The following is a 131,272-nucleotide window of genomic DNA, read 5'->3' on the forward strand; positions in this document are numbered from 1 at the left end:
GTGGCATTAGAGTTAAAAGACCCTGATGATTTCCAGGGCAACAACCATCACTCGCATTATCCTTTTCCATTTGTTTTAAACGTTTCAACGTTTGGCATTCCTTTCCCCAGGTAGCTGTAGGTTCCTCCGTGGTTGGTGTTAGTTGTAGTTCTGTAGTGATCCTTTCCCAAGTTAATATGCTCCTTTTCTAACTTGGCTGCACCGTACTGAAGACGACCAATAGTCAGAAATACGTATATACGGCTGCCTTCCATCGATATACCATTTTTGGTTTTCTGTTTTGCGAGACATGCCATTACTTTTTACTTTTATTATTCACTCGCATTATCCTTTTCCATTTGTTTTAAACGTTTCAACGTTTGGCATTCCTTTCCCCAGGTAGCTGTAGCTTCCTCCGTGGTTGGTGTTAGTTGTTGCCCTGGAAACCATCAGGGTCTTCTAACTCTAATGCCATAAATTGGTTGCATTGCTCCTGTAGTGATCCTTTCCCAAGTTAATATGCTCCTTTTCTAACTTGGCTGCACCGTACTGAAGACGACCAATAGTCAGAAATACGTATATACGGTTGCCTTCCATCGATATACCATTTTTGGTTTTCTGTTTTGCGAGACATGCCATTACTTTTTACTTTTATTATTCACTCGCATTATCCTTTTCCATTTTCTATATATATATATATATATATATATATATATAAATATATATATACTTATATAAATAATAATAATAATAATAAATATATATATTACTTTTTTTGATTGAAATGCCTTGTCACAATCATTTTACTAATGATAAATGCGAGATATGATTTGCGAATACGCACAAGAAAATTTTTGCGGTCGCTCGGCAGCCAGAAGGTATGGAATGTTATACGCAAACAGAAGGCAACCAAATCACAAAACTTTAGTTTTAAAAGATTATATCGTAGTGTAGGTGAAACTGGGTCATTTCACACTAAAAATCAGGGTGGTCGACCGAAACAAATCACACCTAATCAAGAAGATGAACTTTTGGTTCGAGTAGATGAAAATCCTGAAATAAGTTCACGACATCTATCAGCAGCAACAGGAGTAAGTCAGTCGTCTATTGTTAGAATTCTAAAAAAAGAGCCCCACCATCCTTATCACTTCACTCCTGTTTAAAATTTACTTCCAATAGATCTTCCACGACGGTCACAGTTTTGCCAGCGTATTCTGAATAAACATCGTAATGACAGACACTTTATTAAGAATATTATGTTCACCGACAAAGCAACTTTTACCAGACGAGGGGTTTTTAATTGGCGAAATAGTCATTATTGGGAAGAAGAAAACCCGCATGCTAATAAAGCTAGACATTTTCAGCATAAGTTTAAATTGAATATTTGGTGTGGCATTATAGGCGACCAACTACTAGGGTCTTATGTTCTTCCTCCGAATTTAAATGGAGATTCTTATTTATTCTTTTTGGAAAATACTCCTAGTGATATTTTAGATGATTTGTCACTGGATGTAAGAAGAAAAATGTGGTTTATGCAGGATGGAGCGCCACCTCACTTTTCATTAGCTGTTAGAAATCATCTTAATGACGTATTTCCTCAACGATGGATTCGCAGAGACAGTGATTTTCAATGGCCACCAAGAAGTCCTAAGTACAACCCGCTAGATTTTTATTTTTGGGGACATATGAAGTCCTTAGTTTATGCCAATGAAATTAATACACGAGACGAACTTTGGAGCTACATTCAAAATGCAGCTAATCTTATAAGGGGACAGAATAATATTTTTTTAACGTCCGAAAATCCTTTATAAAAAGAATTAGAAAAGGCATAGAAATCGGAGGAGACCATTTAGAACATTTAGTTTGAGTTTTTGTGAGTTCTTTTAAGTTAAAGTGTGTTTAGTTTTGATTTATCGTCAAAACGGAAATCTTACGTTAGTTGCAACTTTGTTTATTAGTTTGGTATTTGATAGTGGAATTGTAACTAAAATACTATTTCTTGTCTAAGCTTATGCCTCTGTGCCAATTTTGATAGTAATTTATAAATATACAGGGAAACTATTAGCAAAAAACGAAAAACAAAAATTAACTTTAACACCCTGTATCTTTTTTCTCAGCAACATTTTATTAAGGCATATTTGGCCCAATAGCCATATTTTGGTCCAAATAACCTGTCCTTAGTCTATGTCCCAATAGTTATGACTCACCCTGTGTATATATATATGTATACATATATATATTTATATATATATATATATATATATATATATATATATATATATATATATATATATATATATATATATATATATATTGTTATGTTTCTTCTTTCCCAACCAAAGAAAAATAAATAAAAAGATCCATCGGAATAAAATTTTAAGATATCATTATAAACAAAAATGTATATAGTAATTTAAGATAAGATTTAGTGTAGATAAGAATAGAAATTTGTTTGGCAAACGACCTTTTTCCGTTTTCAAACAAAATTATCAAAAAAAACCTTTGTTTAGAATTAGAAGACATTTTACCTGTAAGTTAATCTTTTCATTGTTTGTATAGTCGAGTATTAAATGACCATATTCTAATCTTTTGAAATATGTAAAAATTATGTATTGACAAAACCACTTTTAAAGTAAGCTATTTAGTTTTTCTCTGAAACCGAAATTAGGCTTTTCCAAAATCATGGTAAACACAATTTGAGCTTTTGATTGGACGGTCGTTTTTAAATGGGAATTTGTGAGCCGATCATGAGACCGGAGGAGTTAGTTATATTTTGGTCATCGAAAGGAAACAGTCGTTTGTCTCAAGATAGGGTGTGGTTCGTGAGTTTGGATACCGGCGTAACGAAAAGAAGTGAATAGTTTGCAGAAGGAGATAACAAGTAGATTAAAAGAGGTCCTTGTATCTACCGTGGGCATTTTATAAAGTATATGTGAAAGTATTCTTACAGCATCAAGTTGACAAAAGGAGGTCCTGGTGTCATAAATAAGTAGCTGAGTTTGGAGAAGTGAATCAGGTGTTTTTTGTGTAGTCTGCAGGAGGTGCAGAGACGTTAAGAAGGAGCCGAGGTGCCAAAGAGGAGAGATCACATCGTTGAGGAGACTGGACTTTTCTGGGTATGTTCCAACATACAACTCAAAAAGAAAATAAGCTGTAAGTGTTTGTACAATTGAATTTTATATCTGTGAAGGATCGGTTTGACATCATGGTCATTAGCATTCAAATTTAAGAACTGAGGTTTTGTTAGGCTAATCAAAAGTTTAAAGTTTTGTTGTTTCTTGTTTCAAGTAAAGAAAATTTTAAGTAAAATTGGTTTTCACGTAATATAAATGTATGTAGCTTTATAATCTTATTATTATAAAAATTTGATTTATTTTCTTGTATGCTGATTGATAAGATAACGACAGAATTTAATAATTGTTTTATTCGTTCATATAAAATAAAGAAACATAAATCTTTGTAATATAATATATTTGTATTCTTATCTTTTCTTGTCTATCCCGATAAAAGACAACTAGAAAATCTTTTGAATCCATCGAACACAGGTAATATAAGGATTATTTTACTTTTGATAACAAATAAGTTATAATTCTTTTTTATTGGCTCAATAAACTAAGATTAAAGTCAAAATAAACAATCATAACAAATGGCCCCCAACGTGTAAGGCGTAGAAATTATTTCTAGTTAAAATTTAAACGGATAGAGAAAGAAAGCAGATTGATTGAAAATTTATTTGCCGATGGTTAAAGTTTATAATATTTGCTTTTATGACATTACATTTCAAATTTCTCTAGGTACAAATGTTTACATGATATAATTTATGATATTTGATTGATTTTTACAACTGACAAAAGTTTTAAAATTTTATTGCATTTATTTGAATTTATTGCCTTTGGGATAAGAGGAAAAGTTTTCGTCTTTGCAAAATTACTCGAATTTCATATTTGGCGAGAATAAATAATCTAACGAACATGTCGATCACAAGGAGTCATAGTAAAATGCAAGAAAGAAAGGGGGATAACAGATTAGAAGAAACAATTTTTGAAGAAGGATCGGATAATGAAGGAAATGCTACAATAATGGAGGAAAGAAAAGAAACAGGGATGTTAGAAAAATTATTAGCAATGATGCAAATACAGACACAAACAATAGAGAAAAACCAACAAGAAACATCACTAAAAATGGATGAAACAAAACAAACAATGGATAGAAATCAACAAGAAACAAAACAAACAATGAGCAATATAGAGCAGCGTTTGGAAAACTATGAACAGGAAATTAAAGGATGTGTTGAGGGGATAAAGAAAGAACTGATACAACAAATAGAAGAGATTAATGAAATTAAAAATAAAATGAAAGAACAAGAAAAGAAAGTAGAAAGAAAGATGAAGGAAATTAAGACTGTACAGAAAAAGGAATTAGAACAGTTAGCAACAAAATTTGAAATGGCTTTACAAGAAGACATGCGAGAAATAGAAAGAAAAATGGAGGAAATCAAAAAGGAACAAAATTTCGGGGAGAGAAGGGAAATGTTTATCCAGGGAACAAGCGAGGTAAAATTACAGTTTGGCGGGGATGTAAGAAAACTTCACCCCGTACCGTTCATGAATAATCTAAAGAAGAAGATACAATACATGGGAAACTTTGAGACAGCTAAGGAAATGATCAGAAATCATCTCAAAGATGAGGCGTGTCTATGGTTCGATAGCAAAGCGGAGGAATTTGAAAATAAATTTCTGAGTTTTTTCTCAGGAAAGACAGAGCAATTACAGATAAACAAGGAATTGCAAAATGGGAAATACCATGAGAGGATGGGTATTGGGTATATCAGAAAAAACATACGCATTGCAAATGTACAATAACGCAAAACATCTGCAATATAATTATTCATCCGAGCAATTAGTAGAGTTGATTGCAAGACACTTTGATGACACAATTGAAGATCAAATCAATCTACAAAACTACAAAGACATCGATAGTTTATGCCAATTCCTACAAATAAGGGCATCACGGATACAGGAAAAAAGAGCAAGAAGGTCACAAGAAAATTACAGACACCGAGAAACTCAGGAATATAGAGAGAGAGGACAAAATTTTAGGAGGGATTACACTAGACGAGAATTTATTCCCAGGAGGGAAAACGAAAATAGGGAAAACAGAAGAGGAAATGATGATTTCAGAAATCGGCTATGGAATGAGGACAGATATCGAGAAAATCACAACAGAAATAACACACGCGCATATCCCGAAAACAGAAATTACAATAGACGAAATGAACAGGAATATCGTGGGAACCGGAACGGATATGACAGACCAAAAGAAAATAAAAGAGAGGTAAATCATACACAAATACAAAAAAATGAGGATGAAAGACACAACGATGAAAGAAGAAATACGGAAGAACAACAGTCGGTTTTTTCACGAAAGCACCCACTAAAACCAAAAAACCAGGCAGTAATTTTTTGTCACCCGAAGGAATTTATTAAATTAGCAGGAAATAATGAGGAAAGAAGAGGAGTTAATTTAAAATTTGTAGATGGTTTCATCAAAAATAGACCAATCAAAATTTTGATAGACACCGGTTCAGAAATAACATTGGTAAACAGAAAATTAATAGAAGAAGTGAATTTGACAAATTTAATCTACAAAATACCACGGGTAAATTTGGTGGGTGCAAATAAACGGACATTGGCAACGATAAATGAGGGAATACGAGTGAGGGTACGAGTGGATAAAAAAATGTATGCATTACAATGTGTAATAATGCCAAACATGTCGCATGACATGATTGTAGGAGTGGACGAACTGGCAGAAAAACATGTAGTCATAGATTTCAAAAATAATACGATGAAACTAACAGAAGAAAAAGAAGGAGAACAGGAAAATGAACATGGGAAAAAGAAAATTGATAATTCGGAAAAAGAACAAACGGTGGAAATGAATTTGGCAACGAAGCAAGGACAAAGAAAAAAAGGAAGAAAACTTAAGAAAAGGATAAAGGAAGTCAATACCGGAGATTCTTCAAAAGAAGGGATGAGCCCCGAAGAAGAAGAAGAAATAGTGTCAACAAAGGAAAATGAAAAGGATATGATTGAAACAGTGGTATTTAAGGAAGAGATTGATGAAAAAGAGGAGGAAAAATGTGCGATAAATATGTGTCAAGAATCTGAGGAAAAAGAAAGAAAATTGATATGTGGAGAAGAAAAAGAAAATGAGGTGCGTCTGATGTTAAAAGAACACGAAACTTTAATACATGAGGAAAACAGAGTGGAAAAAAAGTACGAACATTCTTTTGAGGTTAAAAACTTGGGAAACTTTCAATCGAAGACTTACCCGATCCCATATAAATATCGACAACAGGTGAAAGAAGAAATTAATAAAATGTTGAAAGACTATTCTTTATTGTTTTTGCATAGAGAAAAATCCCTAAATAATTCAGTAATTTTTATCATATGCAAAGGCGGGGATTTGTTATGTTTGTTCTTTCCCAACCAAAGAAAAATAAATAAAAAGATCCATCGGAATAAAATTTTAAGATATCATTATAAACAAAAATGTATATAGTAATTTAAGATAAGATTTAGTGTAGATAAGAATAGAAATTTGTTTGGCAAACGACCTTTTTCCATTTTCAAACAAAATTATCAAAAAAAACCTTTGTTTAGAATTAGAAGAAATTTTACCTGTAAGTTAATCTTTTCATTGTTTGTATAGTCGGGTATTAAATGACCATATTCTAATCTTTTGAAATATGTAAAAATTATGTATTGACAAAACCAATTTTAAAGTAAGCTATTTAGTTTTTCTCTGAAACCGAAATTAGGCTTTTCCAAAATCATGGTAAACACAATTTGAGCTTTTGATTGGACGGTCGTTTTTAAATGGGAATTTGTGAGCCGATCATGAGACCGGAAGAGTTAGTTATATTTTGGTCATCGAAAGGAAACAGTCGTTTGTCTCCAGATAGGGTGTGGTTCGTGAGTTTGGATACCGGCGTAACGAAAAGAAGTGAATAGTTTGCAGAAGGAGATAACAAGTAGATTAAAAGAGGTCCTTGTATCTACCGTGGGCATTTTATAAAGTATATGTGAAAGTATTCTTACGGCATCAAGTTGACAAAAGGAGGTCCTGGTGTCATAAATAAGTAGCTGAGTTTGGAGAAGTGAATCAGGTGTTTTTTGTGTAGTCTGCAGGAGGTGCAGAGACGTTAAGAAGGAGCCGAGGTGCCAAAGAGGAGAGATCACATCGTTGAGGAGACTGGACTTTTCTGGGTATGTTCCAACATACAACTCAAAAAGAAAATAAGCTGTAAGTGTTTGTACAATTGAATTTTATATCTGTGAAGGATCGGTTTGACATCATGGTCATTAGCATTCAAATTTAAGAACTGAGGTTTTGTTAGGCTAATCAAAAGTTTAAAGTTTTGTTGTTTCTTGTTTCAAGTAAAGAAAATTTTAAGTAAAATTGGTTTTCACGTAATATAAATGTATGTAGCTTTATAATCTTATTATTATAAAAATTTGATTTATTTTCTTGTATGCTGATTGATAAGATAACGACAGAATTTAATACTTGTTTTATTCGTTTATATAAAATAAAGAAACATAAATCTTTGTAATATAATATATTTGTATTCTTATCTTTTCTTGTCTATCCCGATAAAAGACAACTAGAAAATCTTTTGAATCCATCGAACACAGGTAATATAAGGATTATTTTACTTTTGATAACAAATAAGTTATAATTCTTTTTTATTGGCTCAATAAACTAAGATTAAAGTCAAAATAAACAATCATAACAATATATATATATATATATATATATATATATATATATATATATATATAAACAAAATTTTTATTTTGAAGTTGCAGTCAGGATAAGTAAAACTTTCTTTTATCTAGTTTTCGCAAAATTTATTTCCTTCTTTATAATATATGCTTAAATATCGTTATAATTATTTTATCAGTAAATACAATAAAATTAAAATTAAAAAACATTGTATAAACCTAGCAGAAAAACTTACAACATGAGGTTAATCCATTTAATTTTGAAATTCACAAAACATTAAACTTAACTTGTGTTAAATGTAGTTACAATATTTTAATTTTATTTAATTTTGATAGAATCATGATTGATAATAATTATTATAGGCCAGGGAAATAAGCAAAAAAAGTACCCTGTTTTTGACACTCGTCCGGCCAGGCAAACGACAGTTGTTATGAGTAGTATGGACCTCTGTAACAAAAACCTATATGTTTTCTGCAGTCGATTTTTAGGACTTAAATAGTTATTAACAAATTAAGGTCAAAAAACGGAAAAATTTTGCTTTTGTCGTCTATCGGCAAAAAGTGAAGCATTTTAAACAAATTTTACAAGAAAAGAAACCTTTAAGTCATATAAAAACCTTCAAAATGGCGTTTACTAAATGTTTCTATCCTTATTTGTTGCTTAGGAAATTGCAAAATAGATCAAAAATTTCGGTTTTTTATAAATGTTAATAACTTTTTTGAAAATAAACTTATAACATTTATATTTCAAAAAATGCTGTGTCTATGAGTGCTTAAAAAATTGTTAAGATTTCAAAGTGATCGGTCAAATAGTTTAAGAGTTATTTTATTTGTTTATCCCAAATTAATTTTTTTTGCAACAAGATAAGTCAGAAAATTATATAGTTTTAGTAATTGTAATGATAGTTTCTTGAAGCAAAGGACTTGTTCTATTATTAACATTAAAAAAAAATTAAAAAAATTAATTTTAAATATTGCAAAATAATTTTGCAAAAACATGTCGATTTTTTGCTTATAAACAATTAGAATAACTTTTTAGCCATTGCCTGTAAGAACATTATTCTTTTATATTTAAAAAGCCTAAATTTTTTTACAAATTTGAAAGAAAAAAAAATTGTCCTAAAATAATTTGGGACAAAGTTAGCCTCTTTTTTTATTTAATTCATAGCAGCTTTGTTAATAACAATTAAGAAATCTGAGTAGATCTGTTATAGTAAGAATTACAAAAAAAAGTTGTTAACAAAAATTGTAGGCAGCTTTAAACTCCACATTTTAAAATTAGTTACAATCTTACAGGGTGTTCCATAAGATGGTGACAGACCAAACTTATGTTTTTTTAAATGGAACACCCTATATTTTATTTTAAATTTGAAATCTGCTTTACTTTCACATCACAACAGTGTAAAGTTTTATTATGTTATATAAGGTATTTAAAAAGTTATAACCAATATTATCTGAAAATCGTATTAAGTTTAACTCCCTGTATAATTACAAAGAAGTATAGGAACATTGATCTATTGCAACCATAGTTTTTTTATAATTGTTAAAACTTATAAAACATATTCGTTTTTATAATATTCATTAAATCAAATACAGGGTAAGTCAAAATGCAAGTACATTATTTTCTTGGAAATTTTCAATAGAACACCCTGTATTTTATATCACTATCAAAAAGTACTAATATAGTACTTCAAATTTTATAAAGTAGTCCCTATACCTAAAGTTATCAGTTTTCTAGATATTTTTATTTTTCTATCAAAGTATTAATTTGGTAGATATTTTAAAGTTTACCAATAATAATTATTAATTCAGTAACGAAATGCGACACATAAAAAAAACAATTTATTTGAAATAAAATTTATAAAAAATAATAGTAATTTTAACTTATCTTACTTAAGTAAGGTGTTCAAAATGACCTCCCAAAACATCTGTGCATACTTGAAAACGGTCATTGAAAGAGTTGCTTACATTACCTACTAAGCATTTGTAAAGAAATATTTTGAAATGCAATTCGGATTCTATTTTTCATAATCCCTTCTTGTTGGTGGTATTTTAAATACTTCGTTCTTAACGTAACCCCCGAAAAATGAGTCCATTTTATTGAATTCCGGTGACCTTGGGACCACCTTACCAGTGCGGTTAAATCGATCTTTCAATTTTTCAAATGTATCTTGTTTAGGTTGCCGCCTATCTAAAAACCATTCTTCATAAGTTCTAGCTGATAGTAATGAATTTTATTTAACAATTTATTGAAATAATGCATATTCGTAATGTACGCAAACAGTACATACCAATTAAAAAAGGAACGTTGAAATCCATAAATAAGAACCAGCGATACAGCTAACAGCTCCTTCCCCCTCCCTTCGGCTTCCGTGAGTTTTGAAGCCAGCCGATTTTAAGGACCACATTTTGAAGCTTTGTGGACGATTTCGTTGAAGGGCAATCTTTTTAGAATTTGGTACGTTAAAACTATAAAGTATTTTCTTTTAAATAACGCTAATAAGATTTATTAATTATTATAAACAAAGCTGCTCTGAATAAAATAATAAAAAGAGGCTAACTTTATCCCAAATTATTTTAGGACAAATTTTTTTTCTTTTCAATTTGTGAAAAAATTCAGGCTTCTAAATATAAAAAAATAATATTTTTGCAGGCAATGGTTAAAAAGTTATTCTAATTGTTTATAAGCAAAAAAGCGATATGTTTTTGTAAAATTATTTTGCAATATTTAAAATTAATTTTCTTAATTTTTTTTATTGTTAATAATAGAACAAGTCTTCTTCTTCCAGAAACTACCCTTACAATTAATAAAAATTTTCTGACTTATATTGTTGCAAAAAAAATTAATTTGGGATAAACAAATAAAATAACTTTTAAACTATTTGACTGATCACTTTGAAATTTTAAACATATTTTAAGCACTACAAGTTACAGCATTCCATAAAATATAAATGTTATAGGTTTATTTTCAAAAAAGTTATTAACATTTATAAAAAACCAAAATTTTTTACTTATTTTGCAACTTTCCAAGCAACAAATAAGGATAGAAACATTTAGAAAACGCCATTTTAAAGGTTTATATCTGACTTATAAGTTTCTTTTCTTCTAAAATTTGTCTAAAATGCTTAACTTTTTGCTGATGGACGAAAAAAGCAAAAATTTTCCGTTTTTTGACTTTAATTTGTTAATAACTAATTAAGTCCAAAAAATCGACTGCAGGAAACATATAGGTTTTTGTTACAGATGACCATACTACTCAAAACAACTGTCGTTTGCCTGGCCGGACGAGTGTCATGAAAAAATGCTTATTTCCCTGGGCTATTATTCTAATGTTTGATTTGTGTTAGAAATACACTCGTTTCTATTTATTATATTTCTCGTTATTGATAACTAGTTTTTGATTGTTAGTATGGCTGCGTATAAAGTGGCGCCAAATATGAATACTTAAATTTTTTTGAATTTAGTCAGGAAATTTAATATTAGGGAATTATAGTATTAGTTTTCGTAAGACAGAATGTAATTATAGAGATTGCTTAGTTTATCAATATCATTTTTTTTATTAACGCATTTATATTTATTTATGCATACCATTTCTAAGAATTCTCTTAATTAGTTTTCACGTCTTAATATCTAAATTTCATTAAAATTAAGTGAATGAAAGGTCCCGAAATCCACTCGATGAGACACAGCTAAATAGACTAACACACCAGCTAACATCAGCAATAAATCAAGCTCGTAATGACACCTTTAGATTTTGTATTAATACTATATCTCCAGATGACCACTCTATATGTAGAGCAACTAAAAAATTTAAAAAACTGACACTTTGAATTCCCCCAATAAGAAAACCTGACAGAAATTAGGCGCAGACTAACAATAAGAAAGCTAATCTATTTACAGAATATTTATAAAATATATTTACTTCAAATTTAGGTCAAAACATAAATCATGATGTTTTTAGCGAATATCTAGATGCACCCTGCCAACTATCACCCCCAATAAAAGTATTCTCTGCAATCAAGGTTCGCAGAATAATAATGAGTTCCAATCCTCACAAAGCCCCAGGATACAATTTAATCTGTCTGGGAAAACCCTAAAACCCCCAGGAAAGCAGTTGTCGTGCTTACTATTATTTACAATAGAATGCTGCAGTTAAGCCATTTTGCAATCCAGTGAAAATATGCTCAAATTAATTATTATGATTGGTAAGTTAGGTAAATTGCCTACAGAACCTTGTTTCTATCCTCCGATAAACTTATTACCCTTGGGTACAAGATATTTGAAAGACTAATGCTAAATAAAATAAACGAAACTGTACCAGTACCTGTACTGCACTTGAGAACGTAATAAACGAACATCAGTTTGGTTTTATATCACAGATGACATCACAGTGGTGACTTTTTCCGATTCCGATGATACAGCCGTTTTAATTTCAAACAAACCCCCACACGTAGCATTAGAAAAGCTGCAAAATTCTCTCCACATTGTCCACAAGTTAGTCTAAACAACGCTCCAATTCCTTCTAGAGACTATAATAATATATCTTGGGTTGCATTTGGACCGAAAGCTTACCTCAAAGTAACACCTTAACGCCAAAAAAGGCTTAATATAAAATAAAAACAAATAAATTGGTTACTTGGCAGAAAGTCACAACTGTCATTGAAGAACATAATACTGCTTTACAAAGTCATCTTTAGTGCCGTCTCGCGATCGGAGGTTGGATATCATCATCACTATCTTTACTCTATCTACTGTTGCTCTAAAGAGTTCTAAGAGAGCACCAAAAGTAAAAGATGTCATATCGTTTTACGCCAACAAGGTCAAAATTCGCAATTCAACGCACCACAGCCAAATTATCAGTAAATTATCAGTCACCTATAGAGTAACGAATACTGAAGAGATCTCGGCCAGAAGACTTGGTTACATAGGTGAAAATGGAGACCCGTCGCTGGATGATACCCAAATCAAGTCAATATTGTCATAACCATATCATAATCTCGTATCATCTGAAATTAAGTTTGACAACAATATTTACACTGATTCTGATGGAGTTACTAAGGCTTTTAATACCCAAGTTTCACGGTATTTTATAGTTTGATGAAATAACTGAAGAAGCTATTAGAGCTAGTGTAAGGAAATTAAAACCAAAGAAATGTACAAAAAAAGATAATCTACCTGCTTATACAGTGAACGGCTAAATTATGGAATATTATCATTATTTCGAGAACCGTCGAGTTTTGAGGGAAATCCCGAAACAGGTCGATTTCATTTAGGTGAGCCATAATTTAGTATTCAAAAGTAAAAATTACAATTGTCAACTGATGACAATTTACAAAATCAAAACATTTACTTCAATAAATATTACAGTAACTATGCCATTATCACTTGCTTGAATTAACATTTGACAAAAAGTTTCATTGTTTATGAGATAACTTCTTGTGTCCATTATTATTTTTACTTATTTTTGTTTTTTTAAGTATTTATTTCAGAAAGTTATGGCAGGAACCGATGGATGGCATTTCGAATATTTAATTTAAAATAATTGTTATGAATAATTTGGTTACTTTAAAGTACATTATGAGTTAAATTATTAGTTGTAAGTAAGTTGTATTTAAATTAAAAAAAAAAATTTTGTACCCTTAAAAAAATATTTTAGTTAAAAATGTAATGTCGTTTATTAGGCAATTAAATTCTCCTTCAAATGAGGTGTTATTATTATAACACATTAACCAATTAACGCATTGTACCAATTTCTATTTAAAAAAAATTAACAGTTATATCACTACACCCACCCCGGTGACGTCATCCCTACTCCATGTACGTTATAAGATGAGTATTTTATAACAAAAATCGACCTGTTTCGGGATTTCTCTTAAAACTCGACGGTTTTCGAAATAATGATAATATTCCATAATTTAGCCGTTCACTGTATATATAAAGGGTGTATCGACTATCTTGTGGAACCATTAAACGTTGTATTTAATCTAGCTTTAAAAACTAATAACTTTCCTACAAAAATAAAAGATACCATTACCTATTCTTAAATCTAGTAATGTAATCTGGTAAATAATGTAAAAAATTACAAACTTATTAGGATCTTAAATTTTCTTGCAAAATATTTGAATCTATCTTATCCCTTAAATGCCCGTGATATGAAAATAACCATAAATGCCCATGTGGGGTCTCCTAGGGACCCCACTAAAATTTTCAATTTAGTAACGTCATTTAGCACTGACTAAAAGGAAAACACGGTTAAAAATAATTTTAAGCATATTTGAATAATTTTTATTTATTTTTCATACAAAATTAACGGCTTTTCTAGAAACAAATTATTTTCAATTCGAACAAAATTAAAATTAAATAATAATATAAGCATATAACTTTTAGTTGCAATTTTTACATACAATAGTTTTTTCTTCTTTTCTGTACACCTGGCATATAAATTTTTTGCAAAAAGAGCAAACGGTATTCACTTTTCTGTCACAGTTTCGCGGACACTGGTAACAACGAGCACATTTCTTAGCTGAATGGACGGATTGAGTTGCAACTTCGGTAGTTGGGTTTACCATTGGTATGCCACAATCTTTTAGAGCAGATTTTACATAGGCTTTATGTTTTATATATTTCGCTCTTTTTTCCATGTTGTTTCGAGCAAGCTCAGCCCCTAATTGTAACAGGAAAATACGTCTTCGTGAAAAATTATTTTTCTTCCAATCAGGATTTTTTTCAATGTATAAAATATAGGCATTTAGTGCACATATGTCTATAATATTCATAAAGAGCCTGAATGGCCAACGAGCAGTTCTTCTTTTACAGGAATATTCCCTAATCAGTTTGTCGGCATTATCAACACCACCCTTGGTATTATTATAGTCTAAAATCATCAAGGGTTTGTTTTGAGAGTCTTGACAAATTATATCACTATCGTGTTGACTTGAAAGAAGATGTACCATCCTGTGTATTTTAGGTATGTACGAAACCATAGCTAATTCTTTAGTAAAAGCAAATATTGACGACTCCGCAGGTCTTTTTGTCAAACTTAGTTGTGGTGGTGTATCAGGTTTATTTTTGCGGACGGTCCCAAGTAAAGTAAGGTTTTTAGATAAAAGATATTGAGCAAGAGGAACACTGGTAAAAAAGTTGTCAGTTGTAATTCCTCTTCAACTGCCATGATATGGTTCCACCAGATCTTTCACAACACGAAATCCCTGATTTTTCTCTATTCTACCACCTGGTAGTTTTCCAAGGTACACCTGAAGTTTTGATAAATAAGATGTTTTTACATCCGCGGCAGCCCAAATTTTTATCCCATAGCGGCAAGGTTTTGATTTTATATATTGTCTAAAAGGACACTTTCCTCTAAAACTCACTAACTGTTTGTCAACGGTTATATGTTCGTATGGTTCAAAGGCTTTGTCACAGTTAGAGACGAACATGTCCCAAATTACTCGTATCGCCGCTAACTTATCCTGTTCCTTCCGCTCCACCCTGGTCACTTTGTCATCAAACCTCAAGAAACTCGATAATTCTTCAAATCGGTTCCTAGCGAATGCGGCTGTAAAAAATGACCGGCGTATTGAGGTGTCTGTAGACCATATCTCTCGTGTCGATTCTTTCCCACACCTTAAAGCACCAGCTTTGATAAGTGCTCCTAAAAAGCTATCCAGTTCATTGTTGGTGAGTACCGTCCACTCTTTTTTGTTATTCGGATGTTTTTCGTTCCACTCTTGATAACGCCGAACAGCTTCTTCATTAGTATGAAGGCATATGACATTCTTCATCTCTTCGGTCAAAAATAAATTGAAATAGTCTAAAAACGTGTTGGAATTTTAACTATAGTTTGTTAAGCCTGGATGTACATTTATAATATTTTTTTGTTGCCTCTTGGATCTCACGAAAGGTAGGCTATTCCACTGCATTCCAGATTTGGATGTATATGTTGGACCACTAACCTCACTAATATTATCGTCCACTTCGGTAGGTTCTGCATCTGATTCCTCGTCACTGTTGACTTCTAAATTGTCCTCAGTTTCCGAAACATTTTCCTCAAAAACATCTTGCTCTTCGCTATCTGATTCGTCGGTAATCTCATAGTCGAAATCGGAGTCTGATATCCCTTCTTCTATATTTCGGATAATTTTTTCATGTTCTTGGTCGCTTATTGTCATTTTCATTCTCTTACGGTCCATTTTTCAATGTAAACTGACGAAAAATGTTAAAAATAATAAAAATATTCTGGTGCCTCTAAATGCCCAATCGGGGTCACAGCGAGACCCCACTTATCTAAATCTCTCTTACAGACCACTGCACCTCACGAATGTTCGTGGTATACTAACAGAGTAACAGAAAACGTAGGAGACACGTCCACACAAATACCTGATTGCGCGGTTGCCAAATGTTTCAAATAAAGATATTATAGCCAAAAATGTATGTCTGGGGTCCCATAGTGACCCCGATTGGGCATTTAAGGGTTATACAACAACTTATTACAACATTTTATCAATTTTTTTAATAAAAATCAACATGGATTTCTACCAGATAGATCAACAATTACAAACATAACTATATTCGCACAATCTGTTGCAGATGCCATAAACACTAAAAGGCAAATAGATGTAATCTTAACTGATTGTGCAAAAGCATTTGATAGAGTTGATCATGGTTTGTTATTATAAAAACTGAGCACACTCGGCCTTTCAAATAATGAGGTATTATTTTTGAATACATATCTAACAGATCAAAGCCAACAAGTTAGAGTTGGTAATTCTTTCTCAGAGGAATATTTGGTAGCGTCAAGAGTTCCTCAGGGCAGCAACCTAGGACCACTCTTATTAGCTTGCTTTATAAATGATCCTTTTAGTTGTCTTAAATTTTCATCTTGCTTAACGTTTGCAGATTATTTTAAGATGTTTAGAGTTGTAGAAAATTAATGTAATTGATAACTATTACAACTAGACGTAGATGCAGTATCTAACTGGTTTCAGGTAAATGGAATGGATCTAAATATTAACAAGTGTTCAGTAATGACCTTCACACGTAACAGGAACTTTATAAAAATGATTTATAATATAAATAATAGAGAATTTCCAAGAAAATCAGCGTGTAAAGATCTTGGTGTAAATTTTCAACAAAACTTGCACTTCAATGAACATTATCACATCATTACTAATAAGGCTTTTAGGATATTACAATTTGTAATTCGAAACACAAAACATTTTAAGATGACAAATAAATTAAATTATACAACTCCTTGGTTCTGCACCTCGAGTATATTTCTGTAGTTTGGGCACCTCATGCAGAAATAAATATAGATTTAGTTGAAAAGGTACAAAAAATGCCCTCCAGTCACGGGACAAACGACACAAAATACTTAAGTATCCATCTTGGCAAACGACTAACCTGGCAGAAGCACATGTTTACCAAAAGAAAACAACTGGGCATTAAATTTCGATATATGTACTGGTTGATTGGTCGAAAGTCTAAATTAACATTGGATAACAAACTGCTTATATACGATCCTCAAGCCCAACTAGACGCATGGTATTTAGATATGGGGCACCGCTAGCATTTCTAATCTTGCAATCCTCAACATTTTAAACCAAATGATCTACCAAACAGATTTACTATTTAAGCCATGGACGTATAAACATAGATGGACCCAGCAATAAGATACCTTAAACACACACTGTTTTGAAGCTTCGATATTCCTGGACAAGAGGGTAAAGGGGAGTAAAACGGGTATCGATAGACTGTGATACTTCCTCAATGAGCATAAGCGTGCTTGAATTTTTACTCGCGGGGATAATTATTCAGACGTTAATAATTGGAAGTAGTAATAATGTATAAAAACACGTTTTTATAGAAAAAATAAAATACAATTTTATTTGCTTTAAAATTAATACAATAAAATATAGTTGAGCTCAAGTTAATTTTTTAATAGGTATCAAATAATCCTACGATAAAAAAACAATTAAAAAATATACATTTGTCAATTTTAAGTACATACCTATATTTATTGATAATGTGTTAAAACATATTTTTTCAAATTGTGACAAATTTGTTTTAATACAATATGAATAGATTCCTCGTAGTAAGGGTTTCTGCTACAAAATTATTTATTGATCATTCCAAAGCTCTTGCTGGCATTTGACATAAAATTATTTGCAAATATACCTACTTATTAAAAAGTAGGCGTAAAAAGGTATAAATTATTGGAAAGCTATTTACCGAACAGAAATATTAAAGTAAAAATGGTAAATAGACATAATAGAAGATGTTGGTATAGAAATAAATTTTTATTGATTGCGAAATAAAACAGTCTTAGTAAGAACGCTTCTTATGCGCACGGTGTTAGCATCTAAAGTAGTCCTCGTTTCATGATGAATTCCAATTTTAAAATATTTCTCAAGAACCAATTTTAAAAGTTGCATAGAGTGACCATCGATTGCATCTTCATCATACATATGGTCACCAAAATGCTCATAGATTGATTTTGCGACATTTTTTATGGTTTTATTAATCAAAATATTCATAAGGTTTTTAACTCGTCTGTTGTAGATATTTATAGTTTTATTAAAAAATCTGAAATATTTTTCAGCTTCCTTACAAGTTTTTTTTTTTTTTTTTTATTTAGAAAAAAAAACATATAATCCACATCAACCACGAAGGGTTATTAGTGGAGTAACGTACACAAAAGTTCATTTTATTTACATTAAATATATGTATATAAACGTAAATCTTTTAAATAATTTATTACATGGTCAGTGTTTATGGTTAAGGTGGTTTTGATGTCATCTGAGATTCCATATTTTCTTCTTGTTTCTTCGTGGTACTGGCAGTCAGTCAGAATATGCTTCACCGTCAATGGGAGAGAACAGTTTCTGCAGGTTGGAGAAGGTTCTTTGTTGATTAAGAATCTATGGGTCAGTGCAGTGTGTCCAATTCTTAGTCGGTTAATTATTACTTGATCCCTTCTATTGGATGGATTATTCAAGATGGTCTTCACAAGGGGATAAATCTCATATAGTTTGGTTCCTGAATCTTTCCAGTAGTCTTGCCATATGTTCATACAGTGGTCTTTAATTAGGCTTTTAAGATCGGAGTAGGGGTAATTTCTTGATTTGGTTGTGTATTGTGAGTTTATTCGACTTGTGTTTGCTAGGTTGTCCACTTTCTCATTTCCAGCTATTCCTACATGCGACGGTACCCAGATAAATGCTACTTCTTTTCGAGTTGATTGGATTACATTTATCTCATTTTTTATAGCCCGAAATATTGGATTTGTAGGGTATATTTGTTTTACACCTAATAGAGCATTTAATGAGTCAGTGATAATGACACATTTATTCTCACTACGCGTTTTGAAGTAAATTAAGGCTTCCAAAATGGCTGTGGTCTCGCCTGTGAGGATGCAGCAATTTGTAGGTATGGATATAGTGTGAGTAGTGTATTTACAGTAGTATGCAGCAGCATGTCCGTCATGAGCTTTAGAGGCATCACTGAAAATTTGGAGATGATTAGGATAATGAGATATCACTTCGGAGTACAAGTTTTTAATGAAAATCGGATTTGTAGTTGATTTGGGGTATTTTGTGAGGGTTAAATCAATGGTAAGTGGTTGGATTATCCATGGAGGAAAATTTACACTGACTTGTAGAGATCGATTTAGCTTATCCATATCAAAGTTAGAAGATTTTATTCGTTCTATAAGGGGAGTACTATTTTTAGTTGGTTTTGTAGAACCAATATTCGGATGGCAAATTTGGGAGAATACTGGATGTTGTTTCTGTGCTGATATTTTCCCTATATAGTTTAGGGATAGTTGTTGGCGTCTAATATATAGAGGTGGTTCTCTCGCTAAAACTTGTAAGCTACTAATAGGACTAGTTCTGAAGGCACCCAGTGCTAATCTCAAAGCTGTAGATTGTATGCTATTTAGTTTTTTTAAAGCAGTTTTGCTTGCAGCACCGTAAGATATGCAACCGTAATCTAATTTACTTCTGATAAGTGATTTGTAAAGGTTAATTAATGTTTTACAGTCGGCACCCCAAAATTTATTAGATAACATTTTAAGTATGTTTAACCGGTTTTGGCATGCTTGTTGTAATTTATTAATATGCACATTCCAATTTAATTTTTTATCGAAAGTTAGGCCTAAAAAACTTACTTCTGTTGACTGTTTTATAGGTAAATCATTTAATCTTAAATTAATTGTATGGTGAGTGTTATTTTTACTAAAAATTACGTATTGAGTTTTTTCTGCAGAAAAATTGAATCCGGTTTGTAATGCCCAATTTTGAAGTCGATTTAACATAAGTTGTAATATATTTGTTGCTGAAACTAGGTTATTAGATTTGGTGTAAATAACAATATCATCCGCGTAAATGCTAGCTTTAATAGGAGCTCTGATTACATTTATGATGCTATTAAAAGCCACTAAAAATAGGGTTGGACTTAAAATGGATCCTTGAGGGATTCCATTATCTAGCGTTTTTGGAGAACTTATGATTCCATTTATTCTAACTTGTATAGAACGATTACTTAAAAAATTTTTTATAAAAGCAAGCATGTTACCTTGAATTCCATAATTATTAAGTGTTGCTAATATAGAGTGTTTCCATGTCCTATCAAAAGCCTGGGTTATGTCAAAAAATATTGCAATCAACTTCTGATTGTTTGCAAAGGCTTCATTGATTGAGGTTTGCAGTGAAATATGATTATCTAATGTAGACCGTCCCTTGCGAAAACCACTCTGAAATGGGGTAAGGAGATCTTTTGTTTCTAAATACCATGTTAGACGGAGATTTAGAATTTTTTCCAGTATTTTGCACATGCTGCATGTAAGAGAAATAGGACGGTACGATGAGGGTATATCTTTGGGTTTGTTGGGTTTAATAATGGGAATAGTTATTGACTGAGACCAGAGTTTTGGAAATTTATGATTTAAAAAACAGGTATTGAATAAATCTAACAATATTATTTTTGCTCTGAAAGGTAGGTGTTTTATGAATATTAGTGGAATATCATCATGCCCTGGGGATGTGTTTTTGGAGTTTACAATAGAGTATTCTAGTTCTTGAAGAGTTATGGTAGCATTTAATGGATCACCAGATTCCTTATCAACGATTTCGAATGATTCTATATTTTGCTTATGTAATAAGAATTCCGGCGTTATATTTTGGTCGCTAGAATTTTCTTGGTAAACTTCGGCTAAGGTTTCACCAATAGCTTTTTTACAGGTGATGATCTCATTATTATATGTTAGTGCATTGATATGCCTAAAGGAGTTGGTACCTTTAAGTTTCCGAATTTTAGACCAAATAACCTGTGAAGGTGTTGATGAATTTATGGACGATACGTAGTCTTTCCAAGTATCTTTTTTGCTTTTTTTCATAAGATATCTTGATTTAGCTCTGAGTTTTTTAAAATTAAGTAAGTTTTCTTCTGTATTATGTTTTTTAAGTTTATTAAAGGCATGTTTACAAGATGAGAGTGCTTTTGCAATTTCACTATTCCACCAAGGTACGGGTTGCCTTTTACAGGGTTTTGTCTTTCCTATATTTTCTAAAGCTGCTTCTATAATAATATTATTTAAAGAGGTGATATCATAGTTTATATCATTGGTTAAATGGAAGTTTTCAAGTTTATTATTGATATAGGATTGATAGGATGCCCAATTTGCATTTTTTAATTTCCAGGACTGATATATTGGGAAATCAAGGGGATGAATGTGATCTGATGTTATAGAAATTGGAAAGTGGTCACTATTATATAATGAGTTCAAAGTGTTCCATGACAATGTAGTTGAGAGTGATTGACTGCATAAGGATATATCAATGGCGGAAAATGAACCGTTATAAGAATTAAATCTAGTTGGATTCCCTGTATTAAGTAACAATAAATCAGAACAATCAATTAGGTTTTTCAATAAGTTACCGTATTTATCAGTTTTGTGACTTCCCCATGCCGGGTGGTGGCAGTTCATATCTCCTAAAATTAATTTAGGATGTGGAATTTGGTCTATAAGATTATTTAATTCGTGCATATCTAGATTACTAGGGTGTGGTAAATAAATGTTACATATGTTAATCTTTTTATGATAGGTAATAGAGACTGCTACAGCTTCAAGATTAGTACTTAGCGCGATTGGTTTAGCTTCCAAATCAGTTCTGGTGAAAATAGCTACTCCACCACTAGCTTGTTGAGCTATTCGATTTTTATTAAAACATTGAAAATTTTTTAAATTTATGTTATTTTGTTTAAAGTGGGTTTCTTGAAGACAAAGAATTAAAGGGGAAAGCTCGCCGATTAGTAGTTTTAACTGTTCATAATGGGTATAAAACCCATTTATGTTCCATTGCACTATAAATGAATTAGTCATCCGTTAATTATTTTTCAACTAGTGACGATTCGTCAGTTTCGTCAGCTGAAGAAGGGTTAGGGTTTATTTTTTTCTTTAGTCGGGTGATATTATTTCTTAACCTAGAATTTTGGGTGTAACAATAAACAAAATTAAGGATTTGAATTAGTTCCTCTGGTTCATTGGAGTAATCTTTAGAAGTTAATTCAGGGTTATGAGAGTTTAAAACATTTTCCATAAAATCACATATTTCATTAAAGTTTAGTATAAATGGAGGTGATCTATTTTCGATTTTGTCTTTGATGGATTCTAGGGAGTGGATGACATCTTCGCGGGGGGTTTTGGAAGAAGTTTTGGGTTTCTTTTTTGGTTTATTTTGTTTAGGGGTATTAAAAACGGATGAGTCGGTTTTTGGGTTGTCATCGTTAATTTCAGGAGATGATATGCTATGTCTTTTTAGCTGTTTAGAATTGACTGCATTATTTAAGGTTATTGATGTTTCTGGTGTCGTAGTATTTTCAGTGTTATTTACAGCTGGTGCTGTTGTTTTGGAAGAAGAAGACGACGTGTTTGAATTATCTTTAGATATGTTTTGGATGATGTCGGTTTCCGTAGTATTTTCAGTGCTATTTACAGCCGGTGATGTTGTTTTGGAAGAAGAAGACGAAGTGTTTGGATTTTCTTTAGATATGTTTTGGATGAGGTCGGTTTCCATAGATTGAGATATTTTATCATTAGGTTCATTAGGATTAGATAATGACGATGTGATTAGAGTTGAATTTGAGAGGGGAGTTGAAAGGGTATCATTAGGTTGATGATGTTTAGATAATGTTGATGTGGTTTGAGTTGAATCTAAGAGGGTAGTTGAATTAGTTTGGTTTGAAATGTTAGCGCATTCTGATTCTTGATGACCAATGGTTTTACATTTGGAGCAACTGAATCCGTCTATGAAGAGAAATACTCGGTAGGAAGTATTATCATGAGTTATGGTAAAAGAGTCAGGAATAGACATATTTTCCAGGGGTGTAATGAATGATTGCCTTCTAAAGCTCAGAACATGACTGTACTCACTTTCAGACATACCTACTCGAAGAAAAGTCATTTTAGATACAGTGTGAATACCAAGTTTTTGTAATTCTTCTTCAATTATTTCGTTCGGGATTGTAGGACATGCATTAGATATTAGAAGTCTCTGGGCTGGAGAAATTAATCTTCTTACATCGACTTGACATCCATTTATTTCGATATATTTATGAGAATGAAGAAGAGCATCAACAGTGTTTTTTGAAGAGAGATATATGCATATCCTATTGTTAGCAATTCTTGAGGCAAAAAGTACATTAATTGGACCCACCAGTGATCCAACAGCTACGACGTAATCATGGATTTTTGTGCCTTCAATGCTAGAAATGACTATTGCTTGTTGTTTTGTTGGATGTTTAAAATAATTTACGACATCTGAGTAATTGCGTTTAACGGAGTTGTGTGTAGTATTATTGTTGTATGAAGTCATTTTAATTAATTTTCTTGATCAGAAGTTGAGCCGGTCCTGTGGCCGGTCCAAAAAACTGGTCAAGACCCAACTGGAATTTTTGTTATCTCTTTACGTAGGTATTATTTAAAGGTTATTTTGTTATTGTTACAAAAATAATACGAAAAGAAGTGCTACTCACTTGAGATAATATTGTCAGCACTAACTAATGCACTTAAATTTGTCGTAGAGGTATAAAATATTAAATTATGATTTGTTTTTACCATTTAAAATGACTATATTTCGGGACAGCTGATAACGTTGTAGATTTGATCGCTATCAGGGCCGAACTCCTCCTTACAAGTTTAAATAACCAAAAAGGATGCTTTGAAAGGTTTTTATACTGTTTTCTCTGTTGAAGTTTAGAGTAAGTTTCATCATTAGTCAATATTATTTGGAAACCTACATAGAAAAATAAATGAGTTTTATTCATTTCACTAATTTATTGTTAATTCATGAGAAATATTAAATTAAAAAGCTACTAAACAGATCTTTTTAATCAGATGATGTCTACTTACAATTTAAAAATATCTATACTAATTTCATGAACTAATATCTTGTTCAATACATTAATTGATATGAATAAACCCAATGGTACGCCTATAAAAATCATATTTTAAAATGTAAACACACAGGCTTCCTCAGTTCGTCATCTTAAATAATGTAAACAAACAGTACGTACAAATTAAATGAGACATTGGGATGTAAACATTTCGTTTTTTTTGCAAATGCAAAACTGTAGCACCATTATTATAATTTATTTATTTCACTATTTACAAATATCACTTAAAATACAGCCAAAATATCGAAAAACAACATGGACTTCCTCATCTTGGGTAAAAAGTAAATAAACATGGACATGACATGGAACAGCATTTGAAGTTTGACGTAGAGCCATAAGACAGAGAAATGTAAACACCGTTGCCATTAATAAATAGGTTTCAGTGTTTCTACATATAAAATTATTGGTTGATATCTGTTATACGCTATTATTAAATGATATGCACACTATGTGCACACTTGATGTTTTAATTACAATTAAATATATTAATATAAGTAATAAATTATTATTTTGGTTTGATAGCACCTGTAGAGTATAAAATAAATATAGTAATATTTTCAGCGATACGTGAATAAGATATTTTAATAAAAAAATGTGACAACATTTGAAGGTGCTGAGAATGTGACCTAGTCAAATAATTTTGGCTTCACATTTTTATGTAAATAACTGAGTCCATCTGTGTTTATACGTCCATGATTTAAGCCAAACCAACTGTATTTTAAAATCTACCTTAATTATTTGATATGTAGTTGTGATTGTGTTTTATTATTTTATTGCTTTTAATTTACATACTTTTTAATTAAACTATTCATAATAAATTAGTAACATTTACAGTTGCTAAATAAAGAAACGGAACTTTTCACCGAACGAGGCTCCTACATGCTATATAAACAAGCAAATTACTTAAAGTTCTTTTTTTTTTTAATAGAATGTATTTTAATTGCAGTTACTCACATTCCACTACGAGGTGTCGAACGAGTAACATCGTTTTATATTTTGCCGTGCTTAGTAAAACATAGTGCAAAAACAATGAACATAAGTGTACCTTCAACTACAAATAAATATATATATACATTACTCATTACTAGTTGAGGTTTGTTTTTTGTTTCAACTGATTAAAATCACAAAAGAAACAATTTAAACAGGATTGCCTTTTTTGCAATCTATTTTTATTTTAAAATGAATAAAAAGCTGAAACTTTACCATAACACATAGAAGCTAAATTACAATTTCAACTAAAAACGCAATTGCTTTTGACTACATGAGCAGTGGCGTACCAAATACCCAAACAGTAAATATGTCTCAAACACAAAACCAAGTTTTATCCTATGTATCAGTAGCGAAAACGATTCCACGGCAAACTTTCCCAAGCAAATATCAAGCCATTGTGATGCATGTAATTGTACGATTACGTTAAAGCTATAGGTGATATAATAGGCCCTAAACAAGTCTTCATTGCATCTAGGATATTAAACAATCTCATTTGTATCTATCTTTCTAACACTAATCTTGTTGACCAGCTCATAGATTCATATCTCATAATACAGATAGGAGATGTTTCTTTAAATATCCGAAGACTTATTTCCTCTGCTAAAAGAATAATTATATCTAATGTTTCTCCGTTCTTACCACATTACATAGTTGAAAATGGCATTTAAAATCTTGGACTTCGCATCGCATCTCCTATATCCTATTTAAGAGCAGGCATTCCTGAGGACGAATACTCACTTGTATTAAGTTTCAGACGTCAAGTTTACGTATACCCTCCCTCCGAAGATTTTAAATTACAAACATCAGTAATTATTTCCTTTGAAGGGAATCATCACAGAATCTTCCTTTCTATAGATAAAGTACATTGTTTTATCTGTAAACAAACAGGACATGTAGCCTCCAACTGTCCAAATCCTCCAACAGACAATAACAACCCCAACCGAATATATACCAACAAGCCCCAACTTATCCGTAAAAATTTCATCTCCCTCTACACATAATGCCAAAGACCCACAAATCAAAAATAAAGACTCCAACACTGAAATTACACAATCAGACCAAATTACCAAACCACAAATATCTCAAAAACGAGGACACTCTAAAATAGAAACTCCTAGTGAACTAACAAACCCTGAAATTCCTGAGAAAGATGCTCAACCATTGTTAGATATGCCTCCCCCTCCATCAGCTTCCCCCAAAAAAGGTCCCAATACTAAGAAAAAAAAGCACAAACCTTATACTCCAACAAAATTAGTATTAACCGAAACCACCAAGAGAACAATCCAAGAAGCATACAAACAGAATCCACAAACCTTTAAAATACCCATAGTCAATTTCTTTTTCTTCCTTGAAAATAGTTTTGGACATTCTGATCCTTATTCGAAAGCGAAAAAGCTCACGGATGATGTAAAAAGTCCACTTTTAAACCTGCATACTATATATCCAAATCTTTCAGATAGATCCTTAAAAAACCGATTTACCCGTTTAAGTAAAAAGATCAAAAAAACAACTACAACTAGAATCCTCTGAAGCCACAAGTTTATCAGACTCAATTTCATCAAGCGAACTAACTGACGATGAGTGTCTTTCCGATCGATCCCAAAGGTCGCAGTACTGAAAAATCCCTCCTTCTAATATTCTTCTCATTCAATTTAATCCAGTGGTATTGTGATGGGTTTTACCCCCATCTAGAAAATCTCCAACTGCTTGTTGCTGATACTTCACCCGATTTCATTTGTTTGCAAAGAAACCAATTTCTCTAAAAGCCATAATCCATACCTTAAAAATTACGCTGGCTACCACTTTATACGAACATCACACGCACGAGCTAGTGGTGAGAGCCCTATATTTATTTCTACAGATATATTCCACCGATAATTCCACTTAACAACAACTCTAGAAGCCGTTGCCGTTACTGCTTGGTGTCCAAATAAAATCGTAATTTCCAACGTATATATTCCTCCCTATTACACCCTAACAGCTCTCGAAATTACAAACCTAACTAACCAACTTCCTGAACCATTTTTATCTTAGTTGGAGATTTTAATGCACATAGCACTATGTGGGGCTCCAGTAATACTTTCGGTAAAGGCAAAATGATTGAAAATATCATAATCAATTCCAACCTTAATTTTCTAAACACTGGAAGCAGCACATACTTTCATATCCAAACAGGTACTCTCTCTTCCAATGATTTAAGCATATGTAATCCAGAATTATCTACTCCTCTTACATGGAAAACACTGGAAAGTCTCTATGGCAGTAACCATTTTCCTATTTTAATTTCTAACAATGATAAATCATAAAGACAAAGCAAAATTAAGTGGAAAATTGCCCACGCTGACTGGGATCTATTTAACTTAATTGTCAAGGAACAAACAAATAAAATCTCCTTTATGAATTCTGCTGATGAAGATCTTAACATGTTGATTAATTGTATTATAACTTCCACTGAAAAATGCATTGGTAAATACCACGTTGATCCCTCCAAAAAATATGTTCCGTGGTGGAATGAATCGTGTAAACTAGCTGTAAAAGATTGTAAAAAAGCATTAAACCGATATTGTAAAACTAGAAATCAAGCGGACCTAATAAATCTTAGAAAACTAAGAGCTAAATCTAAGCGAATTGTTAAAGAAAGCAAAAAGAACTCATGGAACAAATACATCAGTAGCATAACTTCCGACACACCTTCTAGTCAAATATGGACTAAAATAAAATAAATGAAAGGTAGATATGCAACATACAAAATTCCAGCCGTTATAGAAGATAACCATGTCATAACTGACATAACAACAAATAAATGTGTTGTACATAAGAATCCTAATTCCAATGATCACCCTGTCAATCTCCCACTAACAATCGACGAATTAGTCGAAGCTGTTAACTCCCTAAAGAACAGTGCTGCAGGGCCGGATGACATTCCATCGATATTCCTAAAACATCTTCATGAAGATACCCTAATAAAGTTACTAGAATTCTACAACAACATATGGCTAGGTAACCAATTTCCAACACTTTGGCGACAAGCTATAACAATTCCACTAAAAAAAAATGATACTTCTGCCAATACAACTATGTCATTTAGACCCATCTCATTAACGTCCACACTTTGCAAACTCCTGGAAAAAATTGTCAACAAACGCTTACTTTGGTATCTTGAAAAACATAATATTATCAATACCGCTCAATCAGGATTTCGTCCAAATCGTTGCACGATGGATAATCTTATCACTCTTCAATCCGATAGCATAGAAGCATTCTCTAATAGAAACAACCTTATAACTGTCTCACTCGATATAGAAAGTGCTTTTGACACAGCATCAAGGCCGACAATTCTAGAAAAACTTAAAGAGTCTAATTTATTTGGAAACATATATCTATTTGTTGAGAATTTTTTAACTAACAGAAGTTTCAAAGTCTCTGCAAATGGTAAAATGTCTTCCTCATATATCCTGGAGACAGGAGTACCTCAAGGATCAGTCCTCAGCACAACCTTATTTTTACTGCTTCTCAACGACCTTAGTTCCTTAGTACAACCCCCTGTCAAACATAATATCTATGCGGATGATCTAGTTATTTACTGTTCGGGTAAAGTAACAAGCTCCACTAGCACTCTTTTGCAAAATACTATTGATAGCCCAGTCTGGTTATACAAAAATCATCGATTTCACGGCAAAATGTTTCGCAGATATCTGAAGCTTTTAAGACATAGGTGGGGGTTACTAGATGACGAATAGATAAAAAGATACTCATATTTTTACCTTGCGTTTTTTTTAAACAATAGTTTATGGTCAGAATTTGATTTTTTATCTATAATTTTTTTTTCTTATAATTTAAGTAAACAATACTTATACCATTTTTTTATATCAAAAATATCTTTATTTTCCCGTTTTTTCAATTAAAATTGATAAATAATTTACGGAGATATTTGCAAAAAAGCAGTTTTTTGCACTAATTTATAAATTTAATTAATTTTTTTATTAACAAAATAAAATGTTATTAATACATTTCAACATTGAGGAATTACCGTCGTTTAGATTTGTGCGAATTTAACCCCCAATCGGTCAAACAGTTTAAGAGTTATTCAATTTGTTTATCCCTGGGACTAATTACTTAAACCATTGAACTTGCCCTATGAATGATGCTAGACACATTTAACAAATTTCATAGGATTCTTTAAGACTTATACTATCTCAAAAGTTAAATGAATATTGAGTTTTCATCGAAATTATTCACAAAATAAACGTTTGAAAAAGGGGTATGTTTTTTACTTATAAACAATTGTAATAACTTCTATATTTTTCAAGCTACAGACTTGTTCTCACAACCACTAGATAGCTGGTAAAAAAACTCACATTTAACAAAAAAAAATAAACCTTCTATGAACAATAGGAACGAAGTTAGCGACAATTTTTTTGTTAATTATATCTCCATTGTTTATAAACATTAAAAAGTAAAATTTGCACAAATTTTAAATGAAAATCTAAACTTTATTTTGAATTTTATAGCTATAAAATTCATCCAATTTTTCGAAACTTAAAACCTTTCGAAACGAAGTTACTTTCGAAAGATCGACATAGGAAAGTGGAGGGGAAACTGTTTTAGCTCCTCGCTGCAAAATTTAATATTATGGTTACGGATTTATCATTTAAAAGCTTCAACAGTTCTGTAGGAATTTCATCAGGTCCATTTGCTTTTCCATTTTTAGCGTTTCTTATTGCGTATTCTACTTCTTCTTTCAATATGTCTGGCCCAGTTGCATTGATTATCTGAGTTAAGTTGTTTCTATCGTCTTCAAATAATTCATTCAGGTATTCTGTCCATCTTTTTATTTTATTCTCTAGATCTACAATAAGATTTCCATCTTTGTGTTTAAGTTTACCTATTTGGCATTTCTTTATGCTTCCTGTTATCTCTTTTACTTTTTTGTGCATATTGAACGCATCGTACTTTTTCTCATAGGTTTCCATTTGGCATTTCTTTATGCTTCCTGTTATCTCTTTTACTTTTTTGTGCATATTGAACGCATCGTACTTTTTCTCATAGGTTTCCATTTCTTCACATTGTTCTTTAATATACTCCTCTGTGGCTTCTTTTATTCTCTTTTTTATGTGTTTATTTATTTCTTTGTATTTGTCTGGGTAATTCTTCATCTTTCTTCTTTGTTCCATCAAGTCTAGTATGTCTTGTGTCATCCACCCCTTATTCTTTGTTGTTGTTTTTGTAAGATGTTTCTTTCCTGCTGTTTGTATAGCTGTATTTATGCTTCCTGTTATCTCTTTTACTTTTTTGTGCATATTTAACGCATCGTACTTTTTCTCATAGGTTTCCATTTCTTCACATTGTTCTTTAATCCACTCCTCTGTGGCTTATTTTATTCTCTTTTTTATGTGTTTATTTATTTCTTTGTATTTGTCTGGGTAATTCTTCATCTTTCTTCTTTGTTCCATCAAGTCTAGTATATCTTGTGTCATCCACCCCTTATTCTCTGTTGTTGTTTTTGTAAGATGTTTCTTTCCTGCTGTTTGTATAGCTGTATTTATGTACTTTAATTTTTGGTTAACGTTGTTTGTATCGTTAATTTGTTGCTGCACTGAACGGAGGTTTTCATTTATTTCTTCTCCTGTTTCTTGTCGTATATTTTTGTTTCTAAGTTTATTTAAATCTAGTGCCTTTCTGTGTGGTCTTCTAATCTTTTTTGATCTCGCCTCTATCACAGTAACTACCGGGTTATGATCTGAGCCTATATCAGCTCCTGGGTACGTCTTAGTACATTTAACAGCATTATGATACCTCCTTGCTATCATAATGTAGTCTATTTGATTTCTCACTATTTTTTCTTTAGTATGTTGTGGAGATATCCATGTATATAACCGTCGAGGAGGTAATTTGAAAAAGGTATTTGTTATTACGAAGTCTTCACTTTGGCAAAATTGAATCAATCGATCTCCTCTGTCATTTCTGTTTCCAAGCCCATATTTTCCTACTTGTTCTCCTACCTTACCTTGACCCACCTTGGCATTAAGATCGCCCATTAATATGTTAATGTATGGAAAGACTGACTTAATAAGTGAAGACAAACAACCTGCAACAAAAAGGTTCAGACCTGACAGTGAAGTCGAATAAATGAACCAAATTTTAACTTTTAAACCAATGTATGTAAAGAAAATAAAAAAAAAGTAAAGTTCAATAAACATTGCAAAATTTAATAAGGCAAGTGATGAAAAAATCGACTTATTTTATCAAAGCAGTAAGGCAGATTAGATTAATATTGTATATCATATTTGTAAGAAAAATAGAATAAAAATCAATATTGTTAATTATAAAAATACAAACAATTATAATTAATATAAGGAATATAATAATATGATGTGTAAAAAATTACCTGAAATTTAATTTATAAAATATATAAGTATTATTACATCATTGATATAAAATGAAAAAACATATGTTGATTTTCCGGGATTTTCCGAGATTTATGGGAGGTGAAAATTATGTCATCATTATTAATAACTGCGACAGACTATTCGAGCAAATTAAAAAAAAGTAAGTATTTAGGGTGAATTTCAAATGGACTCAATTTTTCCGAGTTTTCCCATATTTTCCGGCCAGTGAAAACTATGTAGTTATTCATATTTTGACGAGCTACCCCAGAATAAAAAAAAGAGGCTTGCAGCTGCAAAGAAAGCCGAGATAATGTAAATTTTTCCTACGTGTTGCAATTTGAAGTTCCGATGCCGAAAAAAAAACGGAGCTGAAACAGATATCCTCTCCACTTTCCTATGTCGATCTTTCGAAAGTACCGTCGTTTCGAAAAATTAGATAAATTTTATAGCTATAAGCTTCAATATAAAGTTTAGATTTTCATTCAAAATTTGTGCAAATTTTACTTCTTAATGTTTATAAACAATGGAGATATGATTTTTTTTAAAATTGTCACTTACTTCGTTCCTATTGGTCATAGAAGGTTTTTTATTTTTTAATGTGAGCTTTTTTACCAGCTATCCAATGGTTGTACGTACAAGTCTGTAGCTTGGAAAATATAGAAGTTATTACAATTGTTTATAAGTAAAAAACAAACCCTTTTTTCAAACGTTTATTTTGTAAATAATTTCGATGAAAACTCAATATGCATTTCACTTCTGAGATAGTCTAAGTCTTAAAGAATCCTATGAAATTTGCTGAATGTGTCTAGCATCATGCATAGAGCAAGCTCAATAGTTTAAATAATTAGCCTCAGGGATAAACAAATTAAATAACTTATAAAATATTTGACTGATCGGGGGGAAATTTCGCACAAATTTAAAAGATGGTAATTCCTTGATGTTTAAATGTATTAATACCATTTTATTTTGTTAATAAAAAAATTAATAAAATTTATAAATTAGTACAAAAAAACTGCTTTTTTGCAAATATCTCTGTAAATTATTTATCAATTTTAATTAAAAAACGGGAAAATAAAGATATTCTTGACATAAAAAAATGACATAAATATTGTTTATTTAAAATATAAGGGAAAAAATTTATAGACAAAAAATCAAATTGTGACCATAAATTATTGCTTAAAAAAACGCAAGGTAAAACTAGGAGTATCTTTTCATCTATTCATCATCTAGTATCCCCCACCTATGTCTTAAAAGCTTCAGATATCTGCGAAACATTTTTCCACCTTTTTTTTTAACCAGACTGGGCTATGATAACATCTCTCACTGGTCTAACAAAATTGGTTTCAGCTTCTCGCCTACAAAGTCTAAAGTGATTAACTTTAGCAAAAAATATAAACAAACTCTTTCACTCATAAAACTAAAAGAGCATCCACTACAAGTAGTTGAAAATCACAAATTTTTAGGGGTAATTATCGACAAAAAATTAACATGGAAGAGACATAGAAAAAACTAAAGCCAGCGCTTCAAAAAATATAAATCTCTTAAAATCACTAGCCAATCGATAATGGGGAGCCGAAGAAGAAGTCCTATTAAGTTTATACAGAGCCCTAATAAGATCTAAGTTAGACTACGGATCGATATTATATATGTCTGCCCCTAAAACTTATTTAAAATCACTAGATACAATTCAAAACACTTCATTTAGAATATGCTTTGGAGCCTTCAGATCTAGCCCCACAGAAAGCATATATGTCGAATCGTGTGAACCCCCTCTAAATATTAGAAGACAACGTCTACTAAACTTCTATTTTGCTAAGGTTTTTGCAAACCCAAATATGACTGAATAGTTCTGCTGTGAATAGACCAGTATATTCACAGCAGAACTCTACGCTATACTTAAAGCTATAGAGGTTCCAATGCCGGGTACCAAAAACTTAGCAATCTGCACAGATTCATTATCATCCATAAATTCGATTAGAAAAATCTACACATCAATTTAGTTAATGAGATCTACGAAAGATGTACAGCACTTGCTAAATCAAACACTTTGGTTTCAATGATATGGAATCCTTCACATGTTTGTATTAAAGGAAATGAGAATGTTGACCACGCAGCAAATGAAGCACGTCGCTCTGACCTTACAGATGAAAAAGTCCAAATGTTTCAAGATATAATAATTGAAATTAAAAAGTTATCTACGTCAATGTGGCAAAATCAATGGAACAGGTGCACTATCCAACTAAAGTCCATCTAACCAAACATTTTAGGACCTAGAATTGTTACTACGGAAAGAAAATCAAAGACCATCATTAGAAGGCTCAGAATTGGGCACACCCGGCTAACCCACGGATATCTGATGGTTCCCGAAGAACCTCCAAACTGCCAATATTGCAACTCCCGTCTAAGTGTACACCATATACTTGTGGAATGTAACCAGTACGCAGCAGCACGGATCAAACATGGTATCCACGGAAGTTTATGTGATATTTTAAAATCTAAAAACAATATGTCTAATGTGATAGAGTTCCTTAAAAACTGTAAATTATATCACCTGTTGTAATTGTATCATCTATCTATATTTCAATTTTGTAATCATCCGCTAGTTTTTATTTTCTTTTTTTTTTATATCATCTGTATTGAAATTTATTGAATCAATATAACTTAATTTATTGTTTTCTGTAATACAGTTCCTCGTGTCAATGGCCACAGCAGCCGAGACATGTAATTTGAAATAAAAAAAAATTGCAGTTACTAAAAAAAAAGATATATTTTTTAAAATATTCATGAAAAATTACTAAAATACGTGACTTTTTCAATAAGAATTCGCTGTTTTCAACCATAAATAGCTTAAACAGTATTAACTTTCTGAAAAAACTTTATTGCACAAAAGTTTTTTAGAATATAATCCTCCATCGATTCCCGTGATTATTTTGAGCAAAGTAATTTCAACGCCCGAGAAGGAGTGGAAAGCACTTATGGGGCGGAAGCACATATCGGCGATGTATAACTTTTGTTATTTGAGTAGTTTCCCATTAATTCACCAATTTCAAGTCAATCGGTTTAGTCCAACAAATTGGGAGATGAATAATCCGAGTGACTGTGTTTAAATATATTAAGAGTTTTTAGTTTATAGTTAATATATTATTTGAACTCGTGCTTTCCTAATAAATAAATTTTATTAATTATGATATTCATTTTTTTGAAACCCGTTTTCGGCCCGTGATATCGTAATTCTGGTATTTCAAATATAATTGTTACTTAACTATTATACTAAAAGCTCATGGGACATTTTTATTTGGTCATTTGACCTAGCATAAATCACATATAAATCAATACTACAATATTTGTAATAACAACTTTAGAAACTATGCCGCCAATTCTTGACGGTACACAAAGCATGGGAGTTCAAATTATGAGTTACCGTAAAATGGGGTGTAGTTGACCGCTGGGGTGAATTTGACTAAAGTAGACTTTACACTACATGATTTTATTATATGACAATATCATATGAGATTTGTTATGATTCCTCGTTTTTACGATGTTTTAAAAAATCGTGTTTACATTGCATGATAAGTTATGAGTGACAATGAGTGAGGTTTTATTGATTTTTTTTGTTTATGGTCATAGAGATATTAGACACAGTATAGGTATCAACTATTAGATTTTGAAACCATTATAATGGAAAATAAATCTTTGATTGCGTTGGCTTCCCGACTTTTAATAATAATACGCCGGCCACAACTGCGTACAGCGTACAGCAGTAAGAAGAAAAAGATGAGACGCCTTTGGGCTTGCAGGTGGCTCTTACAAAGAAATCGTGGACAGGGTATATCAAATTTAGTGTTGATATTATACCAAATTAAAAATAATTAATAAAGAAACTAAACTAAAATTATAACTAAGAAGACTATAAAACACTAAACTAAGAATAAAATAAACTAAATAAATAATAAAAGAAAAATACGACACAATAGCACACATTAGATAATAGGTTCAATATCAATGCAACAAACAAAAAATAAATAAATAAATAAAGAATGTTGTCTCTGGGTAAGGGAATGTTGCTGAATTGACATAAGAATAAGGCGCGATATTTAAATATGTTGGTGTTACCCTTATTATTACCGAAAATCATATGATTTTATCATGCGGAATAGGCACCGTCCTATTCTCCTGTGACAAGCTATGACGAGCCGCATAACAGTGCTTATGACAAAATCATATATTATGACAAATCACACAGTGTAAACATGTAAATTTCACTTATGACCAAATCATATGACAAATCACATGATAAATCATGTAGTGTAAAGTGTGTATAAATAGTTCGACAATGTTTCCAACATACGTATTTTTTTTGTTATTAGTAGTAGTAAAGTTTATGCTAATTATGTTCATTGTAAATGTATGTTGAACATATTTTATGTAAAAATTAAGAGATATTTTTTTGCTAATACTAAAAACTAAAAACTTTGAATAAGTTTTTCAGAAATCAAAATACTCTGTTACGCAGACGACGTAATATTGATAGTCCAAGATAAAGATATTCTGCAAAGACTGGTTCACAGATTTAACATAAGAGCAAAAGAATTTGATATGACAATTTCATCTCAGAAAACTAAAACAATAGTAGTCAGTAAAGAATCGACCAGATGTAAAATAGAAACTGATGGCATCAGTATTGAACAAGTAATGGAAATAAAATACCTGGGAATTACACTGTCTAGCTATGGAGACCTGGACAAAGAAGTAAGAGATCAAGTACAAAACCGCAAATAGACTGGCAGGATGCCTTAATAACACTATATGGCGAAACAGACATATTAACACTGATATGAAGTCAAGAATTTATAAAGCTAGTATAAGACCAATAATAACAGATGCCTCAGAAACAAGATCCGACACAGCCATTAGAAGGGAATGTAATTTACAATGTATAAATGAATGGACACAAAATAGAAAAAAAAAAGAATGGAATAACCACATAAGCAGAATGGAGGAGACCCGTGTCGTCAAAATAGCAAGAGATAAGTCACCAATCGACAGAAGAAGTATCGGGCGACCGCGCAAAAGATAAAGTGACAACCTTCCATAGAGGTATTAATCCGACAATAAACAAGCAGAATTGCTTATAAAGAGGAACAAGAAGAAGAAGAATAAGTTTTTAAGTTTCGTTATAATCTTAAAATTTGTCAATTTATGCACTTTTCGCTTGAATTTGGGGCGAAGTTGACCGCCGGGGTGAAGATGTCCATCAGGTCAAAACTTGCATGATCTTGCATGGTAACATTTTAGTGTGTTTATCTTCACCCCAGTTAACTAAAAATCATTTTTATTAAGTAAAACCATTCAACTAGTTGACCAAACAAGCAATTTATTTTTCTGAGTTCGGTTTTTTAAAGTACCCGATGTTTTTTCTACTAAAATTAAAGTTAAGACTTATACACATAATATACAAAATTATATGATACATTTTATTTTGTTATCTAGGAAATATCTTTAGTTGAAGTTGAAAAATGGTCAACTACATCCCATTTGACGGTACGCCTTAGATTTCTCACCCCTTTCCCAGCCAAAATGTATGGCGTTTGCAAAAAAATTAATATATATATATATACCATATGAATGCCGTACTGTGTCAAATTACCGAAATAAGGAAAAAGTTTTCCAAAAATTTTCCTTGCTCATAGAACCAATATTTTTGTACGGCATTAGGTCGCAGGTCAATATTTTTGTATTACCTGCCCAAGTTATAAATGCCATACAAAATAAAACAAAAAGAGAAATCAAACGATTTCTACCTAGCGAAACTGAATTCAAATTTTTACCACTGTTTCCTAAAACTTGCGAAACAAACAGCTGGATAAATTACTCGACAAGGGAATCTAAAATTGCATTCCACATGCCGTTCATCCTGGTCAAAATTCGTAGTGAACTCAGTTTCTGGTACTCCAAACGAAGTAAGTAATCAAACATAATGACGGTATTAGATTTTTCTTTTGATACAGGGCAGCGACAACCGCTTATACGTATTTCGACCTCTTTAGGTCTCGTCAGAACGGTATAGTCACTGCTCTGAACCAAAACAAAAATCTCTCCCGTCCTAGACAATAGTTATCAAAATAACTATATACGGACGTAACTACGCCATCTAAAAACACAAAGAGAAATCAAACGATTTCTACCTAGCGAAACCGAATTCAAATTTTTACCACTGTGTTTCCTAAAACTTGCGAAACAAACAGCTGGATAAATTACTCGGCAAGGGAATCTAAAATTGCATTCCACATGCCGTTCATCCTGGTCAAAATTCGTAGTGAACTCAGTTTCTGGTACTCCAAACGAAGTAAGTAATAAACATAATGACGGTATTAGACTTTTGTTTTGATACAGGGCAGCGACAACCGCTTATACGTATTTCGACCTCTTTAGGTCTCGTCAGAACGGTATAGTCAGTGATATTTTGATAACTATTGTCTAGGACGGGAGAGATTTTTGTTTTGGTTCAGAGCAGTGACTATACCGTTTTGACGAGACCTAAAGAGGTCGAAATACGTATAAGCGGTTGTCGCTGCCCTATATCAAAACAAAAATCTAATACCGTCATTATGCCATACAAAATGTTTGGCCAAAGAAAAACTTACCCCTTTGAGTCGTAAATAGTGTCTTACCTGTGACTGACATGTACCATTAAAAAATGACGGCAGTCATGCTAGGTAAAATGATCCATTAAAAATCTTCCGTGGGTTTATAGGCTATATTTACAAATAAAGTGGTTCATTCAGAACGAATTTTGTAGAATATTTTCTTCCAATTGCATGGAATAGAGTTTGTCACTTTCAGAGTTCAGAAAGCTCACCTTCAGAACTTTAAATATTTAGCTCATTATCGGAAACACATCTTCTTTTATAAAATAGGTCCAGATGCGGTTGTTGCATATACGGTCAAGGTAATTTTCGTTGCAAAAGCGATCAATCCAAAATATTTTGGCAGGTAACGTTGCACTTGGGATCAGACATTTTACTTAATAGCTAGAAATCTAAAAAGGTCGTAAATTAGTAACCACCCTAGTTATTAACAGGCCCGGTCGACTCTATTGAAATATTTGAATTCGCTTATTTATATTTTGAACAATAGGTAATGAAAACAATAATGACTAAACCACAATAATCCCCTCATTACGGATTTTTGGAAAAATTTTATTTGTCTAATTTTAAACGTTTGGGGGAGAATTACCACAATCTACATATATAAACAAATGCATATTATTTGTATATTGTTAGTTTGAGAGATTGTTTAGTGCAGTACGTAACAACTTTTAATAATGGAAAATTTTGAAGTGATTAAAACCACCAAGGGAAAACCTTCTGCTCTTCGCGCTGGATATCAGTATCGAAAATATAGTAAGAATAAGGAAGATGTTCTAGCTTGGGTATGTGTAAAAGAACGTCACCACAACTGTAAAGGGAGGATGAAGACAAAACTGATGGAATTACTCGAAGTCAACCAACACCCCTGTGTCCCCGATGTAGCTCTCTTAGAAGTAAAAAAGGCTACGTACATTTCAAAAAAGAGTGCTCGAGAAGAAGACACTCCAACTCCAGACATTTACAGGGAACAGTTCGAAAAACTTTTTACAAAAGGACTCGATTTTGTGAGTGAAATTCCTTTGTATGCCTTACGTAAGTCTACACTTTGTCATTTAAGACATTTACAAACTGGTGTCGGACCAAAACCAGCGTCGTCTATTGAAATAGATATCCCACTAGAAATGTTGACATTAGCAGATGGTCAGAGTTTTTTGTGTTTTGACGACACTGAAGAAAAAGAAAGAATTTTATGTTTTTCAACTTTAAAAGTAAAGGAAACGTTAGCAACAAAAACATATTTTTTTGGCGATGGTACATTTAAGAGCTCCTCTAAACAGTTTACACAAATATATACCATGCATGTTGATATGGGCAGTACTGACGACGAAACAAGAATTGTTCCTGTGTTGTATGCGCTTCTACCAAACAAAAAAAATGAAAACGTATAGAAGGCTGTTTACAATACTGACAAAAAAACTAGGCGGATGGAAACCAACAACAGTAACGCTTGATTTTGAAGATGCTGTTATTCAAGCTCTCAAAACTGTTTTCCCAGATGTTAGACTGCATGGATGCAACTACCAGTTTAATCAGTCAATAAATTTAATTTTCAACATAAATTGTGGCTTATTTACCATTAAAATAATAAATTGCATAAGATGCCACAAAGAAATAGCTTCAGAACAATATTTTATTTATGTGAACCTAAGGTTTATTAAATCAACTACGTTCATTTTTGTTAATTAGTGCACATAATCCCACTAAACTTTTAAAAGAAGCAACTTTTTTTATATCAAAATACTTTTTGCCATAATAAAATTATTAGTAAACATTTTCTCCTCTTATGAACGTCTGTGGTAAATATTATTTAAATCTTACAAAAATTTGGTTATAGAATTATTCTTATGATAGTAGTGGAAAAAGGTAAAAATATTATTTGTTTATTAGGTAATGACCGCACATGCAACGATAAAATCAACATATTTTTGTATGACCGCAAATGCAACGATAATAGCCGTGATCGCAAATACTACGACCGCACCTGCAACGACACCTTCTTTTATTTGCCTATGTTGTATTGATTGATTTTTATAGACCTGTCAGTATCTTATTCAATTGTTATGCATCATATACCAATATGTAATAAATATTGTCACTCACCTGGGGCAGCACAAAACTGCTCGATTCTGAATCTAAAAGTAAATAGAATATCCCAACTAAGTCACTTCGTGACTTATATATAAGTATATATAAGTATATTTATACTTATATATTATGTAATCTTGTACCATTAGAACAAACCCTTTTTATGTTAAACATTATTCGCTTATCAGTAATTTATGGTTGACAATTAAAATTTGATTTAAAGTAAGAAAACCATTATGTATACATTTTCTATTTTTATCATCCTAATTAACAATGAAAACCTATTACCATTACACAATGTCATTTATAACTTATAAATTGGATGATAAATATACGGTTTATACGAAAATAAAATTGTTTTTACTGTTCTTTTAAAACCTTGCTTGGACCACAAATATTTCAAAATTAGCAAAATCGATCTAGTTGTTGTCGTGTTGTTATAAAAAGTTATAGATATATATATATATATATATATATATATATATATATATATATATATATATATATATATATATATATAAATATATATATATGTATATATATATATATATATCTATATATATATATATATATATATATATATCTATATATATATATATATATATATATATATATATATATATATATATATATATATATATATACATATATATATATTTTAAGAAGCGGATGGGGGCGATGGTTTTTGCTTTTTCGAAATCTATTTTGTGGCCTGTTTGAATATGATGTTGGGCTAGGGCTGAAGTAGTATCGGAATGTTTGACAGATACAGAATGTTCGTAAATACGGTTATGGATTCGTCGGTTTGTCTGTCCGATGTTTGTACGTGGGCAACTGGAACAGGGTATCTCGTAGAGACCATGGTCTTCATTAGGGATTTGGTCTTTTACGGATCTGACGAGGTTGGACAACTTGGAGTGAGTAGTGAATATGGTTTTGATATTTAGAGGAAGAAGAGTTCTACTGATCTTATCAGTGACACCTTTAATAAAAGGTAGAAAGATTTTGGGTTGATCCGAAGGCAAGGTTTCTTTTTTGGATGGAATGAGGTTTAGATGTTTTTGAATGCTCTTATTGATTTGGGTTTTGTGGTAGCCGTTTTGTAAGAGTGTTTGCCTTATTGAATTAATTTCGGATGACCTATGATTGTTGTCGCTAAGTCTTATGGAACGAGAAATGAGAGTGTTGACAACTGAATTGAGTTGGGCGGGGTGATGATGTGACTGGGCATTAAGATATCGGTTTGTATGAGTGGGTTTCCTGTACACGGAATAGGAAAAACTGTGAGGTAAGTTTTTCTGAATAAGAACATCAAGGAATGGCAAAGACGCGTCAGACTCAACTTCCATCGTGAATTGAATACTAGGATGTATTCCATTCAGGTGGGAGAGGAAGAGATCTAACTTGTCTTTACCATGAGGCCAAATGACAAAAGTGTCATCAACATACCGTAACCAGCAGGTGGGTTTGAGATTTGATAAGGACAGGGCTGCTGTTTCGAAATGTTCCATGAAAATATCAGCTATTACGGGAGAGAGGGGAGATCCCATTGGGGCACCTTTGATTTGACGATAGAAATGATTTTGGAATGAAAAGTATGTATTAGACATGCAGTGTTTTATAAGAGATAGTTTGTCTTGGGGGATTTGATGTTTAGAGTCCAAGATGGAAATGGTTTCATCGATGGGAATGTTGGTGAATAAAGAAACAATGTCAAAACTAACTAGTATATCTGAGGACGAAATAGAAATATTTTTCAGAAGATCAATAAAATGAAAAGAGTTTTTGACAAAAGACGAAGCTTTTTCGGCTAATGGTTGTAAGGATAAAGCGAGATGTTTTGCCAATTTCTGAGGCAGTTGTATGCACTGACGATGGGTCTTAGGGGAACATTGGGCTTATGGATTTTAGGAAGGCCGTATATCTTTGGAATTCGGGATGATTTTTCTCTGGGTATAAGAGATTTTTTGATGTCTGAAGGTAGAGTAGAATTATTTATGATGGATTTGGTCGTTTTTTCCAGATAGGTGGTTGGATCGTTTGGGACGCGTTTGTATTCTGTGGAATTGAGAAGTTCGAACATTTTGTCAAAATAATTAGAAGAGTTAAGAATGACGGTGGCATTACCTTTGTCGGCCGGAAGAATGACAATGTCAGGGTTGTTATAAAGTTCTTTGAGGGCGCGTCTTTCTAAAAGACTGATATTTGACGGTGGGGGTTTGGAAGTACGGAGAATTCTGGCGACATCTGGTCTGGCGACTTCGGCTTGGTAGGAAGGAAGCCGAAGTCGCCAGACAAGATGTCGCCAGAATTCTCCATACTTCCAAACCCCCACCGTCAAATATCAGTCTTTCAGAAATCTCTATAAAATTAAACATACCCAAAACTACTGTTCTAAGGATTTTAAAACATCACAGGTTGGTTTTTTATATTATAAAGTGAACGTTTAGGTCAGAAACTTGAATTTTCCTTTAAACTTTAGATTCAACTGTTATTTTAATATTCCGATAAAAACAACAGCACGGCGCTTTTATCGTTTTATCCGTTTCTTAAAAATACTTATGCACGATTTATATTGTGAAACAATTATGGATTTTTCAAGATTTTTTGAGTTTTAGTAAATATAGTGGTTCCTTTTTCACCAATATTTGTTGTTCTGTTTTTTAGACTGTATCCTTAATAAGTAGTTCTCCACCAATCCTTTTATGAGAGAGATTTTGATGCAAGGCTGGATTACTGCAATTGGATATTAGGTCGGCTAGAAGAACAAGCGCATATCATGTCAAAGATTTTGTGGACAGTCGAGACTAAGTTTAGTAGTGCGGGTGGTGTTAATCTGCAATACTATGCATTATTGGGCTGAAGAAAATCCGCACTGGATACATGAGGTGCAGGTTCAAGGTAGATGCAGTCTTAATGTTTGGTGTGGTATAGTTGATGGAAAGATCGTAGGTCCATATTTCTTTGATAGAACTTTAAATACCGAAACATATTTCAATTTTCTGGAAAATCAGTTGCCTGTTTTATTGGAAGATATTTCCTTACAAACAAGAAGAGATATGATATTACAACATGACGGGTATCCTGCGCCCTTTTTCAGACGAGTTCGAGATTATTTGTATGCAAGTTATCCAAATAAATGGATTAAAAGGGGAAGAGAATATTTTCATAGCCAGCTAGAAACAGCGCATTATAAAGCAGCGTTTGTGTGAACAACAATGGAAAACAATTTGTACATTTAATTGGACATTAAGTTTTAATGATCAAGATATTTGTATGAACTTTCACATATTTTATTTTAAGTTATAATAAAGGGTACGTCAATACTATACTTACTTATGTTTATGCGTTTTTATTCATATATCGAGTTCGACAAAAGCTATCGACATGCGGTTTGCGCCATTTTGCTAAGAATTTAATCCAGTTCCATTATAATTTATAATAAATAGGTGTTTCCATTAAACATTTTGAAGAAAAACAAATTTTAATTTTTTCTATTCGAAAGTACCCTCTACCCATGCCAATTAAAACTAAATGCAACTGTTTTATAGTAGATGTAAATTAAATCATCCACACTCTTTCTAATGACACTAATTTGGTTAAAATCGGTTGATTCAAACCAAAGTTATAGGTACTTATCCACAAATACTTTCCCACTCTCCCCCAACCTTTATTTGAAAAAATAAAAAAAAAACTACTTAAACAACTTTGTGCGGAATTTGGGCCTTTTTCTAGTTTACTTATTTAACACTTGGTATAATTGGGCATATTTCACAAAAAACTGGTTTTCAAATTTTTCTTCGCAGGCTTATTGAACCACCCAGTATATATATATATATATATATATATATATATATATATATATATATATATATATATATATATATATACATATATATATATATATAATATATGTATATATGTATATATACAATATATATATATATATATATATATATATATATATATATATATATTATATATATATATAATATATATATATATATATATATATATATATATATATATATATATATATATATATATATATATATATATATATATATAGGGTTTTTATCGCGGTTCTCAAAGAATTAGTTTGTAAGTACTTTTTTAAATTATCTTTATTATATCTATTATGAAACACACATATATGTCTAATATAGACAATGTAAATTTAAAGCAAACTATCTTTAACTTGAAATTCTTATGACACTAAATAAATTATATTAACAAAATTTGGTACCTTTCTGTCACTGAATGCCTAAATGAAACTGTTTTCCACAATAAAGATTTTAATCACAACTCAATGTCTTCGTTGTCAGCCTCGGTTATCCTTCTTTTGTAAACTTGCCTTGCCCAATACACCACAATGTTTTAATTATCAGCTTCCACCATTTTAGAATATTTTTCTTCTTAATAGTATTTATAAATCGGTAAAATATTGTTCTTTCTTCTGTTCTATTTATTCTTCTTTCTAATAATATTTTTTTCTCTTCCAATCACCATATTATACATTATTCAATTTCAATCTTCAATTAGTACTCTCTTCCATTCTCCAATCACCATATTCATTATATAATTTTCAATCTTCAATTAATACTCTCTTAATTCTGTTTCTTAATCTTCATCTAATATACTGAATCACTGATAACTGAGTATCTTTACTGAACGACAGAACTGACTATATCTTGAACTTACTGCACTAACTGACTTTACTATCTTGAAAATCTGACCTACTGACTGACTTCTGATCGGACCTTCTGACCTCTATACTGAACTGACTGACTATCTTGATACTGACTGACTTCTTTTAAATTCTCTTCCATTTTTTTCGAATTCTCTTCCATTTTTTTCGTATTCTCTTCCATTGTCTTGTTCATCTGCATCATTAATGACATCAAAGCTGCCATATTGACATTTTCCTCTCTTTCTGGATTCATTTCTGCAGTATCTTGTGGAACTTGAACTAAAATCTCCTCTTGTATAGGTTGTATTTCTACTTCCACATCTTCTTCATTCTTTTTGCTTCTTGTACCTTTCTTTCCTTGAGACATTTTGAGACTTTACTTGTTCAAATATAATTAAAAATAAAATCTATAATTTTTCTTTCTAATGATAGTTAATTTAATTATATGAGAGCACTTATCTTTCCAAACTAATTCTTTTAAATAGAGAGCCCCGCGGTGGGCGCCAAATTGTTATGATGTTTTGTTGCATATCGTCTAATTTTTCTTCTGTCTTTCTCCTGTCTTCGTTAATTTTTACTTCTAAGTTACATTTCTGCAACTCTATTTTCTGTTCTATATCTATCTTATTATCTTGAATAATCCTATTTACTTCTGTCCTCTCATTTTCTATCCTTGTCTTGTAGTCATGCCGTATATTTTTTATTTCACTTGCTACTTTTTTCTCTGCAGCTTCAAGTTTTTTATCTATTTGTTTTTCTATTTCTTTTACAATTTTATTATTATTATCTTCTATTTTCTTTTCTAATTTTCTATAATTCTCTTCCAATTTTTGTTCCATTTTTTTCATGTCTTCTTTGACTTCTTTTGAATTCAAATCACATCATATTTATATCATTTTTTTCTGTTCACGAATGTTCTTGAAATAAAATATGTTCGAATGCTTCTATTTCATATACATAACCATGTTCGCGAAGATTCTACTGCGAACAAAAGTTAAATTCTTTCTATTGACATTCCGTTTTTATATTTCTAGATAATTCCTTCCCATTCTATATAGAAGATTACTATTCTAACTAAAATTCTATCGAGAATCTTATGAAAATTTAGGCTTTTCAGATCAGAATACAAATTTATATATAAATTACACATTTTAAATTAATAAATGACACTATTTTAAATCCATAAATAACTATACTTTAGTGTATACTTGGCTGCCTACAAAGATGGTGCACACAAATATATTTACAATATCATAATTATCAAAATAAACAAATACATTGCAAAATAAAAACTTTTTAAACTTATTATTATGTTAATTTCTTAAGAATGCCCTCATATAAATACTTTTTATAATATTCTCTAGTATATAACTTATAAATTATTTCTTTAATCGCTATTTTTCTTTCTCCTATATTTAATATCATCTCAATATATATATATATATATATATATATATATATATATGTATATATATATATATATATATATATATATATATATATTATTTAGATATGCTAAAAAAATTTAAATTTTTATTCTTATACTTAGTTGTAAGTATTAAAATATTCACTTTGTTTACATATAATAATTAATTATTCTAATAAATTTACAGTTTTCTCCTGAAGAAGTCACAAAATCGTGACGAAATATTGAGACTGAATATATATATATATATATATATATATATATATATATATATATATATATAACTGTTTTGGATGGGTTGGAGTCAATAATAGGGCTATTGGTTAACTATTTTTTTATTCTCGAGCTTTCAATTGTGTTTACAATTATTATCAAGAGCTAAAAAAGACAAAATACTTACAAGGTTGAACTAAAAAGAAAAAACAATTTTTGTTAACTTACCAAATAAAAATTAGTTTGGTAAGTAAAAATCACTGCTTACATGTTCAAAATATTTTATATAAAAATGTTTTGATCTAACAAATGTTTCTCCGAAAATTTCTATAATTTTGAAAACATTTTTTTAATATAAAAATAATTGAATTTATAAATAAGTTCAAATAGCAACCAATTACAAATAGCCTCAATGTCATAAATGCCAACATAAAATTTTTATTTTTGACAATTATATTGCCAAAAGTAAAACTTCGTTTAAACATTCTTTTTTGTTTAGTAACAAAAAGAAGAAGATTTATTCACCCTTGACAGATGTCTGAAAGAATGTGACAGATATATGGAGAATTAAATATGACATTTTACAAGTTTTATATATAAATCATAAAGAAAGAATATAATTATATATTTTACTTAAATTTTGAATTTCAGATCTTTTGTTTAAACTCTTATCATTTTTGCTAATACAAACCATTTCCAAAAAAGTCCTTTTAAATTTATTACTTTCACTACATAAAATTTTAATGTTATCAAAATCCATAATATGGTCTTTATCGATTACATGTTCTGCCAAAGCACAAGATGGTTTTTTAATTCTGCAATCACTTTTGTGAGAAATAATGCGATTTGAAAGATTTCTTCCGGTCTCACCAACATATTCAGCCTCACACTGAGTACAACTAATGCTGTATACTAAATTCGTTTTTTCAAATTTGTCTATAGGATATTTAGTTTTAGAATATAAAGATGAAATAGTTTTGATGTTCTTTGTTGCTATTTTTATATTGTCAATAACCTTTAGTGTTTGTATTAATTTAGGTGTTAATGATGGTATAAAAGGTAGTGAATGATAATAGATGTTCTGATTGTTAGATACAATGTTTTGAGATTGAGCAAAAAATGGTGTTAAATTATTTATATTACCAATATTAGAAAAAAGCATCCTATGTAGCATATCTGGAGGATAAGAGTTTTCAATTAGAATATTTTTTAATAACTGAAGATCTTCCTGTAGATAATCTGGATGAGAAAGTTTTAAAACACGTTCTTTTAATCCTGTTATAAGGTTCATTTTATATAAAATATTTTGAACATGTAAGCAGTGATTTTTACTTACCAAACTAATTTTTATTTGGTAAGTTAACAAAAATTGTTTTTTTCTTTTTAGTTCAACCTTGTAAGTATTTTGTCTTTTTTAGCTCTTGATAATAATTGTAAACACAATTGAAAGCTCGAGAATAAAAAAATAGTTAACCAATAGCCCTATTATTGACTCCAACCCATCCAAAACAGTTATATATTTGTTCCAAACGAGTCACAAGTACTTCTTTTTTCTTATATATATATATATATATATATATATATATATATATATATATATATATATATATATATATATAACAATATAATAGGTTTGGGCGACAAGTTACACCGTTTGTCCAGTAAGGTAACTACCACCTAGGAAAAAAAACTGAATTACCAACATCTGACATATCAATCATATTTGGTTCTTAAAACACCTTTAATTAACCCTTAACTGGTGACTTCTGGCTTAAAACAGCTGTTTTTGTCAAGCTGGCACCTAAAAAATACAATAAAACAGTTTTTAATAATAAATCAATATTGTAATGTCATTTTTATTTAGTGAAAAAGAAAAAAATCAAACTGTAGGACTTATAACAAAAACAGAAAAAATGGTAACATGTTTTATAACACAAAATTTTAAAAGTCATTCCAAAAAAAATTAAACATACAAAGAAATATAATATATGTATGTTTAACAATGGGTACTTTTTATATAAAAAATTGTTAAAAACAACATAATTGCAATTCTGCACAAAACCTGCAAATCACAAAAAACGTTAAAAATCTATTCTACCCTGGTACAAATTATACAAATTTTTCGAGAACATTGCAAACATATGGGTTTTTGACACATTTTGCATAAATATGCAGTGTTTCTTCTTAATTTGGATGGGCAGATGTAGCAATATTTTCTTGTTTCAAGCTTTTCTTCTTCGTTAGCCTTATTTTCGGGAATATCAAGGATACTTCCGATCAGTTCTTTCAGCTGCCGTTGTAATGTTGGCATTTCATATTTTCTATGCAAATGTAAGGAAACGAGTTCATCGGCCAGGGTTTCTATAAATTTGAATTTAGTCCAATTATTTTCGGGAATCAAAGTAAACATAAAGTATGAATTTACTCCACATACGTCTACTATTTTATAAAAAATAGCCATGGGCCATCTATGTGTTCTGCGGCTACAAGAATATTTTACACACTTTTACAGCTTTACGAGAACTATCAATATTAAAATAACACCAATGGTGACCTTGCGTCTAGTAGACCCCGCGACGTAAATATTTCGAAAACGGGACGAGCGAGGTACCTCTCATTAACACGTTCGAATATACTCTAAAAGCTATAGAAACATTGTTTTTTTTTTTCAATGTTCTTGCTTATATCTTTAAAATAATTTATTTTGAAGCAAAGTCGCAATTAAACAAAATAGTGACAATTAAATTTTCTATAAGATACGGCTGGTAAAAAATATTTTAATTTAGTACCAGTGCTGCAAAATAGCAATAAATTCAAAAAAGAGGGGAAAATAAGCATTTTTTTATTTAATGTTTTTTAACCAGTTAGGACCTTCATAATTCGTATAGAAAATCTTTATATTATAATAAAATAGCACACCACATTTTATTAAAATGGGTTTAATACATTTTGTATAATAATTTTGCAATCTAAGTTTTTTTAAAAAAATTGAATTTTTTTAAAAATCTTGCACAACAAAAACTAGATTATATTATAAGTTTGAAAATTTTTGTAATTATAAAAACGTACATTACTTATCTAACGTACTTTATGGAATTAAAATCGAATTATTATTTATTTAATCGGCCTCAGGAATGTTTTAAAATTATAAACAATTTTTTGACTTATAAACAAATAGAATATCTCGGTAACTAAGTATAATCTTAAATTAAATTCAGAAATTGGCATTGGAAAAGACTTGACGTTTCTTATATAAAAAAAAGTTGAATTAAGAGCTGTGATTCCTGAAATACAACCGAATGAAAAAAATCAATGATTTTAATAATTTTTAAATATTTTATTTTTTTTTAATATTGTTTCCGACTTATTTGAGAGAAAGGATCAGTCAATTATTATTGCTGAAGTTATCATTTAACTTTTTCTGCGAAAATCAAAATGCCATTTCTCACATCCAAATTAAGTACTTTTTCACATATCCGCCCTGGTCTACTAGTACCTAAAAAATCTTTATATTTATACCGTCACAGTGGAAGAGTTCATTTGTGTACCTAACGAGGGAGTGGCCGTTAGGTATACAAAATGTCAAAACTGACCATAATTTGTTATTTTGATTTTTGAAATGTTTCATAATTTTTGTATAGGAAACATAAAAAAGATCTTATTAACGAATGCGATAAAGTATATAAAAAGCTTAAAAAAGATACATCAAAAAAATTACTGCTGAATAGAAATTTCAATTAAAATATTATGAAATTGTTAAGAGAATAGTAAAAATAAACAACACATTTTTTGACCACAAAGACAAACACAAATATACATTCAATAACATCCGTGGATAAAGATCTATATATAGATAGCCACCATAGCCTAGTATTATGTAAAATAATAATCATTATGAAATACTTCACACTCACGAGAGCGGCGTCAACACATACAAAAATCAGAGTCGAAGGACTAAATACGGAATCCACACAATGTTTATACAGAACAAGAATATTAGAGAAAATTGTTGGGAATGAAATGTTAGAAAACGATAACATCGAGGAAAGCTAAAAAAATTTCAAAACTAACATAACTGACGCAGCAACAGAATCACTTGAAGAGAAGAAAGTAACAACACTAACATTATAAAAGAAAACCCCATGGTTTAGAGAGGAAGTGAAGACCTAATGTGGAGAAAACAAGAAAGTCTTTTTACAATACAGAACACAACAAATACAACAGGCATACAACCATTATAACACAAATTTTACGGAACACAAAAATAAAGATGGGCAATAATCAGAGGACAAAAAAAATGAACAAAATAATAAAAACGAAACATATTTAGAAGGAAACATGTGCAGACTACTTTCCATCCCTATTTTCTAAAAGCGACGATAATAAACTACCAATACCAGAGGTGACGACAAACAGAGAAATGAATATTGAGCAGGAAGAGGTAAAGAGAGCATCAAGGAAATTAAACCTAGATAGGGTTGCCGGTGACTCCACCGAACTAATTTTTTTGACATGCGCGTGATTCTGATGAACCTGTAAGTAGCCTACACTATAATTCACAATCTAAGTTTGACGTGGTTGGTAAGTGGGTGGGTCCCAATTTAAAAATTTGCGGGTTTCATGTGTATTAAAATGACAATTGAGGTATTGGCACAGTATATCGCTAAACCTCGCCTAGGGCCCAGTACATCACGATTTAAAAATAAAATTCTAATATAAAAGTCTATAAATAACATCATTGCCTATTTTAATGTACAAATTTTACCTTTAAAATTCAGACCTAACCTAAGTTTGCCTACATATAATCTTATAAAAAATTACACTATATTACTAATCAAGTAAAATCTATAATAATGTTAGATTGACCAACTTTCTTGTACATCGAACTTTATATATTGTTATAGAATTATTATTTCTTGTTATAGAACTATAATAAAAATTCAATAAGATACAAAACAAAAAATACTTGATTGAATAAGCTAAAAAATTGTTAAACAAATTTAATGTTTACTCAGTTTTTTTTTTGTTTTGGAAGGAAAATATTCCTACTTCTTAATTTTTCGCTTCATTGTAACATTCTTCGCCTCTTCCTGAAATTCTTTCTTTACCTTGCGCTTTGTTCCTTGAAGTTCCCTCTCAAATTTGTCATGTAATCGTGCAAAACTTTCATCATCTAAGTCTGCCATAGTTTTTACTAAATTATTTACTAAGTTTTCTATTTGAAGACTTCGTTTGGTTTTTTCCTGGATCACATTTGTCTGTTCTATCTTCCCTCTGACAAACTCATTAATTTCTCCTAATGACTTGATTTGATAATTCAAGTTTCTGCCAAACACCTTGCAGCATCATGTAAAACAGAGTTAGTTCCCTCGCGCTCCTCATGCATTCTTACCAAGTGCACATGCTTACACAAGGTATTCCTCACCACATATTCGGCACACTCACACTGCTAGCGATGAATACATTTTACATACTCTACAATACAATGTCTTACATTCATTTTCACATACTTGCCTAATATTTACATTATATACTTTATTAGGATCTTTAAATGACTTAACCTGAAATTGACCATATACCTTCACATTTCTCTTAACCTCTACTTTGTTTTTTATCGTTTCTGCCATTTTGTGTGCTTTTGCTATAATTTAGGAGAAATGCTGATACTGCAGCATTTCTCCTAAGGTGGTTGGTCTGCAGTAGGTTGTTGAAAGATTCTATCGCCATGTTTGTATTGATCCCTGAATTTTTTCAGTAACAGTGGGCCCACATTTTGATTCTCTCTTCATTTTGAAAGTAATACCTACAAATTACAAAAAAAATATACTTAAGGATGACTTAAAATGTATGATTTCATATATTTATTTATAGATATATATATAGTCAGATAATTAAAAAAATCTATCTCATTTGCCTCTTGTAATTTGATTATATATTTATTGCACAACTCCATGAATCGATCTTCATCCGTTTCATTAATAATTCTTGTCATCTCAGTTTTCATCTGTTGCTTCAAAATTGGATCCTGTATTTTCTTCTTCCCTTGAATATTCCAATGTCTCACAACATGCCAGGTACATAAAAGCCTTTTTGGTTGATTGTCCTTAATCTTCGCCCATGCATTATAATATTTGCTTATTTTTACTTTGATTATTGAAATTTTGTAAAATTGTAAAAATAATTGAAAATTATTTTTACTTACCAGTCATAAATTATCACTACTCATATAAAACATACCTAAACAAACCTCTTGAACTAGTTGGTCCAATCTGTTTGACAGTAAGAACGCAACTGTAAATACTGTATTCTTGTCATCTTTAATAAGCAGCACTGTTAAATTCATTCCCCTCTTGTTTATTGCCGTGTGTACCATCCATACAAATTAGGCTAGAGAATTCTCTTAATTTATCTTCCATTACAGAAATTATAAATCCTAAGGCAAAATCTTCTTTTCTAAGTACATCATGTTGTTCTCCTAATAAAAATAAAACACCAAATTTATATAACAATAAAACACTGAAAATTTTGTTTTCAAACTTCCACAAAATTTATTTTAAATTCTTATCACTACAGTGTTTCGGCTGATTGCCTTTCTCAAGTGATCTGTTTTTGGCATGGGTTTAAACGGGGAATGGGAAGTTTTGAAAACAAAGTTTTCAGTGTTTTATTGTTACATAAAATGAATTTTCATCAAGTAACGGTCGAATCCATCAATTAATCAAATTTATAGTTTACCCAAAATTTATAGTTTAGAGATAATTAAAGATAAATTAATGGTAAGAGACTGAAATTTTATCGTATATTTTATTAGGTAATCATTAGTCCTATTTTTTGAGTTGAGTTCTTATTTAAAAAAGATAACTTGAAACCCCAAAAATTTGAGTGTCCTGGTATAGTACTGAGCCCATAATATGTTAGAACATGTGATTTGTGGAAAAAGTAGCATATAGAAGGGCTCTAAGATAAAAACAAAAATAAAGAATACAAAAGAACCTTCAACAACAGACTATAAAATAAAGCAAGGCATAAAAACATAAATGACGAATGGGGAACCTGTAAAATGCCATAAGATATGCATCCAAAGAAGTAATAGGCATGGAGAAAAAACAAAGAAGTGAATGGTTTGACTAAGAAAATAGTAATTAATAACTGAAAGAAAAAACAGAGCACATAAAGAGAAGCGTGGGAAGAGATAAGTAGAAGAAGAAGATACTCAAGAAGATAGAAAGAGTAAATTCATGAGGAACGATAATCAATAAGTATGCAGACAACTAGCTGTTGCAAATGATGTTAGCATAATAGTAAGAACAATATAAAGTATTATAGAGGAACTTAATCAGATAGAACAAACTGCATGGACAAGTAAACTCAAAACCAATCAAGCTAAAATAAAATACATGTATCAGCAAAACAGCAGGTAATCAGTTATTACAACACCTAACTATAGGAGAGTATAGCACTGAAGTATAAAAAAATTTATATAGGATAACTAGTTATATGCAATACTGGTGTTAACAAATAATTGGGTAGAAGAATATCCATAGCCCAATAAGAGTTACCATGGCTTAATTAAACAACAAATGTCAGGTAATAATACAAGAAAAAACTAACTGCCAATTATATAAAACCTTAATAAGTTATTCACATATGTATCTGAAACATGCACACTTACTAAAAGTAAAGAAAGCCAATAGGCTAATTCTGAAAGACAAATCTTGAGCCACATATATAAACCAGTAACAGAAAATTGTATGTGGATAAGAAGATATACATTTTAACTATTAAGGGAATACCAGGATCTGGATATCATAACATTCATACAAATAGGACAATTTTAGTATAAGGGAAGTGTAGAACGGATGAAAGAAGATGTAATCCCTTCCAAAATAAACAAATAATTCCAGTTGGAAATAAAACAAAAGGAAGATTAGATATAAGGAACAAATAAGGCAAGACATGAAAATTTTAAAAATCAAAAACTGGAAGAGCAAAGTGTGAAATAGATCAGAATGGAGAAGTATTCTTAAACAGACTAAGACCCAACAAGGGTTATCTAGTAAAATAAAAAACTAGTAAATTTGCCCCATAAATCAGCCCCTCCATTACAAAATTAGCTTTAAGGTAAAAAACCAATAACTACAATCTTAGGAGATATTATATTTGTTACGTCCCTTCACATATTCTCAGTTTTTAGTAATAATTTTATTATTTTATTTTTATATTTTAATTATTTACTTAACGTGTGTGTATGCCTTGTCATCGTAAATTAATACGGACCTGTACAGCCCCCCCCCCTAGTCTTAAGGGAGCAAGCTACGGGCGACACGCATATTTTTCAGTCTTAGTTTAGAGATAGTCCTGTATAAATCGGCGCGTTAAACACTCCAGTATTTTAACCTGACAACGTGACCTTGTGAGATTTTGTTCCCGAATCGCCCAGTGCACTGAGGAAGAAGAAGAAGTATACATCAACATCACAGCATCACAGGTACCGTAATTTGATTGCATACACACATAGTATTTATATTAATTGATAAATTTACATATAACTTATTTTCATATTAAAATTAAACCAGCACCTATAAATAAACAATTATGAGTGAATGTCTCTTATAGAACTAAATATTCATTCATTGGTCCTTCTAGCCGCATTAAAATTAGTTTAAATAATTTATTCAATTAAAAACGTGATCAAATTATATAAATTTTTAAATATTTGGGCAAAGTTTCTTATCAAAGGTCGTTTAAAATCACTGAAAAAATTTCCACTATCGGTACATAAATTCCACAGCGGTACACATCTTGCAACAGATGCGATAATCCCAAACCAGGGTCTCTACCTGACTTATTGTTAAATCGAAGTACAGCCGTTGAAAGTTTCCAAAAACGTTCAATTTCTGTTACAATCTACAATTTAGAATTCTTTAAATACAAGGGGTTTATATGATTATATATTTATTTTATATAACTTAGGAAATTAAAAAAAACGCAATATTAATTGAACACTACTGGTTTTAAAAATATTTATGCGTATATTTCTAGTTACAATTAAATAAATATATATTGATTTTGTTTAAATAATACTTGGAGTGTTGTTTTTTTTTGTTTGCTCGATTATACATACTCATATATAATAAATATTTATTCTTACTGATACTTATTGAGTTTCATAACTTTAAAAGTATTACATATATTACATATACGAGTACATATTGAATTTATTGAGATCATTCTTTAAAGGTTCTTTGTGTTACATAAATTTCTTTTTCTATATCTACAATAATGTCTTCTAGAAGTTCAAATAGAATTGTTCGTTTGCGTGCATTGAGAAACGTTGACATTTGTAAGATTAAACAAATGGAAAAGCTGGCAGAGGAAGTGTTGGTTGATGGTTCATTAATTCCAGGGTTTCTCTTTGCTGCAAAAGATTATGAAGCTATCAATACTAGCTTCAATAATCAGCATACTGAATTAATTAATTTAATTGCTGTCGAGGAAGACGCAAATTTGGATACGGAAGAAATAATTAGGTTTGAATTTGCCAATAGTATTAATAAAATAGCTTCTCTTTATTTTAAACATAATTCTTTATTAAATAATACAACTAGTGGAACTCAAAATGTGTCCGCTGATCCACATATCAAATCAAAAACTAACGTAAATCTTCCTAAACTAAATTTAAGTATATTTGCGGGCGAAATTACAGATTTCCCCACTTTTATAGACTTATATAATGCTCTTGTACATAATAATTCTGATCTTTCTAATATAGAAAAGTTTAGTTATCTTCTGCAATCACTTAAGGGAGTACCTTACAATTTAATTAAAAGCATTAAGCTCCAAGATTCTAATTATATAATTGCTTACAACACCTTAATTGATCGCTATGAAGGTAAACGAGACTTATCTAGAGCATTATGGAAAAATATTCAAAATGCCAGTGTGGTTAAAACTGATGATCCTGTTTCACTTAGAAAATTATTAGATATTTTCAATGAAAACTTAGCCTCTTTAGAAAAATTACTTTTTTCTCCCGCTCAATGGGACTTTATTCTAATGAATTTACTGATGGACAAATTGGATGTAGAAACAGTTAGGGCTTTCGAATTACACTTTGCTTCAAAAAATGTACCTTCCTATGAGGAAGTTTATAAGTTCGCATTGCAGCGTTGCACTTCATTGGAGTCATATAAAAGACAAGTCAGCAAAAATGTTAAATCTATTAATTCCGATACTTCTAATAACGTAAGGTATTCATCTCGTCAAACTTCTACATTTTTGACCAGTTCTGTCAAAAATAAGTGTCTATTTTGTGGTTCAGATCATGCTTTATTTAAATGCAATCAATTTCTTGCTGAGTCACCTCAAAAACGTTTTGACTTTGCTAAACAGAATAAATGTTGTATAAACTGCTTGTCTAAAACTCATGTTACGATCAAATGCCTTTCATCCAAAAGATGTACACATTGTAATAAAAAACATCATACTGCTCTTCATTTTGATAATCTCAATGCGAATGATCATTCTTCTTCTTCTTCTCACAACGAGGTTGCTAGTTCATCTAACGATCCTATGCCTTCTGTTTCCGCCTTATCAAATACTTTGACAAATAATGTCTTGCTAGCTACAGCTACAATCTATGTTCTCGATCGTTTTGGTAAAGCCTTGGAAGTTAGAGCCTTATTAGACAGTGCGTCTCAAGCTAACTTCATTAGTAAAGAATGTGCAGACAAATTAAGTCTCCCTAAATTCAATGCGGCTTTATCGATACAAGGTCTTGATAGAATGTGCACCCCAGCCAAATCAGGCGTAAAATTGAATATTTCTTCGTCTTATGACATAAACTTTCATTGCGAGAGAGATGCAATAATTCTTCCTAAAATCTGTCAAAATATGCCAACTGTTCCAATTTCTTTAGACAACTTGCCTTATCTTCAACATTTAAGGTTGGCTGATAAAATGGCAAATATTCCAGGTAAAGTTGATGTTCTATTAGGAGCAAATATCTTTCCTTACATCTTAACAGGAGGAATTATTAAAACCCGTAATGATCAGCTTTCAGCTCTTGAAACAAGTTTCGGTTATGTTTTGATGGGAAATATTCCACCTACAAATATAACAAATATTCATTCCTTTTTCACGTCATTTTCTGCTAATGATTCTGAGCAATTAGATGCGACATTAAAACAATTCTGGGCCATTGAGGAAGTACCAGAAGTTAAATCTTATTCTCCGGAAGACTCATTCTGTGAGAAGCTGTATACTCAAACCACTTGTAGAAATTCCGAGGGCAGATTTGTAGTAAAGCTGCCTTTCAAAAACGAAATACCTTCTTTTGGCGACACAAAACGTTTAGCCTTACAAAGATTTAGTTCTTTAGAGCGCAGATTTGCCAAAAATGAATCACTTAAGATTCAATATTCAAGCTTTATCAAAAGTTTCATAGATAATCATTATTTAAATCCTATTCAGCCAAGTACGGCAATAAATAATGCTTATTATCTACCACACCATTGTATTTACAAGGAGTCCAGTACTACTCCATTGCGCGTTGTATTTGATGCTTCTGCACACGCCCCTAACTTTCCGTCTTTAAACGATACGTTATATTCAGGTCCAAAATTACAAAATGATCTTGTAAATTTATTGCTTAAATTCAGGTTTCATAAATACGTCTTTACTGCAGATATTAAATCCATGTTTACTCAGATTCTTATCGCTCCTGAGCAACAAAGATTTCAAAGAATACTTTGGCGTTTTTCGGAACAGGAATCTATTGCTGAATACGAACTTACTCGGGTTACTTTTGGTGTGTCTAGCTCACCATATCTTGCAATTCGTACTCTACAGCAGCTAGCACTCGACGAACCGGACTTACCTGTAGCCTCATCTATACTCCTAAAAGATACTTACGTAGACGATGTGGTGACAGGAAAGGATTCTTTAGAAAATAGTGTTCTTGCTATAAAAGAATTAATATCTTTATTGAAACGTGGTGGATTTGAGTTACGAAAATGGGCAAGTAATGCCCCTCAGTTATTCTCTCTCGCTAATATTCCTTTGGATCATATTCTGCAACAGTCTTTTTCATTTGACTTAGATCAGTCTTCGTTGAAGGTATTAGGACTTGGATGGAATCCATCATCTGATGATTTCTTTTACAAAATTTTACCTCTTCAAGCTTCCTGCACAAAGCGAAATCTCTTATCCCAAATAGCTCGCATATTCGATCCTTACGGTATTCTTAATCCTGTCACTTTGATAGTGAAGACTATTATTCAACGTCTTTGGCTACTTAATTTACATTGGGATGCAACTCCACCTTTGGAAATTACTTCAAGGTGGGAACAATTTAAAATTGAACTGCCTATACTATCTAAGTTTACTATACCTCGTCATATTTCTTTAAATGCAATTATTTCCTGTGAGCTTCATGGCTTTTGCGACGCTTCTTTACGTGGATCTTCTGCTGTTACATACCTTCGTGTGTCTTATGATACAGGAGTCATCAAAACTTATTTTCTTTTAGCTCGAACAAAGGTATCTCCTACCAGGGTACAAACTATTCCTCGTCTCGAGCTCAATGCAGCAGTAATTCTTAGTAAATTATTATCTTATATACTGCAGACTCTCACTATACAGTTTAGTAGAATTTACGCATGGTCAGATTCGACTGTTGTTCTTCATTGGATTAATTCACAGCCATATAAATGGAAAACCTTCGTCAGTAACAGAATTTCTTATATTCAAGACAGAATAGCTTCAAAGCACTGGCGATATATTCCTTCTTCATTAAATAGTGCGGATCACGGATCCCGTGGACTTTTCCCTGAGGATTTCTTAAATACTCCTGCTTGGTGGGTGGGTCCGGAGTTTCTTCGCACTACTGAAGATAACTGGTCATTCTCTTTGACCGATTCTATTGAACATAACTTAGAATTGAAACAGAAAAGTTGTCTTTTGTCTTTTCCATCTGATGAATTTGTCGATAATCTCTGTAATCGATTTTCTTCCTTTTCAAAATTAAAACGTATCTTTTCCTATGTTCTTAGATTTGTTGGTAACCTAAAATCAGTCAATCAACGAACAGTTGGAAGGCTTTCTATTCAGGAACAAAGTAACGCCACTAATCAACTAATTAGATTAGTGCAACAAAGATATTTGAAGGAGGAAATAGAACAGGTTAAGGGTAATTCTATAAAATTCAAATATTTGAAAAAATTAAATCCCTTTTTTGGTTCACATGATCTCCTAAGAGTGGGCGGAAGACTTAGCCAGTCAGAATTAGCGTATGACAAGCGCTTTCCTCTTCTTTTACCTTCCAAAGGTAATTTTATTAAATTACTTATTTCGGAAATCCATATTGTACATCTACATGCAGGCATTCAAGGTACGCACTTCGCCTTGTCACAAAACTTTTGGATAATTTCATCCAAACGTGTTATTCGTAGTGTTCTTTCAAAATGTCTTTCCTGTTGGAGACTAAAACCTCAAAATTATCAGCCACCTATGGGGGCTCTTCCCGACCTACGGATATCCAAGGCCAAACCATTTTCTTGCGTTGGCGTCGACTTTGGCGGTCCTTTTCTGATACGAGCCAATAAGCTTAAAAATGCTAAACGAACGAAAGCCTATATTTGCCTATTTGTATGCTTTGCCACTAAGGCTTTGCACTTAGAATTGGTATCTGAACTTAGTACCGAGGCATTTTTAGCCTCATTCAGACGTTTTATAGCACGTCGAGGACGTTGCTCTGTTGTCTATTCTGATTGCGGAACAAATTTTGTAGGAGCAAAATCCTATTTAGAAGACATTAAGTCACATTTTGACAAAAACGACGTCATTACATGGCATTTAAATCCCCCGGCAGCTTCTCATTTTGGTGGATTGTTTGAAGCGGGTATAAAAAGCGTAAAAACACATGTGTCTAGAGTCATAGGCGAACAGGTTTTAACCTATGAAGAATTCAATACATTACTAATACAAATAGAGGCTGTCTTAAATAGTCGTCCCTTATGTCCTGTCAGTAATGATCCAAATGATTTTTCAGTGTTAACACCTGGTCATTTTCTTACACTAGAGCCTTTAAAGATAATTCCCGATCGGGATTACAGTGATGTTAATTTAAATAGACTAAGTCGTTGGCAATTGCTGCAACGATTACATGCAGACTTTTGGCAAAGATGGAGCAGAGAATATTTACATACTCTTCATCAACGCTCGAAGTGGCATAAAAATGAGGGTAATCCTAATATAGGTACACTCGTACTAATACGTAATGAGACCAAGCCTCCCTTACAATGGCAAATGGGTCGAATTAAAACTTTAATTTTCGGTCAAGATGATATTGCTCGCGTAGCTATCGTACAAACCGCGAAAGGTGAACTTAGGCGACCTTTGGTTAAGCTATGCCCTTTGCCTTATATTGACTAAAAATGCAAATATGCATTTTGGTGGGTGGGAATGTTACGTCCCTCCACATATTCTCAGTTTTTAGTAATAATTTTATTATTTTATTTTTATATTTTAATTATTTACTTAACGTGTGTGTATGCCTTGTCATCGTAAATTAATACGGACCTGTACAGCCCCCCCCCCCTAGTCTTAAGGGAGCAAGCTACGGGCGACACGCATATTTTTCAGTCTTAGTTTAGAGATAGTCCTGTATAAATCGGCGCGTTAAACACTCCAGTATTTTAACCTGACAACGTGACCTTGTGAGATTTTGTTCCCGAATCGCCCAGTGCACTGAGGAAGAAGAAGAAGTATACATCAACATCACAGCATCACAGGTACCGTAATTTGATTGCATACACACATAGTATTTATATTAATTGATAAATTTACATATAACTTATTTTCATATTAAAATTAAACCAGCACCTATAAATAAACAATTATGAGTGAATGTCTCTTATAGAACTTAATATTCATTCAATATTATTTAAAAATGTATATTGAATGTTTCTTAAAACATTCACCATACAGCACCCTTATGGATCCAAATAAACGTCATCTTAAGCAAGAAGAATTGTGGAAAGCCCTTTATGAGAATGATTTTCAAGAGGTTGATGTTGATTTGTATGAAAACGCCATAGATGAATAAAGTGCCCCAAATTATTAGGTCGAAATAATTATATTTGATTTACACAACCTATAACTAGTAAGAGAACCAGAACTTACAAAAAAATATTGTTCTTCATCTACCCGATCCAAGTAGCTACACAGCCAAGGAAGCTACACATATAACCAACATAATAGAATTAAAGCAACTGTTTTTCCTGACTCGCTGATAGAAATAATTTTGAATAACACAAATAAAGAAATAGAAATTATCAAAACAAAATTTACCGTAGAACGGTACCCATACTCAGGAAACGAACAAAAGTGAGTTGTTAGCACTTTTTGGTTTATTATATTTTGCTGGAGTTTTAAAAGATGCCCATTTTTCAGTAATAATCTGAAAAATTTAATTGTTGCCTTATTTAGATGCACTATGTCCAAAAACCGTTTTAAATTTATTTTAATGTGTTTACGCTTCGACGATAAAACCACTCGCGCAGAACGTAAGGATTTAGATAAGGTTGCACGTATCAGAGAAATATGGGATTTATTTATTCAAGGTTGTCAAAACCTTGTCCTTTCGGATGGTGACAATTCCTGACTTGTTTTTAATTTATTTTTGACATCTTAAAAAGTATTTATCAAATATAGAAATCAAATCATTTAGTAAATTTTTTGACAAAATAACTTTAAAAAACATTTAAATGTCTTTTATTTTGACAAATATTTTATGGTCGACGGTGACCCCACCTTGTAAAAATCATTCCACCAATTTCACCTTGTGGTTCTAGGGTAAAAAAACCAGGAAAATCAATAGGAGAGGACAGAATATCTCACGAGCTCATAAAGTACGGACGACCAGATCTGACCAAATAACTATTAAAGCTAATCCAAAAAATAATAGAACGAAACAGAATGTCTCAAGAATGAAAATCAAGTATCCAAATATCTCTCTTTAAGAAGGGAGACAAATAGGATCTGAAAAATTACAGAGGAATAAATTTATTAAACGCAACACTAAAAGTAACAACCAAAGTAATAACAAATAAACTGAATAAAATTATAACACTAGCAGAAGAACAACAAGGTTTTAGGTCGGGCAGATCCTGTACTGACGCTATATTTTTAATAAATTAAGTACAAGAGAAATCAATAAAATACAACAAACCAACATATCTATATTTCGTGTACCTTAAGAAGGCATTTGACTGAGTCAAATTAAAGGACCTTATGCGCTTATTATATGCAAGAGAGGTACCTCTAGGAGTAATCAAAACGATCAAAAATATTTACCAAAACAACGCAGTAAAAGTAACAGTATAAGAAGAACTAATTGATCCTATTGAAGCTGGCAATGGTATAAGACAGGGAGATTCCCTTAGTCCTCTATTGTTTAATCTAATTGTGGATGAAATAATAAAAAAGTAAGAACTTAAAAAAGGATACCAAATGGGAGAAAAACATGTTAAAATAATCTTATATGCATACAATGCAATACTACTATAGCAAAGAAAAGATTATTTACAACGTATACTGTACCAATTTGATATAACCGCCAGAAAATTTAACATGTTAATTTTCCCAAAACAGACAAAATGCTTGGTTATAACAAAAAATTTAGTAAGATGTAAATTAAAGCTGGACGGTCAGATAATAGAACAAGTGATGGATTTAAATATGTAGGCATCACATTATCTAGCTACGGAAAGCTCGAAACAGAAGTGGAAGATCAAGTGAATAGAGTAAACAGAGCCGCAGATTGCCCGAATGAAACTATATGGAGATATAAAAATATCTGGAAAGAAATGAAATTTGGCGAAATTTACAAAACAGTCATCAGACCAATAGCGACATACGCGGCTGAAATACGACCTGACACAGAGAGGACAAAAAGGATGTTAAAAACGGCAGAGGTAAAAACACTTAGAAAAATTGATGATTAAACACTATGGGACAGAGCTAGAAGTAATGATATACGAGGTAGAGGCAAGGTGGAGAACATCAAGGACTTTGTAAGAAATAAAAAAGTAGAATAAATGATCATATTAGCCGAATGACAACCAATACAGTAGTAAACATGCCAGCAGACGGTTCCTCAATAGAAGGACGATCAGTAGGAAGTCCATTAAAACCATGGAACGACAACTTACTGGAGGCACATTGAAATACAGACAAAGTCATGTCTATATATATATATATATATATATATATATATATATATATATATATATATATATATATATATATATAAGAACATGTCATAAGGTAGACTTTAGAATAATGGGTTGGTAAACTAACGGTGGCTGGTAGAAAAATCTTCAGTTTAAGATTTGCTGATGACATAACACTTACAGCAGCGAATGAATAAGAAATGCTAGATCTCCTACGAAGAGTTGGAAAGCAATCAAGCTGGTCTTAAAATTAATCAAGACAAGACAAAAATAATGGTGATAGACAGATTCAACACTAGTCAGCTGACTAACCACTTGCTGCAATAATAGATATTAGAAGTTCGGATACGCATTTGTATGGCAAAAAAATGCAATGAGTCGCCTAACTGAAATTAAATTTGGAAAGACAGATCTATCTCTCAAAAAATTAAGATTGGGTTGGGGAAGACACTTACATTCTTAATTTCCATACGGGGCAAAAATTTAAAACCTTCGCACAAAAAAACGCCAATAAAATTGATGCCTTTGAGATGCAATGTTGGAAAATAATGCTGCGCATAGCTTGGACAGCTCATCGGACAAACGTTTCCATTGGGAAAACGACAACAGAGTGAGAGAGAGATATATTTTGCGTACATCTAAAGCTGAAGTAGTCAAAATAGTGAGTATTATATTGAATTAATAATACATTGTATTATAACAAAATATATTTGAAACAATGTACCACACTAATAAAGATGCATGAGTAATAAGGGTTATTAAAATGTATATCCTTGTAATTACTTTAATTGATTCATTTAATTGATACTCTTAAAGTACTTACACGTGAATATTGTTTAATGGTATTTTTTGATTGTTTTAAATTTAATGACATGACACTAGTAAAAACTGCATAAATTATTATATACCATTTACTTTTAGCTTTTTAGTCAAACAGATTTGATCTACGTTAGACACAAGATGGCTGGTTTTGAAAAATTTGTTAGTAATATTACACCAGGTGAGTTACACTAATAATTATTTTTATATATTGCAACCTAAGAAAGTTGAATACAACAATATGGACATGTATACAAGTCAATTACCATACACACGTAAAAGCAGTACGTTTGGCCAATGATAAAGACAAAAAGAAGAAAATTATGGCGTTTGAAGGTGACTACTCCATTAGAACACAATTGGTAATAAAAGGAAAAAGACAGTTCGGATTTGATTTCACGTATAGAGCATCTGTGTACCCGCTTATACGTATTTCGCCCTAAAAGGGCTCTTCAGAACGGCTATTTATAGTCGCTCTGAACGTGAAAATAAATCTCTTCTGTCTTAGGAAGCAACTCTAACATGGCTTTGTATGGACGCAAATAGCGACCGACATATGATATTAAAATCCGTAAACTAATTCTCGAAACCAAATTCAGATTTTTGCTTTAATATGTGTCTTCTAAGAATTGCAAGGCAAAACAGACGTTGATAAAGATGTTATTAGAGACATGGGGAATCTAAAAATTGCAATCAACAACATATTTCCTCAACTAAGCAAAACTCCTTAGCGAATTGGTTTCTAGTACTCGTACAGGGTATATCGGAATAAAAGGAAAAAGACAGTTAAGATTCGATTTCACGTATAGGTGAAATCAAATCTATACGTGAAATCAAATCTTAACTGTCTTTTTCCTTTTATTCCGATATACTCTGTACGAGTACTGGAAACCATTTTCGCCAAGGATTTTTGCCTAGTTGAGGAGATATGTTGTGAAATGCAATTTTTAGATTCCCCATGTCTCTAATGACATCTTTATCAACGTCTGTTTTGCCTTGCAATTCTTAGAAGGCACAGATTAAAGCAAAAATTTAAATTTGTTTTCGAAAATTAGTTTACTGATTACAATTGGTAATCATTAGAGACGGGACGTATTAGACCAGGGAACTAAAGATTTCCTAATTACACTTGTTGATATAGTTATCTAACAACTGCTTTGGCCAAATTTAATGATAAAAATCTATAATAAACAAAATATGCAAAAGAGTTTACGTAATTTTCTCTTATCAAGCAATACATAAATAATTTAACATCGTTATTTGACTTTAAATACTACAGGTGAACAGCGGCAAAAATCATAAAAAAAGTGATAAGAATATAGTGGGACGATTCGGAGAAGACGAAATTACAAACAACAATGAAAGTCGGTTAATTAAAATCGAAAATGTCGATAATACGAGTTGGCCTTAACCAACACAAAATTTCAGCATAAGAATATACATAGATACACATGGAAGGAACGTAGTAGAAATCAAAGATCAATTATGGATTTAACTCTTTAATCCGGGCAACACATTTTACTTACGTAACCGGGCAACTTGGGTCCGTTGGGCCCACCACTGTTCGTGAACGTACTATTCATATTTACCCATATATTTCTAATACTCTTTTTTGATTTTTTATTAAAGTTCAATTTAAATTGCCTAGATTAAAAAAAAACGTGCTACCATCGTATGCGGTTTACCTCGAGGCCTCGAGGGTGCGATCTACCTGAAGGAATTGTACAAAATAATGAAATGCAAGAAAACTTTTGTAAAAAAAATATTTATTCACAAGTAATAAACATTTGAAGCCAAATAAAGACTTAAATAATAAATAAATAAAAACTTTTGTAAATCTTTTTTGTTTGAAAAAAGGGGTTGATGTTTACGCATACCCTAGAAAAATATTACGATATTGTTGCCTTTTATTATTGTGTGAAAACCCTTCTGAAAAAAGATTATCGTAATAAGCAGCTTATGTATAAAGTACCGACAAAAACAATCTTTACAAAATGAATAAAACGCATAAGTCAGAAGAATATTATTATTTTACTTTTACAAATTAATACTTTGCCATATTAATTTACTATTTTAGTTGGGGCTAAGCCACAAGATTAGCTTATTTCCAACTAAAATAGCAAATTGATATGACAAATTAAATTATTATTAAGTATTAGGTTAAAAACAAACAATAAAAATAAAAAAAAAACCATAGATTAGTCATTTATTTTTCTGTATTGCAATACTTACAAACTTTTTTAATTATACAGTGATCGTTACACACATTTCTACTGCATATTTCACAAATTCGTTTTTGTTACCTGTCCTTTTTTGTTTGACATATGTGACTATGTTAAAACTGTTAAAACTGGAGGTTTTTCTAGTTTTTGCTTTTTATTGTGTGGTTCAACTTCCTGTAAATATTTTTCAATACACTGTGTTGTTTCCCATTGTAGTCCCCTTGATTTAATTCTCAAAATTTGAGGCAACACTAGTTGTTCTGCTGTCGTTGTGAGAAATAATATTCGCTTCTCATTTTTGTTTTCGTTCCATTTTGGATATATATTTGTCCAAGTAATAAATGAGGCTACTCCAGCCAATTAACAACAAAGATCTGAAAATAATTAGAAGTCTCTACTGGAATCAGACAGCAAATCTCAGAGTTGAAGGTGAACACACTGACTATGTAAAAAATCATGCGTGGAGTGAGGCTGTCACGAATATATTTTGCCTACCTTAGGGTAATATTTTGGGGGTAGAAACAGAAACTAATGGGGGGAAGATAGGGCAAGCAAAATAATCGCAACATATGAGAACGGTACACAGGGGGTTGTTGAAGAGCTGGGGTCGTGGATAAGTTGAAATAAATGGGTCGGATTGGGGTATCTACACAATGAATGAAATAAAGGGGTACTTACTCAAATCTAATGGGCAACTGGGCAAATAAAACAACAAGGAAAGGCTTCTAGCAATTTAGAATAAGGGCGCCGCTTTGAAGGATCCTAAACTTGCTGGAGGAAAGAAGAAAAGGGCTCTTCCTTCCTAAAAAGTAAACACACAAAAAAAGGTTAGGAGATTTTTTAAAATAAATAAAAAAATGGATCAGAGCAACAAATCAAAACGTTTATTTTTGTCTCATACAAACAGTTATTAAAACATACAGATTGCACAAGAATTATTAAAAGTTGCAAAATACAAAATTACAAAAAAAACTTACATGTGTTGCCTGTTTACAAACCCCAGGGGTTGGAGATACTACAAAAACTTACAACTGTTACCGCACAGAGATTAACCTTTTTTTTTTAAACAAACAAAACACATAAATATCGAAAATAATAAAGTTAGCTGTCATATGGTAACATTAAATAAAAAAATTAAAATGACAGCTGAGTTAAACCATAAAATTTACAATTTATTAATTATTTCAAATCCTTTTAAATTTTAATGAAAGCAATTATTACTTTTAGCAAAAAAATGTCTGTCTTTACTTTAAAATTAATATGTTAAATGTTACCTTGATTTCACTGTTTCGCACTTAACTTTAAAAAAAACTTGTTAAACATCTATGAAACATATATCTGGACATATTCTCCAACAGGGACAAAGCAACCATTTCCATACTCAGGGACGAACAACTAAAAGATGTAGAATTAGGTTCGGTGGGGGAAGCAAGCTGACGACGGGGACATCCTATATAATAATTTTTAAAAGTTTCTTCATTTCCGGTGTACTGCACAAATCTTACGATGATTACTCTGTTCTAAACTGCCATTATGCAAAGAGTATTATCATCTTAACCGGTCTTAAGACATAACACAAAAAAATTGAATCGACTCGCGATTCAAAATTACCCAAACATCTTTCTACTCTCAAAACTCTTGACTCGTTGCGTTAGATTTTACAAATTCAACCAAAATAAATTTCCCTTCACGTCTCCGGAACCAGTTGTGCTTACGAACCTAAACAAACAAAATACCCTCGACAATCGTCCGTAACAACCTTGAAATATTCCCAGTTTAATCACGTATTAGAAAAATTGTATACCTGACTCGCAATATTTTTTCTAGGAACGTTGAACTTAAAACGCCGTAAAATATCGATCGTTTTAAAATTCATTTGCAAACAGAAAAACGAAAATATTCCACCGACAGGGGCGTCTTTAGAAATTTTTAACATATAAATATTTCGTAGTTAAAAAAAAAATTTAAACGCTACAAGGCAAGGCTGTAATTTGTCTCCTCTAATCTTCAATCTGTACTCTGAAAGAATATTTATCAAAGCTTTGCACGACACTGAAAAAGGTATTCTACTAAATGGTTACTGGCTAAACAACATCAGATATGTAGATGACACCATAGTATTTGCGGACAACTTAGAAGACCTACAAGTTCTTATGAACAAAATCACGTATTACAGTCAACAATATGGCCTCAATATAAACGTTAAGAAGACAAAGATTATGATAATTAGCAAAAAAAGAATAACAGAAGGTCAACTCTACGTCAACCAATCGCCTGTAGAAAGAGTGACGCACTACAACTACCTCGCCACCATAATAAATGAAGAATGGACCAACAACCAAGAGATTAGAGCACACATCGGAAAATCTAGATCCACCTTAAATCGGATGGGGGCCTTCTTCAAGAGTCACAACCTCTCTGTTGATACAAAAGTAAGAATGCTGCGATGCTACGTCTTCTCTGTCCTTTTTTATGGTGTTGAATCGTGGACCTTGAACGAAGATATGTGCAGAAAACTGGAAGCATTTGAGATGTAGCTATATCGGATAACGCTTAAGATTTCGTGGACTGAACGAGTCACAAATGAGGAGGTCCTCCGAAGAATGAATAAGAACCGAGAGGTACTGAGCACCATCATATCTGGAAAATTATAGTTCTTCGGACATATTATGCGAAATGAATCCAGATATGCTCTCCTTCAATACAACATCAATCAATACAACATCTGTGCAGCTTTTTCGCGCTGCTGCAGATAAGATAAAGATTGCCATGATGATCGCCAACATTCGTAACGAATAGGCACATCAAGAAGAAGAAGACCCCAGCCAAGTCTAAAATATTCATTAAAAATGCAAAAGGGAAACGGTTAGTTCGTATTTTGCAGATATATTTATGAACCATTTCGTCTTGCGTATAGACACCACATTTTGTACTATTATAATAGAGTGTCATATCTGTTTTTGTGTCAACATCATCTGCACAGTAAGCATTGTGATTCATGGTAGACAGGACTTCTTTGTTTTTTCGGAACGTAAGAAACAAGAGATGCTTTTGGAGTAAATCCGAAAATTGAAGATTTCTCTAAACGGTTCTTGTTTGGTAAAAATTCTCGAGGACCAAATCTTTAATTTTTTTTCACTGTTCCCACAAGAGTTAGTGAATTTTCCAGTAATTCATGTGCAAGAACAAGATCATTGAAATAGGTATCGCAAATCACATTCCTCTTGGAATTATAATAAGGCTCAACATGTTGCTTTACTTACTTTAGGTTATATGGAAAAATACTGAAAGAAAAACTGGAAAAATATATCTCAAATAAAATAGGGGAAGATCAGGCGGGGTTCACGACAGGAAGATCTTGCATAGACCACATATATACACTCCAACAATTAATTAAAAAAAAAACTGGCAAAAAAGAAATCAGTACACATGGCATTCATAGATTTCAAAAAGGCATATGATACGGTACCCAGAAAACAACTATGGAACACGATGAAGGAAATCGGAATAACTCAGAGGTTAATAGAAGCCGTAAAAACCTTTACAACAACAACAAGGTAAGAGTTTTTTTTTTCTGAAAAATGGCTTTGGCAGAGCCAATTAGCCAAAGGTAAGAGTTAAAGCCGGCAATAAATACTTCAACGAATTTAAGACCACAAAAGGCTTATTTCAGGGATGCTCTACATCCCCGACACTGTTCAAGATATTCCTCGAAAAAATATTAAAACCATGGAAACGGAAATGTGAAGGGATGGGAATACCAATCCGGAACAACTTCTTGTACACATTAAGCTTTACAGATTACCAATGGCTCAAGATAAAGAAGATCTGTGCTATATGCTCCGAAAATTAGAAAAGGAATACACAAAAAATGGATTGGAAATAAATCTAGAAAAGACCGAATATTTAACAACAGAGCAAGAACCAGTGAGAAACTTGGAAGTGGACAATAATAGGGAAATTAACGACACTGACAAATTCAAATATTTAGGATTCATACTCTCAAAAAATGGAACCACCGAGCAAGAGATAACCAGCAGATTAGCACATACAAGAACATGTATTAAACAAATGAACGGGGTACTGTGGGATAGACAGATTACCAAAATACAGAGAAGAGAATTTATAACACCTTGGTACGTAGTATAATGACCTATGGAGTAGACAATTGGGTAATAAATAAACGAAACATGTCCAAAGTCACAGCAACTAAAATGGAGTTCATGAGAAGAAGCTGCAGAGTGACAAAAATGGATCGCATCAAAAATGAGTATATAAAACTAAGAATGGCAGTAGAACAAGACATACTCAGTTACATCGAAGAAAAACGTTTAATTTGGTATGGACATGTGAGAAGAACAGATCATACAAGGTGGATAGCAAATATTTCGGATTGGAGCCCAATAGGAAGGAGGAAAAGAGGTAGACCCCGAAGGTGGAGGGATGAAGTAGACGAGGCCATGGAAAGACGAGACCTTAGAGATGGAGAATGGCAGAACAGAAAGGACTGTTGGCTGGAAGAAGGAAGGTGGCGACAGATGTAAAAATCCTTATATACCTAGATAGATAGAAGTTGCTTTACAACTTAGGATGCAAGACCTTTGGCTACTGTATTTTCGTTTATTCCTGTATATGGTATTCCACCTAAAGGGCGATAGGCTTCCGAGTTACAGGCCAACCATATTTTCATGCCATACTTATCTGACTTTGAAGACATATACTGCTTGAAAGGACAACTACCTCGATACGGAACAAGTTGCTCATCTACCGTTATGTTCTTTCCTGGTAAATAGTTTCTGAAAGTTTTGGTTGACTTGATTTTACACATCGCGTATTGCCGCTAATTTGTCGTTCCTTCGTCGTTCAGACCTTGTGTCTTTATCGTCAAATCGAACAAATCTTAGCAAATTTTTAAATCGTTTTAACTCCATGGTAGCTTTAAATATACTAGATCCATAAAACTTACTCCAAAGTATATCTACATTATGTATGCTTACACTCAGGTGCCCTACAGTTAGTACTCTCTGTAAATCGCTAAAAATGAGTTACAACCTTGTTAGATGGAGGTATCGAAGTAACAACAAACAAAATTTGGTTAATTTATTAATGTTTAGTATTTTGAGAACGATTTCCGAAATAGAAATCAAAACGTCAAAATAAACTTAAACTTAAATTGTGGCTTATTTCGAACAAAAATACTAATTTCAGTAGTTTTCCCTAGCATAAGATATGGTAGAGCAAAACAAACATTCAAATATTATTAAATTTTCATTTACTTTTTTAGATTCTCCCATCATATTAAATGAAACTTTGGGGAATGTACAAAAAATTTCAATCCAATTGGTTAAAAAAAGCTTACAAGATATTGTCCGTACGTACTTACTTATATTATGTGGATTTGTTATTTTAATGTGGTATTTAAAATATGTATGGAATAATAGGCGTTTATACTGGTATTCTTACAAAACTCCAGGTCCTTTTGGTCTTCCATTTATTGGTATAGCTTACAAATTTTTAACACAAGATGTAAGTGGTAAGTAAAAAATTTGTAGTAATAATCTTATACTTAGTACATAATGAGAATAAACAACAATGTTTAAAAGGATAGCGTTTGAGTCTACATGTGGATGAGCTATTTTCAAAATAAGTTTAGAAAACTTGTGTTCTTGTTACGTTGGAAACAAAATTAATCGAATTATTAAATTTCATTAATATTACTTTATGTAATAATAATACTCTGTATTTATTAAATATTATATTTAATAAAGGTATAAGATTAAGAATACACACGTTACATCTCCCCCTTTTAATTTTTTTTTTTTTTTTTTTTTTTAACTTTTTTAACAAACTTTAATCATACAAAAAAAACTAAAAAACTATGCTAATACAAAATACAATCAGAGTAAACTGTACTAATATAAAATATAATCAGAATACTTGGCAGGCTGTATGATAGTACGTGATGGTCTCAAGCTCATGTCAGTATCACACTCTGAACTGCTAGAACTCTGAGCTTTACTACAACTAGGTGTATTATCATTGTCATCACTTAAATTCTGAGTCTGCCTAATATCATGATCAATTTTTGACTTACGCAGGTGATAGCTGTTTCTACGTAAGACATTTTTACCAGTATCAATTAAATAAGACCTTGGAGACTCATGTTTATTGACAATAACAGCCGGACTCCATTGATTATTATCTTTGTATACCACATTTTCACCTTGCTTATATTCGGGCCTATTTCTTGTCTGTCTATCATAATATTCCTTATAAGTATTATTTCTTTCTTCTAATTTTGAGCTAACTTCTTTGATATTATCATTTTGCTTTTCAACAACTGGTAATTTAGTTTTTAGTTTTCTGCCAAATAAAAGTTGAGCTGGTGACGTCTTGAGATCAGTAACAGGAGTATTACGATAGTTCATAAGAGCAACCCACATGTCATCTGATTTTCTAATAATATTTTTAGATATCTGTACAAACCTCTCAGCTAAACCTTTCGATCGAGGGTAATGGGGGCTACTAGTTTGAAATTTAAACTCAAATTTATCTGCAAACTTTTTGCATTCATACGATCCAAAAGGCATATTATCAGCTATAATTACATCTGGTATACCATGTGTTGCAAATATCTGCTTGAGTGCATTTATAACATCAGACGATTGTTTACCTCTTATAGGGATTATTTCTAGCCACTTCGTTAAATAATCAGCAACAACCAAATAAGCTTTGCCACCATGTTCCATAATATCAGCACCCAATTTTTGAAATGGCAATTCCGGGACATCATGAGATATTAATGGCTCTCTACTATTTGCATACCTATACTTTTCACAAATTTTGCAACTCTGTATCTCATTCGCAATATCCACACTCATCCCTGGCCAAAATAAGACATCTTTTGCTCGATCTCTTGAACGATTTATACCAAAATGACCTTCATGTACAATTTGAAGCATCTCTTTTCGCAAAACTTTAGGTACAACAATTCTATCATTGAAAAATAAAAGATTATCATTAACAAACAACTCATTTCTTAACTGGTGAAAAACTTTCATCTCTCCTTCATACTTTGTATTCTTCCACCCTCTCAGACAACACTCAATGACTTTACTCAGTACATTATCTTTTACTGTTTCTGCTTTAAACTGAATCTTTCTAGTATCACTCATTCTTAAATGCTTTTCTAGTGAATGCACCATTTCATTCATATTAGCATCATTCTCTGCACTTTCATCACTAACATTTCTAGACAAATAATCAGCAATATGTAAATATTTACCAGGTACATACTGAATTTGTATATTATATTTCAGTAGCTTCAGTTTTAGCCTCTGCAACCTAGGAGAACTAATTTGACTTATTTGCTTACTCATGATACTTACATTAGGTTTGTGATCTGTTATGAATTTTACAGAGCGACCATAAATATAATTGTGGAATTTTTGACATGCAAACACTACGGCTAATAACTCTTTCTCTATAACAGCATAATTTTCCTCAGTACCTGTTAAACCTCTAGAAGCATAAGCAACAGGTCTTCCACCTTGCATTAGACAACATCCCAAACCAAACTGAGACGCATCTGTTTGAATTACAATATCTTTACTAGAATCAAAATTCTTTAGAGATATATTTTTAGCAAGTTCCTGTTTTATCACTTCCAGTGCTTTACTGTGAACTCCAAGCCACTGAAAAATAACATTCTTTTTCAGTAATTGATACAGTGGGTTTGCAATCTCACCCAATTTCGGGACAAATTTTCGTACATAATTTACCACACCCAGTAGTTTTTGAAGCTCTTTCTTGTTTGATGGGTTTTTTAGGTCATTTATAGCCCTTATTCTATCATTATCTATTTTCATACCATCTTCACTAAAAATGTGTCCCATGTATTTCACTGTCATTTGCCTAAACTGAAATTTTGATTTCTTAAACTTTACACCCATTTCCCTAGCTCTATTAAACACTTTTTTAAGTGTCTTGTCATGCTCCTCCATGGAATCAGATGCAATTAATAGATCATCAAAATATATAATAACATTTTCAATGTCACCAAAATTTTTACAATTTAATTTCTGAAAATATTCTGGGGCCAGATTTAGACCGAATGGTAATCTGAGAAATTTGTAACACCCAAATGGAGTTGCAAATGTTGTTAAGGAACTAGATTTTTCATCTAATTTAACTTGATAAAAGCCATCTTTGAAATCTAATACTGAAAAATATTTTTTCCTGAAAGTTTTGAACTTATTTCCTCTAAACTAGGAATTTCAAAATATTCCCTAACAATACATTTATTAAGCTCTTGAGGGTCTAGACACAGACGCAGTGAACCATCTGGCTTCTCAACTATAACTATATTATTAACCCATTCACATGCTTCTGTTACTTTGGCTATAATATTTCTACTTTCTAATTTAACTAATTTCTCTTTTAGCTTATTTTTTATAGTAAATGGTACTCTTCTAGCTGGTCTAGCTACTGGAACACTATCATTTTTTAATTGTATTTTACAAAAACCTGTGAATGTGCCCATTCCCTCAAATACATCTTTATATTCTAGTAATAATTGTTCCTTATTAGTAAGTTCCTCATCAACATTTACACTCTGTGTTTCTTTAATTAAGTCAAAAGAATAACATGTTTTTAAACCCAAAATTGGCTGGACTTTTAAATCTACAACTACAAATTCTAAATTATAATTCCTATCCAGCCTCTTACAATTTAAAGTAATTTTCCCTAAAGTTTTCAAACGTGTACCTCCATAAGCTTCTAATACAGTATTACACTTTTCAATTTTGTACTTACTGTTTCTGAATACTGAGACTTTTAAAATATCACTGGGTAATATATTTACTTCCGATCCAGTGTCCATCTTGAACTCAATCTCTTGGTTGTTTATGTTGACTACCTCGATCCACTGATTACGACTTCTACTATTGATTGCCCCAACTCCTTTCACGGTATGCACATGCATGTCATCATCTGTCGAAGAGCCATCAATGTTCTCGTCATGTCTTCTAATTTCTTTAACTTTTTTAACATTTTGCCTTTTATATCTTTGCTGATTGGACATTTCAGCAAAACACGCATTACTAAAGTGATTTGCTGCACCACATTTAAAGCAATTTTTTCCAAACGCTGGGCACTGGGCAGCTACATGTTTACGTTTGCATTTTCGACACAAAAATTTTAACTCACTTTGTGTATTTCCACTGTCTTGTCTATTTTTTACTGCACTTACTTCCAAACTTTCATTGTTTCTTACAGATTCTAACTGCTTTTTTGTTATTTCAGAGTTTCTGCATATCTCTATTGCTGTTTCAAGCGTTAACTTTTGAGCATTTAATAATTTTTCTTGAACTGATGGACTATTTGTTCCTAAAACTAACCTATCTGTCAATATGCTGTCTTCCTGTTCATCATATTCACAACTTTGTATCAACTTTTTTAGATCACTAAGATAACTATCAAAAGGTTCATCTGCAGCTTGAATTCTTTTATTAAATACAAAACGTTCATATGTTTTATTTCTTCTGGGAGCACAATATTTCTTAAATTCTGATATGACACTATCAAATTTATTCGGTTCTGGTATTTTGAGAATGTTATATATATCAACTCCTTCTGGTCCAATCATATTTAAAAACAAAGCAATTTTTACTCTATCGGCTTTGTCATCTTTCTCAGTTGCAATAAGATACATTTCAAAATTTTGGTAAAACCGTCTAAAATTTTCATGAAGGTTCCCCTCGAATTTCATGGATTCTGGCACTTTTCCTTCCATTCTGGATAACTGTACTTTTGGCTCTTGTACTGACTGCGCCATGTAATAATAATACTCTGTATTTATTAAATATTATATTTAATAAAGGTATAAGATTAAGAATACACATGTTACATCTTTTTATGCTAACCTCTATCTCTATCTAACTTCATCGTGCCACGCCTCTTCTTCTTTTCCATGTGGCCTATTACTACACTTTAAATCGTAATTTTTCATTTTAAACTAACAAAATTTGCATGCTATTTATAGACATGAGTGGATAAAGGTGTCATCTCGCATTTTCAGAGTTTAGAGTAAACTAACAAAACGCGTTTTGTATTGGAACTTTTTTTATTATATTTTTTATTTCGATGAGTGCGACCTTGGCCCTGATTCTATTTCATTTCGATGTCGAAATTTAAAAGCGACTACGCCATGACAGTCGCAATCTCTAGCGATTCTCATTCATTTCGATTGTAGTTAAAACTGGGAATATTTACTTTATCATTTTGACACTGCTGAAAATTTGGGTTGGCCCTGTTGTTTATTGGCTGCACTACGCTTGTTGAATGTTGAATGTTTGTTTTGTTTACGTTACGGTCGTTACGTGAACGTCTGTTTTTTTCTTGTTTGAGTTGTTAAATCATAAATATTGGCCATTCTCAATTATATTTTGAATTAAAAGAAAAGATGGCAAGAAAAAAAAAGGCGATGTGGGAGATTCTTAAGTTATAACCACTAAGATTTGACTTAGTGGTTATATTCTAATATATTTTTAAATTTACTGCAGCTTAGTAATACTAACCCTAAACATTTTGGGTATCCTAGAGGCATAAACACCTTCTTCCAAATATGGTTCTAATACCCTTATTAAATAATTTGCAGCTTGTTTATTAAGCCGGAATTGCTGCCTAAATTGAGCATCACTTAGTGAAAAAGAATTTTGAGTATCCCGTAACATTCTTCTTATCCTCCGTTATGAGCGTCGGATATCTATCCTCTCTAATTCCTCCAAAACTAGCAAATGTGCGTAAAACACAGCCATATTAATACTTTTTGCCTCAGTTTTCCTTGCAAGGATCAAAACACCGCCTACCTAAACTGAACCTAAGTTCACTTCTCCCAGTCCAGTCAGTCATGTCAGATTAATTTCGACTCGAAATGAAGTTTCAACCACTCTCTTGAAGTTGAAATTAATTTCGATAAGTCAAAAATTAGTGACGTCGTTTGGTTAGTTCAGCTGAAATCCACAAGGTTCGCAAAGTCGCATTTCGACGTCGCCATATTAATTTCGACATGTTTTGAGTCGAAATCTCAATTAGAATCGGGGTTCTTAAAGAATAAATAGTTTTGGTTATTGTCTTTTATTAATTATAATATTGAAAAAAATAGCAAGATTTTGTGAAAATATACTTTTGTGAACATAACAGGGAGGGAAGCCCTGTTCGCTGTGAATGTACTTGTGCAAAGGTGCATGGATATTAATCGTTTAGTGGATTACAAGGTGGATTACAACAAAGCCTTCGATAAGGTCAGACATAACCGTCTTATCGAATTACTTGAAAAAAAAAACTTAGATATGAGAGACATCAGGATCATTAGCGCTATCTATTATAATCAGATCGCTGTGGTAAAAGAGAACAACGTCTTTTCAAATGAAATACAGATTGAGAGGGGCGTCAGGCAGGGCTGTGTCCTGTCTCTTACTTTGTTGAATTTGTATTCAGAGGAAATAATCCAGGAAGCACTAGAAGAACTAACTATGGGAATAAAAGTAAATGGCCGACCATGCAATAATATACGGTTTGCCGACGACACTATTTTGTTAGCGAAATGTCTTAAGGATATACAACAAATAGTTGACAGAGTGGTCGAAGTCAGTGAAGAAAACGGACTGTCCCTAAACACAAAAAAGACACAATTTATGGTAATTACAAAAGCCCAAAAGCGTCAAGAAAACATAACAATACATGGAAAACAAATTAAAAAAGTTGAAAAATATAAACATCTGGGTACAATAATTAACGAAACTAATGAGTACAGAAAAGGACAGGCAAAAAATTCTTTCAACAGACTAAAAAAAGTACTCTACAGCAGGGACATTTCAATTTCTTTAAAGATAAGACTTCTGAGATGCTACGTATTCTCAGTATTATCTTATGGGTTGGAGGCTTGGACATTAAAGAAAGATGTTTCGGACAGATTAGAAGTCTTCGAGTTATGGGCCTATAGAAGGATATTAAGAATAGGTTGGGTGGATAGAGTCACGAATGTCGAGGTGTTGAGAAGAATGGGAAAAGGTAAAGAGATTTTAAATAAAATTAAAGTCAGGAAACTGCAATATATGGGACATGTCATGAGGGGCGAGAGTTATAACTTGCTGCAATTAATAATACAAGGAAGAATACAGGGTAGAAGTAGTCGCGGATGAAGACGTATCTCCTGGTTAAACAATTTGAGAGCTTGGTTTAACTGCACTTCTGCTGACCTCTTTAGAGCAGCGGTATCGAAAGTGCGAATTGCTATGATGGTTGCCAACCTTCTTAGAGGAGATGGCATACGAAGAAGAAGAAGAAGAAGGACATAACAGCTTTATCCACTAACTTTAAACTAGATATCGTACTTACATGTTTCGTCGTGGATAAAGATGTCAAGTAGCTTTTAACTCAAATTTATTTTATTATAGAGGCAATATAAACGCATAAAATAAAGAAAATTTAATATTTCTTTTGTTTTAACTCAATAAAGTAAACCCAGCAATACGCTAATTAGCTGTTTGCTTTTTTTGTTTTGGATTTTGTTCTAGAACCTCGTTGTAAAACCATTTGTATTTGGTGTTGACATCTGTTATTTGCTCTCTTAGACAGTTTTTCAAACGTAAAATCACAACAGTTGGGTAGTACACTTTGGAAAACTTCCTTAGATACCACCTTTCCAGTACTTTTTGTGTAAATAGACTTGTAAAAATGGAGGGATAGGATCCAAGTTTGTTTTTTATTCAAATACAATCCAAAATTATTTACTTGTCGAAAGTTATCTCGTAGATTAATTTTTCATTAATGGTATTAACGTCCTTGTATAAATTAAGTTTAGTTGAAAAATCTTTAAAGTTATAAAAGAAATTAACATTAGCCCACCGGATAATACAAGCCATCTCACTTGGCTTGTATTACCCGGTGGACAAAGTAGTCAACTTTTCGAGCAGGGAAAAAGTATGTTCACTGTAGATGAAAGCCTATAACATCTACAAGGTGTCATTATTTTACCAAATATAACCATGATTGTCATCTAATTTAAATATTTCAGTAGCTAAGTTTCAACTACTTTTAAAATGTTTTGTAACCTCGGAAACTTTTTTGGAAACCCTCAAGACCCATGACCTCCCCCCTGACAAAAATGGGGATCAGTCACTAAAAAGTGTAAGGATCAGTCACTGAAAAGTGCAAGAATCTAAATCCTATATCAAAATCACCCTCAAGACCCATGACCCCTCCCGACAAAATTTCTGGATCCGGCACCGATTGTTGTTGTTATAGTATCGGCTGTTAAATTTGTATTTGATTGCTTTATCTTAATAGTTTTCGACCGTTTTCTGTTAAATAGTTCTATAGTTTTATTTTGATTTAAGACAAAATATTAGGTTAAAGTAACACGATTTCCCGTATAATCCATCAGTTTTTAATAGAATAAAAACATAATCGCTGGTATAAGTTCACGACATAAACATCATAGACCCATCTCGCAAAAGAAAAACAAATTATCTGGAAAATATATAATCGACTAAAAAACACTACCTGCAACAGAAGCTGTTAGTCGTTGTTCTTTTTAACAGGAGTATCATTGGCAACAGTTGAACGTATTGTGCGTAAGAAAAAACTAACAAATGGTTTTAAACCTTCAGCTGCAAATCAGCGCTGACGAAAACCTGTTAAGTTAGATGAAGCCTAAAAAAATCATCCGCAGAACTGTACATGTTTATTTTTCTTTGAAAGAGGGCTCTAACTTTCAAATTTACGTAAATTATTATAAAAAGCATTCCAAGATATTAATCTTCGATGTACAAAACGATGCCAGAATTCCATGTTAACAGATAAGGAGAAAATTATATCATGGCGACGTAACTTATTAATGAATTATATCATGGCAAAACAAAGAAAATTATTTCCTCGACGAGACTTTAGTTAATACCGGACATACAGTCGCCAAAGTTTGGCAAGATGCAACAGTAACAAATGTACAACAAGTCTTTGTTTATTTAGGTTTAATAAAATTGTGACATCATTGGCTCTAGAAGGGCTAGCGTCTTACTGTCCCTCATATTGGCAGCGATACTTCTTCTTCTTCAGTGCCTTATCCGGTCCGGATGTTGGCGATCATCAAGGCTATCATGGTTTTGTTGACTGCTCTGCGAAACAGCTCCGCTGAGGTCATCCAAAACCATTGTCGGAGATTTTTTAACCACGAGATACGACGGCGTCCCGGTCCTCTTCTGCCAAATACTTTACCCTGCATAACGAGTTGAAGAATTCGATATTTTTCTTTGTTTCGCATCACGTGGCCGAGGTACTCAAGCTTACGTTGTTTAATTAAATCAAGCACTTCTTTTTCTTTTGTCATGCGCTGTAGGACCTCAACGTTGGTGACATGGTCCACATAAGATATTTTTAGTATGCTTCTGTATATCCACATCTCGAAGGCTTCGATTCGTTTTTTAGTGGCTTGCGTCAGCATCCAGGCTTCAACTTCATATAGTAACACTGGAATAACGAAGCACCTCACTATCCGCATCTTGGTTCCAAAAACTGAGATCACTGCAGCACAGCAAGGATCTCAACTTAATAAATGTAGACCGTGCCATTTCAATTCTGGATCTAATCTCTTGAGAGTAGTCCAATTGTGAGTTGAGGGTAGTTCCGAGGTAAGTAAATCTGTCGACTCTCAGGATCTCTTCGCTACCTGCCATCATGATGACCCGAATATCCTTCTCGTCCAATCCTACTCTTTGTAGTGCGGTGACCATCTTCTGGTGCTGACAACGGTCAAATGCCTTGGCGTAGTCAATAAACACAACTGACATCGCGGCATCTCTGAAGTAGGACTTGTAAGGTGAAAAGTGCTTCACGTGTACCCATGGAATTGCGGAATCCGAATTGCATTTCACCGACATTTTCTTCGCATTTCTTGTAAATTCTGGCATGTATGATTTTAAGAAAAATTTTAAGTGCATGACTCATAAGACTGATAGTTCGGAAATCTTCGCACTTTTTCGCAGATCGTTTTTTTGGTAGCGTTACAAATGTTGACAATAGCCATTCCTCTGGGATATTACCTGAATCATATATGGCGTTGAACAGTTCAGTTAACTCCTTCGTGCTCACTTCACTCATCACCTTAATAAGTTCAACGGGTATTTCGTCTGGACCTGTAGCCTTACCATTCTTAGACTGTTTTAAAGCATCCTTTACCTCGCTTTCTAGAATTGACGGCCCTGTCATGCAATTTATTTCCGGAAGGTTGCCTCGGTCGTCCCAGAAAAGTTCTTCGATATATATTTTCCAGGTAACCAACTTCTCATTCACTGTCGTCGCCAGATTACCGTCTTTATTTATAAGGAGGTGTGTGTTTCTCCTCTTGTATTGACCAGTGGCTTCACGAATCCTTCGGTGGATATTTATATGATCGTGTTTCTCTTGGAGCTCCTCAATTAGTTTACATTTTCTTGCATCCATGTCTCCTTGGCTCTTCGTATTTCTTTTTTAGCGATACTAGTTTTCTGCAAAATGGTGTTCTTGTTTTTATATCGAAAAAAACTGGGGACTATCATGGAGACATGAACTCCATATGATTCGAGAAGTGGTTCGAGAACATTTTCCAGCATGCAGATAATAACTCTGTCAAAGTATTGGATAATGCATCTTATCACAGCCGCCTTGTTTGGCTCAGCCACAACCCATTCCAATGATGACTGATAGAAAATCCATCATGCAGATCTGGCTAAATATGTATTTTATTTACAGCGGATATAGTCAAAGCCGAACTTATGACAATAATCAAGGAGTATCGTGGTAGATATTATCATCATGCGGTTAATTTAACCTATTTGATCCCACGACATTTTATTTTGGATAATACAAGATTTTTTTAAATGTCCTTTTTGGATCTGGGTTAAATAGTTGAATTTATTGTTATTTGACATAAAAAAATTAATTTTTTAGCAAAAAGTAGGTGTACTTACACGAGTACAATGGGCTGATCGGGAGTCAAAAATATAAAATATTGTGTAAAAATAAAAATATTTTATTTTCTTACAATATAGGTACATACTTGGGTATATCCTGTAATTTAATCTAACTAGTTTGAGATTGTACAAAAAAATCACGTTCAATACACAGAGTAACTTCACACTTTATACAAATCCAACGTACTCTTTAATGGCATAAGCGACATCGAAGTTGTTTGTCTATTTTGTAACAAGAGCTGAGTTGAACATGTAGGTAAAAATGGGCCACCACCATTTTTTACCTTGTATACTGACTAGGTAGTTATTAACCGATTAGTCAAAGATCAACACCGCCCATTGAAGCATTGTATGGTGAGAAAAGTTTTGGTTGGGGTACATCAATTTGACGTTTGGCAGCAGCACACCAACCATTCACTTTTAAAAGTGGTTCAATACTATCGTAATTTGATGCCATTCATTTATATGCCATTAATTTTTTAATTTCTGTTTGTCTGGTATATTCAGGACACCTTTTATTAACTGAGTTATGCTCAGGACTTTTACAATATATACACATCGTTAGGCATTTTGCCTCTAGATGTGAATCAAATTCACCCTCTTGTTCCAGAAATGAACATATCATTTTAAAATATAAAATAAAAATATAGTTCTTTACACTTTTCTTAGTGTAGAATAAGTAAAATAGTCACTTTATGAAGTTTGCTCCGACTTAATGGCGCCACAGCCTCTTAAATAGTTTTCACACCTAAATACAAGAGGGGTAATCTACACTTTTACGCACCAAGTATTATCTTATCAGTTCGTTCTCACAGATCGCCCTTGAGGCGTCGCATTTTAAATTCACTCTCAATTCATATATAAATATTTCTCTACGCCGAAACGCGGGCATTTTTCTCATAAATACGGTTTTCTCTTTTACGTGTGATAAAGAAAGAATTATTTGATATTGTACTGTCAGCTACGTCGTTTTGAATCTCTCTACTCTAAAAATAAGTTAATTATAAGTCGATAAACCTAAAGGTGTTTTTATTTCTCTGGAGCTATATTGCTCACATTAACAATCCTTATCCTTCAACGGTCACTGAAGAACCAAACCTATGGAGATACATCCATTCACAAGTCCTTTGAAGTAAGGCTTGGAATCAAAAGATTTCCAACCCTCTCATATAGGGAGCCAGTTACAAGGCTCCCACTCATTCGTGGTCCTATCGAGCACAGATTATTTGATGAAACAGGACTGAAAAAAGAAAAGGATTACACACGCCGCAAAGCAACAGGAAGAAAGAATAATGGTTTCTCGTCCCTAGAAGAAAGATTGCACAAGTTGTCCTTCGTTCAAGATTAGACACGTGTGTTTTGTGAAAAGTGCGTTATGTGCTGGTAAGCGACAGCGGTAATTAAATTGGATACTTGAAAAACATTTGGTGAGGTTAAAACTCTTTCTATATTTTCTATAATCACTGCATGCACATTTGCACATAATTTATATTGGTAGATATTTGTCTCGACTTTATTTGTTTATTAATATTTACATTAACTAGTGGCTTTGATTTGACAACAGATCTTTCTTCTCAATATCGCTAAAGATAGCTGACAATTATTTATTATACAGATTGTCTCACAGCCCGCTCTCAAGAAAAATATTTGTTTATCACTCTAGTAAAAATACTCTATTAAAATTAAAGTCGCGTCTTAGTTAAAAAAGACATTTACACTAAACAAAATCATTTACTCTTATTTCTCACTCAGCATATATTTGCAAATAAATTCACTTTAAATAAAAAATGGAAGCTTTAAAGAAAAAGCGCAAATCACTTAAAGCATCAATTACACGTATCTCAGAATGGTTTATAGCCATTAAAGACACAGAAAACGAAATACTTGATTTTGAAAATAGGAAAGAAAAACTTTTTAATTTTTTCACACAATATGAACAAATTCAATTAGAAATCGAACAGACTGATGACAGTGACCAACAATCAGCTGATCGAGCAAATGTTGAAGAAAAATACTTCAACACACTCAAAGGTTTGCAAAGAAAAATAATAGAATTAAATTTAACAGAAAATAAAGTACCTAGCTCAAATAATAATGCTGTTTCCAGTGCGAGGCTGCCTGAAATTAGCATGAAAACCTTTACCGGAAATTTCTCAGAATTCAACGAATTCTTTCAACTATTTGAAACTCTGATCACAAACAATTCAAGTTTAAATAATGTACAAAAGTTTATATATTTAAAATCCTTCCTCAAAGGAGAACCTTTAAACTTAATTAGCAGTATCGAAGTAGTAGATGCAAATTTTGCTATCGCTATAAAAACCCTAAAAGAAAGATATGATGACAAATCACGAGTGATTAGTACTCTTATAAAAAAGCTGTTAAAGTCTCAATCTCTAGTTAAATGCACTCCTCAGGTACTAAGAGATTTTCTTGTACACACGAAGCAAACGCTTCAAGCTCTTAGTAATCTCGAAGTTCCAATTGAACATTGGGACCTCCTTTTAATAGAAATATTTTTAGAAAAAATAGATTTTGCTTCTCACAAGGCTTTTGAATATGAAGTAGGTTCTAAGAATATTCCAACACTCAATCAATTTTTTGAATTTCTAGAAAAAAGATGTGATGTTTTAGAGAAACTTAATTACACTGAAACTCAGTCAAAGTTTAATAATACAGTCACTCAAAAAACTGCTCATATTTCCACTATAAATAATAATAAATCTAGCTATGAAAATTGCATATTTTGTAAACAAACTGGTCATAAAATATATCAGTGTAACTTATTTAAAGACACAAATTCTCGAGAAAGGTTTAATTTTGTAAAGCAAGCACAGCTTTGCAGAAACTGTTTTGGCACTAAGCATTTTACTGATAAATGCATCTCTAAATACACATGTAAAATTTGCAATAAAAAGCACAATACACTTCTGCATGAAGAAAATAATTTTTCTCACACTCATCAAAATAATTTATTCTCTCCCACTCGAAGCAATCAAAGTGCTTCAAATTCACATGATGGTAATCAAAGTCACGCCAATAGGCAACAATCACGCTTTAATGCACCACAAACCTCTCAATCCTCCGCAAGTATACAGGGTGATTCACAAACTCGCCATAGTGCACCACATATCTCTCAAAGTCATTTTCATGTTCCTCAAAGGAGTAATAATGCCCAAGTTACTCAAAGAATTAATTCTCCACATTCATATAATGAATCACCAAACACTTCTACTTACTTAAGCACTCAGACAAATGAATATTGTCTACTCTCAGACACACAAAGTCAAAATTCATCTTGCATCTCTTCTCTCTCCACTTTCAATCCAAAAAACGAAGTTTTGCTAGCCACAGCGCTGGTAACAATTTACTCTAAAAGTGGACAACCTGTACACGCAAGATGTCTTCTCGATAATGGATCTCAATCGAGCTTTGCAACAAAAGATTTAGTAAATAAACTAAATTACTCTACCACTAATAAACGATTACAAATTTCCACAATCTCTCAAAATTGTTTCATCTCAAATGAAATGGTAAACATTGAATTTTTCCCATATAAAAACAATGATATGAAATTTGAAGTATCATGTGCAGTTTTGGATAATATTACGTGTAAAATACCTCAGGTACCTCTAGATCGTAGCAAAATAAAAATACCAGCTGGCATAAAGCTCAGTGATCCCTCTTACTCCTCCCCAGGGAGAATCGATCTCTTATTAGGTGCAGAAATTTACTGTGATCTATTAAAGGATGGTTTAATTCATATTGGAGCAGGTCTTCCAGTGCTTCAAAACACTCATTTAGGATATGTCATGTTCGGTAACTTATCTCCACAAGTTTCATCTAAGAAAAAGATGTACTCTAACTCAAACTGTAACTATTCACACTCGAATCATATTTCTTTATTTGTTCAATCTCACACTGAAGAAGAAAATATAAATAATCTTCTCCAAAGGTTTTGGGACATTGAAGAAGTTCCCGAAATAAAGCATTTAAGTCCTGATGATGAAAAGGCTGAGAAAATATTTAAAGCCACAACACAAATCCTACCGAATGGACAGTTCCAAGTAGATTTACCCCTATGCACGCCTAATGAAAATAATAAATTGGGCGACTCTTTCCAAATGGCGCGAAGGCGATTTCTAAATTTGGAGAACAAATTCTCAAAAAATGATTCTCTTTACAAACAATATAAATCTTTTATAGATGAGTATGTTGAATTAGGACATGCAAAATATGTTCCGTTGGCTCTGCAGAACATACACTCAGAAAACAAATATTTCTTGCCTCACCACAGTGTAGAAAAAGACACTTCTCTCACAACTCGTTTGCGCGTAGTTTTTGACGCATCCATGAAAACCACTTCTGGTTTTAGCCTTAATGATATTATGTTAAAGGGTTATACCACACAACCAGAACTATTTGACACTTCAGTCAATTTTAGACTCTTTAAGTATGTATTCACATCTGATATAAAAAAGATGTTTAGACAAATCAGAATAAACCCCAACCAAACTTTCTTATTAAATATTTTGTGGCGCAACTTTCCCTCGGAGCCGTTAAAATGTATACAATTGGAAACGGTTACCTGTGGAACGAAACCAGCTACCTTCCTTAGCACACGATGTTTAATTGAACTCGCAAACATGCATAAGGAAGAATATCCTCTCGCTCATGATATGCTCATTAATTTTTGCTATATTGATGACATACTATATGGTACAAATAGTATTGAAACACTCACACTTGCGCATGAGCAAATCACTGCACTGCTACAAAAGGCAGGCATATCTCTTCACAAATGGTGTTCAAATTCACCACAATTTTTAGAAAATATTTCACAATTTTCAACTGACTCTACGTATGTCATATCTCCAGAAAATCATTCCAATAAAATATTAGGTCTTTGTTGGGACTCTAAATTAGATAGTTTCTCTATTTCAGTGCCAGAAATCGAAATAAAAGATTCCTACACTAAGAGACAAGTGCTCTCGATAATCGCAAGTTTTTTCGACCCCAAGGGATTAATTAATCCTGTAATAGTAACTGCAAAAATAATAATGCAAAAAATTTGGCTTTCAAAAATTCAGTGGAATGAAAGTTTAGACTCTACACTCTTAAATGAATGGTTAAATTTTCTCAAACATATTTCAGCACTAAAACATTTAAAAATTCACAGACCTTTTTTATTGAAAATTATATATGTAGTATACAAATACACGCATTTTCCGACGCTAGTGAAAAGGCATACGCCAGCTGCATATATATTAGAGTTACTTATAGCTCAAGAACTGTCTCTTCCACACTCATCACCTCTAAAAGTAGGGTAGCTCCAATAAAAACATTAACTTTACCAAAGTTAGAACTTATGGGTGCTGTTTTATGCAGCAAACTCACTAAAAAAATAGTTGAAATTCTAAATAATAAATTAACTCAAAAAGACTCAATAAACTGCTGGACGGACTCAGAAATCGTACTTGCTTGGTTAGGCTCACATAGCTCGAGATGGTCACAGTTTGTTGCAAATAGAGTTTCTGAAATACAAGGAAACCCACAATTTAAGTGGCGATATATAAAGTCAAAACAAAACCCCGCAGATATTGCGTCAAGAGGCATGTCTGCTCCTGAACTTCTAAACTCAAAATTTTGGCTTCAAGGTCCCTCATTTCTACTTAATTATGACTTAGATTTAACTTCTTATGATTCAAAACCAAATGTAAGTAAAATACCCGAGGAAAAGAAAATAGTTCATCTAGCACAAGAAAGTCCAATAAGTTTCATTGAAAATTTATCTCTCAAATTTTCAAACTTCTCAAAACTACAACGCAGTATCACACTTATTCTCAGGTACATTCACAATTTCAAGTTTCCAAATGAAAAATATGTTGGACCCTTCTCTGTTTCAGAATTAAAAAATGCTGAAAATTTAATAATAAAACTTTTGCAAAAGGCACACTTTTTTCGAGAATTTTCTTGTCTTAAAAATAAGGAGATAATTTCAAATAGAACAATTTAAAACTCAACCCATTCATAGATAATCAGCAAATGATTCGTGTAGGTGGTCGTCTAAGGTACTCAGACGTCCCATATGAACAGAAGTACCCATTACTTCTACCCTCTCATAATCACATAGTAAAATTAATGCTGCATAGAGAACATATAAGATTATGTCATGCAGGCCCTCAAAATACTCTTTCCAATTTTCGTTTAAGATATTGGTGTCTAAATGGTCTCAAAGAAACTAAAAGAATAATTAATAAATGTCACGATTGTTTTAAATTTAAAGCAAAGACAGCCACACAGTTAATGGCTGATTTACCACAAGAACGTTCATGTTTCTCCCCTCCATTTACCAATGTTGGTCTAGACTTTGGTGGTCCATTTCTTATAAAAGGCTCCAATTTAAGAAAGGCTCCAAAAATAAAATCCTACATAGAGTTGTTTGTATGTATGGTTACTCGTGCAGTGCACATCGAATTACTCACAGGTCTCTCTACCGAAAGTTTCTTACTTGCTTTAAAAAGATTCATCAGTAGGAAAGGCTGTCCACAACTTATCTACTCAGATAACGCCACTAATTTTCTAGGAGCTAGAAATCAGTTGAGGGAAGTTGCACTATTTCTTAAACAAAAGGAAACCTCTGAGTCCATATTAAATTTTCTCTCCTCTTCTGAAATCCAATGAAAATTTATTGTAGCCCATTCTCCGCATCATGATGGAATTTGGGAGGCAGCCATAAAAAGTGCCAAATATCACATTTTAAGGCATTTAGGCAATACCACTTTAACTTTTGAAGCCTTTAGCACAGTTTTCGCACAAATAGAAGCAGTACTAAACTCACGCCCTCTTTGTGCTATGTCAACTGATCCAAATGACTTTAACACATTGTCTCCAGGACATTTTCTAATAGGAAAACCAATTACGTCATTTCCTGAAGAGATAGTGACGGAAATACCTGACAATAAATTAACAATTTGGCAAAACTACATGAAGATTCAGCAATCATTTGCCAAACGCTGGAAAATTGATTACCTTAATCAACTTCAGAATCGCCCCAAGTGGTTAACACCACAGAAGAATCTTGAAGTTAACGACTTAGTTCTATTAAAGGAAGATAAAGTTCCACCCCTACACTGGGCATTGGCAAGAATTGTTGAATTGTTTACTGGTAAGGACGATAAGGTCCGTAGTGTTAAAATAAAGACTAGAGATGGATATTTTAACAGACCCATTACAAAACTCTGTCCTCTTCCTGTGGACAAAGTAGAAAATTAAAATTTTAAATTTTGTCACATTTATATGTATTACTCTAGTTTAGGAATAGTTATTTCTTAAATTACATTTAAGTTAAGTTTGCTTACTTTCTCAAATCACTCTTTCTTTCGTTTTGAAGTAAATACTTCAACGCGGGCAGTCTATGTTCCAGAAATGAACATATCATTTTAAAATATAAAATAAAAATATAGTTCTTTACACTTTTCTTAGTGTAGAATAAGTAAAATAGTCACTTTATGAAGTTTGCTCCGACTTAATGGCGCCACAGCCTCTTAAATAGTTTTCACACCTAAATACAAGAGGGGTAATCTACACTTTTACGCACCAAGTATTATCTTATCAGTTCGTTCTCACAGATCGCCCTTGAGGCGTCGCATTTTAAATTCACTCTCAATTCATATATAAATATTTCTTTACGCCGAAACGCGGGCATTTTTCTCATAAATACGGTTTTCTCTTTTACGTGTGATAAAGAAAGAATTATTTGATATTGTACTGTCAGCTACGTCGTTTTGAATCTCTCTACTCTAAAAATAAGTTAATTATAAGTCGATAAACCTAAAGGTGTTTTTATTTCTCTGGAGCTATGGAGATACATCCATTCACAAGTCCTTTGAAGTAAGGCTTGGAATCAAAAGATTTTCAACCCTCGAATATAGGGAGCCAGTTACAAGGCCCCCACACCTCTTTTACCTGTTGTCCACAATTATGACATTTTGGTTTAGTTCTGCAAAGAGTCCTCGTATGACCATACAGTGTACAATTGTTAGCCGCTTCGCTGTTTGCGAAAGAAACACCAATTTTATTTATATCTTTGACTTTTACCTCCAAAATATCTTTTAAATTTAAATTAAAAAGGTCAATTGCTATTTGCAAGTGATTAAACTTGCCTATTTTGGATTTTTTCTCGATTCCTTCTACTACAACTAAGTATGGCCCTACAGCATTATTCTTGTATCTGTTGTCGCTTTGATTAAATTTATTTATTATTTTTTTTTTCTCATTTTTAGACTTATCATTTATTATCGTAATATTTTCATTATTCGAAATATCCATATTATTCTTTTCATTATTATTATTGATCGCTTGGAGATCAGGTGGCCTGATCTTGTCGCCATGCGGTGACATATCAGGAGCTGATCAAAATTTCACTAATATAAAAAAATATGTAATAGAAAAGACTTACTTACTTACTTATTTTATATATAAAGAGTTATATATAAAACTAGATTAATTATCTCTATCTCTCAAGACTCTTGTCTGAAATGTCGTTAACCCAGCCAGTAAAAATCGTAGTATATTACGTTGTATATCAGAACTGTTGTTTCTACACTGTAATTGTGATTTAATTTATTTTTAATTTTGCGATACACTCTCGTAAGTGTAAAGACAACCAATATTTAAATTTACCACTAGAAAGGTCCAAACTTTTGACGTTTCTTTCTCTGACAGATTTCTTATTTTCAGCTAGTTTGTATAATTTCTAGAGGTTACATCAACAACTGGACTACTATTTTTTTAATTTATTAAAGATTAAAATAAATGATTTAAATAAATTTGTTTCTAACGTAACTAAAATAAAAAAGTTTTCAAATCTTGTTTATTCAAAATGGCTTCGAACTGGACGTCGAAATCGTTATAACGAAAAAGTTATAATAAATTCATTTTTATTGTTATTGTGTACTATGTGAAAAAAACTGAAACACGTTGATTTTTATTCTTAAATTGACAATTTACAGTATGAAAATATTATCCCCTCCAGCACCCCCTTTGAATTATAAGCACCCCTTCGAAAATTTAAAATAACAAAGGGGGTCGTGTGGCACCTGGTTAGAAAGGGATTTTAGCCCCCTATTTAGCAATATAAAGTTTTTTGAGTTTGGTGCAATCATAACTGAGAAAATTAATTTTTAAGATGTAAAATTTTGATAATGTTGCTATCACAAAACTTTAGGTTGATGAAGATAATAATGTCACATAATATTTAGAATGTATTACTCAATGTACTTTACAATTAAATTAAAATGACCACTATTCACTTCTTGACATTAACCGAGGCGATTTTGGAATTCTCGTACATTTTGTACGACCTCGGGGGTTATTTTGTTAATTTCTTTTATCTTAACTTTGAAATGAGCAATATTGTTTGGTCTATTAAAATATACTTTAGATTTTAAATAACCCCATAAAAGTAATCGAGATGAGTTAAATCAGGAGATCTAGCCGGCCATTCAATTGTTCCACGTCTTCCAATCCACCTATTGGGAAAAACCTCGTTTAAATAATTTCTAACTATACGTGCAAAATGCGGTGGAGCTCCGTCTTGTTGAGAGTAAATAGATCATTCAATCTAATTTGGATGATTAACATCAGGAAAAATCTCCGTAATGTAGGCACTAAAAAGTTAATCAAAAAATCTAGATAAACCTCACCATCAACTGTGCCCTCAAAAAAATAAGGACAAATAATTTTATTGTTAATGATACCAGCCCAAACGTTAATTTTTTTAGAATATTGCGTGTGACTATCACACACCCAGTGAGGATTTTCTCTGCTTCAATATCTACATGTTTGTTAAGCGTTCCGTTTAAATGAAACGTCGCTTCTTCAGAAAAACTATTTTGTTTATGAACTGCAAATCTGCGTTCATTATGTCCATCATAATTTTATAGAATTCTTGCCTTTTATCACGATCATCTTCATTTAACTCCTGAACCAATTGAACTGTGTAAGGGTGGTATTTTTCTTTATGCAAAACTATCAAAGTAGATGATTTACATACATCATTGACGGTGGCAAGTTTTTGAGTTGTCCTATGCGCATTTTCCTCATTCTCTAGAAGTAGATATAACTTTTTTTCATCAGTAAATTAAACATTCCTACCTGGCTTTTTAATATTTTTACATGTCCAATATAATGCAACTTCTTTTCAATTTTGCTAACTGTAAACTGCGAAACTTGTTGACCAGGGTATTTATTATTAAACAGTTCACAAAACTCCTTTTGAGTTCTTGTTTTATTACCACAATCAATCATTAAAATGTCCATCCTTTGAGTTTCGGTCAAATGAGCCATAATTAAAGTTAATGTGCGCACAAATCTTATACTGACGTCTTTTAGTAACTTTATATACCTAAATGACAGCAACCTACTAGATTCATACCAATTGTTTATTTGGCTTTTTGACTACTATTTTATTATCTTTAAAGTTATTTCCCTAATGTTTAGCAGAACAGAAATGAAAACACCTTATTATTTCTAAAGTATATTTTAATATACCAAGCAATATTGCTGATTTAAAAGTTAGGATAACGGAAGAAATTAACAAAATGACCTCCGAGGTCATACAAAATGTTGTACGAGAATTCTCGGTTATTGTCAAGAAGTGAATATTGGTGGTCAAGTTAAACATTTAATTTAATTGTAAAAATCAATTTTCTCAGTTATAATTGCACAGACTCAAAAAACTATATTACTGAATAGAGGACTAAAATCCCTTTCTAACAAGCTGCCACACGACCCCCTTTGTTATTTAAAATTTTCGAGGTGGTGCTTATAATTCAAAGTGGGTGCTGAAGGAAAATAATATTTTCATACTGTAAATTGTCAATTTAAGAATTAAAGTCGACCTATTTTAGGATTTTTTCACATAGTACATAATAACGCTAAAAATGAATTTATTCCATACATATGTACCGCATAGTATATTATTGACAAAACTTAAATACCACGAGAAATCAACAAAAACGTATCCTATAATTTTTGTGGACTTCATGTTTTTCAGTAATATTACAGCGTTTGATAGACATACAAACTGCTTACCCACAAGTAGCTACAGTCTGGTTTGGACCTAGACTTTACTACATAATATCAAAACCGGAATATATTGAAAAGATACTAACAAGTCAATCAGCTTTGAATAAAGATCATGTCTATCAGTTTATAAATGAAGTCGGCGAAGGTCTAGTTACTGTTGGAGGTAGGTTAATAATTATTGGAACTGATTCCATCTGGCAATAAAATAATTTGAAACTAATTCTTTTTAGGTAAAAAATGGAGAAAACATCGCAAAGCTATAATTCCATCTTTTAATCAAAAAATACTAGAGGCCTATCAGGATATATTTTGGAGAAAAACAGAACTATTTACGAATCTGCTTCAAAAAGAGGTGGGAAATAAAAAGCTAGATCTGCTTAAATTGATATCTGGCTGCACAATGGATATAGTATGTGGTAAATATGAAACATATGAGTATTTTCTGTATTACTCATATCCTATGCTTTATTTGTCTTTTAGAAACAGCGCTTGGTATAGATATGAATATACAAACTTCAAACGACCTTGCATTTATCAAAGCTTTAGACAAGTAAGTTTTTTATTTTTAAACTGCGTTGTAAATAAAGGTAACTCCAACTTGGAAGCCAATAATTTAATGATTGGTCTTGTTAACTCGTAGCAATAATACAGCGACTTGGACTATTTACTAGCTGCAGCTAAAACATGAATTAAGGTTATTTTTTTTAATTTTCATTGAGTTTTGAATATATAGTAGAAATTTGAAACACGTTTAAACGATTTAAGATAAAGCTAAAGATATTCGATGGGAATAATATCTTCGCAATACATTTTACCCGAACAGACAAACTGTTCTCATTGTACAAAAGGATTATTCAGTTATGAGTTTTGATCAATTATTACAAAATTCATTTGTTAATTACCAATTCTAAAGCGTGTTTAAAAAAATAAATTAAAGTTTGTGTAATCTTCTGGTTAAGGTATAGTGTTAGGGTTTTCAGATCGCGCAAGCGCCCTAACATGACTTAACGACAACGTTTTTAGCTAGGACCGACGGCTTTACGTGCCCTCCGAAGCACGGTGGCAGCTCAGTTAAATTAGAAATTAAAAATTTTGTCGGTGCCGGGGTTCGAACCCAGGCCCTCCAGCTTGTTAAACCAGTAACATAGCCACTGAGCTACGGCTGCCACAATTAAAAAAAATATTTAAAATATTATTATAAAAAATATATATTATAAAATTTAAAAAATAATGTACCAATATACAATACAGTGAGAAATTATTACATTTTTATAAACAAGCTTAATCTCATGTAAAGGCAACGCCAACTCGGGTGGTACTAAAGACCCGCCTTTTAAGTAGGTGACTGGTCTTGGTAACTGATAGTAATAATGAATTGGCGTGCACTATTTACTAATAGATACAGCTAAACATATTTTAACCCATTTGATTCCACTGAACTCGTCCAAGTACAGCAACAAAAATGGTCTCGTAGTGACACATCTTTCAAAAGAGTGGTATTCCATGTATTTACTCTAGTCGTCGGAGACGAAACTGCCGTATAATTCTCATCGAACCTCTAAAAATCATACAATAAGCTGAATTTTGCCGAGAATATTAATTTTGGGACCACCAAAAAGATGCAAAAAAGTTTACCACTTATACCCTCGGGCTTCCCCCTAAAATCCCCACGCAGGGGGGTAAAAAGACAAAAAAATCGATTTACCAAGAATATGTACACTGTAGAAAAAATATTTCAAATAAAATACGTAGCTAGAAAATTTGCACAAAGTAAGTCAAGAAATAACAGAGAAATACTTAAAACCTGAAAGAACAAATAAAAAGGAATGGATGACGGAAGAGATTCTATGTATCATGGAAGACAGGAGAAACACTAAAGATAATAAGAATTACTACAACAACATAAATAACGAAATAAAAAGGGCTATTAAAATAGCAAAAGAAAATTGGTTTAGCTCGAAGTGTACAGAGATAGAGTCATTACAACAAAAACATGATTCATTTAACCTCCATAAAAAGATTAAAGAAGCGGCAGGCTTATATAAACACAAGAACACTGGATTCCTGACAGATAATCAAGGAAATATAGTACTGGAAATAGAGCATAAAAGAGATATTTGGATTAAATACGTAGAAAAAACTTTTGAAGATATACGAAGTAACACTGGTATTACGACAAACACCAATTGCGAATCTGGACCACCATTTACAGCCGAAGAAGTAAAATATGCCATCAAAAGCACCAAAGATGGTAAAGCAGTAGGCCCTGATAATTTTCACTCAGAATTCTCAAAACTTATGGACTATGATGGGATAAAATGGTTGACAAATATATTTAACAGTATATATGATACGGGCGTGGTTCCCCAAGAGTGGTTAGTGTCAACTTTTATAAATCTTCCAAAAAAAACCCAATGCGAGAAAGTGCGAAGACTATAGAATTATAAGCCTTATGAGCCATTTACTTAAAACATTTCTAAAGGTCATTCACAAAAGAATATATATACAAAATGTGAGGAACGACTAACAAGAACACAATTCGGATTTCGTGATGCCCTGGGAACACGGAAGGCCCTTTTTGCTGTACAGGAGCTATTTCAGAGATGCAGGGATGTGAATTGTGACATATATGTATGCTTTATAGATTACCAGAAGGCATTTGACAGAGTAAAACATGACAAATTAATGACTCTAATGCAAGAAATTGGAATTGAGAACAAAGATCTTAGAATTATCAGAAACATTTACTACAATCAAACGGCCAAAATCAAAATAGAAAGTTTCAGTTTTAATAAGTAAATAGTACAAAAAAGCGACTTTTGGCGATGACTGGCAATAATTTTTTTATTTATTTTTAGAATAATGGCAATAGCTAGTTTAAGAATGCTTCATGTCTGGCATCAATTGAGATTTACTTGGAAATTGTATCCAATGAGCAGAGATTTCGATAAAGCGCTTAAAATATTTACCGAATTCTCAACTACTGTAAGTATGTTCTGTCATCTTAAACTATTCTTTTTTACTTTTTGTCTTCTTAGTTTTTGCTTCTTCTTTTACATACTTCTTACCAAAAGGGCAAAGTTCCTTATTTAAACAAGTTGAATACTGAAGCTTGACAGCCCCGCAAATCTGCTGCCCAAAACCAATAAGTAGGATATTCATCTCGCTCCATAATTCCTGTGGTAGCCAATCTTCGAAAGCCTTTCTTGTATCTTCGGGATTATTGGTCACAACACCAATTCCTGTCACTGTATCCCAAGCTGTTTCCATTCAAATATGTGCCATTTGGGTCCTACCCCTGGTAACTTGCACAATTCTTCCACTATATCTGGAATGTCATAATCATATTCCTTTTGTAGTATATCACTAGTTTTTTTTGACATATTTCACTTTATTTCTCCAAAAACTGACTGGATATATTAGTTCTCCCAGTTTCTCATCTGCTGTACCTAATATGTTTTCAAAAGTACAACCATGATCTATTAGTTTCTTCATAGCAGAATGGGTGATTTAATCTTTAGTTTGACTACTTAACATCAGTGAAAGAAGTTGTTAATACCTCATGACATTTGGTGGTGCATTTTCATCATGACACTTATCACATCCCATGGAGTCTACGGGAGCATCTGAATGTTTCCTAATTTCATTCAAATTTGCCAGAACTTGTTCCTAGTTCTGGGAAGAACTAATATATCTAGTCAGTTTCTGGAGAAATAAAGTGAAATATATCAAAAAAACTAATGATATACTACAAAAGGAAAATTATTGTGACATTCCAAATACATTGAAAAAATTGTGCAAGTTACCAGCGATAGGACCCAAAATGGCACATATATGTATGGAAACAGCTTGGAATAAAGTGACAGGAATTGGTGTTGACATCCACGTTCACAGGATATCAAATCGTCTAAGATGGGTGAATACCAATAATCCCGAGGATACAAGTAAGGCTTTAGAAGATTGGCTACCACAGGAATTATGGGACGAGATGAATCGCCTACTTGTTGGTTTTGGGCAGCAGATTTGCGGGGCTGTCAAGCCTCAGTGTTCAACTTATTTAAATAAGGAACTTTGCCCTTTTGGTAAGAAGTATGTAAAAGGAGAAGCAAAAACTAAGAAGACAAGAAGTAAAAAAAAATAGTTTAAGATGGAAAAAAATATTTTTTATCAAAAATGACAATATAACAAAAATGACAAAATAACACGAATTGTTGTAGCTAATGTCAAATATAAAGAAGAAACATGCAAATATATCAACTAGTGGGAATTTAAGCTCTGAAGATGATATTGCGTCTGCTGTTAAAGGTATTGGTTTTTTTTATTTATTTTGCTTCAACCACTTAGGGTAATTAGCATAATAAAATACAAAAGTGATAAAGACATACATAGTCATATACAAAATATCAATTACATAATAGAGTAGGTATACAATATTATATTTTAATTATTGCTGTGTTGTGTTAAATTTTATTAAAAAAGTTTATAGATTTTAAGAATTCTATCAAGTCAGCTACGTATTTAGATTATCCTAGAAGTTCTTTTAATGTTTTTGGAACGTGGTGATATAGACATTCAACTGAGTATATTGGACAGTCAATCAAAATGTGCTTCACTGTCACTTTACATTCACAAACACACTGGTTCCTCTTCTCTCTTCAATAAGTATTCATGTGTTGTAGAAATGTGTCCTAATCTGAGACGTGTTATTAGGACTTGATGTTGTCGCTTTGAAGGCCAGAAATTCTATGGAAGGACGGAAGATTTTATTTCTATCAATTTAGTGGTGCGTCTATTCCATTAGTATTGCCAAACATCGTGCAATTTTGCTTTTAAGTAAGGTTTAAAATTTAAATGCACCATTAGATTTTCCACTGATGCAGCTGTACTGGTTACTGCGGACCTAGCTAGACTATCTGCCATTTCGTTACCATCTATTCCAACGTGTGACGGTACCCAGCGGAACTCTACTGTCAAATTGTTTTGGTATATACGGTATAAAATTAACTTAATCTGCTGTAATGTTGGATCAGAGGGATAAATCTGAGAAATTGATGTCAGACAGCTACGTGAATCAGATATTATAAGAGATTTGGACAGTTTTTTTTCTAGAATAAAGGTGAGTGCGTTAATTACGGCAAATAGTTCTATTGTAAAACTACTTGTCTCAGAAGACAATTTATAGATGGAATGTTTATGTGATATCACAAAGCATGCTTCTACTTTATTTGTGGTCTTAGATGCGTCCGTGTATATAAGATGGTAATTTTTGTACTGTGTGAGAACATGAAGAAAGTGAATTTAAAAAAAATTGGGTATGACGTTATTTTTATTATATGCTGTTTGTTTAAGGTTACAAAGCGGAAAGGGAACAACCCAAGAAAAACATAAATTTATTTTACAAGTAGGATAAATAGGAGGTAGTTCAATATTAAAATCTAATAAGTATCTATAAGCTCGTTCATAGAAAGGTACAGGACCTCTATTTCTTTTTTGATAGACCTCCTGGAACCTGTTAGCAACAGCATAATGGAGAGCTGGGTTTTTTTGGTTAGATTTTATATTCGAGACCTACAATTGACAGAGTTAAGTATTTTCTTCTATGGTTTAAGGGTGGCTCTCTAGCTTCACAGAGTAGTCTGTTCACAGGACTGGCGCAATATGCTCCAAGAGCCAGTCTAACGGGTGGACTCTGAAAAGTATCCAAAGTTTTGAGCAATGCTTGGTTTGCGGAGACACAGCACATCCGTCAGTCGTATTGTTTTTTGCCGTACTGTCGTACAGTATATATGTTACCGTTAGAGAAGATAATTGGTAATTTTATGCAATTACCGGTAATTGTATACAAATTTAGGAAATTGTTTTCAATTATCTACAAGGACCAGCGATAAAAGTATAAAATAATGAAATAAAAATAATAAATTTCAACAGCTATTCAAGAAGTGTGATTTTTATTGAACTGAATTAAAAACAAGAGACGTTTTGTTTAACCTGAATTGAGTTTCTTGTCTAAATTAATACTATTAGTTTAATTACTTACTATTTGTTGTGACATAGCAAACTCTCGTGACATTTAGAATTACACAACTTTCCATTTTTTTACATTTACACTTATGTGTTTTACATTTATTTCTGCAAGCATATCGCTAATGTCCTTGCCTATCCGATACAAATGTTTTTCTAATATACTCGTGCAGTAAATGTTTAGTTTTGAAACCATGTCTAGAGAAATTAATGATTCTTTGCCAATGGTAAATTAATTTCTGTAATACCACTTATTCACTCAAGATCATTCATAGAAGAATATATGTTAAATGTGAGTCAAATATTGATAGATCGCAGTTTGGCTTTCGGAAAGCACTTGGAACTAGAGAAGGAATTTTCGCTCTCCAGGTGCTTATACAGCGGTGTAGAGACGTTGATAAGGACGTGTATTTGTGCTTTGTGGATTTTAGAAAAGCATTTGACAATGTCAATCATGAACAATTGATAGATATTCTGCGAAAGACAGGTATTGACGACAAGGACATTCGAATTGTGGCAAACCTATACTGGGGTCAAACAGCAAGAGCAAAAATTGGCAACGAACTCACTAAAAGTGTGCAGATCAAAAGAGGGTTGTATATTATCCCCACTATAATGTATAGAAAATGCAAATGAGGACATAAAAATAAACGGCGAGTTAACGAACAATATAAGATATGCCGACGAGACGGTGATCCTTGCCAGTACCATAGACGAATTACAGCAGGTAATGGAAATAGTTTATTTAGTTAGTGAGGAATACGGCCTGAGCCTCAACTTCAAGAAGACAAAGTGGATGCTGATAAGCAGGAAGCAACAGCCTACTCGACAGTTACGGATAAGTAACATACTAATTGACCATGTAGAATCTTATGTGTACCTTGGCACCAACGTAAATGCAAAATGGGAACAGGCCACAGAAATTAAGGCGAGAATAGAATGAGCTAGAGCAGCATTTAGCAATATGAAAAAGCTCCTCATAAGCAGGGATTTGTCTCTTCCCCTAAAACTACGTCTAGTTAAATGCTACATTTTTTCGATCTTACTGTATGGTGTGGAGGCCTAGATGCTGACGGAGACGCTCACGAGAAAACTAGAAGCATTCGAAATGTGGGTTTACCGACGCATTCTTCGTATATCCTGGACCGAACATGTCACCAACACAGAGGTAATCCAAAGAATCGGAAAGGAGAAAGAAATCGTGAATACAATTAAACAAAGAAAGCTTGAATATCTAGGCCACATATTGAGATACGATTAGTACCGTCTACTGCAATTGATTGTCCAGGGAAAAATAGACAGTAAGCGAGGGCCAGGCAGGAGAAGACACTCGTGGCTCCAAAATCTGAGGAAGTGGTTCGGGCTCACATCGGTCGAACTATTCAGAAGCGCCGCAAATAAGATCAGAATTGCCATGTAAATAGCCAACGTTCGCAACGGACAGGGCACTTGAAGAAGAAGAAGAATAATACCACTATGGTAGTCGTTCAGTCCCTAATTTGTATAATTAATTTTGAATACTCATAAAAACAGCCAAAACATTTCTAAAATCACTTGGTACCCTTTCAATATTTGGTTCTCCTAATTTTACCGTATCGCCGATATTACCAGGGGAGAATTTTAAGTTTGAGTATTTTCTTCGAATGCTTTTCAAGACCTTCCTCTGCACGTAACCGTTTAATTGCAACAGAATCTTGCCTCTCTGAAATTTGATTAGAAGTTAGTTCTTCTAGAATCGCATTAGATCACTGATGGTTGCTCAGGTTGTTCTGGTTCTTGTTCTCTTATTAGATCATTTGGTTTATCCACTTCTGCTTCTTCACGATCTTCAAAATTAAGACCTGACTGGGTTTCTTCTATTTGTTTCACCAAAGCTTTCAATCTTTTTCAGTCGAAATAATTTCTAGAGCATCTTCTAGCAGTGATAAAGTTTTCAAACCACATTTGACAGGAACCCCAAACATAGCTTTATATGGAGTGCACTTGATGTCAAAATGGTAAGATCGATTCTTGGCGAGTTGTACAAATCAAAGACCCTTTGACCACTTGTTCGATTGGTTGGTTTTCAACCAGGAACTCAGCATACTTTCGATGTTTTATTTCGCACGTTCAACAGATCCTTGTGACTGACTGTCTTAACTTAATGTGTACTATTTTTAAATCTTTCCACATGGAACACAGTTCTTCTATAATTATGCTTTAGAATTCTCGTCCATCGTCGTTTTGAAGAATACTAGGAGCTCTAATACATACAGATACAATATGTCAAGAAGAACTAATGCAACTTCCTTTGTACGTTTAATTTTCAACGGCCGAAATTATACAAATTTTGTTAAGTGATCTTGGTAGACAAAAATGAATTTGAATCAACTTGGGCTAGCGTACCTATCAAATTTGTTTGACATCTACTATTCATTTCTTTTGACAGTATACGTTTCACTACTAAACCCATTCTGAAAACTTAAAATTTTTCTGGGAAGTTTCACAGAGATCCAAATAGATCGTTATGATTTCTACAGCTGTGCTTGTGATTTCTTGTACTTCTGTTATAATTCTTCTAAGGTTCTTGTTCTACCTCCATGCCTAATAGATTTATGTGCTCCGTCAATCAATTTAAGATGTTTTTTTAAATGAACATAGCATAAGACATTTTGTTTATTTTTACTCAAGGGGTAAATCATTGTACCAGGGTACATTGTTTATTAAACTTTGGTAGGGGAGGGAAGAGTAAAGTGAAATAGTAGGGTAAAGCGAAATAGCACGTTTTAAAAATTCTTCCGCGAACGGAGCCACCACTCTTTACAATCCAGTCAATGTTTAGAAGTAGTACGTGCTTATCGACTAATTTATTGCGGTCGTCTGTCAAAGTTATTAAAAATATCACTATTTATTCATTTTGGGGCAACTATTTGTAAAATCTGCAGCTGAGTGTAACTGCTAATTCTTCTATCTTATTTAACTAAACATATTTTTGAAAGAAACATACAACATTAATCAAACTTATTAGATTATGGTTAAAAATTTTGACTGGATAAGTGTTGTTTTTAAATCCATTTGGGACAATGTGAAATGGTAAAATTAGAGGCAAAGTGAAATATCGTTTCACTGTGCCCCACATGTAATTATACTTAAGCTATGCAATACGGGCTTCTTCTTTTTCTTCTTTTTATATAGACCTGACTCTGTCTGTTTTTCAATGTGCCTCCAGTAAGTTGTCGTTTCATCGTTTTCGTAATCTCTCTACTGATCGTCTTCCTATTAGGGAATCGTCTCTTGTCGTCTTTACTTCTCTCTTTGTTGTGATTCGGCATATAAGATCGTGCCATTCTACTTTTCTATTTCTTACCCAGTTCTTGATGTTCTCCACCTTGCATCTACGTCGTATATCTGTACTTCTAGCTCTGTCCGATAGTGTCTTACCAAAGTCTGTGTCTCTGTCCATAGTGTAGACCAAAGTCTACATTTAAGAAATATTACATATTTTGTGAAACCTTAGAACAAATAGCTAAAGTTTATTCATCTATACACTATTATCTGGCTGCTGACTTCAATTTACCAAACTGTAAATGGTTTTCAAATGACATGTGCTCTACAACAATTGAACAATTCCTATACCATCTGCCACAGCATCTGAAGTTAAAGTCCTTCAGGTTGTGACTGGTATGTGTGCATACCACATTTTTTTTAGACCAGTAACACTGTTGTGAATTCCACTGGTAATATTCTCGATTTAATGCTGGTTGATGATGCTGATATAACTGTGTCCAGAGCAGATGAAGCTCTTTTGAGGGAGAATATGCACCACCCACCACTGGGAAACGGCTGACTTTAAAAATAACTAATTTTTTATCACAGTTCTGTTGGGATAATTTATTTTTAGGAAAACCACTGAATCAAATTGTGAATATTTTTTATGATATACTTTACTTAGCTATAGAATTAATTAAGAAATAAGAAAGGTATTCAAAACGTGGATTCCCTTCTTGGTTCCCACCAGAGTTGGAAGACCTGATAGTTGAGAAAAAGAAAGCTCACAAAAAATATCTTTTATCTAAATCACTTCTGGATTATCGCACTTTTTCTCAGCTGAGGGTCAACTGTAAATTGTTAAAAACTAAAGGCTACAGAAATCATATTAACATAATTATCACTAAGAAATAATTTGAAGGGATTTTGGTCGTTTGTGAATTCACAGAGGGGAAAATCTTCCTTGCCCACTGTGTTGAGTTATGTTAGTGTTGAATCCAGTCACGGACCAGATATTGTAAATCTTTTTACAGAATATTTTTCTACAGACTATTCCACTTAAATATGTGACATGCCCAGTGATTGACCTTCACTTTGTCTTATTAACTTGACTAGTTTCAAGATAACTATATCTGAGATTGATTTAAAATTATCAGAACTTGATGTAAATAAGGGTCCTGTTCCTGATGAATTATCTCCCAGCTTTCTTAAGAATTGTTGTTTTATATTATCCAGACCTCTTTTTCACATTTTTAATCTATCCTTAAATAAGGGTGAATTTTTAGAATGCTGGAATGCTGGAAAAATAGTTTTTTAACACATATTTTAAAAGCGGAAGATAATTCATTGGTGAATAATTATAAGCCCATTAGTATAATTAATGTAATAATAAAGAAATTTGATTGTTCTTTATGTGACTATCTTAAAGTTTTAATTGAAAAACAGCTAGTAGACCAACAATTTGGATTTTGGAATAGCAGATCAACTGAATGTAATATACTACTGTTTGTGGACTTCCTGAGGAAGGCCATGGAGAGTGGCTGTAGGGTACATGCAGTATATACTGATTCCTCCAAGGCCTTTGATCGGGTCAACCATAATATTTTAATAGTTAAACTTAAAAAATAGGTGTTGATGGGCCACTTCTTAGATGACTGAGAACATACTTGATTGACCGAGTTCAGATGGTGCGTGTTAGGGATTTTGTTTCCAGTGAGATTAAGGTTCATTCAGGAGTGCCCCAGGGTTCTCATTTGGGACTCCTATTATTTCACATTAGGCATTTTTAAGGCTATATACTGGAACCAGAAAGCAGTAGTAAAGGTGAACTATATAGAAACAAATAATATACCGATTGCGAGAGGGGTTAGGCAAAGATGCGTCTTGTCTCCGACGCTTTTCAACGTGTACTCACAGGTCATATTCAGAAAAGCCTTATGGGAAAGAAAAGAGGGAATAAGAATTGGTGGAGAAATCATAAACACCATGAGATTTGCAGATGACACGGTAATTATGGCTGAGAGTATAGAAGAACTACAAACTTTACTAGATGCAATAAATAGTGAATGCATTCAAATGGGACTTGACATCAACACAGATAGGACCAAATTTATGATAGTATCAAGGAGTCCAATAAATAATGAACAACTATCTTTTGGTGGACAGCAAATACAGAGAGTGACAAAATATAAATATCTGGGAGCTTACATCAACACAGAATTAAATCCAGACCAAGAGATCCGGGTACGAATAGAAATGGCAAGGGCAGCGTTTTTAAAATTCAAACAATTGTTCTGTGACAAAAATCTGAATACTGCGCTGAGACTGAGGTTTGTTGAATGTTACGTCTGGTCGCAACTATTGTACGGGGTAGAAACATGGACACTAAAAGCGCAAATAGTTAAAAATATTGATGCCTTTGAACTTTGGATATACTGGAGAATGTTGAGAATTCCATGGACTGCCAGGGTCACCAATGAGGAAGTGCTGAGAAGGATGGGTCGAGACAAAAAATTGTTGAGAACAATAAAAGTACGCAAGACTGCATACCTTAGACACATACTAAGAAATAATAAATATAGTCTTCTGCAGGTCATCATGCAGGGTAGAGTCGATGGCAAAAAGGGAATAGGTAGAAAGAGGAAGTCATGGCTGCGAAATATTCGAGACTGGACAAACATGACTGTAGACGAATTATTCCACGTTGCAAAAGACAGAGAAGCTTTTAAAAATGTGGTCGCCAACCTCCGTTAATGGGGACGGCATAGGAAGAAGAAGAAGATTATTTCACATATTCATCAATGATACACACTACTGCTTCCAGCACAGGTTACCTCTTCTTTTTGCGGACGATTTTAAGTTCCACGCAATTATCAATAATACAGAAGATTGTGTTAATCTTCAACACGATCTCGATCGGTTGAGTAAGTGATGTGTGTTGAATGCAATGGTCCTGAACGCATCTAAGTATGATGTTGTTTCTTTTGGACGATCGAGAGACCCAATGGAATATAATTATAATATACAGAACATTCTTGTTGACGGGGCTACCGAAATTCGTGATCTGGGAATTAATTTAGATTCTAAACTTTATTTGAATCGCATTATATATGTCAATGATTTTCAAGTCTTTACAAATGCTTGGCTTTATAAAAAGATTTACTAGAGACTTTCAGAATATTGAAGCGATTAAATTAGTACATTGTTTTTTAGTCAGACCCCATCTAGAGTATTATTCTTGTGTATGGTCTCCATCTTATAATATTTACATATCAAAAATTAAGACAGTTCAGCACAAGTTCTTGAAATATGTAGCATATAAACAGGGTATACCTTTGAATTAAATGAAGTAAACTATAATCAAATTGAAACCCAACCTGGTATACTCTCATTGTATGACCGACGATTAATTAAAGATGCAAATATGCTTTATGACATAATTAATTCTACAGTCTTGTGTGCTCAGCTACTTGAGCAGGTTGGTCTGCATGTACCTGTACGTAGAACACGATTAAACCAAACTTTTTATGTTCCACTTCACAGAACCAACTAAGCATACAATAATTTTTTATCTCGATCACTAAGATGGGCAAATATTCACCCAGATCTAGATTTTTTTTGCACCGAAGGCCGAATTCATTTCTGGTCTCAGACATGTGTTTATTTGAGTGGCTGTGGAATAGGTAATCTTCATTTTGATGTGTAAAACTAAATTAGGTGATTAAGTTTGTGATATTTATACTTTTATTATTGTGATTTGTATACTTATATATATTTTTTTGTTTTATTGTATAGGGTAGAGTGAGGTAAACTGGACATCTTCTGAAAAAAAATTATATTTACTTAGTATCTGGTTTAAAATAAGCCAATATTTATCCTGTGTTTCGTTGTTATTTGACTAACCATTAAATACGGCTTTTGAAGTTCAATATATATCTATAGGAATAAGGGGATGATTTTCGTAATAATCTGCAATTTTGACCAGTTAACCTACCTAGTAGATTAACTGGAACATAGAAGTGGGCTAACTCGACAGTATGATATACCAAAAAAAAAATGGGTAAAGAATATAGGAAATTTTCTTAACAACTCTTTATTGAACTAATATAAAGTAAAGTCAAACTCATTAAAGTCTATGTTAAAAGAAATCATGTTAGCAAACCTGACACTGCTCCTTTTTATTGGAAGAGGCAGTTTGTAAATAATATCATCAATAGGAACAAAACCGGGGTCGCCTTCTAAAAAATATCGTGTTTGGTTATGGCGTTTCATAAAACTAACATCATAGCCGTTTAATAAATTGTCATTAATGTGAACCACATAATGCCTCCAGGTTGCATTAGTCTTGCCATCAACTTTTGCAATAGCATAGTCCCCTTTTGAAACTTTGGGTGGATTGGATTCTACATCGTCAAAATCTTCTGGTGAATCGAAACTTTCTTGGTAACTGAAACTTTCGTTACTGGAAGATGTGCTTTCTCTAAATACACGTTTTTTTATAACTTGTCTCTTAGTTTGATTATTTTTATTTTTTTATTGACCTTTTCTTCTTGAATCCTAGCTTCTTTTTCTAAATTTTGTTGTGGTGTTCCGTTAGTATTAAAGATTTTCGTTTTTTACGTCTAACGTAAGATTTTCGTTGCTTGGCTTTTGGGTGAAGGCAAATCTGTTCGGGAGTTATAATTGTTGACATTGGGGTTTGACAAAGTGGCCTCTTTAATGTTAATCCCGACTGTAACTGTTGAGATTCCGTTTCTCCATCCACTGGATGTTCTTGAATTTGATGAAGACGAACATTTTTTTTCAATAATTATTGGAGATATTTGAGTTTGTAATGTTTGAGAGTTTTCTTCTGATGTTCCTATTTGACCACTGTTGGACGAATGCTGTTGTCCGTTCTCTGGATTTGGCTTATCGGTTATATATGATGACAAATAGTCATCATCAGAAAACATTTAATCATTAAACGGCTCTATGCCAGTAGCTCTAAATCCACTGCATTTATTTTTTTGGTGTGAAAGCTTAAAGGAAAGCTTCTCCTGCTAGATTTGCAACATCCTAAATGGTGATAATCTTTCCCGAATTATTCACCATCCAACTGTCACAAGCGGCACTATAATTTTTTTAATGAAGCAAACACAGCCACATCTAGTGGCTGCAGCTTGTGATTGCAGTGAGGAGGTAACTTTAAAAGGATTATTCCATTTTCCTTCGCAAAATCTAGTGCCGTTATGCTTAAGTGACTTTCATGATTGTCGATATTCATTAGTTTTGGGTGTTCCTTTGACGGTCTTTCATGTTGAGCAAAATGTTGCAAAACAGGCAAAAAGAGTTCACTTCTCATCCACCTAGATGGTGTTGCGGCACCTTTGCTTCCAGTAGGGCCTCCGTGAAGCATGCATGGATTATCCTTAAAATGCACGCGTGGAAATATAAAGTAGGGTGGCACATACCTTCCAGTGGAAGCCAATAACTGCCACCAAGGTAACAAGGACCCCTCTTTCGGCAGAAGTCATTTGCCCCACGCTTTTTTTGTCTGTTGCGGCCAATACTTTTGGTGGTTTGTGCATCGTCATTACACCTATCTCATCTAGATTATAGACATCATTGGCATGTAAATTATATCTATTTTATAGCTATTTCAGATTTTTGAAAAATGCTTGTACGTTTTCTTTATTAAGGCTGGTCGCCCTACTAAGACTAGTTTGTTTAGGGGTTCTTAATGATAATCTGTGTCTTTCCATAAAATTAAACATCCACTCCCTTTCTACCACTCCATCCCGAATCCAACTCTCCTTTATAGTTTTGTTGTTAGCTACAGCAAATTCATATGTCAACCTTCGACCTTGTTTGGCTGACAATCCATAATGAATGTTGCAAGCTTCTTGTAAATATTTTTTAAGAAGCAGTTCTTCGTCTTGAGAAAATACCATTAGGTGTTCATTACTTGGGCGAAAATTAACCGTCCCCAAATTATGATCGCAGCACATGTCTACATAACGTGTTAGTGTAATTCTCGGAAGACCAAACTGGATAGCTACGTTTCTTACTGAACGACTATTTTCTAAGACTTATTTGCAAGCCTGTTTTAATGTTTCTGAACTGTAGGATCTATTGTCCGTCATTCGTATTCTTTTCCTTGACATTTTCTAAAACAAAAAAAAATTATGAAGTAAGAATAAATAGAAACCAGTAAAAATATGAAGACAAGGCGCTTAAATGATTTTTGCTAAGTCAATTTGTTTATTGTTGACTTGAAACCAATACATTTAGACGTGGCGCCCACATGAATAATTTACAATTAAATGTATTATTGCAGGTGACCCATAAACCAATTCAAAAAGCAGTTTATCTGCGTACCGCTTTATAGTAGGTTAACTGGAAATATGTTTCTCTAACCTCACACGGTGAGTGTTCAATTAACCCCACTAGGTAATAAAAATTATAAATAATAATAATTCTAAGAGCAACGCCAAATATACTAACTTCAAATAGTGGAATAGATGGCTCATACTTACCTCAAAAACTGTGTACAAAATTACTGGCTAAACTATATTTTAATTTGCTTAAAAATAAGAATTTTCACAGAGCGAAAAATTTTTCACAAATACTTGCATCTAATAAAAACCATGTTGACTTCCCTGACAATTCCCTGTAGGTTATATAGAAATCTTTAGTGGCCACAAGTAGTAGCTGTTAGTTTGCTTTAAACTACATGTGCACGGCTCTGATTCTCTCTAACAGATGGCAGGTACGTTAAAGTGTTCAGTTAGTCTGCCTGTTCAGTTAACCTCACTCTAGCCTACACTGTAAACATTGTTAATCTTATTGGGCAGCAGCCCGTTGAAAATAAATAAATAAATAAATAAATACTCCGTCTGGTCCTGGAGCTCTCCCATCTTTTAGTGATATTTTGGCTGCTCTTATTTCTGGCACTAGTATTCGCTCCGTGCGTGACTGACGCGACACCTACCGCCTTCGTCTGACAGTTTTGGAGTCTACCAATTTTCAGGTTAAACATATGACATTAATGACATATGTTTGACATTGTTAAATACAGGCGAAATTGACAATTATTAATAATTAACTTTTTAACTATATTTTTTCAGTTTATGTACAAAATAAATGTAGTATTAAAAACTGGGTTTCTCAAAATTCATCATAATATATATTTTTAAGCCCAAACGGAAAAGAAAAGTTAAAAATCTAGTACTGGCAAATTAAGTTTTTCACGTGAAAGAGCATATAATTAAAAACAGTAATAGTAAAAGTTATGATATAAAAGCTAAATTCATCAGACACTCTGCAGTTAGCTTGAAGCCTTATAAAATATCATTTAAGGTAAATTATTTAAATATTTCAATTGCATAAAAATGAGGTTACGTGATATTTCCTTTTTCATATTAATAGCACGGATCCATCTTTTTCTTTTCTCTAATTTATATGTAATCTTTGGGAACCTATAAAAACTACACTTACTATTTTTGCTATTATTAGCACAACTAAATACGCAACATGTATTTGCACACATTTTTGATAAAATTTATGCGTAAAAAGGTAGGGCCAATTGTGTCAGATTTCGCCACTACGCACGCTGGCATCGTTTCAAGGTACCCCTACCATGGTCACGCACGGAGCGAATAGGTGGTCCTGTTTCCGTATGGGCATTGTGCCTGTTTCCGTATAGTTTCAGTATAGGCATTGTGGGCTGGTTCTCCCTCTCATCAAAAAATAAATTTCGTATGTAACTTTTCCAGGTATTATCAATACTCTCTTTGTCCACGATTACCTCTCCGTTGTCATTAATAAGTTTACTTACTCTTCTATTTTTACATTTGCCTGTAATTTCTCTTACCTTTTTATGCACGTTGAAGTCGTCGTATTTACTTTATATAATTTCGATTTCTTTGCATTTTTTCTCCAGTTCTTTCTGTTTGGCTTCTCTGATCTTTCTCTATATATCTCATTGTTATGTTTCATACATAGAGTTATTGTTCTTGTTTTTTCTTCTTTCTTCCATCAGCTGCGGAATTTCTTTCATCATCCATGTCTTATTCTAATCTTCTACGTTCTTCATAAAATTGTACTTAATGTCGTCTATCATTTTGTCGTATTATCGATTTCTTTAAATTTTTTATAATGTATTGTTTTGCTGACTATTTCTTTTACTTCACTTCGAGCAGGGTACAGGAAGAAAAAGAAAAAATAAATAAGACAAAAACAAAATCAATGACAAACACAGACGACCCAGACATATAACTAAAATGGAAGTGAGATAGAACAAGTTTAGGAATATATCTACCAAAGCCAAAAATTTGAAACTTGACAAAGAGAACCAAAGTGCGGAAATTACTAGAAGAGTAGAAGTGGTATGGGCAGGATTTTTAAAACTCAGTTGGATACTTAAGAACCGCAAAATACCTAAATACTTAAGGAGCAAACTGTCCAACCGGTGCATCCTTCCTATTATAGCCTATGGATGTTAAACCTGGACCCTATTTACGCCAAATACGAATAAACTAGCAACAGCAGAAAATGAAATGGAAAGAGCAATGTTAGGTATACGACTGTTAGATAAAAAGAGGAACGACTGGATAAGATTAAAAACAAAATTCGAGGATTTCACAACCAAAAGTGCTTAGTTCAAATAAAGATTTGCAGGCTACATTGCTAGACAAAAAGGCCAACGTTAGAACGCCACAATACAACATTGGAGGCCTTACAAAAGTAGACGACCAAGAGGTAAGGCACAGATGAAATGGGTAGATGACATAAAAAGAATACCCGGAACAAATTGGAATTATGATGCTCAGTATAGAGATCAATGAAAGGAGTTGGCAGAGGTCTGTGTACAAAAATGGACAATAGAAGGCTGAGGCTAAGCGGCTTTAGTAACAATAATTTTGTATTTTGTCTAGAAAACTGTTAATATTATATTTGTATCGGATTCAGACCATAATTAATTGTAATAAATATTACATTTTATATTTTTTTAACGTTTCGATTTCCACTCCGGAAGTCGTTTTCAAAAAAGGTAAACAAATCTAACAAAACAAGTACAAAATGTAATTTTTATTATAATCAATTATGATTTTAATCCCATATAAATATAATATTTAACTTAAACATCCACTAGAAAGCAGTTTTAAAACTTCTTATAAAACTGTTGTTTAATAAATTGCTAGGCTACATAATATAAAGCACAATAAATCCGCTATGGACTTTTTAAGAGTTTTTTAACCTACATAAAAATTAATTTTACTTTTAGGGAAAGCTCGGGATGGTATTGCATTTTTAGATCTTATTTATAAAAATAATAAATTCTCTGAGCGAGAAATTATAGATGAAATCCACACATTCTTAGTAGCAGTAAGTAAATTTTTATTTATTTTGCTTTAATTTATATATTATAGGTATTTATTATACGATTTTTGGTTTTAATTACACAACCATACATAAATTTAAATTTAAACTAATTTTAATCCTGTTAGAGACTAATTATTCCTCCTTTTAAAAAAGCAAATCAGTTAAGAAAACAAAACACGTTCTTCGGATAAGGACAGATCGTTTAAGTCGATAAAAATAAAAACAAACGATCATGCATATAGGAATTTGAAACGTACTAAGCCTATATCGTTCCGAGCTTTAACTCAGGTAATTAAAGAACTTGAATCCGGAAACATGGACATAACTTCCTTACAAGAGATAAGATGGACTGAAAAAGATACACTAAAAGCTAATAAATCTGTAGCATTTTTTAACAAAAGTGAACAGGAGCCCCAATTAGGCACTGGCTTCATAGTCAAGTAGCGTTTTGTGGGGTGAGTAATCACCTTCAAACCCATTAACGAAAAACTCAGTTATATCACTTTAACAGGACAACTCGATAAACAGTTTGTTGGATATCATCGTTGAAAGATATGAGCTGTAGGAAGCTTAGAACTGAAAGAAATTAGGGGAGGTCGTTGTTTAAATTTGGATACATAAGTCTGGATGGTGATAGTGACGGTTGAAATTCCTTTTTTCTATATAAAAAAAAGAACACCAAAAATAATAAATCTTGCTAGCTATCAAGAACACGATATATTAATAAAACTGTGTAAATAGACAATATAATACCAAAGAGAATACAGTTATTGAGGAAAATAAAAGTTTAAGGGTGCTGAAGAGAAGTCAAACTCTAGGTAAGAAAAATATTGTGAAGCAAGCAGATGAAAATAGACAAATAACAATAGATAAAGATAAGATAATTAAAATAGTTAAGGAATTTTACACAGAATTATATACAGAACAGAATAAAAAAGTTGACAATGCACCAAGTTGAGAAAAGTCAAAGTTTGGCTTTAGAGGGCATTCCAGTATAACAATTAAAGAAGTCTCAAAGCTATTATGTCACATGAAAAACAATTAACCACCTTATTTTCCACCTTATATAAAATAAACTATTGATTTTACTTAATTGAATTTCTGACATTTTTAGGCCACTGATACAACAGCATCTTGTCTAACTTCTATTTTTACTATGCTCGGTATGTTTCAAGATGTACAGGTAAATAAAAACATTTTTGGTTGTATTTTCTATTTAATTTTTAAATCCTAAAATAATTGTTATTTCATTATAGATAAATCTTTATAAATTATAATCGCGAAAAAGCTGTGATTCGCAAAAAAAATATATTCTTATTAGATTCTTTTACATAATTCCTTTTGAGAGACGCTTTAGAATGTGAATCAAAATGTCGAATTTGCTTAAGCAGTTTTTTAAAGAAATTGTAACAATCAACTGTTTCGCTCCGAAAAAATAAAGTTCCAAACAACTTTGTTCCGTGTTCTGTTACTAAAGTTAATTGTTTTTGAGATACAAGTAATTTAATATTTACAAAAACTCAATCAAAAGTTCAAAAACACAGATAAAATTTTACTTTTGAGGTTAGTAGGGCTCGAAATTCCTTATATTAATTCCTTTGACCAAGTAACTATCTAGTTGACTCATCACTTATATTTTCTAATTACTAGTGATGCTTTAGAAAATAATCTCTCTGCAGGTACTGAAGTTGCAGGTATTGAAAAAAAAAAACGGGCCATCTTTTTATGTGGCAAAAAATTCGCATACATGTATCAAGCGCACATCTTCTTTTGGTGATAAGATAACAAACTATAATCCACTTATTAAAGCAAATAAATGTTAAAAAGGAAAAGACAGTTAAGATTTTATTTCACGTATAGGGAGCTTGCGCATCCGTTTATACGTATTTCAGCCCAATAGGCATCATCAGAACGGCTCTCGCACACGCTCTGAACGTGAAATAAATCTTTTCTGTCTTAGGCAGCAACTCTAACATGGCTTCGTATAGACGCAATGTAGCGACATCTAATAATAAAATCGTAGACTAATTTTCGAAACCAAATTCAAGAATTCCGCTTTAATCTGTGTCTTCTAAGAATTGCAAGGCAAAACAGACGTTGATAAAGATGTTAAGAGAGACATGGGGAATCTAAAATTTGCATTCCACAACATATCTCCTCAACTAAGCAAAATTCTTAGCGAATTGGTTTGTAGTACTCGTACAGAGTATATCAAAATAAAAAGAAAAAAGCAGTTAAGATTTTATTTCACGTATAGGGAGCTTGCGCACCCGTTTATACGTATTTCAGCTACATTGCTAAAACCGGTCCCGTACCTTTTGCAGAGTCTTCGTAATACCAAAGTGTTCACCTTATGCACCGTCATGCAACTGATGCAATACTTCTGACACTTCACTTTTAGATACAATCAATTGAAGTTTAGATTCTGTACCATCATCGTTCTCAAAGGTTCTATATAGAAGATAATTTTTTAACATTAGGCAGTTCCATTGGCTCCAATAAGACTTGACTTCTGGACTACATACACTAATGTCTTGCCAAGTAGGTCTCTCACTTCGACGCATCTAATCCAATACTCTTTTTATACATGGATCATCTGCTTGAGTGTCTTGTAGCTGTTGAGGCTGCCTTTGATCATTAATGACGGTGGTTCGTCTCACGAGGCCGTTTTCTAATTTAAGACAGTGATTACAATTTACATTGCATGGCCGTCTTGTCTGGGCATCAGCATTCTTATGACATTTTACAGCCCAGTGTTCGGTCTGTTCTAGCTTTTTGACTGTTGCATTATTTTATTGCAATATACGGCAAATATGACCTATCTCGCCACCATTGCAACATCTGGGTTGGCGTCTCTTTGGCATCGTATCTCGAACTATTTTTTGTACAATTTCCTTCAGACGTTTATCGTTTTGTTCGTCGCTCTCTTTAGAAGTTCGTACTCGATAGCTCCCTGAAGCTTGACTAGCTGTTTTGTTTCGTGTTCCAAAGCAATGACGAGCGCTTTATTTAAAACTTTCGGTCTTGCTAGTCGTAAAGCTTTCTGTAGTTCACTGTCCCTTAACCCATTGATAAATGTATGTACAGCAATTTCTTCCAATATGTTGTCCGGTGCATTCGAATAAGCCAACAACGCTATACGAGTAACATCTGCTTCAAATTCTTGCAAATTCTCACTTGCTTGTTGAATTCTACTTCTTATTTGTACTTTGTAGACTTGTAGATGGGCATTTCCGTAACGTTTGTCTAGTTGAGTAAACAAGGTCTGCTAACATTTTTCTTGACCCTTAGAAGACTTCCCATCAAATGGCGTCAATTTGAATCTCATATGATGTGTCGTTTCGTCTCTCGGTGAGTCTTCTTTTACTACAGCATCTAAAACTACAGGATTAACTGGTAGTAGCACTTTTGTATTGGTTATCATGCTCTCTAACTGTTTAATCTTCTCTTCTACCTTATCGAATGTTCTAGAAATTTCTATAAATTTCTCATTGTTCTTTGTAGAAGTTTCTTCCATCATTTAAAAAACATTTTCAATTTTCTCGTCGAATCATCTAGAAACATTTTTGAATTTATCATTAATTATTAGAGAAACATTTTCAAATTTCTCCTCATCCTTTCAAGAATTTTCTTCGATAATTTGAGAAACATTTTAGAATTTTATAACAATTATTTTCGTTAAAACTGCTGCAGGGTCATCGCGTTCTTCTAGTTGCTTACGCAACTGTTTGACTTAAAGTTCTACTAGCAGCATCTTTGATCAGGCACACACGTACTTTTTTTTTAAGTTCTTTCTTACTAATATCACTACCTAACTACGCGGATGTTCCCGACGAACAATACTTTTTAAAAGTTCAAAAGTGTTTTTCAAAAGTCACTGCTGAATTTATTTTTTAATTAATAAATTATCTCACACCGTGACACCAACTGTAGCGTTTTTAAATAAAACGAGCAGTCATAACTTATATAGATACCTTTATTTATGAGTTTACAGTACGATAATATCTTATTGACTAACCTAACTCATAACAGCGCTGCATATATATACCAAAAGTATTATTCGAGAATCATCTGGAGTAATCCATCTCTCTTCTCCTAGTCGGAAGCGTCTCGAGGTTATTGAGAACGCCATCAATTGTAAATTTTAGATTCATCCTTCAAAGAATTGTGACACTTACCACGCATCGGAGGTATTCTATTTCGTTACAATATTAAGACCAAACATAATTTAAAACATAAATTATGTATCCTCGATATGTTATTATTGTTATTGACTTAATAATAGTGTGGTGTTTTCTTTCTATTAATTTCCTTTTTAATATGGGTAACCAGATCCTACTGCATTCTGCCGAGGAATTTGCGATGCAATTGGATTCATTTCGCATAATTAGATCCGCTTCTTTGGTTTAAATAAACGCCAAATAAAATTAAAAGTAAAATTGTGGCTTATTCCCAACAAAAATAGTAAACTGTATTAAGATGCTACAAGATAATAGCTTTAGAACAATATTAAGAACATTTATTAATTCTAAGGCGTATTAAAAGTGGGTTAGCTAGTAATTAGTAGAATTCATAAATTAAATAGTCAGCAAATTAGTATTCTTCGGCTTCGTTTACTATGGTATAAAAATGATAACTCTGATGGCAAAGTTAAAATAGATAATAAAAGAAAAAGAAAAAGTTATTGACGCAATTAAAATTGAAAATACCTTACAAAATTAAGCCAAACAACTTCTTCTTCTTCTTCTTCGTCTAGCCATTCACGTCCACATCTGAACATAAGCCTCTTCAAGTCTTCCTTTCTATTGTTTTTTATTGTACGCTACTTGTAGCCAATTTTTCCCGGCAGTCCTTTTCAGATCATCTGTCCATCTCATAGGAGGTCTGCTTCTGGGTCTTTTGTGTTGGTATGTTTTCCAGGTTAAAATTGATCTGTGCCATTTGTTTAGATCGCTCCTAGCTACATGTCCAGCGTATTCCCATTTCAACTTTAATGATTTTTGCACCACATCGGTGACTTTGGTTTTCTGTCTTATCCATGTGTTTGTTTTCTTGTCCTTAAGTGATATACCTAGCATTGCTCTTTCCATCGCGTGTTGAGTGACTCTAAGTATATTCATATTCTTTTTTGTGATTGTCCATGTTTGTGCCGCATAAGTTAATATCGGAATAATGCATGCATCAAAAACTTTAGATCTAAGATGTAATTGAATTTGTTGATTTCTGAGTATATAGTTCAGTTTACCGAATGCTGCCTAAGCTAACTTTCTTCTTCTTTTTATTTCTTCAGTTTGAATTTCCCTATTTAGTATTATTTTTTGTCCTAAGTATATATATTCTTCAACTTTTTCTATAACTTTATAGTTTTTTATTTAGCCAAACAACGAAATGTACAAACATGTATTCTCGAAAATATCGCGTAAAGAATGGTATTAAAATATCTTTTTCTTCTTCTTCAGCCTATATTCGTCCACTGCTGGACATAGGCCTGTTCCATTTGCTTCCATTGATTTCTACTCTTGGCAATTGACTTGTTTGATATCATCTGCCCACCTCTTCTGCGGTCTGCTTACTCCTCGCTTGTTCTCTCTTGGTCTCCAGTTTGTTAATTTCTATGTCCATTTTTCGGGATTATCTCGAGCAACATGTCCGACCCATTGCGACTTAAGCCTTTCTATATATGTTCTGCGACATCAGTAATCAATAATCAGTAATTAAAACATAACAAGGAGAAATGGTAATTCTGCTTAGAAAAGTTAATTAAAAAAATTATAGTAAAGATAGTGGTATAAAATTAATAAATAATATGTTTTTTGCGTGACCTTTTTAGAAACATTCATTTTTTTTAGCACATTTATGAAACTAATTTTTTGAAAACCTATTTATAAAACCTATTTTTTAAATAAAATAATTTTAAAGATCTGCTCACTGTTTATGTTTTTTTAGCAAAAAGTTTTTGACGAGTTAATTGATATTTTGGGACCAGATAGAAGAGCTTTTCCTGAAGATCTACCACAAATGAAATATTTAGAAAGGGTAATAAAGGAAACGATGAGGATATTTCCTGTTGTTCCATTGTTAGGAAGAACTTTAGATGAAGATATCGATGGAGGTAATGTATTTTTAAGTATTTATCTATTTTTATCTGCCTTGCTGGTTATAAATAATAGTATTTTATCGTTTAATGGTACTGTACGGATGGCACCGTACAAGGATAGCAATAGACGTGATATGCAAGCAAACCAGAGAAGGGGGAATTTATTTGTGACTTAATTTGCAGGTTGGTCACGGTTTCTATAAATATTGACTAATTTCTAACTGTCGGACTAGCGGAATACTGCACACGATCATTGCTAATAAATGGAAGAAAGGCTAAACGAAAAGGAAAATGTGCACAATATGTTCTATAGTACAAATAAGAAAAAACATAATTTGTAAATTGCAGAATAAAAAAATAATTTTAGCGGACGCTAAAATTTTAGAGGCCTCCAAAATTTAACGGAAGTGTTACAGAATACACCCCTTTATGTATTAATAAAAATTGATTTTGTACACAAAATTTGTTAACGTGGAGAATCGCTTATACAGTGAAACTATTCAAATAAACAGCTTAGTGGTTGTCGATCAACTCTCCCGTAATTTGAAATCTGATTATGTGCATCATAGTATTTGTATGTCTATTCCTATTCTGGTTCTATTGTAAAAGAAATAAATACATTTTATATATTTATATTCATGTTTTCAGCTTTTGTTACTTCTAAAATATTAAACACAAATATTTTTAAATTGATTGTTATTTTAGGTGATATGGTTTTTCCAAGTGGGAGTTCAGTCATTGTTGGGACCGTATTTGTTCACAGAAATCCGGTTTATTGGCCTGATCCGTTAAAATTTGATCCAGATCGATTTTTGTCTGAAAATATTGCGAAAAGACATCCATGCACATATATACCGTTTTCTTATGGACCAAGAAATTGTATAGGTAAGATACTATATTTCGATATAGTTGTAAGTAGGGTTTCACGTGGGATAACGGGACGCTGGAGAGACTCATGTCCGATCCCGTGTCCCTCACTTTCCCCTCTGTACCGTCCCGCGTCCCGTCATGCAGCTATTTTTGTTGTCCCGTCTCACGACCTTTCACGTGTTACGCGGGTCGTCCCGCAGTACGTCCCGCTGTCCCGTAAACCTAACTTAATTTATATTTTCTAAATAAGTAAATATATTTTTAATTTTTTCTGAGCATATTTTGTTTTTACAAATTGTCTTAATAATTAAACATCAAAATTATATTTAATCAAATAAAAGGCAGATATCAAGCACAGTTTTTTATTAAATCCCAAGCACTTTCGCCCCTAAAGCATCTTTAGGGGTATTTCGTCAAAATTAGGCTATCCAACAATTTATTGAATGTCATAAACATTAACTAATATATTTACACAACGCGAGACAAAGGAAAAGAGTTTATAAATTATTTAAACTTCACTTCAAAATTACATCATTTAAAAAATTTAATAATTACTTCAGTTTCTACAAGTAGCATCTTTTCCCGTACAATGTATTGCGTAAAATTTTTTATTTTTTTGAGTTTTTCCTAACGCCTTTTTCTGTGGGTTTTAGGTTTTTATTTTGTTGCATTCTTGCATTTATCGTCAATTTAATGATTTTTACGGGTACAATTTTCTGTTCTTATTTTATCTTTTGCTGTTACATCAATATCTTCCTTGATTTTGGTCCAGTAGAAGTCTATATATGTTTGGCATTCTTCATTTTATATTTTAATTTTTTAGCCTGTTAATGATGTTTTCCGAGTACCGTTCTGCAATTGTTGCATCTCTCAGCTTTTACAGATTCAATTTTTTATCCATTTTATTTTTGTTACTGATGTTTGGAATTTTAGCCCTTAGAATATTGAGATCACTAAGAAATAATCTGAGTCTATGTTTGCGCCTCTATAACTTATGCAGTTTACTACGTCTGTTCCATGCCTTAAATCTATTAAGATGTGATCCATCTGACTCGTTGTTCTACTATCATGAGAGGTCCAGGTTACCTTCTGTATATTCTGGTGTTCAAAATAGGTGCTAAAGTCTCTTCTATTTAGTGCTGCTGCTAAGTTTATGAGTCGTAATTCATTATTGCTACTGAAGTTGTGTAGGGTATGCCTTCCTGTAGTGGACATGAAAACTCGCTCTCGTTCTATTCTTTAATTCATGTCACCTAACACAATATAAGTATCATTTCTGTGACATCTTCTCTAGGCTTGCTCTAGGTCTTCGAAGAACTGTTTTTTTATTTCGCCTGGTTTGTCATCTGTTGGTCATGTGCATTGATCAAACCGTGATTGAATAATTCACCTTTTACGTGCAAACAGTAAATTTTTTTACTATAGGCTTTAAATCAATAATAAGGTCTTTTGTTCTTTGGTTTAAAATAGATCCCACCCCATGTGTTTACTTATATTGCAGCTATAATATATAAAATAGGTTCTCTTGTCAAAAGTGCCAGTTCTCGTTCATCGCTTTTGTTGTTCCGTCTAGCTAATAGTTCCTAAGGTTCCGTAACATTGTTCCATTGGAACCCACATGTCCCTCGGAGACGCGTGGGTTGTACGAGCGCGCGCGTTTGGGTGTGTGTGTGTGTGTGTAGGTGTGTTTGTGTGTGTGTATGAATCTACAAATATTGGCACCCAGTACAGTATATGCAACTTTGTCTTGTCACTGTCAGAATAATCCGATTAAAAATGTCAGAGATATATAAAAAAATTTTATTTATATTATGTATATTTTAGGTTCAAAATACGCCATGATGAATATGAAAACGGTTTTGTCTGCAGTTCTGCGAAAATACAAAATCTTTACTGAATATAAAAGTGTTGAAGAGATTAAATTATCGACGAACCTGGTTTTGAGACTGAAGGATGGGCCCAAAGTGTGGATTGAACTTAGATAGTTTAAAGTTATGGTGATAAACTACAATTATAATGATAAATAAAGTTTTAATGCAGCTAATGCCTTTTACCTTCTTACTAGTTATTGGGATATAAATGCGTTAATCTAGGGATATGCTAAGATGTAAAATACAGCAATAATTTTAAAATTTTAGATTAAAATAATAAAAAACCTTATCGATGGTTCTTGATAATCACTTGATAAGAAGATGCTAAAAGTAAAAGGGTCTCTAGTGTTGTCGCCTGCAGAATAGTATTATTTGAAATTTACCTTAATTGGTCACCAATGGGAAGATACTTATGTAAAGTACTGAAATGATATTATTTAAAAAATTAATTTATAAGTTACACATTAGATAATATTAGATATTTGGTTATTTTAATAAGTTATATACTAGAGAATTTAATAAAAATTATTTATGTGAGGGCATTTTTAAGAAATTAGCATATAATAATTGTAAAAAGTTGTATTTTAATGTTGTAAATATATTTAAGTGAGCCATGTGCATAGGCAACCAACTATACAGTAAGTGACGGACAGAAATTAAGAATTTTTACGAATATAAGTGGGGTTATAATAATAATGTTAGTTTAAAATGTTTAATTTATATATATTTACTAATTTAAATGTTTATTCTGATCTGAAAAGCCTAAATGTCAACAAAATTATCAATAGAACATTAACGAATTCTCCAGAATGCAGAATTTGACCTTTGTTGACGGTCGAACATTCTGGAAATAATGGTGATGTCTGTGGATCCAACATATATTTTTTTTCGAGAACATCCATATAGAAGAAATAGAACTAAATCGAACATGACTTCTTACCAGATGGTTCTGGAAGATTGAAAAGATATAAATACCCGTGATTTGGATTCAAGATGGCCAGTTTATTATGAAAGTTAGTAGAAGATAGACTCATTTAGTTAGTGAAGTCAATTGTTCAGAATTTTCAAGACAGTTAATCAGTTACAAATAGTCCAATTGTTTAATATAGTGTAAATATAGGTAAATTATGCACATTTATAATTATACACAAATAATTATTGAAGATTAAAAAAGTATATTAGAAGAATATTGGAAGAAATTAAAATTATATTATGATTGGAGATTAGTATAAATCAACTTATAATAATTGGATATTGGTATATTGAAAAGAAGAATAAATATAAATGCTGTTTTGATGGTTTCCTTGGTGGTGTATAAATGCTGGTGAAGAAAAATATATCTTAAATTGGTAGAAGCTGATAATTGGAAAAAGTAATTTCACAAAACCAAGGATAACCGAAGTACGAAGACATTCAGTGGTGATTAGAATCTATATAGTGGAAAACAGTTCATTTAGGCATTCAGTGAAAGAAAGGTACAAAATTTTGTTAATATAATTTAGTTAGTGTCATAACAATTTCAATTTTGAAGATAGTTTGTTTAAATTTTACATTGTCTATAGAATTTAATTAGTTTTATAAGAATATCAATTTAAAGATAGTTTATTTTAAATTTACATTGGCTAGGTTAGATATATATATATATACCGTAAACAGGGGTAACTTTGCCCCTGCCAGGGTAACTTTGCTCCATTACTAAAAAAAGTTTCATTTTAATTTACCTATGAATTAAAAACAGTCTTCACAAAACGCGCGTCGCCGTTTTACTGATTGCCTATTGACAAAGTCTCCCAATGTGCAGCATCGACTTGCTCTTCCATTTACATGCCTACAGCGAGTCGAGAAGGTGGTGGTGTAAAAACTTCGGTAAAAACTACGTATAAAATTTGGTGTGTGTAGAAAGTTGTGCTATTATCTCACAAGTAAGTATTTGTGTATGCGTTAAGTGTATACTTTTTATCAACTTTTTTACTAAATTGTGACTTATAAATGAACAAATGATAAACTTTTCTTTTTCTAACCTAATTTTACAAATTATCAGGTGACTCGGGGTAACTTTGCTCCAAAAAAGTGGCGCAAAGTTACCCCGAAATATATATTATGTTTAATATATATTTTTGTTACAGATATGCCTAGAACACCTAAAACAGTACTAGGATCACGGCGCTATGCTGACACTAGACAAGAAATCCTACAAGAGTGTTTAAATGAAATAAGAAGAGGTGAAATCTCACACAGAAGAGCAGAAGAAAAATATAAGATTCCAAGAAGGTTCATTTTAAATAAACTGAAAGGTAAACATTCCAAAACGCCAGGGAGGCAAAACGTATTTACTCCCGGCGAAGAAAACCAATTTGTCAATTGCCTGATTTATATGGGAGAGTATGGGTTCCCTACTAACGCAAGGGAACTGAAAAACATCAAAAATTATTTAAACCGTTGTGGAAGAGATGTCAAAATTTTCAAGGATAACTTTTCTGGAGAGGATTTGATCAAAAAAATTATGGTGAGACATCCTGAAATTTTGCACGTTTTGCAGAAAATATTAAACGTGTACGAGCAGGAGTTGATGAAAACATATTGAGAAGCTTTTTCGAAAATCTGGCAGTCGAGTTAGACGGCGTTGCTCCAACAAATATATGGAATTGTGATGAAACTAATCTCACTGTTGATCCCGGCAAAAAGAAAGTCATTGTCAAGAGAGGTTGCAAGTATCCAGAACTAATTAGAAACGCTTCAAAGACTTTTGTGTCCATTATGTTCTGTGGAAACGGCAAAGGTGAACTTTTACCATCCTATGTTAATTACCGGGCTGCTAAAATGTGGACTACTTGGGCTGAGAATGGGCCAAAAGGATGCCGTTACAACGCTAGCAGTTCCGGATGGTTGGATGCAAATATTTTTGCAGATTGGCTTGAATTCCAGTTGGTACCTATGTTTAGAAAGCTGAATGATAAAAAGGTATACTATACGACAACCTCTCTTCACATATTACAGTACATGCACTTCAACTGCTGTCGTGAAAACGACAATCGTTTAATTTGTCTGCCTCCAAACAGTACACATTTGACGCTGGCTTTCTTTCGGCCCCTAAAAATAGCCTGACGAAAAATTTTGTCAGTTTTGAAAAATACTGAAGATGGCATCCGCAACACTAATATACAGAAGCAACACTTTCCTTCATTTTTGTCAAAGGTGATGGACTTGCTTGGTCCACAAATCAAATCTAATTTAGAGGAAGGGTTTCGAAAATGCGGAATATTTCCCCTGAATGTTGAGGAAGTACTCAGCCGAATACGCTGCCTTCTTTTTTAGTTTTTTTTTGCACAAATAATATTTTTGGAGCAAGGTTAATATATGCAACCCATTAGCTTTGCTCCAACTATATGTTACTATACAAAATTTCATGCTTTTATGAGGTGGAGCAAAATTACCCCAAACTATAGGTAACTTTGCTCCACTTTTTATTAAAAAAAAAAAATATGTAATTAATTATTTTTAGAATAAAAAATACCATACAATAATTACATTGTATACCTTCTTCATCAGTTATTAAAAAAAAAACATAATACTAGTAGAAAGTTTATACACTTTTCCTCGCAATTCCTTTAATAACTCCTAAAAGTGGAGCAAAGTTACCCCAGTTTACGGTATGTGTGTTTCATAATAGTTATAATAAAGATAATTTAAAAAAGTACTTACAAACAAATTCTTTGAGAACCGCGATAAAAACCCTATATTATTAAAATACTCATTGCTCATCATTCAAACAAGCAATACATCATAACAGTACCTTTAGAATCTTTAACACGTTAATCGCCCACGTCAAATTTTTCCACTCAGGTCAAAATTCTCCTTAGAGATATTTATATTGATAACTTTAAAATACTATGTAATAACTGACAAACAATTTTTTGAGATATTTTTTCACATAAAAAAAATCAATTTTAAAATGTGAACCAACGTTTGGTTCTGGGAGCCTATGTATTTGTAAGGCCCTGAGACCCAAACGCGGGTTCACGCATTATTCAGGCTTGCTTTGCCTGACTTGTTTTGACTTGTTCATACTCTCGAACAGCATGCGGGTGTCGCCGCCGTCACTTGTTTATTACGTTTTCTTATTTGATACTGAGAGGACGCTCTATTAAAACTGAAAATGACTGGTGATTACGAAAAAAATCAAGCACAATTACAAAAACTTTGGAGGAAATTTTGTCTGAATCGGAAGATGAACCTTTTCAAGTTGGGTCATCAGATGGATACAATGATCATGAATATTCTTCAGATGAAGATTTTAGGCCGCATAAAAGATTCAAAATGTAACATATTAATTTTTTCTCTTCAAAAATATGATGGATTTTTTTAACTGGAACTGATGGATTTTTATATGCACTAATTATTTACCATTTTTTTACGTAGTATTATCCAAGTTATTTTTTAGACCAGAAAGTATTTCATTGACATCTAAGCCAAAAGTAAGTCAAGTTCATGATGGAACCATTCCTTCAACATTCAAAAAAATTTCTCAACCGCCGGATATAAATTTGTCTGTAAAAGATACTATAGAGGCAGTTGTTACAGTTACGGGAACATCTCTATGGAAATTTGATTTCTCCGTAGGTTCCGTAGGCCCCTCTGATAAGATTAGGGAATCCTATCTGGGTAAGACACCTGTCGATTTTTTTTACAATATTCTTTAATGAAAATGTAGTCAATCGTATAGTAACCGAAACAAACCGTTATGCGCAACAAAGCATTAGTAAAGGAATTACGCAACATTCTAGATTGCATAGATGGAAAGACACTGATGCGGAAGAAATTACCTCATTACCCACTGTATTTAAATAAATTCTTCCCAAAGGTGTCCAGGAATCGTTTTGAGATGCTGCTGCGTTTGTTGTATTTTAGCAATAACGAAGAAGCTATTCCTGGTGATCGTTTTGCAAAATTACGTTCTTTGCTGACACTTATTATTGACAAATTCAAAGAAAGTCATGTTCCGGAACAAGAAATTAAAATAGACGAGAGTATAGTTCCATTTAGAGGTCGTGTCTACTGTTCAAAAATTATATAAAAAATAAACGTTTCAAGTTCGGAATAAAGCTGTACAAGCTTTGTTGCAAAAGGGGATATACATAGGACCTGAAAGTTTACACTGGAAATGACAAGGATCTAAATATGAGCGCATCAACAAAAATTTTCCTCGAACTTATGGAACCACTTCTTCGCCAAGGCAGGATTCTTTTTACGGACAATTACTATACTAGCGTTTATTTGACACAGGAGCTTCTAAAACAAGAAACTTACCTAGTCGGCACCCTCAGAAAAAACAGAAAGCTCAATCCCGTAGAAGTGACCACCAAGAAGCTGAAAAAGGAAGAAGTTATTGCTAGAGAACATAACGGAGTGGTTGTCCTAAGGTGGCAAGACAAACGGGAGGTACTTACTCCGAGTACTTGTCATACAGCAAACACAACCAAAGTTCAACGACGAGGTGAAGAAATTGACATACCCACACTAATATGCGATTACAATGACAGTAAATCGTTCATTGATTTATCTGATCAACTGAAGTCGTATTCTACGCCCTTGAGTAAGGGAATCAAGTGGTATCACAAGCTTGTGTTTGAACTGATACTAGGAACTTCTATAGTAAATGCATATATTCTTTACAAGACGGTAACAAAAGGACACATATCTATAACAGAGTTCAGAGAAGAAATTGTTCAGGTTTATTGAAACTGAATTACATGGAAGTAGAAAACACAAGCCACACAGAACAAAATTCATTAGAGGAAACCGACTCCAGAAACCACCGTAGATGTGTTATTTGCTACGACAAAATCTGCGGTAATGAAGGTCGAAAACAAGCACAGCTAAAGGCAAAGAAATCGAGGTTTTCTTGTGTAGCTTGCAACAAATTTTACTGTTTGTCATGTTTTTTCGACGTTCATAAGTGTCAAAAATAATATTTGTACTGATTTTTAGTTGTTTATATTTAGATGTTCATGTGATACCATGTTTCAGTTCCTAAATTAGCTGTACTTAACTTCTGATATTACATTAAACACTAATAAAAAACTTAAAAACTTGTTTTTTTTTGCGAATATCTTGTTATGCATATGAGTCGACCCAAAAATAGAAAAATCACAGGCCAAAAGCTGTTTGGGGCGGCCAGGCCCCTTATTTTAATATCCCACATGAAGCAATGTAAAGCAAGAACTAGACGGCGGTTCACAGAGTCGAAAACGATAAGTTGTGAAGCCCATATATGGGTCACAGGGCCTGGTGATATAATTTTATTGAGACTCAGATGTCGGGTCACATGGCGATTAACGTGTTAATACCGACGGAAAGAAGGCAAAACTAAAACAACCTGGAAAAGGACAGTATTGGACGAATTACCAGAAATGGAAAAACCCGACTTAAAATCAAAGCGCTAGAGTTCACTAGAGACACTTAGTGGAAGCCTTATGTTACCCTTAGGAATCTCTAAACCTAAAGCTAAGATTAATAATATTACTAAAATGAATATTAAACTCTTCAGTCTTCCGGGTTGAACCGCGTCGATTGTCAATATGCCGAGCTTTCGACATCCTCTCTGATGTCTTTTTTAAAGCTTTGGTGTTCTACTACGGGAGGACAAACGGTTTATTTATACCGTTGATGAAGACATGGTTTAATGGATTAAGACAGTCAGCTGTTTTTTAATCTCTATGGTTTCTCGACTAATTTTTGGTTTACAGAAAGAAGCGTATTGTAACCATGGTTCTGGAGGTTTCGAAACCAATACTGTGCCCTGTACAAAGATGGTGTTAACCTAGAGCTGTAACTGAATCAAAATTTCAAATATAAATGGAATATTCATAAATCCTATTTTGGATTATACGATTATATGGTCCAAGTAAGATTGGGTGTAGTATGCACAAGGAATTTCATAAACTCCGTGTTGTTCATTTGGCATACTGTCTTTGATTGATCAGACAAGAGATGAAAGTTTTTGTGGAAAGATAAATGCTGTCTTTATTATTCTTGATTTGAGGATCTTTTCGACTTTTTCAGTGACACCTTTGATGGAAGGAAGAAAAGCTTTCATATGATGAGGGCTTGAGTCTTTATGTTGAGATTGAGCGGAATTTTTCTGTATTTGCTTTTTTCTGAGTTTTCTATTGGAGTCCAGCATTCAGTGTAATATCCAAATACTTTGCAGTGTTAGCTTATGGGATATGGGCATTATTGATTCTAATTGGTATATATTGCTGTATACCGAACAATGAAATACCGAAAACAATGGGCAAACAACAAGAAATTGAATTTACAGTGAAAAAAAAAAAGAAAATTAGAGTATTTTGTTGTTATTATGAAACTGTAAATACCACCGCGGCAGCTCAGTCTCCAGGAAAAAGTGGATAAAGGAAAGTGTCAGGATAGAAGAAGAAAATCTTGAATGTAAGACCTACGCGAATGGTTGGTTTAGAACCACCATCAATATAATATATCAAAAATGGAATATGTTGATATTTTTATATACAACTTATCAACGACGTAACTGACGTCACATCATCGGCTACAATGTTCGACGTAAATTTGACAAGTGTTTAATGTGATGTATTTCGCAATATTTTTGTGGTAAACAGGTAACATTGTATGTTAAGTCAATTATTTAATATATAATTTTTGGTAAAGCAATAGATTCGTTAAAAAAATTTAATATTTTGTATCCAGTCACATCAGTGGCGTGCGATGCTCAACTACATACCTGTAAAATATATGTTTTATATGTTTTTGTGTTATAAAAATAATATTTTTTTAATTTTACGATGTCATTATATCTTTATTATTATTACACGTCAATATATCTTTTGTTCAAATGTAATTAACAACGAAGATAAATAATTATTGTACATATACATGTACCAAAAGAATTTTTTTCGTAAACCTCTGACATCCGGAAACAAGAGTCAACCATTGTTTTCGGATACTTTGGACGCTAGTATTTATGTATATGTTCCTTTCTTAGTATATTACATTGTTGGGCCCAACATATAACATATTATCCACCTGAGTGGGTTATATCCACTTATATAGACAAGGCGCCGTGTAAAATGAGAAGAAGAAGGAGAATCGGACATGTAGCGTGTAGATACTACATTTTTTCTTTTTATTTAAAGTCGGGAATAATCATCATCATCATCATCATTGGTGCTACAGCCCTATAAAAGAGCCTCGACCTTCCCAAGTCTATTACGCCAGTCAGTTCTATCCATTGCCAACTGTTGCCAGTTTGCTGCGCCTATTTGTCTACCATCCTCATCTACGCCATCCCTCCATCTGAGTTTTGGTCTACCCCTTTTTCTACTTCCCACAGGTTGTGACATAAGGATTCTTCTAGGAGGGTTGTTCTGCTGTGATCTTGCCAGATGTCCTGCCCATCTTAGTCTTCCTATTTTTATAAAGGATACTATGTCTTTACCACCAAATATAGGTTTATATCTGTGATATATCTCGTAGTTGTACCTCCTTCTCCAAACACCATTTTTACAGATGCCACCAAATATTCTTCTCAGGATCCTTCGTTCAAATATAAGCAGGAGATTTTCATCTGCCTTGGAAATGGTCCATGCCTCTGACCCATATGTCAACACTGGTTGTATAAGGGTTTTGTATATGGTTATTTTTGTTTTTTGGCTTAAGTTTCTGCTTCTCATATGTCTACTCAGTCCAAAATAGCATTTGTTTGCTAGGATTATTCTTCGCTTGATTTATTCCGTCATGACGTTCTCCTTGGTGATCAGGGAGCCTAAGTATGTGAATTTGTCCACCACTTCAAAGGTAGAATTATCAACCGTGAGTTGGTGGCCGATGTTTCTGGCTCTATTGTTGGGTGTTGATGCCATTATCTTAGTTTTATTTTTATTGACTTGCAGGCCCATATTTTTTGAGGCGTGTGACAAGGTGGTATACATTTCTTCTAGCTTGCGTGTTGTGCGGGCAACTAGATCAACATCATCTGCATATGCCAAAATTTGGGATGATTTATTAAAAATGTTTCCTCTGCTGTCTATTTGGGCATCACTGACCGCCTTTTCCAAAGCTATGTTGAAAAGGAGACACGCCAGCGCATCTCCCTGTCGCAGCCCAACATGCGTTTCAAATGCCTGTGATTGTTCGCCCTGTATTTGGACTTTGCAAACAACTTTACGCATTGTAGCCTTAACCAATCTTATCAGTTTATCGGGGATGTGGAATTCATCCATGGCTTCATACAATTTATTTCTTAGGACACTATCATAGGCCGATTTAAAATCTAAAGTCGGGAATAATAAAAAATAAAAATTTAACCATTCTGAAATAAGCCTAAGTAAAATACTTTTTATTTACACTATACAATTGTAACCACAAATCGCCACGCCACATTATGGCAACTTCTGGGGAAAAAATATTTAATTGGGCAACAGTTGGAGAGAAAATTAAACGTCCTTCGAAATACTGTGCCATTTGATTTCTCTTTAAAATTTTAAGAGTAACATATATACTTACTAGATATTTAACTTTCAAGGCAAAAAATGCTCACTAAAAGTCTCCCCATTGAAAACAAAATTAACCTCTCCCTCCGATTTTCCTAATTATTTTTAGGAATGAAGTTATTGACGATGGAAAGTTTTTAAATCATCACTCTGTATAGTATTACTACTATATTACTATTACTCCCAAGAATTAAACAATCAAATTGAGCCATATAATTAATCTAATAGATGACA

General features: G+C 32.5%; 2 protein-coding genes and 1 pseudogene across 2 annotated transcripts in view; 1 reads left to right on the forward strand and 2 right to left on the reverse strand.

Moving 5' to 3' along the window:
• LOC140436700 (cytochrome P450 4C1-like) overlaps positions 1–40,464 on the reverse strand; it is a 116,424-nt gene extending 75,960 nt beyond the window's left edge. The window contains exon 1 of the mRNA XM_072525741.1: positions 40,351–40,464. The gene's annotated coding sequence lies outside the window, so the exon portion shown is untranslated. The remainder of the gene's footprint in view (positions 1–40,350) is intronic.
• Positions 40,465–64,760: 24,296 nt separating this feature from the next.
• LOC140436701 (cytochrome P450 4C1-like) lies at positions 64,761–121,680 on the forward strand. Its single transcript, XM_072525742.1, has 12 exons — positions 64,761–64,898; positions 72,224–72,472; positions 94,009–94,203; positions 94,271–94,456; positions 94,521–94,590; positions 96,899–97,025; positions 98,258–98,345; positions 112,576–112,676; positions 113,788–113,856; positions 118,620–118,785; positions 119,476–119,655; positions 121,465–121,680. The coding sequence occupies exons 1-12, from the start codon at positions 64,859–64,861 to the stop codon at positions 121,623–121,625; spliced, it is 1,632 nt and encodes a 543-aa protein (XP_072381843.1). The 5' UTR covers positions 64,761–64,858; the 3' UTR covers positions 121,626–121,680.
• Positions 97,050–97,922, reverse strand: LOC140437887 (endonuclease III-like protein 1; annotated as a pseudogene).
• Positions 121,681–131,272: the final 9,592 nt, after the last annotated feature.

This window comes from Diabrotica undecimpunctata, chromosome 3 (assembly GCF_040954645.1).
Source record: "Diabrotica undecimpunctata isolate CICGRU chromosome 3, icDiaUnde3, whole genome shotgun sequence".
NCBI lineage: Eukaryota > Metazoa > Arthropoda > Insecta > Coleoptera > Chrysomelidae > Diabrotica > Diabrotica undecimpunctata.

What these genes read in the sequence shown, in the direction of transcription:
- LOC140436701 (XM_072525742.1), top strand. Translation starts at nt 64,859, where the DNA reads ATGGCTGGTTTTGAAAAATTTGTTAGTAATATTACACCAG. An exon ending in AGGTCTAGTTACTGTTGGAG is followed by an intron (nt 94,204 to 94,270) that starts GTAGGTTAATAA and finishes AATTCTTTTTAG; the next exon opens with GTAAAAAATGGAGAAAACAT. An exon ending in TTACCGAATTCTCAACTACT is followed by an intron (nt 97,026 to 98,257) that starts GTAAGTATGTTC and finishes GAATTGTTGTAG; the next exon opens with CTAATGTCAAATATAAAGAA.